Source organism: Notothenia rossii (assembly GCF_949606895.1).
Source record: "Notothenia rossii genome assembly, chromosome: 2".
NCBI classification, from domain to species: domain Eukaryota; kingdom Metazoa; phylum Chordata; class Actinopteri; order Perciformes; family Nototheniidae; genus Notothenia; species Notothenia rossii.
Genome location: NC_136904.1, coordinates 79,188,323 through 79,300,534, shown reverse-complemented (window position 1 = coordinate 79,300,534; position 112,212 = coordinate 79,188,323). Strand labels below are relative to the sequence as shown.

Genomic DNA, 112,212 nt, shown 5'->3' with positions numbered 1-112,212 from the left:
TAACAACACTGTTCATGTGTTCTGTTTTGCAGACCAAACTCGTTTGTGATCATCACGGCTAACCGAGTGATCCACTGCAACACAGACACAGCTGAGGAGATGCACCACTGGATCGGCCTGCTGCAGAAATCCAAGGGAGATTGCAGGGTTGATGGACAGGAGTTCTTAGTCAGAGGTCAGTCAGTTGAGACACACTCTGGGATGTTTAGGATGTGAGAGTTGATTCTTGTAATTGTGCGGTAGGATACTTCTGTTTAGTTGAAAAGATCCTGCACGGAAAAAAACAAGATGCTATGAATTACCTTCATTTTCGGACTATAAGCCGCGCCTTTTTTCCCATTTTTCGACGCTGCGGTTTATATAACGGTGCGGCTAATCTATGGATTTTTACAGCTAACGGCCACTAGGGGACCTCCTAAATCTATGGATTTTACAGGTTACAGTCCACCACCTTTAACTCTATGGGCTCTATGGCCGCTCCTCGCCCCCCACCTTTAAGCGGCGGGCTCCAGCAGGAAAAGCTGGAGGCCGGAAAAGAGTGAGACAGGTAGCGCGCAAAAGTAAAAGTGGAACTGAGAGTGGTACGAGAGACAGAACGAGAGCAAGACAGACAGACATTACGAGAGCGAGACAGTTTGTCCCCGTACCACTGGTTGAAAACCACTGCTGTAGATCACTGCCGGTACGTGCGCTGGGAGCGCACCGTTTAAGTTTGAAAGTTGAAAAGTTTGTGTGTGTGAAACGCTATGTGATACAGTACAGTTTACACAGCACATGTTCTGTAGCTACTATTGCACTAAATGGTAGCACTTGAATACGTTATGCAAATATGCAACTTGTTTGTTGAAATGTTAATAAATGGGAGCTTCCTCAAACAGCCATCTCTTTCCCGACAATCCCCTCTGTGCACGAACCCTTATGGTAATTAAACATTAAAACACCTGCGGCTTATAGTCCAGTGCGGCTTATATATGTACACATCATTCAATTTAGCTGCTGCGGCTTATATTCAGGTGCGCCTTATAGTCCGAAAATTACGGTAGGTAAAAAAAAGTTAGTATTAAACAAATATTTACAACAAGATGTATCTTCCCTCAGGCTGGCTACATAAAGAGATGAAGTCAGGAGCAAAAAGCTCTTCTCTGAAGCTGAAGAAGCGCTGGTTTGTTCTCACTACAACCTCTCTGGACTATTACAAGTCGTCGGAGCGCACCTCCTCCAAACTGGGAACTCTGGTACTCAACAGCCTCTGCTCCGTAGTGCAGCCGGACGAGAAAGTCTTCAAGGACACTGGTCAGTTCAGAGTCGACGTTATTCTCAGTCATCTTGAGCGACAGAAATATGCTGACACATTGAGTTTAAGCTTTGGTATCTGATAGTTTTTAGATGTGAACATTTTGTACGGCTTCTAATGACTTTGTCTTCTTGACACAGGTTACTGGAATATAATAATCCATGGGCGTAAACACTCTTACCGACTCTACACCAAAATGCTGAATGAAGCCATGCGGTGGGCGAATGCCATACAGGGAGCGATAGACAGCAAAGTTCCCATTGAAACGCCAACACAACAACTCATCAGGGACATCAAGGTATTAAAGGATTATTCTGCATGCTTCTCTCTGTTACTAATGTCATGCAAATATCTGATTGTTTGTGTGCAATGTGTGACAACAAGATGAATGTGTCTCATATAATAATATTTTAAAATGTAATTCTGCTATACATGCTCTTAACATATTGATATTTTTTTAACTCCAATTATGTTCAGTCATGCAAACCTTTGGCAGGGACACACACTGTAGTGAAGTGAGGTACTTCTACTCACTGAGTGTGTGCCGTGATTTTCTTAAATGTTCACCTCTTTTTCTACCACATAACTGTTTACTGCAAATATAATGCTCATCAGTGATATTTCTATTCTCTTATTTTTCCTAAACTTCATTAGGTTGTTTACTTTAATTGCTCTACTTTGTCGTGAAGTTAATTCATGACCACTCGACTAAAGATCCCGCCTTCTGTTTGTCCAGGAGAGCAGTTTGAATGTGGAGGCTGTGGAGCAGACATACTGGAGGAACCCCATCCTGAGATATACCCAGCATCCTTTGCATTCCCCTCTTCTACCTTTGCCCTATGGAGATGTCAGCGTCCACTGTGAGTTCAGTGGCCTGCAGTTAGCAAGCTGTTCAGGACTTCTATTAATCCTGACAGAATCACATACTCTATTAACATTGTTTGACGATACACAAAGCGCATACTCCAATCTTTTTCGCTTGTTACAGTGACACATACCTCAATAGATGCATGTATATGTTTATGCCATTAAACCTAATTTTTGAATGCACTAAAATAAACCTTTAAAGCAAATATTTACCATAATATCTGAAAGTGATCTAATATCATTTTATTACTATCAAAAAGAATTGTAGTTGCCTTGCTTGAATTGAAATCCTCCGTCTGTCCCTCTCCCCCAGTGCAAAAGGAGAAGGGTTATACCAGCCTGCAGGATGAGGCGGTGAAGATTTTCAACTCACTGCAGGAGATGGAGGCCGTGTCCGACCCCGTGCCAATCATCCAAGGAATCCTCCAGACCTGTCAAGACTTGAGGCCTTTAAGGGACGAGGTTTACTGTCAGCTGATCAAACAAACCAATCACGTCCCGCACCCAAACAGCCTGTCCAATCGCGCCCACTGGCATCTCCTCACTTGTATGAGCTGCACCTTCCTGCCCAGCCGAGGTATCCTTCGCTACCTCAAGTTTCACCTCAAAAGGTACAGTGTATGTCTGGTTATGCCATGATTCAAAACAATCCTATAGTCAAAATGACAAAGGGGTGACACCTCGACTTCACTGTCTTTGTGCCTTTGTGTTTTTTAAAGGATTAAGGAGCTGTACCCCGGCACAGAGATCGAAATGTTCTCCCATTTCGTTAGTGAGTCTCTGAAAAAGACCAAGAACAGGGAGTTTATTCCGTCTCAAGAGGAAATCGTGGCACTGCTTACCAGACAGGAAATGACCACCACAGTGTACTGCCACGGAGGAGGCTCCTGCAAGATCTCCATTAACTCACACACCAGTGCTGGAGAGGTAAGCTGTGGTCATTGCTGCACAGACTAGTTTAAATGTTACTTTTGGAAGACATCATTGCGATTACCTTACACAAACTCTGATAAAGATATGTTGTTTTGAAGCTTGGCGAGAGAAGGAGTTTTACTAATGCAAACTGAGGATTATGATTGTTATCTTGTGTTGCTTTTTCCAGGTGGTGGAGAAGCTGATCCGAGGTCTGGCTATGGAGGACAGCAGAAACATGTTTGCACTCTTTGAACACAACAACAATATAGACAGAGCTGTGGAAAGCCGAGTTCTTGTGGCTGATGTTTTGGCCAAATTTGAAAGGTATTCTAACATTCCTGGTTACTTTTTATTACACATTATGTTTGATGATATTATTTCAAATGATGCCCCTGTTTGTGAAGGACCAGGGTATGCAAAAATCAGGAATGCAGGTTGAGGTGCAAAAATAAGGATTTTATTCACCCAATATATGTACAATTTTAGGATGGGTAATAAAATCAATTTGGTTTAAACAAAAAGGTTTAGATGAAACCAGACACAATCTAGCATTTAAGGGATAAACAAAACGTCACAAAAATGGGTGACATCCTGTGTGCTCTTCTGCCCAAGAGCAACTCACATACCCCCTTCTCATCTTCTTCTTCTTCTTCTTTAGTGTTTATTGGCGGTTGGCAAACCAAATTTTAGGTGCATTACCGCCACCAACTGGACTGGAGTATGGACAAGAGGCTATGCAGAAAACAATAAACAAAATAAAACAAACAAAAACCAACAAAATAAATAAAACCAAAACTCTAGATTATTTTAAATTGATCAATTTCTCTAAGAAACGTAATACCTCCTTCTCATCTCCAAACTGAAGGAACTTATAGCCCTACTGGCCAGTCCATTGTCACATGCAGGGGGAAGAGGTTCTAAAAAGGGGTGGCTTAAATGGAGTGGCCCCTTTAAACACCCCTCAGGGTTTGAGAGGAATGGCGTAGTCCAATTAGCTGACACATCTATAAAGGCAGGTGGTTTCTATCAGCTCAGCCTTTTGCCAGGAGCAAAGTGAGCTGTAAAACACTGACAATAGGATTACACACAACACAATTAACAATATATATTTTAAGCAAGATTGCGTGCAATCAATCTGGCAAAATAAAGCCGTTTCAAATCAATGCGTATGTCTGATGTAAACAAAAGTATAACCTTTTAGGATGTGTGTTTGTTTGTGAGGCTTGTAGCCCTCACACTGTTACATAGGATATTTAACATTATGCAAAGCCAATATTTAGATAGGTAAATGAAAGGTTTGGGGCTTTTCCAACAGACTGGCTGGCAGTGAGGAAGCTGAGGATGAAGGCCAATGGAAACTCTATTTCAAGCTTTACTGCTTCCTGGATGTGGAGAGCATGCCTAAAGAGGGGGTGGAGTTTGCGTTCATGTTTGAGCAGGTGTGTTTTAATCTTCTTTATACACCTTTTATAAAGGTTCATTCACAAGTCGGTGCTAATGATGATGCTGTTCTCTTCAGGCCCACGAGAGTTTGACCCGCGGCCACTTCCCCTCCCGAGAGGAGACCCTGCAGCACCTGGCCGCTCTGCGCCTGCAGTTTCTGTTCGGTGACAAAGCGAAGGTCACCTGGACTCTGGAAAACGTCTACCCTGTGGGTCGCCTACGCAACCGCATCCTCCAGTTCACCAAGGTGGGAGCAACCTCAGGGACAGGCCAAACTCTGGAGCGTCGGAGGACCAGCTTCCTGGACGGGACCCTGCGACGGGGGCTGAAGACCGGCTCAATGAAGAAGCAGCGCATGGAGGAGGAGCAGATGTTGGAGATGTGGATAAAGGAGGAGACGTCTGCCACCAGGGCGAGCATCGTGGAGAAGTGGTCCCGCCACACCGGGGTGGACCAGCACCAGGCCATGCTCAAATACATGACCATCATCAAGGAGTGGCCTGGATATGGATCCACACTGTTTGACGTTGAGGTAAGTTAACGCAACTTATACTAGATGTGTTAAAGAAGATCAGTTTTAGCCTTGAAGCCTGAAAAGTGTTATTTGCACTTAACCTAATAGAAAAAAGTAATAACCCTCATAATGAAATAACTTGTTCAATATTGTGATAGAAATGTCCTGCCTATATTGTGGTAACATGTTTCCTCATCATCAGTTTAACACATCATTGCCACATAACAATGCATAATGCCACTTGTATCCTGTTTTAAATGTCAAATTCAACAAAGCCAAACATAAAAGTGTCAATGGTAACTCATAAGAGTATAATACATGTTGTAAGCTTGCACACTTTACAAAGAGCATCCTCATTCTTAGATTTTCAGTTAAAATGATTAGAATACTAGTTTTGGGAAAGAACGCCCCATCTGAAAGGTAATATATTATTCGTAAATATATCGGTCAGAACAGACAGGTAGGTCCAACAATTCCTTTTAATTTGGATTAAAAACAATTTTGATCAGGATAAGGGCAAATGTATTACATTTTCAGGACATAATTGCATAAAGGCCTTCGCACTGGTCCAGCAGATCCGTGTGTAGTTACCTGCCAGCCCATTGCATATAGTGCCTTAAGTTTATATATCCCTGTGTTTGTGTATTTTTCTAGTGCAAAGAAGGAGGCTTCCCTCACGACCTCTGGTTGAGTGTGAGCGCTGAAAATGTGTCTGTCTTCAAGAGAGGAGAGCCCAAGCCTCTAGAGACCTATCCATATGAACATATTGTTTTCTTTGGCGCTCCGCAGCCATGCACCTACAAAATCACCGTGGATGAGAGAGAAATGCTCTTTGAAACACCCCAGGTACGCCATATTTCCCACAGATAAGATTGTGTGTGTTTGAGGGAACAGGATTTCAGAATTTGCTTATCTTCTCTGATTTTGTGTTTCATCTATACAGGTTGGAGAGATCACAAAGATCATGAAAGCCTACATAAACATGATTGTGAAGAAGCGCTGCAGTGTGAAGTCTGTGTCCAGCTATGGGACTAACTGGATCAGGTGATGGACTTGACAGGATTCAAAACATGTTCAGATAAAGTACACCCGACGGATAACCCGAGAGAAGAGGAGGAGACGGCACCATGAAAAAGATTCTCCTCGATAAAGATTGTGTTTCAGATGTTTTCACTGACTACGTAGCAACGCAGAAAACAACTCCATCCAGAGAAATTCATTTCCACAAAGAGACAGAAAAGGCTCTTGTGGCAAACGTGGCAACATTCAAGCTAAGCACCATTTTAAGCTTTACACTCGTCCCGTGTTGCTAACCTCCATACAGTCTCCAAACATGATACTCCCTCTCATTAGTTACACTGGTCATTTCTCACCTCTTGAAATGTATATTATTCATGTATATTTTTGTGGATTTGAAAGAAAAACAAATGAAAAAGACCCTACCCCTTTGTCTGACAGATATTTATTCGACTTCTGAATCCAAAAGTGTACAACATAAATCCAAACTAGATAAAAGAATGTGTTTCATTGGCAGACTGACTGTTGTCCTCTCAGATGTTGCGCCCAATTGTAATGAATGTTCTCCTAAATGGAGATTCCCTCAGGTTATTGTGTTATACAACTGTTGGGAGATTATCTCCCTTGCCTTATTTAAGTTTTCATTATTATTCTGGACTGAAGGATTGAGTGCAGATTCAGTTGTAGTTATGGCTTTCACTGCTGCATGTGCTACAAAAGCACATCCCTAATAAATACAAAAAGAAGGAAGTTCCACATGAACCACTGCATCAGTGGAGATGCAACATCTATAACCACTGCAGTCGAGTATTTTGTCATAAGACACAATAACTAAAATAAGTAAAACAATTTTGCGCTTCTCTCCTAGAAAAAGTACTTTGTGTATGTTGTGTGCAGACTTTAGGTTAAGTTGCTGAAACTGATGTTCCAGGATGTGTTTTTAGAAACGAGTAGGATATTGCTTGTTGAGTACGTCTGTGTCTAAAGATTGTTTAACTGTGTTTTTTCAGTGATGTCAAAGGCCATGTTTGGGTGGGTGTATTTATGTATGGAAGTATCAATGGATTGGGAGCGTGACAGTCTGAGTGAGGTTATTGGCATGCTGGAAATGTATTGATGCAGTCGTCATAGTACTTTTGTTTCTCTTTTAGTGGTGCATTCTGAGACAAAGACATGTAGATTCAAACACGTTGTTCAAAACTATTGATTTTCTTCATTTTGTGCCCTGTTTCTTATCTTTTGTCAACGTAAACAAACTTTTGTGTGTTGCCCTCGACACCAAACATGCTCAATTCCTTCTGTTAATCTTATAAAATAGTTTCTCTCTTCCAAGTAAATGAACACAAAGGATGCCAGTCAACATACAGTATAGTTCATGAGTATGATCCAAACATTACGAGCTTAGTATTTACCTCACGATGCATTACCGTCTTCCGTCACTCTCCAATCGTATTCACTTGGGAGATCTGGTCAGCTGCCGGCGGCCACACCAGAGACTGATCTTGCCATTGACGATGACTGTATTTCTGAGATTTCTGATTATTTTGAAGAAGAAAAATCAGAAAAATGTTTTATATCAGAATTTAAAGATGCTTTAATAAATTATTGTATTTGAAAAATGTGTTTTGTTTATTATTGTCAAATTATCTGAAATTGTTCCATTATTGTTTAATGTGATTTATTTTAATGTTTTTAGCCAGCCAAGTATTTTCTTCTGTACCTCTCTTTGTCAAGGGGGCGGTCTGAGCGATGTGACCAGAACGCAGCATAGAATTTAAGCAGAGGTTTGTTCCAAAATAAGCATGATTTTAATATACTGCATACATAAGAGACATCTTATTAACTGTACTGGATCATCATGCTGTGGAGAACTCTACTAAAAGTAAAATACCATTCAGAATAATGTATTATGTTATATTGTGTTTTCATAGCTATTGATGCATTTATGATGTTAATCACTTTAATGTTTTGGTTGGTCAATTTGGGGCTAATTATACTTACTGCATGTGCTGCTATGTAGCTCTATGAATTTCCCCCTGGTGATGATCAGTAAAGTAGTAGTAGTAGTAGTAGTTGCAGTATTACTATTAATAATATGCACTGGAGAAATTAAATGATCAATTATAAAGCTCAATGGCCTCTTGTAATTCCAATGATTTCTAAAAACCTTGATCTATCTTAAAGTGTCCTTCACCAGACGAGGGCTTTTATTTGGAAATTTCTTCCGAGAGGTTCGCCTCATATTTGGTCATTTAATAAGGTCAAATGAAAATGAAAAACATAAACAATTGCAGTTGCTTTTCTGTTCACTAGTTTAACAAAGGAAAAGCAAATGAGAAGTTACACTGCCTTGGAACGTTTTTTTCTTGCTGTTTTAAAAAATGCTGTTGTTTCGACAATCTCCTCTCTTTTACATATATACAACCAATAAACTTATTTCCTGGCATCACTAAAATATGTTTGCAGCTGTTTCATGAGACGAGCGTCAGCGGTTGATGACGTCAGAGGGGTCCACCCTCCGGACTGAGAGGTTAGTGTTGCTGTTGTTTCTCGCAGTCCGCACGAGCTCCCACTCGCTCCACAATGGCCGGAGTTAACACACTTTCAGCCTTTATTTTAGCCTTCATTTTCTTCGGTGTTTTTATAACCACGGAGGCGCAGACTTCGACTCCTGCTCCAAACACGAGTAAGAGTTGTTTTAATTGTATTTAAGACTTAGGCGTTGTGCTTTGTTGTGTACAGTAACAACTGAGTCAGGGGGTGGTCACATGATAACAGAAAATTGATTATGAGCAAAGATTATCATCTTAATTCATTGTGATGGCTTCCAAACAAACTTTAACTAAGTTTCTCTGTAATGTGAATGTGTGTCACTGTAAACTCTGTTGAGGATTTTTCCCAGTGGCCAGAAATGTTAACTTCCAGTAAGATTTGATTTCATTTCTTTTTAGGCCATTTATACAACTGCTTGAACTTACACCATAAAAGGAAGGTCACTAGGAGGCCCTATAACCTACTATATGTATAACAATCTGTAACTTGTCTCAGTTTCAGTTCCCTGTGCCTTGAGATCCAACACCAGCTGCTCTGAATGTCTGCAGAATGTAACAGTAAGTATGTTCAACTCCAGCCAAACACAGATAGTAAGATAAGATAAGATAAGGAGTACTTTATTGATCCCAATTTGGGAAATGTTTGCAAGTAACTTTCTTCAGTGTTGTTAGTAATACTATGACCAACAATATGACCCTAAGCAAAGTTTTTGTTGCAGTGTTTGTGGTGTACACCAACCAAACAATGCTTGGACTACCCAGTGAGGAACATCTTGCCCCCCAGGAGTGTGTGTCCACTGAATGATGCACGATGGGGGTTGTGTTGGGGTAAGACTCCCTACGTTTACATTACACTTAAATGTGAAAAAAGGCTCAGTCAACCCAAGGCCTCAGATCACCATTAATGCCAACCTGATGTGGCTGTGTCCTTCAATTATTATCGCAATATCAATATATTGTCCAGGTCATTTTTCAAAATAGAAATGACAAACAACTTTGTTTTTTTACTTGATAGTAAAATCAATGTTAAACAGGCAATTGTAAGACCTCAACTCACGCTTCAGGTATGCTGATGGGCATTTATGACTATTTTATGATATTTTAGAAGTCAAACAATTAATCAATCCATATAATAATCAATAATACAAATAATTACAGTCCTAGTATATGACATATATCAGACAAATACTACTTTTGTTTTGTTTACCAATAGTTAAAAAAATGTATACGACTAGTTTAGTACTTTTAAATAATACTGATTGAATGAATGCTTATAGTGCCAATTCTCCACAGAAGACCCATAACCCACTTTTAAATGACGACAATGTTCTGGTCTACTAAGAGCCCAACTGCTTTTGTCCAACCGGAGCTGTAGTGTCTATTGCGATGCATTGACTCATATTCAGTGCTTCCTTTTTCACTGAGTATCTTCCTTTTTATTTCCAGTAAACTTCCAGATTTTGATCATCACCATGTCAGTGCTGGGAGGCGTCATCATCATCAGCATTCTGGTTTGCTGCTTCTGCTGCTGCAAGTGTGAAAGAGTTGGGTAAGCATTAAGCCATGTGAAGTGCTGGCTCTGAAATGTGGTTTAACATGGCAGGAGGAGGACGGGGGAACACAATGGGTTGATTTTCTGCGAGGCCAGGCTGATACCGCCGTCTCCAAAAGCCTGCCAGAATTTGTAGCTGCAGCTTAGTTTTGAGGAAAAAACATGAAATCTTTCTATTTAGAAGTGGTCTAGCCTTTTGTTAATGTAATAATGGCTTTTGGATGATGAGGAGACGGTTATACATTTGAAATATAAGACTGATTAACTGTTGCATGCTTCATTACATGCTGTATTAGGCTGAATGCAAAGCACATCAGACTCACTATTGTCATTTATTTTGCAATGCATATATATGTATAATCACATATTCTTTTATTTTAGGAACAAGAGAGAAGACGCAAAGGTTCAGCGACAAACCCGTGCAAGGAAGAGCCGTCAGAAAGCAAAGTAAATGGCTATAAGGACGGGATTTAAAAAAAGATAAAATAGAGACCCTTATTACTGGTACTGTCATTATACTGTAGATATAACAAAACAACTAACATAAGAGTGAGTCCCCTGCACTACATTTTGTTGACTGTCCACATCATTATGTTGATAAAAAACATTAATAAGGACTTTTAAAGAAAACTAATAGTATTTCTAATATCAATATTTCTATATCAAATGTGAAATAGGGTTTTTGGTATAAACTACAGCTCTCTACAGTAGTACTTTGTTTTGATCCTCATTGAGAATTCAAAATGTGTAGATGTGAAGGCATCCACTGTTCTCTGTTGTCCAACAATTTGTCTTTGTTTCTCTCCCTACAGGAGGACAGAAATGCAGATGAGACATGACGAGATCAGGCAAAAATATGGTGAGACTCTTTCCTTGTTTGTGCAGTTTAAGTGGGTAATAAATGTACTTTTTGAATATAAAAAAAGATTGTTGCAAAATGAATGTATAATGGGATACAATTTAAAGAGACAACATGAGATAAAGATAACAACATTTGAGCCGATAAAACAAGAAAACAGCATTTAAGTCATCACAAATCAAGAGAAAGAAGCAATGTAAAAACAACCAATGTAGTACATTAGCTCCATCTACTGGATAAAAATGACTCTGCATAAACAGTGTACATTTATTTTCCACATTTTTATTTAAATTGTTTTTGGGGAAAACAAGCAATTTAGAAATATGTTTGCTTTTAGAAAATTGTATTTGCTTCCAACTTTCAAAACTCTTTCAATACAGTGCTATGCTGGAAGCCATAACATGCTTATATGATTTGTTCTCTATTTTTATTTGTAGGTGTTGCAAAGGAAAACCCATACGCCCGTATGGACGATCATTAAGAAGAATCTCAGCGATGATTCCACCACCAAAAATCCTTAAGTTGATCTTATTGATGCCAGTAACATTAAGATATGAAACTGTGATGATCTGATTTCATTTCAGTGTTTGTCAAAAAATGTCACCAAGATGTTCTGAATTTATTTTTGACTAAGTGTGCACCATATTTTACACAGTTTCCTTCACCTAATATTTCATATTTTATGCACATTGTTTTCTGCTGTTAAACCAGGTTCATATTTCTTTTGTCTTTTCATAATATGAGATTCTGTTCCGTTCAAAGCATATTGTCCAACAAGCTATACAAGATCACTGTGTTATTTTTGCATAACATGCAGTATAGTTTTGTACAACTCAAGAAAAGTTCAGAGCAATTGTGGTTCTTAAATAACAGCAGTTTCATTTGAGTTGTAATACGAACTATTTTACTGATCTGTTCTGAAAGTACAACATTTATTTTTATATAAAACGTTTATAACATGTGACTTAATGGATGAAAGAAATGTGTTTTCTTGAACTACATGCGAGTGATTTGATTATTGTGCAGCTTTTGTTTGAAACCATTTGGGACCATTTTACTTGCTTTAAGTGCTTTTAGCACCAGGAAAAGTGCTATATAAATAACATGTTTTATTATTATTACTACGATTTATAACATAAATAAATTTGAATTTTCTTTTGTGACTTAAAAGAAGTAAATCAATTTCCATAGTTTACAAATGTCCCTGACACCTTACCCAAACACTTTTACAGAAAAAAGAGGATTCAAATGAAACTGTTCTGTACTGAGAGAAATAATGGAACTATTAAACCCAGTGGAAAGTAATTTCATATGTGTGCTTTCATCTATCTCTCACTTCACCGAGGAAACTAATATTCTGCAAGTTTTTCTCTATCTATTCATTCATGTTGCAGTTCCTGAGAGCAATGTGTTCTTCTTGGTTTGTTGTGTTTTGTTTCTGAGTCCCAATGCAAATGTTGTTATAACTATTTGGATCTTCGGTCCAATGCAAAAGGGCCCTTTTGATTTCCCTATCTCGCGGGAACGCGCAAATTAGCTCACGTAACCGCGCTCACGAATAAACGTGAAGCACGTGACCCCTTTTTGGCGAATTAAATTTCAAATCACAGTACGCGCGCGCTCCTGGTCCAGACGAAAGAGCCGGAGGAGCTGATAACACGCTTCACAGTTAACAGCCTTCTTCTGCGTTATCAGTAAACCACCGGTAAAACAGCACAATGTCTGAAGAGAAGCCAAAGGTTTGTAACATTTCTCTATCTCTTCGAAGGAACGTCTTGTTCGTGTTTTCTGTTGACTGCTAATGGTGCCAGTTTCCAGTTAACGTTAGCACATTCAGCTAAGCTAACGCTAGCTGCTTCCAGGCTACAGACTCCGCATTTGAGCGGGTCGACGGAGAAAACAAAGGTTGACGAAATAGCGGCTCTTTTGTCGAACAGCGCTTTGTTTGCACTGTCCCCTCAGTATGAGCATCCGCTACTGCTAGCTAACGTTTCTCAGTTGTTTAATCTTACATTGAGTGTGGGTTTGTTAACGTTGGCTTCGGAGATTGCAAGTGAAATGAATGATTTGTGTTTTCCCTTTGCGCCATTGTGGCTTTCAGCGCCAGTTTGAACATGGACTAGCTTGCTATGCTAACCACAGGGAGACACAAATGATTCCAGACCGAAAGGGTCAGATGCTGTATTGTCATGTGCACGGGAGCTACAGTGTAGTTATAGCAATTACAAGTTAAATCTAAGGCTCCTCCAACCATGCAAAATAAATATACTGTATATGAAATACAACTATACTCAATATTGCAAGAAGAAAAAGAGTATAACTAAATGATACACGATCATGTTGCAAGACCAGTGTGCAAGTCATGCAGGAAAATACAACTATTAACATGTAAAATAAAAAAAACATTAGCTAAATGTTGCAGAAAAGGTTTTATGTGAATGCAGAAGTCTATATACATTCAAATAAAGGCAACGACATGATGTAGAATACATACTGCTTATTGTTGATATAAATACATTTGTGAGATGCACACAGATGAATAATTATATGGAGTTATGAATGTGAGTGTGCGGGTTGGAGTTGAAACGACGAAGCTTGTCGCTACGACCATGCTCTTTCTATTGAAACTTTAACGGAAGCTAACATGAGTTTGCTGTTGTTGTAGTCACCTCATACTACCGGTCACCGGCAGGTTAACGGTAAATGATGGCGGTCAGTGGCTGCTTGTACTAACCATAAATACATCCATGGTAGAGGTTGGAAACGGGAAGACTGAGCAGTGTTGTCTTCCTAAATGATTATGATCTAAATGAAATACACTTTTCAATACATTCCCACATGGTGGTTTTAATTCGTCATCATGTTATGTGAGTGTAATGGGGGTCGTCTTCAGGATTCACTAGCAGCACTTTTCGACCCCTCTAAATAAACATTAGCATCATGTGGGAGTGGATATTGGATAATGTCATCATATCTCAATTTTTTTGGCTAATGAGTGTTTTTTTGTTGCAGGAGGGAGTGAAGACGGAGAATGAACACATAAACCTCAAGGTAGCTGGTCAGGATGGGTCAGTTGTACAGTTCAAAATTAAAAGGCATACCCCTCTCAGCAAACTAATGAAAGCCTACTGCGAAAGACAGGTACGTTTATTCTGAAAGACTGAAACATATACCTGTCGGTAAATTGAACCTTGACTTAATAACCATCACAATGGAACTGTTGTTTATATTTTTGGTTTATAGCTACTGGGTGCAATATTTCATTCCTGTTTGTTTTGTCTTACAGGGACTGTCAATTCGTCAGATAAGGTTTAGGTTTGATGGGCAGCCAATTAATGAAACGGACACACCTTCACAGGTTAGTAGAAAGCTGGTCTTGTATTGTAACAATGGATATGATAAATGAGTGAATATTCATCATTCACACAGTATGGCTGCACAATATAAGAAAAACTGACTTTACAGTTGTGTCTGGCGCACCGTCCCTCCCTGCTGGGGTGTTACACTTCAGGCCTTCCAAACCAACACACCCAGCAGCTGACTGAACCATCAATTTGATTCACCTGGTCAGATGCAGGACTGCCAATTGAGAAATGTAGTAATATACCGGTTTTGATTATGAAATTGTAGCACCTAGACTGTAGGAAATGATTGGAAAAGACTGGATAAGTAAAGAAAAATGATACATAAGAGTTTTTCTTTTGTCATGACACATGTTACTTTGCTGACATTGCACTTCCTATGATGGGACTATAGCACGTGTGCACAATGTCAATGTAAAACAATATGTTGTGCAGCCCAAAATATAAATATTAAAAACTAGCAGCCATCCCCAAAATAACATTAATATATTTGTCTAAAAATGTTCATTTGAAACAGGAATTACAGAAAACAAAGCAGAAGTATTGAGAGTTTGATACCAAGCTCTACTTCTAAGGAGACATATTGTGCATTGGCTGTAGAGTAATATATATATATATGTTTTGTTATTACAGCTGGAGATGGAGGACGAGGACACTATTGATGTATTTCAACAACAGACCGGGGGAGTCTTTTCTTAAGTTGGACCTGGACTCTTGAAAGAACATCCACACCAGTTCTTCCCTGTTGTATTTGTTTCTCCTTTTTTTCTCACTCTGCTTGGTCAGGCTGTTCACAACATAGAAGAAAGTAGAAGGTTTTGCATTTTGGGCCAAAAATCAACTTTAAGATGCAGGGTAATTTAGAAACATGTTTTATTCCCATTAATGGATGCTTTGAAACTGCCCAGGGACAGGTCTCAGATCAGATATGGTTCGTAATGGGAAAACAACTGCATACTTTTGATGTTGAAATGACCTCACGCATGTCTATAAACCATAAGCTAAACTACAAGCCAAAACCTTGCTTTTTCTTCTTCTTTAAGATTTCCAGATTGTTGTGAGCATTTAAATTCAGGGGGGGCTCAACTACTTTTAGTTCATGTACTTGATAGGATTGCTATGGAGGAAAACTGCTGGAGGGGAGCTTGTGGTTATTCTTTGTAAACAGGTGCAGCATATGTAATAAAGTTGTCTTTTTTTTAGTTGATGTATCCATGCCCAAGACAAATGCAACTTCAGATCCATATGGATGTTTTACCTCAATATGGTCACCCTCAACTCAATGTTAAATAAAGTACAGTAATGTTTCTGGACCAAAAGGCTAAATCAAATTCTTTTATAAAAGGGTTTGGTTAATATATAATATGTAGATGTAAAGGGTTACTGTCTCTAACGGTGGTCTTTGTTGTCACACAGCAACAGAACAGTTCTCTCGGTGATTTCTTTCCAACTATTCAGGACTCTAGAAAACTAATATTTCATTTTTGCCAGTGAAGAAAAATGCGTATCTCACCTAACAATATATATTTCAGTTAATGTATAAACTATTCAGGCAATACTTTGCTGCCAATTTTAAAATATTTGTCAAAAATGTATCCAAACAGTTGCTTAGTTTGTTGGACTCGTGTGTTAGTAGAAATATCATGTCCACTTAGTTTTGCAGGGTGACATGGACATATTTCTTTTGATTTGTACATTATTTGTTGTCCCTATACTGTATACAATAAATATAGTTTGATACTCAGTCTCTGGTATTATGTTTATGTGTAGACATATAATATTCATATTTCATATATACTGCGCTACACAGTGCAGGGCAAATCTTTTTTAAACCTCCACATCTTTGGTGTAAAACAAATCAATTAAAGGCCTGACTCAAAAATAATTGTTCCTAGACTGGATGGTGATATGTGTAACAACATGTGCACATACATTCAGGCCACTAATGTATGATGTTGGAATCAGGGTTCATTGTTTCCAGGTGGAACGTCACCAAGCCAATAATTATTTGATTTTTTTATCCTCTTGAAAAAGTTGTGATTTGCAGACAGCGGTCTTACCCAGAGTGGGCAATACACTCTCCATACATTAGAGGGCATTGTTGCTCTGAAGATTTACAAGACCACGTCTTGCTCAGCTACATCTGCATCTACTTCATCACTGAAGTCCCCAGCCCTTAATTTAAGAAACAAAGACGCATTTGTTGCTCCACTCCAGCCTTTTGAGGGCCATAACTCCATGAGTCTTCTCTTAAGAGAACTTCATTTCACAGATGTTAACTCAAATGACCAGCCAATAGAACCCCCTGAGCTTCCTCACACAGAGCTTTGATTGTGCTGTCTTTATTTCTGGCATCTCCTTTGCATTTTATATTTCCTTGTGGATATATCTGGAGTCTCATATTCCCCTAGACATCTTGGAAATGCAGCTGCAAGGTGCCCCCTCAATCTATACATTCAAAAACCTCATGAGTCTGTTGGTAAATGCTTCATATATAAATGTAAATAGATATTAACTGTACTGGCCAGATTGCTGTCAATGAATAACGTTTATGTTGCTGTGAGTCGTTATCAGCTGTGGTGCTTGTACGGCAGCACATACCATCAATTGTCTATCTTAAATCATGCACTGCTCTCAGTGAACAGCGAGGTCTATTTGTTTGTAATGGTTAAAACATAATTGGTTCATTAACCACACATTCACAGAGACTGGAATTATGAGAAAAGTGTATTACATGAGTTTGTGTTCCCAAGAAAAACGTACACAGATGTCTGTAAGATATAAATAACTGCATTAGAACTAATAATATGTCATGTAATACGCTAGCACACAAATAAACATTACTCATTAAGATGACATAATGTGTGTAACCGCGGCCGCGCACACGGCCTAAAGTTTAGCTGTTCTACTGATCAAAGTTGTCCTCTAACTCAACTTGATCAAACAGCAAAAACTCCACAGATGCAATTTAAAGAAGCCGTGTGCGCGGCCGCGGTTACAAATGGATCTTTACGACATTGAATCAATTGAGCCCAGTCAGTTTTCATTAAAGCTAAAATGCTGGATGTTTCTTTACAAACTCTTCCCATCCAAATACTGGTCCTATGTTGTTTTGCATTTGTAGGAATCTGTTCTAATCTTCAAGCTTCTTCCTTCATACCAAATTTGAATGAACATCATAATGAGCAGCATCCTCTGAGTAAATATAACCCAGTAAGTGCATACACATGTTCTACACATCATACAACACAAGGGGAGGAGTCTGAGCAAACAAGTTTAACTTGGGACACGTAAGTATGAGCTCAGTCAACCGTGTTTTGCATCCTCCATGTCTCAAGCCAGCAACCTCAGATGTGACACACCATCCCCCGTTGAATCAGTCCAGCAGCCTGAATAAAACCACTGTGCATCTGGAGAACCTCTGGATCGCCTCCAGAGCGCTGTATGCTGATGTCATCCTCTTGTGCGTAATGTGGTCCCCACCCTGTCAGCAGATCAGATTTCATCCCATTCCATGTTGAGATCTTTAAGGGAGTGTTAAGGGAGTCAGCTTTGTCATCATACAATTGTTGTCATGCAATCATTTAAGAAATTTTACATAACCACGGAAATGATTGATTACAGTCACTTGATAAATATTGCTTTGATAACTTTGAATAATAGTATTTTATAATATAGTAGACTTTTTTTTACAGTAGACATTTAAACATCACTGTCTTTTGTGAAAGGGATCAAAGATTAAATTCCTCTGGTTATAGAATACAAATCTAGAAAATAGATTGTAATGCTAAATACATTGTCAGACAATTCACATAAGAACACTTGTGTAACCAATAATTATCATTATTGCTTCATTACAATCAGGTGTGCTAGTTCCAGGGTTTTGGTGCACATTATAGGTCGATGCCCCAGCTAACTGGGACATTAAATTCATGTTGTGTGAGCTACACCTGTGCCATGGCAAAGTCAAAGTGTTTATTGTAGGCTATATGTAAAGTGATACAAAAACAACAGTAAAATAAAGTGTTATGGTCCCTAAAGATAGGGCTAGAGTAGACTGCCAATTCACAAGCCAGGCCTACTCTGGGGGAAAAAAACGTTCACATCATCAACTCTAAAATGAAGTTGATGTAAGTTTGATATTTCATTTATTCATAAAGGCAACACATGTACCGCTTTAACATAATTAAAAAATACATTGACTAAAAGCTCATAACCTACATGAAGAGTACATAATGAATTCCCTTCAAAGAGCCGTAACTATCCTGGGGGGGACCAAAGTTCTCTCACAATGGACTCGAAGTACCACAATGCATCTCAAAAAATATCCTCTCCTTAGCGACGGCTTTGGGAACTACGCCCCGAGAAGAAGTCGGAGGCTTGCCCCCTGAAAGGACTCATTGTAGGGAGGGATGAGTTTGTGTGCAGCGGTGGTGTGTGTGTGCTGTGAGTGTGTGTGTGTGTTTGTGTGTTTGTGGAGCCCCTTCCTCCTTAACTAGCTGGTCAGCAGCGGAGGGATTATCGAAGCAGTTCCACTCACTACTAACAGACGGGGAGACGGGGGGGATTGCAAAAAAGCGTGAATCATGCTTGTCGTCATTACTACCGGCTGGGAGTGGAGCCGAAATTGTGCAAGATACGGATAACAGCGAAGAAAGGTCCGTGTGGAAGTTTCCAGGGCTCCTCATTCCGCCGTGAAAATGCCTCACCAGGGGCTCTGCCGCTGCTGCTGCTGCTGCTCGGACCCGTCGCTTTATGCTGCCTCCTTCACATGTGCTTTATGTTGAAGAACAGGATATAAACCTCTAAGAAGTCTGCGAGAGTGACAAAACCAAAGCACCTGAGGATATTTTTGTTTATTTTCGCCGTGCGGAGAATTTCTCAAGTGAAAAAGGAGGGAGAAAACTTGTAGGCTAGTTGTTGGACAAACATGGGGAACGCAGGGAGCATGGACCAGCACACTGATTTCAGGGGACATAACATGCCTCTGAAACTACCCATGCCCGAGCCTAGTGAATTGGAGGAAAGATTTGCAACCGTTTTGGTAAGTGAGAAAAAAAAACATTTTCATCTGTCTGCTCTTTGTTCCCTCCATGCTTCGCTGTCCTGGGACGGGACAGCTGTGTGTTGGTGGGTGCTGTTTGTCCAGCACGCATGTCCTTTGTTGTTCAGAGAAAAGGGCTATTCCGACCAAAAAGAAACTTGTGTTAGAGGCACAAGAGATTTGCATCTGTTGCAATGCTTGAATACTGAGTGATTAGAGGGTGAGGTAACACATATCAAAGACTTTTCAACCCTTATCAAAGTGTAGTTCAACGGGATAGTGAACTTATTGACACTCAAATTTAACTTTAAAAAAAAAAAAAACTAGTTTCAAGTTTCTGAGGCTTTTAACTTTCCTTACACCATGCTGAAATCCACACGTCTCATTTGGGCTCCCTTGACTTCAAACACAACATATTAAACGTTTACTGTACTTTAGCCTTCTTATTCAGTAGCCTAGGTCCATTCCAATGCTTCTGTACAATTCCTTAATTGTTGTAGTTACACCTGCAGTTAAATGATTGTTTTTATTGCAGTTTTTCCTAACTTTATGAGTCCATGCGCTGGCTCACTACTGAAGCTCTAAGTGCCCAGCATGCCAGCTCCTTTTGAAACATCTGTCACATCATAAAGTGTCAACCAGCGTCTGTCAACAATTATGTTACCTGAGAGGGAATGCAGCACATTCCTGGTGTTGTTGAAAGATCCTCCAGACTTTGAAGAGCTTTCAAGTCAGTTAATAAGAGAAGGAAAAGTGTTGATGCTGATGGTTGACTAAAACTTACAACAATATGTTGACTGACTAATGGGGAATAGTTGTAAGAAGACCCATTGGATGTAAACTAAATGTCATTGTCTTATTACTTGTATATTCAATAAAGTTGAATCTTAATCTTAAATAATTATTAACCATATTAACTTGCACTACAAAAATGATTACACAGGCCATTACTGTTGCTATCAAATATTTGTTGCTGAAGGAGACACTTTTCTACACAAAGCTCCCCAGGCAGTGAATAAAGGCCTAAATAGAAGAACAGTGCAGTGATGGTGAAATTTGAGAGCTGGTAAGATGTGGGTCAAACGTGATTGTTGCCTGTTCCACTGCTCTCATGAACATTAGCTGCTAATGTGACTTTAGAAAGCAGGTTCTTAGAGCAGCTTGATTGATTGTTGAATTTGCTTTTAACCTTTCTTTGCTGCTTTTATTCTGGTTCAGGGCTTTGCTTTTGCTAATGTTGAGCATGTTATGTAATGATCTTGTTCTGCAGAGTTCTTTTAGCCTGTAAGCCCATTACAGAAAGTGGATCAAGTTGAGGTGGAAGTCAAAGCATTGTGTGCTGCTGTGTAGTGTTGGGGTGTGATTGCTGCTTGTCAGAAGCTGATGAATCCCATTTTGCGCTGGAGGTAGAAGCCTTTGGGGCAGTGAGGTCTGACATAACACAACAGAGGGATTTGGACCTTCTCCTTAATCACGACTGCTTTTAGATTTGCTTACGTATGTCCGAGCATTGACGTTTCCCTTCTTACATATGGGTTTCTAAACGTCAGGAACAATTACGATCCAAAAATATGTTGTACAAAACTAATCCTTATTATGCTTTCAAGAAGGAAAACAAATCCACCTGTCTAACTTGAGGATTTCGTAGACTGGCTGTCAGAAAAGCAGATCCTCACAGCATGTCAGGAACTCCCCCACTCACTCCCTTCCTCACACCTGCTGCCAAGCATGATGTCTTAGCTCATGGTGGGATGGAAGCCCTCCAGCTTTAAAATAATTTAGTGCTCTAATCACATCATTTAGTGTTATTTACTGCCATTTAAACCCTAATGTGCCTCAGACGTTTCTGATGGCTGTTGGCTTAATGTGAGTTGTTGGCATTGATGTGAGTGGTACTGTGTGACTCTGATGACCTCACTTTGGTTTGATTAGCAGATGATAAGGATAATACCTCGTCACCCCTCTCAGTAGCCTTCTCTAACATATCAGTGCTAACCAATGCTGATGAGTCAACATTTAAGTGTACTTTGCTGCTGATCATCATTCCTTTCACCTAATCATACATCGTTTATAAACACCTGACACTTTTAGTTTAAGAATTACTGCAAAGCAAGTCTTCCCTCAACCTAGGCGTGAGGGAATGGCAGCCGGACTGTTTACCTTCCACTCCTAATATGTTTAATCAACAGGCAAGCCCTGGGTAGCAGTGGCGAGCCTTTAGGATTAAAGTCTTGTGCCGTGTTCCACCACATTCAGTGTAACTAAACCCTTGAATTTCCTATCAAGGACATACAGTATTTTAATTTGGGTCCATGCTGTGTGATATGAAAAGCCTCCTTTGAAGTATTGACTCATGACCTCAAACATCTGAGCAGACCATATTTGTGTAACCACACAGAGAATACGGATGAGTGCTACAGCAGGGTTGTACTGGGAAGGAAATTCAGGCCGGGGCTTTGAGATGAAGAAGCCTGACGTTTTATCTGGCAGTAATTTGAATTCCGATACAGTTTTCGTAATATATAAAAACTTGTATTATTCTAAAGATTTTCCAGACACTACTAGGATGTCTTGTTGACTCCCGCTTCCTCAGTTTGGAACAGTCCAAGAACCTGACAAAGCATTTCATTATAATTGTGAGTACCTGGCCGCAACTTGGTGTCACCGGCACATTTTGGACACTACCAAAAAAGATCAATGTGCGATACCCTGTCTCTATTTCCTTTTGTGTATGCTTACGGTAATAATGAAAGATATAAAGGCCGTCTGTTTCCAAATAAAAGAAGCAATTCCCTCGCATTAACTTTTGTACAATAAAAAAAAAGTTTCCACTGAGAGTCAAAACCTCCAGGAACTAGTGGTACATGGAACAAGTGAGGAAGTGGACCTTGAGCAGAGATTGTTTTGTCAAGAAAGAACTGTAAACTTCAATGTGTTTAACACAAAACTATCTCATTTTATTATGTCTAAACTTAGTGGTGTTTTTAGACATCCTGCTTACTGTCAGCAACCTGAAAACAACGAGAAACTGTCCTTTCTAAAAGTTAGGGTTAGGCTTAAATGTGTGTGATATCAGACCACAATTCACCAGCATACATATCAGTATTTCCAGTCGGATGTTTTAATTCAGTTTGATTTTTTTACGCATGGTACCACTTTTCAGATAAACAACATTTACTGGCGGCATTTTCTATTAAATGAAAAGCTCCCATTGAAGTCTCTGCTTAATGAATCCCTGGAGCCAAGAGCTGATCTTGGAAATAGACTTAGGCTAATTGTGATGCAAGGCCTCTGTCGTGATAAGAGAGTCACATGTGACCTTGTCCGTGAAGTGGGGTGTAGTAAACCCAAATATTAATTGTTTAAAGAACAAAGGTGGTAGATTTCCACACAAGTAAAAGCTGGAATGTATTCACTATTTCACAAGTGTTTAAGTGGGCTGTTTGCTGTGTGTGTAATTCCTGCTAGCTCTTTGCTTTGTGTGTCTTGTAAATGTAACTTGTTTAGTGTTTGAAAGGGCTTAGCTTTTCACATTTGAAATCTATTAAAAATGGCTCTGTAGTTACAAATAAAGAATTTTTGCAAGTCTTTACCTCTTTTGTGGTTGCCATAGTGTTTCTGAGACAAGTCTACAAGAAGATGGGTCTCACATGATGATGAGCTAGTGTTTGGAGGGCCCTTTAAATGTTTACTCTGCACAGCAACACGCTCATAACCCAGTGAATCAAATGGTTATGTCAACATCTTGGTAGACCAATTTACTCTGGACTTATTGCTTAATCAATCCAAAGCTACCATTAAGCCTATCGTTAGAGGTATAAGCAACATTTGAAAGGGGGAAAATGGGTCTCTTGGCCTATAAGCTCACACTGGCTGAAAGCATGAAATGACAGCAGTCAATCTCTGACTCATATGTACAGAATGAGCCAGTCTATATGCTTGGTGCTGAACCACAGGAAAATGACTCTGTGTAGCAGGAATTCAGCCCAGGCCTCATGTCTGCTCCTCTGCTTCAGCTATAGCCACAGAGTTGACATCAAATAAAGTTGTACCCACATCCAAGACACGATCCACTTCCATCTCAGAGCTGAATATCATGTCTGCTGTCAAAGAGGCAGACATGTTTACAGACCGTACTTGTTTAAATGCCATATGGGGAGAATGGGCTTAGCTGTTGTTGTAGCTGCTCTTCTTAATAGTCTCTCCAGATTACATCTAAGCTTCTTTGTTTAAAGGCGGCTGAAGCACCCTAGGTTGCTGTTATTTGTGCTGCGAGGCCATGCATCTGAAATGTACTCCTTAGGTTAATCACAAGAGTAGCCGTCAGGTTTAACTGTAGAGTAATTTGTCACATGGACAGGTCCAAGGTAGCTGTGTTTGACCTGCGCTCACAACAGCTCAACGTAAAACCCTTTCACAAAAGTATCTAGCTGAGATTAAACAAACTGAAGTTATAAAAGATGTATTTAAGGCTGGTATAATCCATTTATTTCTCGAATAAATGAATCCAAAGAACATTATCAGTCGATTCAAGTGGAGATTCTTTTATTATTTTTTTATTTTACGACACAAATGTACTGCCTTGTTTTGCGTTCTCGTGAAATAGCTTAAAGCCACATTAGGCAGAACAGTTCTGAGCCACTGTTTGCTGCCTGCTCAGCACGGGACATCACACTGACACGTGGCATCTAGCTGGTAAACATCTAGAATTGAAATATAAAGACCAAGACAGAGCTACAGTGAGATACTGGAATTGTAATTGTCAGGTGTTCTGAACATTTGCAAATATTGCATCCGATTTGCAGGTTGTTGTTTACTAAGAAAGACAGTTTGAGTTTTGACAGGCCGTCTTCTAGCATGTGATTTAACTCTCCCATAACCTTTCTGGAAACACAAGGATCCATCCATCTCCTACATTGATACATGGGACCCAGGAAGTGACTAAGCTAACCCTTCTAGTTTTTCCATGTCGACTCTTCTTCATTAAAAAGCAGAACAATGGGTATTGTCTGAGGAGCAGAGGGTGAACACTGGCTGAATCCCGTGCAGCAGACCCGGGAACAGAGCTGCTCTTTATTCTTTGGAGAGCCCAAGACGGAGCCTGGCACTGGACCCAGACCCGGCAGGCTGCGAGAGGCCACCACACATACCCAAATATGTGTGTGTGCGTACATGCTTGTGTATAAGCATGTGTGTTTGGAGCCCCATGATGCCCACCAATTAGCCGTAACAGAGCTGAGCATGAAATGCTTGGGGAGCGATGGGACCCAGCAGCCAGTGAGCTGGCCTCTGCAGCCTCTCAGAAGAGATGTGAGCTGCTGCAGTGTTGAGTGATAATATGAGCTCAAAACCCTGAAACGAAGCCTGAAAGGCATCTTGCCTGGCTGGCAGACGGTCAGCTGATTATATGGGAACAGGTTTGTCTTGGCCTTATGCAGGCACTGCTGAGATAAAACCACTAGGGCTTCAATCACTAGTGTTGTTCTCTGTTCAGTTTTGACATTCACACATTATGGGGTGGTTTGGTTTCCTGCACTGCATATTGGGGGGCAGTGAGTACTGACCAAGCAAAGTGATATTGACTTTAAAACATTGCTTAAACAAGGAACAGTTCCCGATCCTTGTTCTGGTGCTGAACTGATATAAAGTCTCTGGACTCTGAGTCTGGGTGAGTGACCTGGTTCTGTCTCAGCTACAGAATAGCAAGAGCCATTGAGCTTTTTCTTCACAATGTTGTACTGAATGCCAGCTATCAATACAACCAGTTTGAAAAGAAAGAGAAACTTTCCCCTGGAGCTTTTTGACGTCACTCCCGAGTAAGGCTTTCGTTTTGGACTTGGCTGTGTTTATCTTTGCTGTAGGCCTTCCTGCGTAAGAAGCAGGTGTACAGCGATGCATCCTGGAACAGTCCAGCCTGCTCCTTTTTATGTTGGTCACAGCCAGTTTCCAGGACCGATCCAAGGGCCACACAAAAGAGCAAGAGCGTTGCTGCTCTTTGGAGAAGTGCATTATGGTCCGGATCTGTCTGAGCTCCAAGATGGCAGCTGTGCTAATAAAATAAGATTGCTCTGCCAAGGTGCTGCACAAAAGTGAGTGTTTTGTTTATGAACTGTTAAGAATCCGTTGATACAGGAAAGCCTTCAAATGTCTGTGGTGTGTTGTGGCTTCAGGCTCAGCATTATCTTGTGACATTGATATAGACGTTTGAGTTGTTGGAACATTTTGTTTATCAATGACTTTTTTCAACCGTGTACATACAATAACTAAACGGCGTCCTTCCATCCAAATGTGGGAAAGTTACAGACGGATGCATTCTGATATGGAGTGAACACCAAGCCCTTACTTGTACTTATATTTGTTGTTGTTGAAAGGGCTTGGTAGTTCCCTTTTAAAACAGCTTTGTTTCTTTTTCTTCCTGAATGTTTTTTCTTGGGACATATGCTGCTTTTGACGCTGCCAGAGTCAAAAAGGCAGGTTTTGTCGGGTAACGACTTGCCAGAATTAACATCTGCAGAGCAGAATGGGAGGTCCTGTTGCAGTTGAATGTACGATCACTGAAGTACATTCAAAGGCAACAGGACCCGGCCAGAGTTAGATATAGGCCCCGTCACAGCTCCAGACAATGCAGCAGTCTGTTGTTTCAGGCTTTATTGGACAGATGATGTATCTTTCACCCTGGACCCCCCACACTAAAAGCATGTATTCAGTCAGTGGGTCTGAAGATTGATAGCACACGATTGTTTTTGTAGGCTTTATTTATTTTTCCAACAGTGCTTTATTTAACTGGCATTTGGTTAGAAACACATTTGAAATATTTCTCTCAAAAAGCACAGCAGATCACAGAGGTTGTTACGACTGTATCGCGGCCTCAAAGTCAAGCTTTCCTTTTAAAACTTGTTTCAAGATAAGTCCCAATGTAAACTAATGAGTACTTCAGTTTGTTTGTGAGTTAGTATGTTCTGTCAAGTTTAGACGTTTTAGTTTTGACTCATCTGTCAAAGACAATCCAATAATCTAGAGATGTCCCAATCCGATCACGTGATCGGGGATCGGAGCCGATCATGTGATTTTCAAAAGATCAGAATCGGGAGAAAAAAAATCGGGGATCGGGATTTTTTAATAATTTTTTTAATTTTTATAAATACTTTATTTTTTTATTTTGTATTCAATGTTACAAAACAAAAATGACCATGTTCAAGTCTTAAAGTCATCCTGAGGCCTTAGTTTTGGTTTCAAATTACACAACATCATGTATGTGTTGCTTCTTTGGGGCTTGTTTTCATAGACCTATTTCTCTCAAATCTGGCAACAGAGTGGGCAGGGCAGTGTCTAATTGTAGCAGTAAGCTAACGAGTACTGATAAGCTTTATTTTGTTTTGATCCAATGCTGCACAACTGAACTGATCCAATGCTGCTGTGAAAAAAAGAAGCTATATCCATGTTGGATAGAATATCCAATTTAAATAAAAAAATAACCTTAAGGGACAACTTAAATGCTTTTTTTCTTTTTTTTCTTTTTTTTCTCTAAATGCATTGCATAAAGATCGGATTGGGAAAAATTGGTATCGGCAAATTGTCAAAATCAAATGATCGGAATCGGATCGGGAGCAAAAAAAGGTGATCGGGACACTGATCCCACATCATGCAAAGACATTACACTCAGTGGGTAAGCACATTGTCAACTCTGTAGTATCCTACTATGCATACTTCTGCCTGGCCTTAAGGACTTATGCTTGCCTCAATGTTTATCTCTATATTCCTCCCATACATTTTGTGTTATCTCTTCATTGGTTATCACAGAAGCATATTGCTGTGTTTGCTGCCTGCAATTGAGATTGCATCAATCATCATTAAAGGGTGGAGTGTGCTCCAAACCATTACAATGGGATTTCTATAGATAATATTTCTATATTAGTTATAATATATTCCAGTCGAAGATTTATCTTCTACACTTACTCCACTATTCTTTAGGTAGTTTATGTTGAGTCAGACATGTATTTCACCATAGACACAATTGTAGTGCGATGAGTCAAGAATATTAGTCATTATATTTGTTTTGTAATGTTGTGTAACAGTAGTGACTCTTTGGATGAGAAAAATGATTAATTTATAAGATATCTTAAAGGTGACAAATTGAAAGAAATGGACACATTGTGAATCATTTGTTATATTATTGGGGTATATATTGCTACAACACAACAGACGAGTGTGTGGGGTTGTCATGGGATAGTTAATACAAGACGGATTAAAAGCTCTAAAGGATTATACTTAGCAGCATCGTTAAATTAGTCAGCCTCCTTTTTGTGAGCTCATAAATGTCCTGTTCATTCCACTGCCACCTACTAAAAGTAACCCAACTTTATCAGAGGATGTTTTCTTCAAACCTGACCAAACAAATTCAAGTAAACCAATGATTTCATTCCATGACCCATTGTACCTCCCTTTTGAGAGCAAGTGTTTATCTTACAGATAAACAACTTTTCTTATTCATATTCTTTTTTTGCTTGTACAAAAACACGGACTCCACCTCAGTCCAGACACTTTCGCAACCCCTAAACATCTGGCCTGGCTGGAACTCATCTGTGTTCATGTATCACTTGTTTTGTTTGGACAACTTCCTGCTGCTTCAAACCATCTCCATAATGTTTCCGGTATTTGGACAGCATCCAGCTTGAAAGCCATTCCCTATCGAGCCAAAGGGATTTACCCACAATGTAAACATTACACCAGCCTTTTTGCAATACGCTGCTTGTTTGCACACAACAATACCAATCAAGGGTTCAAATGTCTTTTCTCAAAGATTTATTGAACACAATCTGAATCAGAAAGCTTGGCTTTACACTCAAGTTCTAAGACGTTTGCACAGAGGAAGTTACATTTGATTCCACCCACTTGCAGCTGCTGTATTCTGTGCGTATAGCTGGATTTCACTGTGTCATCAATCATACACTATGCTGTTGCATGTCTGTGGTATGGCTCACAAAATGCAATTTCAGAAAAGGTGTGGAGAGAATGATATCAATGAAGTGGTTTCTTTCACCTACGTTTGGCTGGTGATAAGAGCCGCTGATGTGAGGTTAGCAGAACTACAGTATTAAGTCCTCACACAGGTGAATGAATAGAATTACATTGGAATGAGCTCGTAACGGGGGAAATGAGAGGCCAGGCTCCAACATTTGAACTCAGCAAGTGGTTAAGAGCCGTTCCAGTGAACAGCTTCACAAACATAAACACTACCGTCCCGTTGAAGGGGGCTGCTGAGCTGGAGCAGGGGGTCCTGCGGATTACAAAACTAATCTGAGGACAGACAGGGGACACCTGTGCCCTCAAAGAACACAAAGGCTTACAGATCCACGCTGTGCTAATGAGGGGCGGACAGCTCGGCCTGGATAGTACATGCCTCAGGGCCCTGCTACCCCTTTCTCCCTTATGAAGGCACTTGTCCCTCACTACCTCCAACATGAAAATGATTTTATTCTTATGTCTATTCTGCAGGGCTCCTCTGCAACCCTGTAGGGTAAACGAGAAGAGAAGTAACTGGAATTGCTTTGAATGTGAGGGTGTTTCTCAACTCACAGCCTAAAGGGATAACTTTGTAAGGACTTTGTGAACTGATGTAGCAAGCATTGGGAGAAAACTGTACAGCATCCATTCATTTCCATGGTATTGAGCAATTAGAAAATATTTGTTATGACTAATCTTAAATAACTGATGCAGTCATGGGTTGTCTTGCTGTGGCTTGTAGTTTTGTGTCTGTAATGCTCAATAAAAAGACAGCGAGAGGTTTTAAAGAACAGTAATAACTTTGAGGTTGGAACATTGCTTTGGATGTTGCAAACTGCATGTTTACACCATTAGGAGCTGCAATCTGTTATTATTTAGATTTGTGTTGTTTCCTATTCATGGAGAAAACTGTTTTGATTTAGATCAAGTAATGCCAGCACTACTAGCTCAGTCTGGAAGATTGAAGTTGTTTCTGGAGTTGGTGCATTAGCAGGAAAAAAAAGGTAGAGCTGGCAGAAATTGAGAGCGTGGGCGTGTCTCAAATTCAATGCAGCCCAACTCCCCGAGGACAAATCAATCCCTGCTCTGAAAGATACGGGAGGGGAGGAAGTGTGGCGGAGAGGCACCGCACTGCACACTCCAGTCTCTCTCGGTCTCTTGTTAATGTGTATAATATGTGAATTAGAAGAAGCTTACTCGGAAACTTGTTTTCAACACTTTACTGACTCTATCTTTTTTGTAAAGCAGTTTTCATGCTGTGTTAGATGGGTTTTCACATTCTGTATCAGAACAAGAAGACTAATGGAGCATGAAACGGGGGCCAATTGCCTATTCAAATCTCATCACTCCCCCAAAACCAAAAAAAAGCCTACCAGAAACCTTGTGTATTGTATTTTGTTCTTGTGTTGAGTGCACTTATTGCTTTTATGTTCAAGAACAATTATAGATAGCTAACCTCAAGAGTCAAGTTTACTTTATTGTAACATTCCACTTTGTGTTTTGTACTTCAGTTTTAATTCTGGTAAAGTACTAACAACTATTTAATATTGTTTTCTGATGATGATGATGATGATGAAACATTAAAGAGATAACCCAACTGACTGTGGGGGCTGACAGCATTAGAGGCAAATTAAACATCTGCAACATCATCAACACCAGACTGTACGAATGAACTTCAATACATCAGTTACTTTGAGTTATGACATGTCAGGTAAACTGTTTGCTTTGTGCAGTTTGTACTCGGCAAACTAATTACCAGACTGCAGGAACATTAATGTCAAAGTGTGACTGGATTCATTTGTTCCGATTGTAGATGTTCCGAATGTTCTATTTTGGACTTGCATACTACAGCTTCTTGTTTTTGTTAGCAAAGTACATCTTTTTACAGCAATTGCTTCTAAAGCAGGCCCTCATGTGGCTGTGTGTTTGCTCTTGTCGCCAGCTGTGCCTCCGCAGACCTCCTGGAAGGTAGTGGTTGGTTGGTGGGCTTCCAGCCAGCTGCCTATTTTTACTCTCTTTATGACTCAAACTGCTTAATGAGAGGATACATGTACACCGACATATTTCAGAGCCATCGGCCTGATGTGAGGTTAAACATTGACATTTATTGATATCTGTAGCAGCTGTTAAAGTTGAGCTACTTATTGTCATAGTTGCACAGTCGGAGTGGATCCGCTGTGGCATACTTTAGCAGCACCATGGTGAGAGGGGATCACAGGGGCCCCTAACAGCTAACAGGGGATGACTTCTCTGACCCAGGATCTGTTCAACCTGTCAAACCTCCACTGTAAAAAACATATTATCCAGCGGGGATATTGCAATAAAACATTATATTGGCTGGGGAGTAAGAATCACGTGTTCTTTGTGACGGTGTATATTGTTGTTAAGATCACAAACTCAAAAACAACAATGTGTGTTAGCTGTTCAACCTGTGCGTGTGATTGCCTTTTAGTATACTTGAGTGGTGCTTTTTGCGTACCACATCGACTTCATGGTATACACACACACACACACACACACACACACACACACACACACACACACACACACACACACACACACACACACACACACACACACACACACACACACACACACACACAGCAAAGTCTGCAGCAATAATTTACATGGCCTGTAAAAAGGGTTAGGTTTTATTTATCCATGCCTTTTTAAAGATATACAGCACTTTCTTCGGCTGAGTGTCTTTATAATTAATTTGTATTACTCTCCTTACCTAAGCAAAACTTCACTAAAACAAAGAAAGGCTAACATACATTGTGTTCAACTGGACAGAATTGTTTCATGTTTAATACAGCACTACACCATTAACCATTTGCCAACTATCCAATATACTAAGTCTCAACTATAGTGTATAATAGGGTGTGAGCGAGCCATTATTATGCACTTAGTCTGGGATTTATCTTATAAATATTAGTTTTGCTTTGTGTTGTAAGATGACTTGGACTAGTGTCTGAATCAGGGGAGGCCCCATGTGCCTCAGATGTAGCCTGGATTGCTTTAGACTCTGACATAGGCTCTCCAGCAGTACAGATTTGAGACAGCTGCTCTGGAGATTAAATGTTATATTGGAAGCATATTCACATTACACAGAAAGGAGATGGTCATCCAGGATTAAACTCCATGATTTCCCCCTGCTGTCACGATCATTTTGAGTTTCTTATGCTTTATCATTGTTTCTGACAATGTGTGTTGCTGCCTGGTTACCCTTGTTTTGTAACACATCTTTCTTGCGTTGAAGTTTTATTAAAATTGAGTTGACGAAGCTTCTTACACAGATTTATGTCCTTGAAGGGTTCTTCAGTTTTAATGTATCCGTTGACGTGTAGTTACTTGATCGTAGCGTCTCATGTTATAATTTTTGTATTGGTTTGTGCCTGTCAAATGGGTCAAACTTGTCAAATCCTCCATATGAGGAAATGTGGGTGCATGTGTATTAGGTGTTGTTAAAAGTCTGCCACACCCTCTTCAACATCACCCTATTAATACGGCACACACAGCAAGAAGTCGTGCGGTTGCAGACGCAGGGTAACCTGACCCTCAGAGAGCTGAGTGCCTGTCACAGCTCATTAGCAAAGGGATGAAATGAAGGCTGGTAGAAGTGGCTCTTTGCTTTAGTTGGAGCTGCACCAAGCAGGAAGCCCACAGCTCAGTGCACCCACAGCGACTCAGCAAACAAACCACTCATCCAGCCTGCAGGAGCACAGCACCTAGCATATCCAGCTCCAACATCATTACCACAAACCCATTTGTCTCCAGGCCAAAAGTTAACCAATATCCAGACATAAGGCAGGAGTCTAGAAATAACAAGGCTTGAACTTACCGTCCACAAAATAAAATATCCTGTTTTTACTTTTTTGTGTAATAAAAGGAGACACTTAGTGGTTTTCTGTCATTTAATCTGACTGTCTACTCGGGTGTCTAATTTTATTTTAATGTGTACTAACTGTAGTCATCTGGTTAGCAGGCAGACTGAGTCAATAGAGCCTCTCAGACTCCCAATTCCCTGCAGTCAGCACCGCAGCAATCAGCCGGCTGGCAGCATCTCCTGCATACTAATATCACTTCCTGCCCGCTCTCAGAGTACACTGGACAAACAACAACATTTGTACCACGAAACATAACTGTTGTGCTTCAAATTGATTGTGTTGCACCAAAAAACATTGATAAGCAAGTCAACACACTTGCCCCTCCTGAATAGCTCTCTGCATTGACCTCTCTCTTCAAAATGTAAAAGGATAGTTGTGTGGATAAATAGCTTAGCCGAAAGATAACCCACAATATTAGAAAATCAAATCCTTTTTAAACATCTAAGCAAGTTGGGAATTGGACCACTCGTTCAGTGTCAGGCTCTGTGCTGGTGTTACACGCTCATGGAAATAGTCTGGATCCCAGGATATTCATCTTCCTCTCGCCCCCCTGCAAGGAGAATCCAGTGGGGGACAAAGTAGAGGCTGACGGCTGAAAACACACTGATGATCCAGGAAAGAAACCACAAGCTGAGTTGTGCACGATGGCCACCATTTTTCCTATTTGATCCCTAGCAGACAGTGGAAAGAATCTCACTCACACACGTGTAATGTTCCTATAACTGTTTGTAGCCTTGACTCAAAGGAGCCCACACCTAAACAATTTCTTTCTCTGTCTTGCTTTCTCTTTAGTCTGTAAGAAGTGTTTGCTGTGCTCTTTGAACAAATCTCCTGGGGGACTTGTTTTATTTCAATTTCTTTTGCTGACATATCTGAATTTGATGTGCTCTACATGCTGTAGGTAGTACGATTTTAAGTGTTGGGTAATTGTTTCAAGGTTTTTCTAATTTGCATGAGGGCGGGTGAATCATACAGGATAAAGAAAGTGTTGTGTAACACTTTTTGGAAGATTTGGCCCTATTTTCAGACACATGGGTCGGATTAGATTTTTCCTCAACAGCAATCAATTCTCCGGAAATCACTCTGAACATCATGACATAGGCGTTTTGTATCTACTGCAGTCAGGAGAATGGGAAATAAAAGTTTGAAAGTACAGCACGGACAACAGCTTTCTCCTTCAATTTAAACCACTTGTTTGTCTATTTCCCTTTTTCTTCTCACACTCTAAATCACTTTCAATCTACTGTCTGTTAAGCGACTTCAAAATACATTTGATGCAGTTTATTATGTTGGGGTCAACCTCGGCCGCCTCGTTGTAAAATGTTAAGTCCAGACTCAGACAACAAAGCTTAGGTGGGTGTCCTCTGCCTCAGCGTAGCAACCTAACTCTCATTAAACAGAGACCTTCTTTATCCATGTGTGTTGTAAGACTCCTCTGCAGATATTTTGGGATTGTCTCATTAGTGGCCTTTCTGACAGTAACTGCGTAGTAGGAAATGCAAATAAATAAGCCGAGATGTATTAACCAAGAGGAGTTGGGTGTATGTGGGAATCACAGACAGTCAGGATATAAACAACACTATATATAATAAAAGGGAGAAAGCACATGTGAACACCTTGTTATTAACATACTATCATGTTATATTTAACAGACAGTTTGGCATGAGATGTGATTCATACAATCTTACTCCAGAGAGGAAGAAGCCTATTAATTAAGCAGATCTTGTGACCTTTCACTAGCAGCACCATCCCATCCCACTTGAGTGTGAATATAAGGTCCATTACAAAGTGTGAAGGAACATGCATCTCAGTAATAATGATAGATAATGATCTTGTATACCTTTTTCCTCCTGTGTCTGAGCTTAATAGTGTTTTAGTTGATCTGGGGATGTCAGTTTTTTCCCAGACTCCTGTGAATGATGCGGCTTCATTATCCACATCCAATTAACTCTGACCTTTTTCTTTTTTACAGAGCTCGATGAATCTTCCTCCAGACAAAGCGCGACTGTTGCGGCAATACGACAACGAGAAGAAGTGGGAACTTATCTGCGATCAGGTGGGTTTCAGTCACTTGTTTTTATGATCCTGTATTGCTGTAAAAGTCCAACTACATTGGCTGCATCATTTCCAAATTCGGGATAAAAGTGGAATGAATTAAGCTTAGGTACACAGCGTTATAGCTATTGGTTATCATCTACCAACCAATCAGCCCTTGATACAGTTTACCTTTTAGGCTTTTCCATTGGCACTTTTGGCCCTGCCTAGTTTAACCCATGCTGCGCTGCTTTACGTATTATAATTTTTGCCGTGCAGCAACCAAGATGGACATGGATCTCTGGAGTTGGGTCAAAGAGCGCCCAGCTCGCCTCAGCAACAGTGACCTTTTTTGAGCTTGGCCAATTATGACTAAAATACCTTTTACCACTCAAATGACCCTGGGTTGAGAACACAGAAAGGGGTTCTTGAAAGTCTGTGTGTGTGTGTGTTGAGCACAGTACTGTTGTAGCTTCTAACTGAATCTCTGTGGTTGGGTTTCTCCCATGTTCCGCTGTTTGTAATTTCAGCTATCTGCTTTATTTCGACCGACACTCAAAGAAAAACCAAGTCAAGCCAGGATGTAAAATGCACATGGAAAGACCCCAATAAGGGAGCATTCAAACAACTACTAAATATATAATCCTGTAGGTCTGTCCCACTGCGTGCCGTGACCACAGCACACATGCTCCATCGCCCTGCCTTTATCCTTTACACATTGCCCAGGCTTCCCTGGTCAAGTGGGTTAAGTGGCGTAGCAGGGCGCAGACATCAGTTAGTAAGTTAAAGAACTCGGTGATAGGCGTCAGCGCTGCATGTAGGAAATAAGAGAGCGTTGTGTAGCGGGCTGTGGTCTGAGTGCTCCACTCACCCTGAAACCTCCGTGTCAGAGAGTTTTTCTGCCTCTCTGACCACAGAAGAAAAACTGAGACGAGATCAACAACACCTCCCACTCAAAGTGTATTGATATCCACTGACCCTGAAGGGAACAGTACCAAAGAGAGCCCACCAGGCTGCCCACTGGAGTCAGAGATCCTCTTTCAGTTCCGAGTGGACTCCCCTCTGAGACCTAAAGTGAAAAGTGTTGGTTCCCTTTTTCTTGTCAGTTAAGCTGTTTCCAAAATCATTGTGATGACAAGCGTCTTGGTTTCTTGTTACTTTCACTTACTGAAAGAACACTAAAAGCCAGTACTCAAAGTGTGTCCCCATGAATCATTGTCATCCGTGTTTAAAAGTGACCGGTTTTTACTGGACTTAACTTCATGAAAATCTAAATTATTTGCTACTTGATAAAGTGCCAGGAAGTGCATGGTTTTAGATCCCCCATCGTTTTAACATTCAGACATCCAAGAAAATTGCTTCACTATTCCTTCCTTTCCTCTCTTGTTTTCCTTACAAACAAATACCCATGACAGCACAGGCCGCTCTGGGAGTAAAGCACTTTCTGTGTCTTAGCTATAGTGAATCTCTTTATGTAACCATGGCAACACTGATGGAGGGAGGCAGGGAAGCATAGATGACAGGTACATCCTCTTTGAAAAACAGGCCCCACAAACGCAGCCAGTGGTTGAAATATTAAACATTTTTCAGGCAATTACGGGATGTTTATGAAATATGGAGGATGCTCTTGATGTGAACACAAGGTTACAACTTTCAAGATTACAAAGGAAAAGTTATACAATGAACCCATCTTGGTAAAATCCTGAGACATTTGTATTCCTGTGGGAACACATTTTCCCCTACAGAAGTTCATACAGATCTTTAAACTTAAAAGCACCCTCACATGTCATTACAAAGAAAATGGCAAACAAGTGATTCTTAGCTGATTTCCCCTTTCCTCAGTATCTGCTCAGGGGCAGAGGGGGAAGCATATTAGTAATGTTTTAACCCCTCAAATTGAATCTTAACCAGATCCCCCGGACAAACTCTTTAACAGCAATGTCATGTGAGAACCTGTTCATATCTGTGCTCATAAAAACCAGACTAGTTTCCAAAATCTCCTGCTTCATGCATTTACTGCCAAGCATTCCTCACATTTCTTTGCATGCAACAGGATATGTACAGTAGTTGTTATATAATTTATGATTTTGGCAGACCAGCAGATAATTCTCGAGCAAAGAATCGCTCACATAGGTTTGACTGCCAGCTCTCTTTCCTGACGCCACTGTTGTCTTTACTGTTTTTGTGACGGACGCACTCTGGCAGTGATAAATGTGGTGTTTCCTATAATACTGGTGGCCCTGAGATTCCATCTGATCTCTGAGTATCTGTATTTGTAAAGATGGCACAATGATGAGAACACATTCATAAAATATAACCCTTTTCTAGCCTTTTAGTATATTAAGGCTACATCTTATGAAGTTGGACTGTCGGGAGATTTGATTTGATAGCAGCAGCTCAACAGCTTCTGGTGTTAGTGGCCATCCTTCATTACAGAGGAAACACCTTTTACATGTCTTATCTTGAACAGCCATTGTCCTTTCTCAGCAAGTCCATGGCCACTGTCTTTAAATGACAAGCCTTGGAAACCAGAGCAGAAATTGGACATCCCAGATAAGAAGAGGATAAAAAAACAATCAAATCGGAAATGCAATGGTGGTGAAAATATATATATATTTTTAGAAGAGGTGGTCTTTGTTTCAAGTCAGCAGGCTAACCTCCACTATAAAACACTTTGGGGGAACTCTGGAGTCATGTTAATCAAAAAAGAGAATATGTAAAATATCTGCATTGACCTATGACGTGATGCAGCTCTGCTTGAGCTGAGTAAGGAAAGTGTGACGTCTTACTGTAAAGACATGTGCGTCTGAGATACTTGCACACTCTGGTATGCATTGAAAATCAAAGATGGATGATATGGAACAGATAATAGGTCTTAAGGTAGACTTTTCCTTGAAGGCCTGTCAATTGTTGTAGCGTATTGCTTACTTTATAATATGTTTTGAGTGTCGTATAAAGAGTATTATTCCTCAATGGTATGCTCTCCATTCTGACACTCTGTTGCGGTTGACTGTAGTGTGGTAAATCACTGAACTGAACCAGACATGCTGCTGTGATGTTGAGCTCAGTCTGATCCAAATACTGTTTCCCGCTTACTCACTGATCCAAATCCAGCACTAATCTCCTGTATTTATATTTAGAGCACAATCGTGAGGGGATTTGACCTAAAACCTGTTCCTGGCTGTGAACTTAAGAAAGGTGCGCACACAGCCACACACATAGAAGAATGCCCCAATTGATGCAAATTTAAGAAGAGTTCATCGCATTCCTGCTCTCATCCACCTGTTAAACCACATCATTGATGCAGAAACCACTGTTAAGCTTGAATATATTTTATTAATAAAAGAATAGAAATCTGATTACAGTTTATGTTGTTGTAATGTGCCAGACCTGTTCTCTAATAAACAACTTTTGCTTTCACAGTACAGCAGAGGTGTCCACACAAGGTCTATTGTTAAAGTTCAACAGAATTATCCTCATGAAGTGGAACCTAATCTGAGGTTTCCCATCAATTGAAGGATGACTCATGTTTACTCAAAGCCTGTTCAGTTTCAATATGATGACTTAAGATCAGTTTACCGGCAATGTGTCCAGACCTGTGAGGTGTAATTATTTACTGTGCAATGGAATTGAATTGTCAACCAAATCCACAGAACCTCCTGACATTCATACAATGCGAGTATTACTTCTGTCCTTGTATTACACATGTTTTCAATTGTTCATCTCACTCTTTTTGTATCCTTTTATTTATAGGAGCGATTCCAAGTGAAAAACCCGCCTCACACGTACCTCCAAAAGCTGAGGAGTTATCTAGACCCAGCAGTCACGAGAAAGGTGAGTGCCCTCACAAACACACTATCCTGTTCCACTGCTGCTGCTCTTCCTTCCCCCCCGACCCTCTATCTCTCGTCCAGGATGTCCCTACAGCCGAGGAAGGATCACTCTCAGAGCAGACAGCTTGGGAACTTAAGTTAACAGTCAACAGTGTGACTTAGAGAGAACAGAGGCCGTTGTTTATCTGGTACGCCCAGGTTTAAGAGACATCTGCAAACCTGTAGTGTCATTTGGCAAAAACAGGGATTTATTTGATGTTGCATTGCAGCCGTGAAGAAGCTAACCGGAGATATCAGAAGAGTCTTAGCGACATGATAAACAGATCTTATGTCTTCTGTTTCTGTGGTTGCCTGGAAGCAGCAGAAGGGAGTAAGAGGAGGAGCTCCATGAAGAAAAGTATCAGCCTGGCTCTCAGGCTTTGCCAAAATGAAGTCTTCTTGGCCTGAGAGAGCTGTGGGGGCAGTGCTGGGAGAACAATCTCCGTGATAAACAAATTAGCCAGTGAACTCTGCCAGAATAACAACAAATCGCTTAATAATTCAGTTTGCACTGACTGGGATTTTACATCACAAAAAGCCAGCTAGAGCAGCATGAACAGAACTATAGTGACGAGGGCAAAGGGGGAAAGCAGAGGTGTGAATAGAGACACACCAATTACCTCAAATGACAGGACATACGCAGACACAGAGTTGTTGAAATATTGAATTAGATTTAAAAAAAATGCAAAACAAATAGTATTGTGTGTGTGCTAGAGATTCAGACCTGTATTATTGAAGTGCAGGACAGTGATTCCCAATGGTGGTACCTCAGTCGAGTAGTTTTTCAGGGCTGGTAGAAAGATTGTTTAGTAGCTTACACTAATTAAACACATGTATCTACATACTGTATAGAGTCAGCCATAACACATGGACACCATGTGATGCAAAAAGTGTATTTGCAGCAAGCCCATAATGGTTCAACTTCATTTTGAAACAATTGGATACAAATAACAAATAAACAGTTGAAAATTAGCTAACAGTAAACAATCAAAATAGTTTGCGGTGTGCTAAAAGTAGTGGCTGACATTTTAAAACAGCCAATAAATAAATAACCCGTTATATTGGAATGCTGGAAACATGAGGGAGACAGCTAGCATTGCTCTATTTGAAGGTAATTCAATCTTGTACCTAGGCACATAAAGTTACTTATTAACATGTTATCTCCCTACAAATAATGGATTGTAAAAACAGCAGATTTTATTGGCTCCAGAGGTTCTGGTAATGTTTATGTTGTGCCTACACTAAGCTAAACTTACTTTCTCCTGAGTGTAGTTTCATATTTGGATACAGAAACAGTGTTATCCATCTTCTCAAATAACAAATAGGTGTGTTTACCCTCCTTGAATGAGGTGGTGCCCATGTTCACACTCAACTCAAAGTCATAGCTGAAAGACCTCAGACAGACTAGACAACATTAAATGTTTGTTAGTCCACTAGAGCTTAATTGAGTGACATTTATTCCCTCTACTTTTTTATGAACTCATCTGTGGCTGCATGACTAATTGGTTGTTGGGACTTTATTACACCACTCAAAGTTTGAGAGACATGCCAAAGCTTATTTTAGTTTAGTTATCATCTTGTTGAGTCTCAAAGGCTGAGACACGTGTGATTTTGGAAAATCATCCTGCCTCGAAACGCTGCCTCTGCCTCGCCTTGATCAAAGGCATGAAGTAGACGAGGAAACAGAAGTTGCATGAAAGTAAAGTGAGAAGTGCAAAGGAGAGGGAGTTAAATAGGAAGGCTGAATAATGGGAGAGAGGGCGCGATAGACAGAAAATGAGAGACAGACAAAAAAGAAGCACAAGGGAGCACGGAGGAAAATAAAGAGTTATGGGCTTCTTTCTAAATTCCTGCTCCATCCCCCTTTTCTTCAAACCCAAAACAATTGCCACTTTGTGCCGCAGAGAGAGAGCTGGAGGTCATTGCCTCTGCTTTCCATAGGCAGCCTCCGATGCATTCCTCTGGGCAGCTCCCAGCCAATAGGCAGCCAAGGAGGAAGAACTCCAGTCCAACTCGTCCCCAAGAATGTATCAGCCATTGATTTGTTTCCAGGATGACCCCTCCTGAGCTCACACTCACCAAATCCCTGTCTCTCACTTTCTCCTTTCCTTGCTCCCTCCCTGTCTCCTCCTCTTCTTCTCTTTCCCCCTCCTGCCGTCCTCACCCTCTTCCCACACAGTCGGCTCCTCTCTCTTCCTGCTCTCTGTGTTGCAGCTGGTAGTACTTAAAGTGTGGAGTGTAGGGCGTTTGGTAGAAGAAGAAGAAGAAGAAGTAGAAGAAGAAGGGGGGGGTGTCTGTGAGAGCCTGTGCAGTACCCCTAAATGTGCTCTGCTCTCCACACAAACACACAAAGGGCTCCTCCCTAATAAAAACACTCTGTTTCTCATCTCCTCGTGTGCCAAACACACACCGCCCAAGCCCAAAGACACAGACCAAAGAGAGACTCATGCTATGGGAACAGCTCTCTTCTCTGTGGATGTTAATAATAGGTTAACACAGGGCTGAGCTCTGTTTCCTCCCTGATACAAACGCATCATGGAAAGTGACCCTTCAACCCTGGGTGGATCTTCTCTTCTCTTGTCTTGTCTTGTCTTTTATTCTATTCTACTTTCTTCTCACATTTTAGCTAGAATACAAGCAGAAAACCTGTTAACCAAGTTTACCAATATATAAAATATATATAATGTAGAAAGTTTGAGAGGAAGGTCATAATTACAGCTGCTCTTTGCAATTGTCCTTCTGACGAGTATTCCTAAACAGTTTCGATTAATTGGTTTGTCTTAAAAATTATAGTGACATCCTCAAATGTATTGTTTTGTCCGACCAACAGTCCGAAACTAAAGCAGGGAAAAGCAACAATCCTCACATTTGAGACATTTTAACTAAGGATATTTTTGCATTGGTGCTTGATTACCAACTTATTTACTAAATATTTTACCTTTGCTATTGGACTTTGTTTGTGTCCTGGGGCTCAGGAAAAAAGAAATCGCTAAAAATGTTTTATATAAAATAATTGTTCTCTTTAAAAAAACAAGACATTTTAAGAATATCATTTTTTGTTTGAAGTTGTGATACAACAGATACACACCCTCTCATCAGGGATTTTCCACTTCTGTGTGATCACCACCGGTCATGCCCTTGCTGCTGCCGTTGTGTAACAGCCTGAAGGGCCTTTTGTTTGTTTGGTCCTGCAGATAACCTCCTATCAGAGGCTCAAATCAAAGAGGAGCCGACTAATGTTCTCTGTTCAGTTTTTTTCACGGGCAGCTCATACCTTAATGCACGTTGCTCACACAGTAACACACTCCTAAACGGTAGCCACAGTAACAGGACAGAATGTGTGTGTGTGTTTGTGTTGCTGCTGGGTGTGCTGCTTGAGAGGTAACCAATTAGGTTACTTGATTTTATCACGGTGGTACTAGTAGGGATTACAGCTACATAAAGAATAAATGTGAGTAAACAAGATAATATATATTCACAGTTTCCAATGAGTCGGCCTGCCTCCTCTGATAGCCGGTTGGATTGTTACTGGCAAGTTCGAGGCCCACTTAAAAATTGAAAGAAAACCCCAATCCCAACTTTTATTTGGTAATCAGTTGCCTGCTTTCACATGTGTATGTTACAGTGGTTGCGTCCATGCCTCTCTGTCTGGCCTTTCTATCAAAAAAAGTTTTTCCCCACGCCAAAACATCCCTACCCCGCTACTTGATGATTTACAGTACTAGTGGTACAATGACTTATTAACCCCCCCCCCCCCTTTTTTTCCTTCCTCAGAAATTCAGACGGCGAGTTCAGGAGTCCACCCAAGTCTTGAGAGAACTGGAAATTTCGTTACGGACCAATCACATAGGGTGAGTCACTGCAGGAGTGTGTGTAAAGCTTTTGTAGTATTGAATGTCCCAGACCTGGTTATATTAGATTGAGGGGGGGAAAAGTCTGACATTCCAGACACCCGGAGACGCAGACTTTGACACTAACCACCAGCACCACCAGCACCACCATCCCCCATTCATTTCAGTGCTCATGCCCAATATATTACACAGAGAGCCATGGGGCGATTGAGAAAAGATGAATTGATTGATTGTTAAGGGCAAACGTCACGTGAGCAGCCTCTACAAATGAAAACACGATTCTCTTGCTGCACAGCTTGAAGCATAAGTGTTTCAGTCTGCCGTCCTTAAGGTGTTTTATTTCAGATGTAACAAGATATCATGGTTTCCCAACAGATAAAAACACAGCAGCATTGTGTGTAATTCCAGGTATTCAAGAATAACAAGCCTCAGCCTGCTGCAGCTGACATTGATTCAGCGTTTTAGTCATCGTAAAGGAAAGATCAATATCTCTATGAGCATCACACAATGTCCCAGTGTTTGGTCTGGCAATAGATCATAGGGCCTATCTCTGTGATTAGAGACCCTGATAGGTAATGACTCTGATAGATTACTCTGAATCATTAATTAGACCTAATGCATTCTGGGATCTGGAGGACTCGGGGACATCATTTATCAAGGCAACTCTTAAAGAAATGCAGATTAAGCATAGGGATGAGAGAATATTGTTTGGTTGAATTTTTTCACAAAGTAGAAAACTGTGCTTACGGGTTATTCATAAATGAAGCCCCAGAATGTTTTTGTTAGCATTGATGACCAGGGCTAGCAGCTAGGAGGAGGCTGAAGGTGGGAGACATGGAGACCCTTTGTAGGACAGGGAGAGGCTGCCACGAGAGCTGGCCACAGACTGTTGTGACAGCCAAATATATAGTGGTTACACAACCAGACCTCAAATAAATGTAATCCAAACTATATCTCTTAATCCCTCTGTTTTTCTATTTTCCTCCCACACACACATATTATTGGACTCCAATTCATGTATTTCGCTGACTCTCACACAAATCATCTCATTTTTCTGACAACACCATCTCTCACACTCCTACACACTGTTTACACATCGATCAGATTCAGCTCTAAAGACCAAAATAAACTCAAACCACAGCCAGAGATGATGTCCGTCTGGCAAATCAGTCGAGGCATTGTTTACATGGATTTATTCCTTTTAGAGACCTTATGTTGGTAAACTAGATCACATAAATAATCTAACTAATCTAGATTAGACAAAGTGCTACCACATGGCAATGACAGGGAGTGAGATTGAGATAGGAGGGCTTGGCAAGGGAGCAAGATGTCACCCACTCAGACAGTGAATAACGTCTGCTTCTTTTCAGAGGTTAAACAGAGAAATACATCTCTCATGTAGGCAATGTATAAAGGGTAGATTGTCCCTGTACGAGCACTGCTGAATATACCCCCAGCTCCTCACATGTTGCTCAGTGGTCAACAACATTTGGTGAATGGGAGGATTGTTAGTTAGTGTCCTGTGGTAATGATTACCATGTGTCCCGACAAGCCCTTTTTAAAGGCCCCACCAGGCACCGCTTTACTGGACGCTCTCGTTAGAGTTACTCACTCCCATATAGTTACACCACAGGGGAGCTAATAAAGAAACAGCTAGTGGATTTTTAAAGCAGTTTAACCTTACATCTTCATCTGATCAATACCACTCAAGCTCACCCGCTTGTCATTATGTTTATGTCTTCTACATTTCTCTAATCACTGAGCAATCAGGCCTATCGAAGCCGTCGGGGCTCCAGTAAATAGCACCCTCATAGGATGCGATTAAATAAAGATCTTCTGTGATTCCACTCGCTCTGCTTATAAATATGGAGAGAGAACAGCACATGCCAAAGGTAGCGGGAGCTTTGCAGTGTCTGTAAAGAGAGGAGAGAATGGGCTTTTGATCATTCTGATGGCATGTCTTTACAACAGTTGCAAACTATTTGTGAGGTTAGAGAAACAGCAACAGAGTAAACTCAATAATGAGATTCTGTATGTGTTCGGATGCCTGGGCTTTTCCATGCTGGATATGTTTGCTGCTTTGAGCCGGGAAGCTTTGAAGTCGGTCAAACGGGTCATTACAATTCCTCTTGGTAAAGGGAGGGAGACATGCAGGGAGAGAGGGAGAATAATCTGAAAACATCTGTATACCAATGTCAGGTATGGTTAAAGCCTGCATAGAATATTATAACACATTGTGCTAAACAGAAAGGCACTTCAAAAATATCTCAACATTATTGTAACAGCAGTACTTTTGCTGTATTATTTATTTTGGTGCAGTTTGTCTTTTTTTAAATGCTGAATGGGAGGCATGTCAATGACTAAACATGTTACATATTCACATGAGCATGCATGCTAATAAAAACATGCCTGGGTTTCTTGGCAGGTAACATACAAGTAAAAAGAATATAACATTCTTTAAATGTTCTGTTTTTAAAAACATGTGTTGTTTTTTTCCAGACTCAGAGAATGAGTTTTTAAGCTAAGATTAACCCAACCGCAATGAGCTTTTGAAATCCATTCAACTGAAAAGCTCCCAATATTAAACAATTCTGGTTTTGGTTGTTTTGAAGGTGTGCCCTTTCTAAAATGTATTTTAGTAAGACTTTGTGTGCTGATAAACTTTTGTGTTTCTCTTTCTCTTCAGGTGGGTCAGGGAATTCCTAAATGAGGATAACAAAGGCCTGGACGTGCTGGTGGAGTATCTTTCTTTTGCACAGTATGCCGTCACGTAAGTTACTACCAGCGCTTTTTTTCCAACTAACTATAGTCTATATGCAGAACTCACAAGTGGCACAATGCTGCTATTCTGCACAGCCGCTGATGCATCTCCACCACCACTAATGCTGCTGCTTCTGCTGCCTGCTTGTCAGAAACACTGAGTCAGTCGAGGCCATTTGCTGACACATTGGCACGTTGTATTGTACCAACCATAGGCTTCTATTCATGGATTAATGGTGTGATTATTAGTCAGTCACAAGGTCCCTGTTCAGGGCCAAAGAACCAGGCAGTTAAATGGTTAATTCAGCCTCCCTAATTCACCATATGTTATTATGGTCTGTCCACATTATGAATGGTTAGCCGTAAAAGTGTGTTTACCCTCAGTACCACCAATGCAGTATATCAAAGTCATGGAAACGACCATTCTAAAAAGTGAAATGGATCGTAGTAGGTATGCTGTAACTACCAGGTCTTTCCAATGTTTCTGCCAAGTACAACAAAACCTGAGACTGCCTAACTATTATTTCTAAACCAAAAACCTGAAATATTAGCGTTAGCACTGGAGTCGAGAACATTTCACCTCTCCTGGCACACATTAGCGCTAGACCAATATGTGAGATACATTATATGGGACTAATAGGTAATTTGTCTAGCAGATGTCTCTATTTATATATACATTTATATTTAATTATGTTAGCTGCTCATGTTACAGACAGAAGTGTGTGGTTAGTTGAGCTTAGCTGGTTGTTTGCCTTAGCTAGGCTAGTTAGCTACTGTAGCTAAAAAGTACTTTTATGAATGCCAGGCAATAATACAGTGATGTTATTCAATAAATATTTCTGGTAGCTTTGTTGAATGTTTTACAGTTACTGATACGTTTCATATAAAGTTTGTTTTAAGGTGTAAAATCAGACCTTATTTGCTAAAGACAACACAAAATTATTGATATATTACCAATGTTTTTATTGTTTTCAAAAAAACATATTGTAATGGCTTCAATAAAGCTTGAACTATTGGCAAGTGAATGCATACTGTGTAGTTTCTTATTATATGTGTTGTTTACTTGGTGCAGGTTTGATGGAGACTGTGAGGAGAACAACCCAGATGCTCCTATGGACAAGTCAAAGCCCTGGAGCCGCTCTATAGAAGACCTGCATGGAGGAGGCACCCTGCCGTCGTCTCTCAGTGGGAACGGCATCACACGAGCTGGGCGACATTCCACGATACGGTAAATAAGGACACACATTGATGGTTAAGAAGATTTACCAATACCCATGCGTGTTTGTGTGATTTCTGTGTTTGCAGTTTACTGTACCAAGTGTTTATCTGGAGCATCGTGTTTGTATTGTGATTATTTTGAGAAGTCACACCATTCATATGATGCCTCAGCAGCCCTTTTATGTAGTCATGAGGTCTGTAAGACTTTAAATGGCTTAAGACACATTTCTGCAGCATAAGGCAAACTATTTGTCTAGGTTTTTAGGATTGTCAAACACAGGCTGATTTTGCACATGATGATGAGACACATGACAGCAGGTTTTTATGTGACAGACTGAAACATCTGTTCAATCACCAAGTCTGTTTTTTTTTTTATGAAGATCAAAAAAACATATTAACTCCAAATCCCGAGCAGAAGATTTCACAGAAGTAAATGTTTAAGTTGATGCTAATGTGGCTCTGAAGAATAAATCCCATTCATTTGTGCATTATTTCACTAATCCTCCATGTCATGCCATTGATGTTTCAGTACAGCACCCGCTATGACTTCTGTGACCTCTAATCCTTTAGTTTGAAGAGGTTAACTTGAACACACTGTACACAGAGCACCATTGATCCAATGAGGCACATGCCTCTTTAGTATTATCCTTGCATGGTAATCAAAACTTATTTTCCGTTGCTTATTGTCTCAAAAGTACTTTAAGTAACACATGTGAAATAAGTAAATGTGGCATTCAGGTATTTTTGTTTAATTCTATTTAGAGTTTGCAATCAGTCGTAGATAGTCTTAGATATGAAAGCCGCACCTATTACACTATTCAAGCTATCATGACATGTTTTTAATCCGCAATGATTTCCAAACAGTGATGGCTTGTTTAATCATCATCAGGACATATTTATTCTTTGACTCATTGTTTTTTGAATTGTTACACCTATATTATCAATATTGGCCCATATCAGATTATCACACACACATTTGCTTCCTCCGGATGTACCCTTGTGTCATCAGCGTCTACAGTGTGTGTAACAGTGTCTTCAGTGAGGCTGACTGTCTCTTCTGCTCTGTCCTGGTGTTCCTCTATAGTCATCTGCTCCTATGTCTGCCAGTCATCAACAGAAGGCAGGTCTCTCACTTTGCTGAGCCCTCTGCAGCTTTACCCTGCATCCCTGCTCCCTCCCAAGACACACACACACACACACACACACACACACACACACACACACACACACACACACACACACACACACACACACACACACACACACACACACACACACGCACACACAATTCCCCTGCCTCATTGTACTTTATACCTCCCTGCTAGTGCTGCCCAGTTTATTTGTCCCGCTGTCTGTGTCGGGGATGTGAATTATTTGTACTGCTAGCCTTCCCTCCCGCGCTCAAGACTGAATTCTCCTCTCCTCGGAGCAAATGGGTTTTTCTTCCCTCATTGTTCTTGCCTCTGTGCCTGTGTGCTGCTTGTGTGGCTCCCTAAATGCCATTCTGTGCAGAAGCTAGCCTAGTTTCAACAAAAGCCCTGTAAAAGTGAAGGCTCGGCGTAGGTAGCCTCTAACCATGTTCTGTATTTTGGATTCCTGCTAATAGTTTTTGAAGCATTTGCTCTTGTGGTTTATACATTCTTTAATATCCATAATACAGAATATCTGTCCCTTATTGTGCTTATCTCGCTTTAGCTTAGCTTTGATTTAGAATAATGTAAGATCCAATGGGTGTCAAATTAATACTTGTATATGTCTTCTTCAAACTGCCATCTTGAAGGACACCAAGCACACTGAGCTGCCCAAAGTGCTCTGAAATACGACGGTATGGAATGTGCTGGAAATACATAGCTGTGTTAGACCTGTATCTTATATTTATACATGTAGTATTCAGTGTTGTTCTGTGGTGTTATTTGTTGTGCACAAGCTGTTTTGGGAATTGACATTAAATATTCACATTCAGGGAAGGATTCTCTGATTGAAGAGAATAAAGCTGTCCACTCAGCTCTCCTCTTCCTTCAGTTTTCAACTCCTTTCCTCCTTGGAGTCATATTCAAGTTGCAGTGTTTGATATAAAAGTTTAGTTGAGTAATTTCAGACAAGTCAAAGCAGGTCAAGGTGTAACATATTGTATAATCATTTATCTTCACTTTGAGATTAAGAAATATTGTATACTCATTTCCTCAAAATTGTGCCACGCCTCCGTTTTGGATGTGGCTTACCGGGAGAACACCTTTTTAGGATTGTTGCCACATCCTGCTCAAGTAGAATGCTTATTATTTAAATGACATACAAACTAACAAAGTAAACATTAGACAACATTTTTAAGACATGGTTAACTGAAACATTTTGTACATCAACAAACATTCATGATTCAAAAATAGTTCTACATCTGTCTTTGAACCACACACACACACACACACACACACACACACACACACACACACACACACACACACACACACACACACACACACACACACACACACACACACACACACACACACACACACACACACACACACTCACACTCACACTCACACAATGTTGTGACTCACAGCTAAGTCAGACATGGGAGCCGTGCCTATCAGTAGCCTGAAGACACATTTTCCCCCAGAACTCAGGGCGGTGATTGAACCTCGTGACAAAAGTCTGAAAATAAACCGTTTCGCTCTGACTGGCTCTGCATATCATTCAGTAATACTGCTGCTCCAGCATTCTTTTTCTTATTGTGAGAGTTGCACCAGGAAAAAAAAAAATGCCTTGTTTTTGTCCACACAAAGCAGCACAGTCAGTGTGTTGCATGCAAATGACTTGCTTCTATTGTGTTAGCTATAAGTGATATCTTTGTTAAGGACATACACTTAAAACAATTGAAAGGGGGCATCCTGTTGCCCCTGGCGAAGGCTGTAGATTATATGGCCTTTGTGTGTGTTAATGTAACGTGGTGTGGCAGTTTAACAGCCTCCCTATGTGAAGTAGGTGGTGTGTGATGGAGAGTCATTCACAAATAGCATCTGTTTTCTTATTTATCTGGGCCTCGTGCACTTTTGTTTGTGTTCAGAAACTCAAAGGTTTTCCCTTTTTTCTTTTGGTAAAAAACGTTCCTCTCGTCACTAAATGTCTTTTGTCTTTTCTATCTTTTGTTTTTTAGCTCCAACACACTGCCGAGCCGGAGAACTCTGAAAAACTCCAGATTGGTTTGCAAGAAAGATGATGTCCACGTCTGCATCATGTGCCTGCGTGCTATCATGAATTACCAGGTCAGTCCTGTGCACACAGACTGCATGTCCCTCTGGACTAAAGCACACTTATCTAACTGCAGCCTAATTCAATTTGTCCCACTGCTAATGCTCCACGTTTCATTTATTATGCAGGGGGATGCACCTCATGCTCTTCCTCTCTGTTAATTAGCTTATTTGTATCTGTCTCTCTCCATCTTGTTTGCTCTTCATCTCCTAGTATGGCTTCAACATGGTCATGTCCCACCCACATGCTGTGAATGAAATTGCACTAAGTCTCAACAACAAAAACCCAAGGTAAGTTCAACTGAAAATCACAATTTCCATTATTATTTACATATACATACACACCGGAAATAAAATATCTCACTCAAAGGAATTGTATAGCATTTAGAGCTCAACAAATCCAGATATAATACCAACAGACCCCAACCCATAATGGAACATTCAGAGTCCAAACATTAGCCTCAGTGCACCTGCACAGTGTGAGAGTTTCTTTGTAGCTCTCGGGCACATCCATCCCGACAGACAGGACTGGTCACCTCTGGCACACTCCGCCACACGGGCAGCTGCTCACCGAGACAGCAAACAGGTGTGTGTGTGTGTGTGTGTGTGTGTGTGTGTGTGTGTGTGTGTGTGTGTGTGTGTGTGTGTGTGTGTGTGTGTGTGTGTGTGTGTGTGTGTGTGTGTGTGTGTGTGTGTGTGTGTGTGTGTGTGTGTGTGTGTGTGTGTGTGTGTGTGTGTGTGTGTGTGTGTGTGTGTGTGTGTGTGTGTGTGTGTGTGTGTGTGTGTGTGTGTGTGTGTGTGTGTGTGTGTGTGTTCGTTCTTTGTGCCCAGAGGCTCAAGGGTTTCCTCAAAAGTGGATGTGAAACTGCTCGCATCACCTGTCACATATCATCTCATCCTGAGAAATCCTGCATGAATGAACTGGAGACTGGACACACACGCGCGCGCGTTCATTTTTAAAACTTGCCTTTTAATGTAATGGATAAGCTAAAAATATGGACTTTTATTTTGTTTCTATCAAGTTTCACACCACAGAGTTATTTTTTCCAAGTTACTAAGAGTTAGTCCATGTTGCGAATTAATATTTATAGGATATATATACACAACATAATATACATTGTAATTATCACCCATGTATATCCAAACTACAACTTCAGCTTTGGCAGGACCTTAAATCACGCTGCGTTGTTTGCTCTGTGTTAAAGTACAGGTTGCCGCAGTGCTGGCTGTCCTTTACTAACCATCCTCGTCTTTATTTATCTCCCTGTTTTGCAGAACTAAAGCTCTAGTCTTGGAGCTCCTGGCGGCAGTTTGTCTCGTGAGAGGAGGCCATGAAATTATTCTCTCTGCGTTCGACAACTTTAAGGAGGTACGAGCTGCACGGAGAGGGAAAGTGGGGTCTGAGGAGACAGATATGTCATTACATTCGACTGTGCATTTCAAACGGTGACTCAGCCCTGGAGGAATGCTTTGCCGGCAGATGTGAGAGCAGCAGATTCCTCAGGATAGCATCATATAATGAGCTCTTTGTCAACAGATTACACACTCTGTTTTAGCTGAATAGCACATCAGGACACACTTAGCTACCAGAGAAAAAAATTAAAGTGTGTTAACTAGATTTAGCAGACACATCAAAGCGCAAAATAGCAAAAATATGCAAAAAGACAGCCTTGGCTGACCCATGTCTATCTGGATAAGGTATTCTGGCTGCTGGAGGAAAGAGTGGGAGGGGCGTTGGAGCTAACAGCAGCCAAACTTTATAGCATAGGCCCCGCAAAAAATTGGCCGACTGCAGTTAATGCAATATTTACAGCCCTGAATGAAATATTGAGTGTTGATCTCAGTGGTAATGGCATTAGAAGGAGAAGAAGGCTAAGGGAGAACGTAGCTCTACTAATGAGATTAAACTTGGTGTCATGATAGTGTAGGCTGCTGGAAGCATTTGAGAACTCGTTCACATTTCCGTATCTTTCTGCAGTGAATTGAGGGCACATTATGGTGGTCCATTTTAAAAAAGCCCTCTGTACTGACTTTGATATCCTGTGAGTGATGAAGGGGCTGCAGGCTGAGACTCAAACATTGTTCCGAGGTTTTTGGATATGCACTCTCCTCTTCCTCCCTCCCTTCATTCTCAATTCTTCATCATGCTCCATCTCCCTCATTGCCCTCCAGATGAACTGTCTGATCTGTAGAGCATCTCTCCTTCTTTTTATTTTTAATCATTCTTATCTCCCATAAGCATGGGAAAATTACGACAGTACATGTGATACAAGTTTTCCCATAAGCAATATTGAACACAGATGCACTCCAGCAGCAGGTCATGAATATCCGAGGTCATGGCGAGCTGTGATGTATTAAGCAGCATTTTATTTTCATCTTCACCAAATAATGATGACCTCTGGTTTTCTGACTGGGATTGGTGATATTAAAGGCACCATGACATAACAGTTCTCGTTAATATTGATAGAAAAGCATTCGTCTAGTGTCACTGTGTGTCACAAAAGTTAAAGCACAAATGAAAAATGTTTTTGTCTCAGGCAGTGATTGGTGCATAAATGCCTTCTGGTTGCTCTCGACACCTAAACTGCAATAAATGGAATAAGTGAGATGTGTTTTGTTTTGCAGGTGTGTATCGAGACACAGCGGTTTGAGAGGCTGATGGAGTATTTCAAAAACGAGGACAACAACATCGACTTCATGGTATGAAATATAGACATTTAAACATAACTGAACAATAACCCAACAAAGAGTGCAGCTTTGCTTCCAGTTTGAAGATACACACTCGGCTATCAGTCTTTGTAAGAGCCCTCTAATTTAAGTCACACACCGCAGATATGTGGCGCATCAAACTGGAGTGACCATAAGCTCTGCCAAGTCTGTCATTTCCAGGCAGAGGAGTGCTAATTGCTCTGGCAGATAAGATTAAAAGACGCTGTGAAGAAAGTGCCAACGTTGACCGTATTTTACTCAATGTGTGTGTGTCCATCTAAGTGTCTTAATTGATATGAGGCAAACACTGCATGTGCGCGTGAGTGAAATCCAACAGATGCTATGAGTGAAGGGCTTCACGTCACAAGTCCACTCACAGTCCTTTTGATAGGCCGTCGTCTGACAGCAGCAGTAAAGCAAACACACTCTGTCAAAGCTGCCCTGTCACACAGCGACAACAGAGCCTCTTTCCGATAGCTCATTAAGCCATGTCAGGGTGAGAAGAAGTGTGTGTGCTTCATGCACTGTGGGAAGAAGAGCCTCCTGGATCTGTTTACGCAGCTTCCCATGAGGCAGGCAATGGAGTTGAACTGTTTCTTTCTGTTAATTAGTTTTTTCAGATCCTCTTTATCTGCCAGATATGCTTCTCTACCCGCAAAGCAGCTATAATAATAATAAAGCTTTATACACACAATGTCAGTGGAAGCCAGATTGAAAGGCCTTAGATGTGATAGTAAGCATTACATCATTTCACAGTGTCATTAACACACACACATTATATGCATGATTGAAAAAACCTTCAGAAAGTATACTGTTTCTGCGGTTCACTAGTTCACTCTTTCTTCTGTTGTTATTCCCAAGGTGGCCTGTATGCAGTTCATCAACATAGTTGTGCACTCCGTGGAGGACATGAACTTCAGAGTTCACCTACAGTTCGACTTCACCAAGCTGTGTCTGGACGACTACTTAGACGTGAGTTGAGACGTAATGCTGTAGGAAACATTCACAGACAGACCAAACACTCCCGCTCTTGATATTCAGCTCAGCCCAGACAGAGCAGAGGTTGTCATTACACAGAGAAGCAGTCAATAATGTGTTTTCCATGACCTCAGAAGAAATATCTGTCAGTTCTTTAAATCCTCGTCTCAGATGAGATCAATGCTGGCTTCGGGGTTTGAGATGTCGGCTTAGAACTGAAGAAGCAAATGTCTCCCACCTCTCACTCCCTAACTGTCTGAATGTTATCATATCTTTACTTTGGTGTGCATTTTTCTCCAGAAACTAAAGCATACAGAGAGTGACAAGCTGCAGGTTCAGATCCAGGCCTACTTGGACAATGTGTTTGACGTGGGAGCCCTTCTGGAGGATGCAGAGACCAAAAACGCAGCGCTGGAGCGTGTGGAGGAGCTGGAGGAGAACATGTCACATGTGAGAGCCCCCCACAGCCTATGATCTCATGCTTTCCCTTAACTGCCAGACACTTTAAAAAGACAGAGTGCTCACTTTATAAGGACACTTAGAATTCCTTAAAATCTGTAGTCTGTTCACATATTGAGTTAGACGCTGCTACCATGTTGCTAATTACAATACATTTTATTTTGAGCATTCTAATTTATCCAGAATATTTTATATTGTGTATTCTTTGTGATATTTTAGTTTTCTGCTGTTGATATGTATATATTTGCTGTTTGTTCATTTTTATTTAATTATATTTATTCTTTATTTCAACTTTTGAGTATTTTAATGCCTGAACACATTGCTGCTATAACAATATCATTTCCTAATTTGGGGTGAATATAGGATCGGTCTATCTCAAGAACTACTCACTTTATAAGGACACATACTTTATGTAACATTTAGAACTTTGAAGTCTTCAAAATCCGGTGTCTATGTTAACATATTTAGTTGGAAGCTGCTACCGCAACAACTTAATTTCCTGGCTATTTATCATTTTAGATTACAGAGAAGCTGCTGGACACGGAGAATGAGGCCATGTCAAAGATCGTGGAGCTGGAGAAGCAGCTGATGCAAAGGAACAAGGACCTTGAATCGATCAGGGTCAGTCTCAAACTCACATGTGTCTTTTAGGTTTCCATTAGACACTCACTATTACACACAATAAACACTAAACACAAATCATGAGTTAGAAAAGACTTCCTTAACTAATCTTAACTCACTGTGTCCGTCCATCTCACACACAGGAAGTGTACAAAGACGCCAGCTCTCAGGTGCACTCGCTGCGGCTGGTGCTGAAGGAGAAGGACGAGGCCATCCAGCGGCAGAGTAACCTGGAGAGGAAGATCCACGAGCTGGAGAGACAAGGCACCATCAAGATCCACAAGAAGGGAGACGGAGACATCTCCATCCTGCCCTCCCCCCCCTCGGGGGCAGAGGGCCTGCCGGGTGCTGTGATGGGAGGGAACGGTGCTGCCTACAGTCCCAATCATATGGGAGTCGTATCGCCGGGTCCACCTCCACCTCCGCCAGCCCCCCCACTGCCACTGAACGGCACATGTGGGTTTAAAATGAGTTTAATAGCATTTAAGCTGAAATAATAATCAGTTTGCATTTCTGTTGAAAAGTGTTATTGAGCGTCGTTCTTCTCTCTTAGTGTCAAACGGACCGTCAGCCATCCCTGCAGCAGCAGCAGCAGCAGCTCCCCCACCTCCTCCCCCGCCTCCCCCTCCGCCTCCTCCACCAGGCCCACTCTCACAGTTCTCAGCCCCACCACCTCCTCCGCCTCCTCCTGGAGCCCCCCCACTGCCTGGCTGTGGGACGCCCACTGTCATCATGAACTCCGGGTTAGCAGGTAAGGTCGTCTCATACACGTTTGAGTCAGGTGTGTGTCTCTGTGTGAGTTATGTGTGTTTTATTTGCTATTTTCCGTTATATTAGATTCATTTCCCAACTGCTTTCCCCCGTTGCTCATTTTAAAGGTTGAACACTTTAAAGGCAGGAGGTGCTGCTGGGAGGCTTTAGTGAAGCAGTTGCATGCATGTGACGTCCAGGCTTTAATAAGCCTTTTGCAACTGATTACCTTTTGTTCAACAAAGTTAGTCTTTATATGTATTTGTATGTTTAATAAATAGCAGACAAGTTCAACCCCATCAGCCCATCAGAGTTGAGTTGACCGTATTTGTGTCTGACACTTAACCTACTAAATGAACGTTGCATATCAAATGTATTAAAAGGCATGCTACTGCTTAGATTATTGATCAATAAAAGGTCAGACCCCCCCGCCCCCCATGTGACTCATTGAGACTTCTCTCTACTGCATGTAGATGTGGGTGCATTTTCCGGGGTGTGCATGATGCGTGTGTAAGCAAAACTTCCTGAGATACAAAACAGTGATGTCAGTCATTCAAATAAAAGTCTTTTAAGTTTTAAACAAATACATCCTTTACTGTGTGTTTGAGATGGGCATGTGTACGCTTTCTCACTAACTGCCAATTTCTTAACGATTTATCTTTGGATTGTTTCTTTTTCTGCCAACCAGAGGGACCCATCAAACTTTCCTGTAGGTTCTGCTTGTCGTGTTCTGTGTTTTGTTCCCCCCTCTGTCCCCTTCCTTTATCACAACTTTTTGAAAATGGTATTTTCAGTCTTTGTATCTCAGTAGAAAACCAACACAAAAGTCCCATTTGTGTAATTCATGTCCCTTAGAAAGAGTTTTCACGTTTCTCAAACACATTATCTCTTTTTCTAACATGAGCTTGGCAGCATTTCAGAACCACATATTACAAAAATCTGTGCACTTTGACTTCATGAATTATTTCGTCATGCAGCTGTTTTCCTCTCGTGTTGAAACTTCCTGTGAACAATTCTGATGATTTCAAACAATGAAAATACCATATTTCAAAATCCTGCATGATTCACCCCTTGCTGTAGTTTTGTTCAAGTGTATGTGTTTGTTTGTATGAATGGAGTATTGCCACATCTCTCAGTGTTGTTTGCATGCTGAAACAGAGTGACCTGCCGTGGCACGCTGATGATAGAGAGTACCAGAGTTGGAATGCTGTTTACCTTCTCATGGCGGCCTTATCTCTGTCCCTGCTGACACCTTGTCCCTGTGGCTAAGCATGGCGCCACCTCGCTGTGCAGCTCCAGTGAATCAGCCCAGGTGGTCACAAATAGCCATAATCTGTGCGATAAATAGTGCAGGAAATCCTCAGCATATCCATTTACTGCACAGGGTGTTCCTTTTAGACTTATTCTTCTACCAACAGGCTGCACGCTGCTGACCAAGTGACCTCATTTTGTTTCAATTAAGGAAGCGTTCTTTCCCAATAAAATTCAAATAGATCAACTTGTAGTAGGGTTGTGTCCTTTCAGAATTGAAATGGTCATCTCACCAATCCACCCCTTCACCTGCACGTGTGTGAATGTGAGTGTGTGTACTCTGTGTTTAAGGACGCTGTGTTAACTCTTCTGTTTCCTGTGCAGCGGTTAAGATCAAGAAACCCATCAAGACAAAGTTCCGTATGCCTGTCTTTAACTGGGTCGCCTTGAAACCAAACCAGATCAACGGGACGGTGTTCAATGAGATCGATGACGAGAGGATACTCGAGGTATGAGTCTGCCCTCAGTATGAGTCTGCTTACATCTGACCCCATTTTATGAGAACAGAACATTAACAGAGTCTTTGTGTACGTCTTTTAGGACCTGAACGTGGACGAGTTTGAGGAGATGTTTAAGACAAAAGCCCAGGGCCCAGCTATCGACCTCACCTCCAGCAAACAGAAGGTCATCCAGAAGGGGCCCAACAAGATCACGCTGCTGGACTCCAACAGAGCCAAGAACCTGGCCATCACACTGAGGAAAGTGGGCAAGAGTCCCGAGGAGATCTCCAAGGCCATTCAGATGTAAGCCCCTTCAAAATAAAAGACCCAGATCCTTCTAGTGTTCTTACATGCTTATTCTTCTCTTCCATGTACTTTTCTACAACAAGATATTGTAAAGATTGTTGTTTTTAATTATAAATTCAGTTCTGGATTAACCTTTTTTACCTGAAATGTTGTGAAAATATAATCTTTATTTTTTCTTTTACAAGTTTCTCACTTTCTTATTTGGTTGTGACTTTATTTTCCTATCATCAGTCATTTTTCTTTTTCTCCAACACCACATGGCATTAAATGGTCTTTTCCTGCCCTTCTCTCAGCTTTGACCTGCGCACTCTGCCGGTGGACTACGTTGAGTGTCTGATGCGCTTCCAGCCCACAGAGCACGAGGTGAAAGTCATGCGGCAGTTTGAGAAGGAGCGCAAACCGCTGGAGAGCCTGACGGGCGAGGACCGCTTCATGATGCAGTTCAGCAAGATCGAGAGGCTCATGAATAAGATGACCATCATGGCGTTCATCGGGAACTTCAGTGAGAGCATTCAGATGCTCACGCCGGTGAGAACTGGGATCTCTAACCCTTTTCTGTCTATACAAAAAGTGGGGCATTATTTTGGGATGACTATAGAAAGTTAATGCAAATCTCCTCATGCCTTCCTCTTCGCTTCCCCCACAGCAAATCCATGCAGTCATTGCAGCTTCTGTTTCTATCAAGTCGTCACAGAAGCTGAAGAAAATTCTAGAGGTAAATCAATCATTTGTGTGTGGACTGAACTTAAGGTTGAAATGGTTGCAAAGTTTAGCTTACAGTGTTCTCTCTTGTTCTCCAGATCATCTTGGCCCTCGGGAACTACATGAACAGCAGCAAAAGAGGAGCAGTGTACGGGTTCAAGCTGCAAAGTTTAGACTTGGTCAGTTTCCTGTCTGTGAGTTTAAAGCCTTTCACTTTTTCTGCACAGATGTTTTCTAAAGTTTGTTTTTTTCTTCTTCAGCTACTCGACACCAAGTCGACAGACCGTAAGCTAACGCTGTTACACTACATAGCCAACGTAGTCAAAGAGAAGTACTCTCAGGTTGCGCTCTTCTACAACGAGCTGCACTACGTGGAGAAAGCTGCAGCAGGTGAGCCGTGCAGTCAGATGTGTTTGCTGCCTATCACACATTTCTACGTTTCCTGTGCACTCATCTATGTCTGCTTTTGTTCACAGTGTCGTTGGACAACGTCCTGATGGATGTGAGGGAGCTGCAGAGAGGCATGGAGCTGACCAAGAGAGAGTACAGCATGCACGGACACAACACCATGCTCAAAGACTTCATCACACACAATGAGAACAAGCTGAAGAAGCTGCAGGAGGATGCCAAGATTGCACAGGTAATCTAAACACAGCTCGCTATGTTACGGCTCTTTTCTTGTAGTGAAGTGTTTTCTAACCAAGTCAACTGTCTGTCTTTGAAAGGATGCCTTTGACGAGGCAGTGAAGTTCTTCGGGGAGAACTCCAAAACCACGCCACCCTCCGTCTTCTTCCCCGTGTTTGTGCGGTTTATTAGGGCTTACAGGGTGAGTTCCATAAACATCCCTCATAGCAGGGGTTCCCAACCTTTTTTCCCAAGAGCCCCCCCAAATGACTCCTGTTGGAAGTTGCGCCCCCCCCCCACACACATCCAAGGGGGGGCGGGGGCGCAACTGCAGTAATTAAAGTTTAAAAGTCTCAAAAATGCTACAACTCCTGTCACAAACTGGAAGAAGGTGAAGTATGTTGTTGAAGGAGGATGAAAGCGTAATTAAGGAGCACTATTGGAGTGACTTTGATGGTTATTGGACTCAGGATTCATTCATTTGGATTCCCGCTGTATGAAGAAATTAAAGGACGGCGCAAGTGGAAACAATTGACAAAGGGATTAAACTGTTTAAAACACATGCTCAAAGTAAGCCGGATTTTGCCGATGTGTTTATGTGGATTTCAAAAGTCGTAAATACTCTACAAAATGGAGGAGACCGATCTGATCGGAGTAACTGTGACAAATAATCCAACTGAAACCGGCATGGACAATGACTATGTTTTAAAAATGGGCTTATCCAGAAAAGCCTGGTTTGGACACCTCACACGCAGAGGAAACATTTCTATTAAAGAAAGAATTATACATTTCTGTCTTTTTATGCCTTTAATAGCTACTAACTTGAAAATTAATTAATCAATTATTTTTTACATTTTGTTGTAATGTAGAGACAAGGCTTTTAGCAACAATCATGTATTGCGTTACAATTATATGTAAAAAAAAAAAGAAAGAAAAAAAGTCTAAATATGATATTTGGTCTCAAATCATCTGAGGCCTGGCGCACCCCCCCCCCCAGGTTGGGAACCACTGCCTCATAGGAATGACACAAAATGACACATACTACTTTAAAGAAGAATCCAACAATACTTTGATAACCTCAAACTCATATTGGACAGTCTTTTATTCAGCTGAGCTATGCTAGAAGTGGCCAAAATATCCTCAAGTAGCGATGAGGAGCAGCCTACAGGAATGACACACTTTCTTTATTTACACCCCCTGATTTCTGTCATTTTCTAAGCTTGTAGTCTTCAGCCCCAAACGACGCTGCCTTAAGGGACATCGCTGGAATCCCTTTAGCTGTCTTTGTGGCCACAAAAGGCTTATATCACTTTTTTCCTCACAGTAGTACTCCCCAAGACCTGTAAACAGTCTTTGAAGTGTAACATTGGAAGAGTTCCCCTTTAAGTCACAGCAGCGTCTAGGGAGGGTCAGTGTGGGATACAAAGAGAAGCCGTTTCTTCTACACCAATCTAAAGTCACATTTTAAAACAAAAACATCCCACCATGTTTTAGTGCACTTCTAATCTAACCACACTAAGGACCTCATTAATCACATTTATGATACTGAAATAGAATCTCAGCTTGAGCAGCACATGCATTGTTTGAGTTTCTCATATCATCTCAGCAGCATACTTTGCTGTAACGTACACAGTTGCATATTTCAACATTTTGTAACCGTGTGACATTTGTATTTCATCTCCTCAGCAAGCAGAAGAGGACAATGAGCATAAAAAGAGACAGGAGCAGCTTTTGATGGAGAAGCTTTTAGAACAGGAGGCCATGATGGAGGAAGACACCAAGGTAAGTCATTCCCTTAACCCCACTCCTCTATTCTCTCACATCCCCTCCCTCCCTATACCCTCTCCCCTATTTTTTACGAGGCCACAGTGGATCACAGTGAGCAGAAGGTAAGCCGGTTCCTCTTCCTCCCCTTACCTCTTCATCCTCCCTCCTCCTGATCACAGGATTAACGGAGCCTGCCGGGTACAGTTATATCTAGGTCTGACGCCCGGCTGAGCCACATCACACTGACTCAGGATCAGCCGTTAACTTCCCTTAATGGTTTAATGAACTTACACATGTACTAACTTACAGAGGATGTTTCAAGCAAAAGAACTATGATCTGAGCCAAGGGAAATAACGAGTGGCAGAATCACTTGTAGAAATGACTGACTTGTGACTCAGAGTATAACTTACTAATAAATGTTTAACAATGTCTCTCCTCAGTCTCCTCATAAGAGCAAGCGGCAGCAGCAAGAGCTGATCCAGGAGCTCAGGAAGAAACAGGTGAAAGACAGCCGCCATGTCTACGAAGGCAAAGATGGAGCGATAGAGGACATCATCACGGGTAACGACACACTGGCCTGGATGCTCTCCCTGCATTCACACACACACACACACACACACACACACACACACACACACACACACACACACACACACACACACACACACACACACACACACACACACACACACACACACACACACACACACACACACACACACACACACACACACACACACACACACACACACACACACACACACACACGGGGGGCACTCTGCATGAAGGTCCTCTTTAATGCTATAAATTCAGTCATTAACAAGGGGAATCTAAACCAACTAACTCAATGACTTTGGCTCTGTCAGATGTTTGAGAACTAAAGGGTAACCTAATGAGTACAAACATGCACTGACACTCAGCTCAATGTGTTCTATGATCATTGCTTATCTTGTCTGCTCTGTCATTGCTTTGTAACACTGTACATCTGTACATAGACGGGGCCGGGATGTGACTAAATCTTACAATATTATTTAATCGGATGTAAATGAATACATCTTGAGCCTTCTGAGGGGCGATTAAACTGACATGGACAGTAGTAGAATTTATTTTAAGAACATTTTACTTAAAAAAAGGAGTATATTTACATTGAGTTGTGGCCTAACACTACCTTCAGACTTTTTCCACCACAGGAATAATGTTAATGTTTTTTAGTGTTATCTCTGTAACAATATAACTTTGATGTATATTAACAAACAAAGCCAGAATAAGTGAATGGTAAAGTTTGTTTCAGGCCCTTCAGTGGAGCCTTAACTGCTAGAATGAACTCCCAGAAAGACATTTAGCCCGGCCCCTCCCGATGCTGTTGTTGTATATTGCTTAGCGCTAACCAGTGCTAAAACCTGTAGGAGTCTGCTTGTCTTATACTGTGTTTGTCTTGTCTTGTCCTGGCTGTTGTCCTCCTTGTTCTCGATGCAGTTCTGAAGACAGTGCCCTTTACCGCCCGCACCGCCAAGCGCGGCTCTCGGTTCTTCTGCGAGCCCGCCCTCAATGAGGAGTACCATTACTAAGCTTGTAGAACTCTCTCTCTTCTCTAAGGTTGCTGGAACAAAACGTTTTCTTCTTTATGCCTCTCTCTCCTCCTCCCTTGCATGCCTCTGGACACATTTCCTCCCTTTTTTAAACCGTCACACACCTCCCCTCACACTTTTGGACCCAACTGTGCACCGAGTCCGATCTCATGGTTTTTGCACACACGCCTTTGTGTGTGTGATTGCGTGTGTTCACATGTTTTCTCCCTCCTTACAATGACTTGGTGTCGGTATAACAGTTTTTTCTGCCCACCTGCATGAAGTGTGACGCCTCATTTATCATTTATTTTTTATCAACCATGGCAAACCATAATGTCACAGAGGAAACGGTCTCCAAGGTTACTCTTATCTGCACTGACAGGAGATTCAAATTAGTGTAGAGTAATTTTTCTCATCAAGTGCTTAGCTGCATACTGCCATCTAGTGGTCACTGATTGTAAACAAACACATACATCAAATAATATACAGTTTTCACTGGTTAGATCCAATTTAATAAAGCGTTTCTGTATATATATTATTCATGAGTCATAATCTAGATGGCAGTATGACAGATCTTCCAAGTGCCTGTGGCATTATAACTTGCTTTCCTGTGTGTTTTAATGATAAATGGATGTTTGTTATCAAATATCATTACTGTTACAGCTTCTCGCATGCTGATTGCTTCATCTCTTTCCCACAATGCATCCCTGATCTCACTGTTAGCCCACACGCTCTGCCTGCTCCTGCTGACCGCTCACCTCACTGTGATGAGGCTGGCTCACCAATACTCTGCATGACTTCTTCATATGAATACTCACTTACATTGCAGCACTCTTTATGTCTTTGGTATCTCTTTGCACTGTGTGTGTGTGCTACTAACCTGCAGCCCGGCTTCCACCTGTTTATAGTCATTACGCATTAGTAATCCATTCCTCTGGAGGCTTGCATGCTTTGGTTGGGTTTTGGTGTATCTGCTATTGAATGTAAGAATCCTGCTGTTTGTTTCAGTTCACATCTGCCTTGTACTGGGAGTTTGAAACGGGCTCTTTCTCTGGCCTGCTGGTAGCGCCTCCGCAAAGCAGCCTGAGTTTATAACACAGAAAGAAAAGATAGAAGCTTTGATCCTCTACTCCTTCCTCTTAACACTCTCCTACACCCCCCCGCCCCCATGCAGCCTGCTGCCCCTGCTTTGCTCTCACAGTGCTGTCTTAGCAAAGCCGGTGTGAATATGTCGGGCTGACATGCTGTGGTCAGCCTCCTCCTCCTCCATTTCTAACCTCCACTTTGTCTTCTCTTTATCTAGCCCTAAAGAAGAATAATATTACTAAATTTCCCAATGTCCACTCGAGGGTAAGGAACTCGTCCAGTAGCAAACCTGTAGTGGTGGATGTGTCCCAAACCTGGCAAGCATCCCTTTATTACCTCCCTTCTTCTTTTACTGTCTTCTCAATTAGGACCCACATACCTCTACCCTCTCTTTCACTCCTTCATAACAGTAAACTTGAATGTCTAACGTTAAAAATAGCTACTCTTTTCAGTCGTTTATTCATCCTTTTTACGATGAAGGTGCATCTTGGGGTTTCCCCAGATGCATGGAAGGTTTTCTACAAAGTCAAAAACCCTAAGCCTGTCTCCGTGGTAATGCACAGAGACAGCTGACCTGCAAGGCCTTTTCTCTTCTGTGTAGAACTCATGCTGCGTTGACAGACAGGCTGCCAGCACTCTGAGCATGTTGGCTCATCAAAACACCTCAACAAGATGACTGACAGCTCTTTTATCCACCCCCCACCCCCCATCCTACCCCCCTTCTTCCTCCTCAGATTTGAGGAATCAGCCTTACAGGCGAGCAGACGCTGTGCGGAGGAGTGTCAGGAGACGCTTCGATGATCAGAACCTGCGGCCGCTCAACAACGAAGTGGTCGTGTGACGAGGGAGACGTGCATGTGCTGGGGGGGGATGTGTAAGACAGGATGTTGGATGTAGAATGAAGGACGAGAAGTGAAAGATGACAAGTGTAGCAACCATAGAGATGAGTATGTATATATATTACATAAGAATGATTCCATGTCTGTGGCGTAGCAGCAGCTTTTCACCATGAAGGACTGGGACGTATGGGACTGGATTGAAAGTGTCTGGAAGGTTGAAACCTTAGACGAGCAAAGTGCCTGAACTGATTTTGTGGGCTAATGTCACGCCGTCTTGTTTGTCTGATGACTGTTTTTTTTAATATTTCCCACTTCGAGCAACACCACTTGACCTGGCTTTAATTTGACGATGTGTGAAACTGGACTTGCAGTGGCCTTAAGAGCCACGTAAAGAGATGGGAACGTAATGTAGAATGTATGGGACGCGCTCCCTTTAGCTGTTACAGATATGACATCTTTACGTGTTGGGTTTGATGCTCTGTTTCATCGCGGTACATTCCGGTGCTCTTTTACAATACGATGTGCTTAACCTGCACTCTTTCTTATCTCATGAGGTTTTTCCAACTCGGACTAAAAGTGCTGATGATCAGGCCTAAAAGAGGTTATCAGAAAAGTAATTTGTTTTACTAAAGTATGAGAAGAGAATGAAAAAGTAATCAAGAGAAGAGAATTTTACATATCAGGCAGATGCCGACTTCTCGTCCATAATTTGTTGAAGTAAATGGATCAAGATTGAATTTGTCGATCTAAAATCAATGAGTGCTCTCATAAACTCTACCGTCCATTTTAAATGTTGCATTTCTGTAGCAGCACAGCAGTTTGTCTGGTTTCTGGGACCAAGTCAGGAGTGAATGAGCCTGTAAAGCAACATTGAAAACATTTTATACCAAACGTAAATACTGCACAATATGCTGAACCCTGTCTCATTGTCATAACTGGACTTTGCATTTCATCTCTGTCGACTGTTTTTCTTTCTACAAATCGATTATATTCCAGGCTACTGTCTACTCACTATTGTAATTTTAATGTATAGTATTTAACCACTGAAAGGATTTCTTTAAGCTCATGTTTTCATCTAATGTGTGTCTGCGGTCAAAAACAAGTACTCAACACAAAGTAAACCTAAATGTACAGATATTTTGCTACAAACCATGTTTTCTTTTTACCTAATTCACATTACCTGATGGTTAATATTGTACATATTGTTTAAACAAAAAAAGTTTTCATTGCTTTGTGCTATACAACTTGAATGTTATTTTAACTTATAGTTTTTGTTTCCATTTGTTTGTATATTTAATTAAGCCAAATGCAGCCGGACTCAGTAGTGTTGAATCATCTCAAATCATTACTTTGCTGACTGGTGTTTCACAGGAGCCTCAACTTCAGATACAGGAACATGCAGCACGTTCTGATTTCAAGTGTTGGTACATTAAACCTCTTAATCATAAAAGAGGTATCTAAAATAAACTTGTATTGGTCAGCTGGTTTTGAGGCTCAGTGACTGCCATCATCTCCACAGAATCACGTGCTGCCGTTCATCTCCATTTTGTTTTCTTCACTGTCTGTAATAGCGACATCTAACTGGATAATACTGGCATGTTTTATTTTTTTCACCAGAAATGTATTTTAGGCAGTTTGTGCTTATGTCAAAATAACTTTTTTTTAAAATAGGTGATATGAGATTTCCAACGAATATGATCAAATAAACTATTTACATTGAATATAAAACTGTTTACCCTGGGTATGATTTTCTCCTTTCTGAAATGATGTGGAATTAAGGGAAAGCTACACAACATGACTTTCATCCTGAATAACACATACTGGAGGGTTTTTTATGTGATATGCCTGACTCATACTTCCATATTTGAGCCTTTGAATGCATTTACAAAAATAATCATTGAACCAGTATTTTATTGCATTTCACGACAATATTTCCATTTGAACAGACACTCCCATTAAAACCTTAATGGACAACTCCGCTGCAGTTAAGACCAGATCAAAAAAACGGTTTAATTATCTCTGAGGATGAATAAGAGATTATGAAAGATATGTTGTCCTAGATTAGAACCTATTACTTCTCCAGGCGAAGAACAGTCAGTGTGACATTCAGGATATACTTTTAATTGAGTATAAAAATGATTGGCAATGAAAAACATGTACAGCTACAATCAACTAAAAAAAACAACTAACGAAAGCAACAAAAAGACAACCTGACAATGAAAGGTTGATCAGCTGATCGGTTTCCTGAACTCAAATTAGTCACCAAATAAGCTAAAGCTCAGTTTCGCACACCCCATAAATACCGGAGAGCGATGCAACAACTCAGTCCCCGGACAGTCAGGAGCTCAGAGGGGAATGCATGTTGTAAGTGTACCAATACAATGACACGTGATCATCAGGGGGCATCCAGCTGCTCCAGTAAAGTTCTCCTCCTCTTCTCCAGCTCTCCTTCACTCAGCTCGCTGCCTGACGTATCCCAGCCGCCCTGAACACAACACACAGACTCAGTGAAACACAAACAATGACTAACTGGTGTAAAGATGAACGTTTGGGAGTTTTCACACGATCATAGTGATGACCTCGCCCATTGGCTAACACCATACATGCTTTACGTGGTCACAACAACAGCTATTCAAATATCACTGTTAGAAAATACTTCATCCGTTTAGGAAACCTACCTCCTCCTTAACTGGTTTTCTTTTAGGGGACTTCTGTTTAGAGTCCGAGCGAGGTTTCCCTCGGGACTTGTCGTTCTCTTTATCTTTCTCCAAGTCCTTCTCCCGCTTCCCGTCGCGCTCTCTCCCTTTCTTCTCAGTGTCAGTGTCTGGTGATCCCTGGTGGTTAGAGTCACCATTAGTGCACAAGCATACACAACGTACACATACATGGAAACACAACACATGCACTTGGGAGTGGTTCCTTACAGACTTGTGGCGCCTCTTCTTTCCCTTCTTCTTGTGCTTCTTGGATTTCTTGTAGCTTCTCTCTGGTTAGAGGCACAACATGTCAGTAACATGTCAGTAACATGTCAAAATGCTGCTCTTCTTCCATCACTGAGGAAATGAATATATGGGAGCTTTGAAAGCCACTCACCAGATTCTCCAGAAGATGAGCGCTCAGAAGGAGACTTGGACTGCGACCTCTTTTTCTTCTTGTGGTATTCATCGTCCTCAGACTCTGAGCCGCCCTGTGGAAACATGTGGAGACATGAGGAACCGCTTCAACACGTGTATTCACGGCATTCTGTTTGTTATTCTACAGTATTGTTGTTTTATAGTTATTTGTTAATGTAACCCAATTTGTGTTCTTTGAAATTGAAAAGGATATCGCATTGTGTTTGTTACTTTCGTTGCAGTCGTAAATGTCTTAAGTGTAATTTGGCTTGGCTTCCTATTTATGGACATGCTTTTATTTTGAAGGAGAGTTAGCGCAGTTGACAGGAAGTTGTTGTTACAATGGAAACAACGTGACAGAGATTAATGGAGAAAAAGTAATATCTAGTATAAAGACTGAGAAAGTAAACGATAACGTTTATGGTTAAGTGTTAGCACCGAAGAGGCAAAAGCTCTGACGTTGATATTGGAGATTTCAATAAATTAAAAAAAAAAAACGAAAAGAAAAACTAATATCCGAATAGCGAAATTGAAACCCGGATAGTACTCCAACGAACGGATATTCGGGTACAGCCCTAGTGGAAACATGTGGAAAAATGAAGGTGGAGGGAAGCACAGGTTAATGAGGCATGAAGAGGAGCCTGAGGGGAAGGCGGAGGGATCTGTGTGCGCGGCGAGGACTAACCGATCGAGAGCGGGAGCGCTTCCTGTGGTGCTTCTTGGACTTCTTGGAGTGCTTCTTTGTCTTGGAGTGGTGGTGTTGGCATTCATGCTGTAGAAGAAGAGACGGGGTGAAGACATGCCTTGGTAATAAACATTGTCACCAAGATGATTCATTCCCACTGCCACACACGCACCTCTAAGACATGCATGAAGTCTTTGAATATCCTCTTCCTCTCCGACTCCAGAGTCACGTCTTCGAACGCAGATTCCTTCAGGAATCTGTCTCGGACCTGAAATCATCACAGATCATGATCAGTAAACCGACCTGATGCTATGACCTATGACCTGGTGCTATGACCTATGACCTGGTGCTATGAGCAGTCTATGCAAACTGAATATTAAGGAGAGCGATGTAAACACAAATCAGCTGGTGCTTTAAAGCATAAGAGTCGTTCCATAGGTCTTACCCCCTCCCACGTGGTCTCGGGCTCCAGGGGGGGGGTGGCCAGCTTCAGCATGTTTTTGAAGGTTGCTTCTTTCCTCTTCATCTTCCTGGCCTCCTCCTTCTCTCGCTCCCTCTCTCTGGCTTCAGCCTTCTCCAGTAACTACAAAGACAAAGATTGGAAAATGAGTTCAACTAATCAATTCTAAAACAATACAAGTTGGAAAAGCCTCGACATAACAGAGAGGTGAGTTTTAAGCATCACATCCAAAGACAGAGGTAACCCATGCTCAAGATGAAATATTAAGCTTTTCATGAAATAAAATACATTTTTCTTACGATAAGTTGTTCAATACTTTTCCTGTAAATGTAATTGTTTACCAGCCTCTGGGTTCTTCTTAAAGGTCCCCTATTAAACTGTTTTTCATCAATATGTTATAGGTCTCAGATGTATACAAAACAACTGAAGTGTTTGGATCCAAACACCAAACAGATCGTGCATTGCAGCATCCCATAATCCCCTCTGTTCAAGCCCTGTTTCAAAAGTGCTGATTCTGGGTCTGTTACTTTAGATGAAAATAAGGAGCCACTCCCCACGCTCCTCTGAGAGATATTTGGTTAAAAAGAACACAATAGTGCTCAAGGAGGAGATTCAGGTGATAAGGTCGGGGGGGGGGGGGGTTACCTTGGTTGGTGATTGGCTAATCGTTGCACAAGCCAAAAAATCATTATGACATCATAAAGTAGCAAAAATCTGATCAGCTCATTTTCAGACAGGTTTTTATAGAAATGGATCAGGACAAAAAAAGAGGGAATCTTTCCGTATCTCTTTACGCAGAGGGGACACATGTTTATGTATAAAATACATGAAGAAGTGGATTTAGCATAATAGGTGACCTTTAAGGAGCTACAGGAGAAACATGTCAGTCTTACACTGTTGAAAGCCAGCTTGATGTTCCCTGCGTCCAGCGTGGTGGCTCTCTTGTCTGAGCTGATGACGGAGCCAAAGTCCTCGAAGCTGGTGTTCACCTCCACCAGGAAGCCTTTGTCCTGGCAGCGCAAAGGAAGAGGGACATGAGCAGGTTGATGGACCGAAAATAACAAAATATCTCAACAGAAACCCTGATGTGAGCGGATGTGAAGGGGACAGAGATAAAGAGGCACACCGATCTTACCTTCAGAATATCTTTGATGATCCTCTTCTCGTCATGGTAGCGCGCCTTTAAGTCTTCCACATAGAATTTGAACAGATCTAGGGGAGTGGAGCCTGCGGGACAGAGGAGGAGTCTCACTAAACAGGAATGTGTGTGTGCATGGTTTGGTTTTGTGTTGAAATATAAAAACAAATGTGAACTGAATGAAAATAACAATCCACTGTAGTGTTCATACAGTATTTACATGCTGTGTGTGTGTGTGTGTGTGTGTGTGTGTGTGTGTGTGTGTGTGTGTGTGTGTGTCCTACCGGGCTGGCCCAGCATGTTGGCGAAGCGGATGTCAGAGCTCAGGGTCGGGTACATCTCCATCCAGGCGGACATGGAGTGGAGATGACCGTGGTCGTGGAGCTCGTCCAGGAATTTCTGAGAGAAAACAACAAAATGTAAATTCAAGACAGCAAATGAAAGAGAATGGAGGTACAGACGGGAAGGGTCCATTCTGTGAGGTGGATTTAGATTATTATTATTATTATTGATCTTAAACAGCAACAGAATACAGGACTATGTAAGATTGAAGCAATTATGAACCTTTGCACGTGAGAAATGTAACATCTAAATGAAATGGAAGGAGTCTCTTTCTGTACATTTCTCAGCAGCGGGGCATACTACCTGTTCAGCCTAAATGGGGCCATCATTTATAAAATGAACATTTCAAAAAGACTCGACGCTAACGATTGAGACCATAAAGTCATTAGGAAAATGTTAACTGGAGTAATATATCCAGGGAGAAGTTGAGTGGGGAAGGTTTAAGGCACTTTTTCATTGGATTCACTTTTAAGACCTGAGGGTTGGTGCCTGACAGCGACTGAACTTTAGTGATTAGTGCCCCCTATAAAACGCGTCCACTGCTGAACAGCGTGCTATGAACAGCTCTGAGGACAGTGAATATATCTGAGTCAGTGCAGAGTTGTTTGGATGAACACAAGTTACAGGCAGCCGAGCATCAGCCTGTTTCCAAACGTTTGGCAGCGCACCGTGTGAATGAAGGACACGAAGCATGCACTTCTCTGACTCACTGACTGTCAGTTTGAGAGAGCGTTAAGATGCTCAGGTGTTGACCCTCTGTTCCCCCTCACCTGGAAAGACTCTCTGTTCTTGCGCTGTCGTCTCCTCTCCCTGAGAAGAGTCTTCTGTTTCTCCTCCTCTTCCTCCTTCTCCAGCGCCCGGATGTGCTCCTCAAAACAAATGAGGGCGTCCTCTTTGTCCATATCTGTCAGCGGGGAAGCACACCGTCAGCAGGGACAACTGGGAGAAGTTTAAACACGGAGCCAAGAGAACTGTGGTGATTTGAAATAAAGTGAGATAGAAAGCTCTCGCTGTCTCAGTCGCTAAATAAAGATTTGTATTTGTGCTCTCGTACTCTGCAGCTCCTCGTCCTCAGCGAAGGTGGGGTTGTCCAGCAGGTACTGCTGTGCCTCCGACCAGGTGGTGCTGTATGTCACGTTGGCCATGTTGTCTAGAATGTTCTTCAGAGCTTCCCAGTTTCTCTTTCTCAACTGCTTGGCTTGCTCCTGGAAACATGTTGTAGAGAGAAGCAGGATGTTAATGGTGCCATTGTTTACAAAGCCCCGAATAATAAGGAATAATAGTACAACATTATGATGAACATGAAGGTGTCATCAGACTCTGAGGGAGTTCAGCCTCACCTTCTCCTTCTTAGCAAGGTAGAACAGAACGTCTTCGTAGATCTCCAGCCTGTCTCTCTCCGGTACGCAGCTCCACACCTCCTGCTCATTGAACATCTGTTCTGCTTTCCTAGATAGCAGACACACAAACACTCAACCACATGAGGGCAGCATTTCACAGGCCAAATGAACACATCTGTTTGATGCAGTGCAGGCCTGAACACGCAGGCCTGAAAACACACACACACACACACACACACACACACACACACACACACACACACACACACACACACACACACACACACACACACACACACACACACACACACACACACACACACACACACACACACACACACACACACACACACACACACACACACACACACACACACACACACACACACACACACACACACACACACACACACACACACACACACACACACACACACACACACACACACACACACACACACACACACACACACACACACACACTTCATGAAGTTGTAGATGAAACCTCTCCGTTGCCTGTATGTGTGTCATTCACTGGAAAAGACCCTGAGCCCCAACATCAACAAATCACAGTGTTCATTAAGTCCATTCTCTAAAGGAGCAACGTTATGTAATGTAAACAGCGTGACAATAGCTAACGGGTCAAAGCATTTAAAGAGGAAGCGTGCTGTAACTGCGTGATGGAGGACCCATATTTGACCTTTCACCGACCCATCTGCATAATCATAGAGACCATCCAGCCAACCACTAATCAATAGAGAAAACCCCTCAGTGAGATCATGGCAGTCCTTACTTGTATCTGGTGGTGGAAGTCATCTTGTCGTGGTTCTCCAAGAACCTCTGGAAGGTCTCTTTGGACTCCTTGTATTTAATCCTGGCCTCTTCCTTCTCTTCCTTCTCCGTTTGGACTTTGTAGGCATTGAACGCCTGTTTCTTCTCACTCAGTTTGGGAAGTGCGCTTTGACAAGAAAAGGGAGATTTTAAGGTCAGATTGGCATTGTGTTATTGCCTGCTTTTGTAAACAGCATGAACTGGTCCCAGGAGAAAAGTGTACCTGTAGCGAGGATCATTGATAATCATTTTCATAGCCTGTTCCCAGGAGGAGTTTGAGGACACACCCTGAAAAACAGAGAGTACAACTCAAGATCGTGATGACCCTTACTCTTAAACTGGCAACATGTTACATTCCCAACATATTGAAACGACAAAAGGGGAAAACTTTTGAATTGCCCTTTGTTAGAAGAAGAAAGTAGGGCAGGCAGAGGAACAATCAGCTGCTTCATCTCATGGCGGTCAACACATTTCCTTAATGACTAATAGATGGCTGGTTAAGAGGTGTAGAGAGGCAATCATTCAAAGTGCCACGAGGACTTGTGTGAGGGCCTTTTCTGCCTCTTGCCTCTCAGGGAGCGACTCCATCCATAATCAACTGATTCCAGCGCACGCCTCTGTCTTGTAAAATTGCCACAGTTATTCTAACTAGGGCTGCACGATATGCTGTGTCGTGACGATAATCGCGATATTCACATCGCAGGACGCAGTCCAAAAAAATGTTTAGGACTTGCATATTAAGTAGGCAAATTAACTCTAACACGTCATGTTACAATTATTTTGCTCCTTGCTACAAAAGGAAAACTTGCGCAGCTCTCAGGTCAGGGGTACTTGAGTGACTGACATGCAGGCTCTGCATGCACAGCAAACCACCAATCACAATCAAATCTCCAAAGCACACGGACCCCGTGATTAAAGGTAAAAACACTGAATAAAGTCGTTTCATGTGTTTCTCCAGGGCAGTTCGGCGCTGCTAACCGAGCTAGCTCAGCTTGTTGCTCTGATAACTTAAGATCCAGACGTCCGTGACTAAAATCCTTCATCCGGTTAAATATTGTTAAAAAAAAGACCAATTGTATAGCATTAAAGTTCAACAAAGGATGGTCTGCGGGGGAAAAAACTGTCTTTTCTTCAATTCCTGTATGTTTTCATATCGCAGGTGGAACAAAATCGCAATGTCAGTTTTTTCCAATATCGTGCAGGCCTAATTCTAACGCACTCAGGCATGCCACCTTCTCTCACTGTCTAACCCTAACCCAGCCAGCCCCTTGCCTTTGATCCAATAAAGCTAATCATAAAGACAGAGCCATTACCATCTGGAAGGAAATGGCAGCAAAGAGGAGAGCTTTGTGCACAAAATGAAAAAGAGCCTAAATATAGCAGCGTTGGGAGGTAGGTGGTTCGAGGCCACCTTGCTGCACAACACATCCACAGCAACAGGAGGGGGGGGGGGCTTAACAACTGAGCGGAGACCTCCCAAGGGCTCATGGGGAGGGGGGCACAGGGATTAGATCTAGATCAAACTGTCTAGTATGTGCTGGTAAACACACCAGGCGTGGAGAGACTGACGAGATCAAAAAGAACCTTAAAAACAAGCCTTCCAGATCAAAATCTCTTATTTCTTTAAGAAATGGGTGTTTGTGTCCTTCCCACTGCAGGTACCCACCCCCACACTGCATTACTCCTCTACACGGTCACTGCGTGGCCTTTGGCTCTCCCCCATGTGACGGCCGGACTCACCTTCTCCTTCAGCAGCTCTTTGAACGCCTGCTTGGCTTCCTCTTTCGTGTTCCATTTGTACGTTTTCTTCTGAAGCTCTGGTCGTTCTTCTTTTATGACTTCAACGCTGAGTGCAAAAGCAGATGTTAATGCATTAACTCAGACGTGTTTGCATCAAGCATTTAAGACTTTACGCATTCATCACAATGGGTTGAATGGATTTATGAGCCACAGAAATAGACCTGCTCATCCATGACTCCATTACGTGGAAAGAGTGCTGTGCACATAAAGCCAGAGCCATTATGTGTCTGGGTTTGACTTGATGATTATGGTGTCTGAGTGCTGGAGACAGTATCCGTCTCTTTACCTGGCTGTGAGCTCTGTGTTGGCGGAGGGCTCAGAGGGAGCCACAGGTGCGTCTGAAGTCTTGACCTCAGCTGTTTGATGCATGGCAACCTGAGCCAATAGCTCCTCTGAGACCGCTGTTGCAGCTTCCGCCTCCATTATGGTTGCCATAGCGGCTGCATTATCTGCAGGAGTTGCTGTGGTGCCAGGAGCCATGGCCTCTGCCGTGCTGAAATCAAACCACAAAGGGTCAATCCACACCACATGATGGGAAGCGGAGCAGGACAAAATAGCTGACGGGCATTTACTACATGAGAATAGAAATCGTATTAATAATCAATTTAAATGTTTAATATTGTAGAGGGAGAAATAAAGTTCAATAACCGCTGTATTTGTTGTATATAATACATAGTGTAGCAGCAGTAAGGAGTAACCAGTGGTAAACAGGAAGTGCTTACCCATTCTCCTCTGCTTTGATCATAGCTGGAACAGACAAAAGGAGAAAGCTGTTAGGGTACTTGTTTCATTTCAAAGTGTACTGCAGATAAAGGGAAATGCCCTGTATGTGTGCTTCCTGTGTCTGTACATCAATGATGCCCACACCCCCTATAAACAACCATTCATCAGGTCACTGCCTTTCTAACTACAGGGTTGACATCAGAGAGCCGCTCTTTACCTTCCAGATCCTCCAGGTCTTTGGGTTTGGTCCATCTGGACTCCTTCGTCTGAGAGTTGTAATAGTAAGGCTTCCCTACGTCCGACTTGTACTCCTTCCAGGGGCATTTAGACAGCATTTGCTAAAAGAGGACAAAACAGAAGAAACTTATTTGAGGTATGTTACAAAGCACAGAGATAACTAGTGTGATGCTGTGATCCATAAGTTCTTCTATAACCATTTTATTACAATAGACATGTGGAATATAATGAAATGTCTCTGATTCTGGAAGTACATTTGAATGAATTATCATAAATGTACAGAGTTGCCAACAAATAGACAGATAGGATTTCAATCTGTAAAACATTTTGTGAATGAAAGAGAGTAAAGAAAAGGTTCTCGGAGGAACATTAAAAGATGTTATTGGTGTTGTGCAAGTGAAGAGTGTTTGTACCTCTGCAGGAGATTTCAGATCTTCCGGTTTCTCCCATGTGGACTGCTTGGTTTCTGTATTGTAAAAATAGGTCTTCCCATCCAGAGATTTGTGTTCTGTCCACAGGGACTTCTGACGGGGACAAACACAATAAATAAGTCAGTGCTTCGGTGTTACAAAAAGAAACAAAGCAGGCCCAACCTAATATTGGTCAACTGTTTTTTTTTATATCTCTGTCTCTTATATATTTGCGCAAACCTTCTTTAGCTGATCTTCATGTGGAGATCCATTTGTGGTACTCTGCAGGGACAGAATAAGTGATTACAAATGTTAGACTGGAAGTAATGATTACTATAAATACATCTGAATTGTTAAAACGATGTTGCACTTACAGCTGTTCCAGGTGCAGCAGCTGTGAGGATACAAATAAATAGATACGTCAGACGCTGTTTTTTTTTTAATGAAGGCAACATCCGCAAGAAAATGAATTCTAGGTAAAGTGACACAAGAAGGAGCTTACCTGCGGAGTCAACACCAGGCTGTGGAAAAGACCATTTTAATTAGTGGATTATTTCTTCAAGAAACACTCACAAAACTAGAAGTTGGCATCGACGCGTCTCCAACACTGAATGATGAATTCGGATGGGATAGCAGAGTCATCATTCACAATTCACGGCGACTGACTAATCTTTCATAATTACAACGAAACTCCACACCCTCGAGATGCGAATATATAATTGTGATGATCAAGTAGATGTCTTACAATCTCTAAAATGGCCTGGATGTTGTCACAATAAATAAATCAGATTGCTCATTTACATAAATTGTTAACTCATCAGAAACATTTACGTGTGTTTTATTATGTTTAGTAAGTCACAACGAAACCAAAGCCAAAACTAAAAGTGACAGCAAGGAACATATTGTACGCAGGTGTTCATTTGAATTTTTATCAGCCACTTTATGCAATTTTGTTCTCTCGTTTTAAGGAATGACATCAATTCATGTCTAACTTGGCGGAGCAGATGATACGCTGAGTGTTTCACACATTGTAGTGTATTTTGAAGAAGTGTGAAACAGAGCACTGATGGAATAAGGAGGGAGGATAGTTACCGGTCCCGTTGGCTGTACAGCCGCAGATGGCATGCGAGGGGGCATCATCATCCCTGGCATCATGGGAGGCATCATGCCTGGCATCTAAAAAAAGAAGTACCATGAAATATTCATCTGGCATTTCCATACCACCCAGTGCAGGGAGGGCATTAAGACCCAGCGTGAGACAGGCAGGGTGTCGGTGTCTGAGTGGAGGAACTGGGGAGGAAGGTGAGACTGAGACAGAGGCTGCCGTGCTGATTTAATGGTGTGATGCCACAGCTTGCAATCTGTGAAGCAGCAACACACCCATCCTCTCGCCACCTTTCTAGACTTGTTCCTTGTTCAAACAACGCCCCCCCCCCCCACACAAAATCACACCTATTTATATGCATTACAGGACCACATGTGCTTGCTATGCAATCTATCTTAGTTTTAAAAATAGAATAATTACAACAACAAAAATGTGACTAACTGAATGATGTTCAAAAGAGGTCTCTGAGTGCTAAATTAATCAGCGACAACCATCTTCTCTCAACTGATGTTTGTCATGCTGAATTAGCAGTGCAGAATTATATTATAGTAACCAAAATATGTTGAAGGAACTTTACTTTATAACAACTAGGATTTGTTTTCTGTTTATTCTTGACCACTGACTTTCAGTTATGATCGCATTGTGCTCACCAAAGTAATAACGAGATCCCGAAAAATGGGGGTTGTAAAGTAGAGACGTCCATTTTGCCAGGTAAGCTGCCATTTTCATTTAAGAAAGACGAAAAGTGAACCAACCGACAGTAATGCAAGTTAAAATCCCACATTGCAAAGGAAAATCCACGAGTGCACAAGGACACCAGCCAAAAGTTACACTAGAGAATCTTTAACCGCCAACCACAGACTCACTTCATCACCAATTGTCTTTCTTCATTAGAGTGATTACACCGGTCATCTGGCTTTTTCATTTGAAGCACAGGTGGTAGGCCCTTGTTTAACTCATGAGTACGCAAACTACTTTTGTTGGACAAAATATTGTCCCAGATATAAATTGCAATAAATGGTATTACTCTCATTTTCAAAACATTTGATATAATGATAATAAAGAAGCGCAAGTACACCCATCAAAATAACAATAACCTTCTATTTCACAAGAACTTTTAAGTAGTATGTAAAAAAACTATTTAGATTTATAAACTTAAATAAATAAGACTACACCATAAAAACAATAAATAAAATGCACTCTAGCTCTGTTGACAAATACTGCACATGAATAATGAATGCACATTTGGCTAGATGGGTAGATCAGTCATATCCATTCATCAGAAGATGAGTCCATAACGTTAGTATCCTGACAGGCATCATTAGGAGCGGGATACATTCTGGTGTGGGAGAAGCAGCAGACACACAGGCCATCTCTCTCTTAGAACTAACAAACCCAAACTCAACAAAACCTACAAGCTTCCTCCAAGACTCACCTGTCCCATTGGTGGGGCCCCCATTGGTGGCATTATACCAGGAGGCATAGGAGTCATGCTGGGCGGACGCTGTCCCATGGGAGGCATCCCGAGGGGTGGGTAATGAGGCGGTATTCCTGGTGGTCCCATCTACACCAATGAGTATCAGAAGAGATGCATTAGATTACATTAAACATGAATCAAGACCTTTAATATTTACCACTCTAAGTTCAAAACTCTGTATGACGACTGGCAACAAGAGGTGGAAAGCTCATTGTCAAAAACGGTATCTGTCACTGACTTACAAAGGGGGGGGGGGGGGGGGGGGGGGGGGGGGTATCCTTGGGGGGGGGTATCCTTGAGGGCGGTACACCCGGATAAGGTGGCGCCTGGCTCGGGCCATTATTGGCGTCCGATGATGACTGTCATTAATAAGAATCACCACATAGAGTTAGTGAACTCAAATGTGTCTTTACATTAAAAAAATGTTGGCAAATTAGATTTGTTTGCTACAATATTTCAGTTGCATATTTAAGATAATAATAACTATTGGTCATAACATGCATTACCTAAATAATAAGGTTAAGAAATGTAGTATTATTCCACATTTTTATAAACAAATAATAAACACCTGTCAGTACAAGGCTGAACAACTCAAGAGCACCAAAAAAATACAGCTTCCGCAAATACCATTGGGTGAAACACCTCTCAAAATCAGTTTGAACTAAATCTCAACAGTATTGGTTGATGAGGATGTGTGTGAGTTGGCTGAACAAACGTATTCACGTGCAAAGACCTATGATATATATTTCAGATTGTATGATCCTTAGACCCGGAACAAACTTCGTAAATATCGGGCCCAAACCTGTTCGTTTAAAAAAAAATCAAGGCTGAAAACCTTGATTTTTTATTGCTGCTTTTCCAGAGGTTATTTAACTATGTCTTATCATTGCACTTCAGAAACTTCTTGCAGCACAATCTGTATTTATTTTTAAAACTAATTTTAATCTCTATTATGAAATATTATTTGTTCAATTTATTTCGTTTTTAATGCTTATGTGTTATTGCCTATTTAAAGCAGATTGAATTGCCTTTGAGTTTGATATGTGCTATACAAATAAACTAACCTTGTGAAAAAGTTTTATTATTCAAGCTCATATTGGACTTCATTAAGGTATATGGAACTTTATATAAAATGCTGTCCAATGTAACACAATACCACGAATTATAAACGTTACCAGAGAAACTCCAAACTTATCATTAGCTATAATGTTAGCAGTGTTTGTGAAACAGAAGATGACTTTTGAATTTGTCCATTTTATTTGGCGTAAATCTCAATAATAACAAAACAGTTTTGTTGTATAAAATAACAAAAACTCATAATTGCCCCAGAGTGATGCCCACTTGTTAGATAACTGCAAGTATAAGATGCTGCTCGTAATGAAAGACTAGACTGGCTAACTCCTGGAGAATAATAGTGGTTTGTGTATAGCTACGTGAGTTACGAAGCTAGTTAGCCAACTGTTCAGTTAGCTAAACACTTTTTTTAACCATTTGGTTTAAGTTTATGAACACTGTTAGACGTATTTACAAATAATATAAATAAACCAAGCTTATAGACATGTAAGTGATGTCCACCTTTATTTTATTGTGATACTAGTTCCAGGACATAGTCGGAACCATGATGATATGTGTGTGCCGCTATATTAGCTCCGCGCTAACACGACATGCTAACCTGTGATGCTATAGGACGTTAAACATTATTATGGCAACATGAAGAAAAATAGACGGTAATGTATTGAACACGAAATAACAACATATACATTTCTCACAGTTACTGGCTTTTAATTTACTGTAAATACGCTATTTTGTTGAATGAATTGTACTCACCATGTTGACGAGGGGTATGGACCTCCGAGAAACTTCTCAACAACGAGCCCAGCGATTGGTTCAACTAGCTCCGCCGAAGAGAGGTCAAAGGTAAACACTCCGCAGCTTCATCCTGCGTCAATAATTTGCAGAAATGCGCAATCCTGTGACCATGCTGTTTTGGTTTCAGAATCAGAATCAGAATACCTTTATTAGTCCCACAGAGGGGAAAAGTACATAGTTACAGCAGAAAAAGAGCCACAGACAGCTTAATGTTACATAATGTTACATATGTTACATGTGTTACATGCATTAAAGTACTAAGTTATGATATAAAATATTATAAAAAATAAAAAAAGTTACATAATTTTCTAAATACACATCCTGAAACAGTTCTTAGGATTTAGCAGCCAGGTGTATATTACACAATTATTAACGGCATATATATATATATATTGCACATATAGCACATATCGCACTAGTTGGATGAGTATTTAACTGCAGCAAGTTACACAATTTGCAAAATACACATCTTATAACAGTTCTAAGGATTTTAGCAGCCAGGTATATATTACACAGTTATTAACGGCATATATTCAGAAAACAATCAAGATTCCCCTGAATTAAATTAAAGAAGAGCTTCGAAACAAGTCCTTTAAAACCTTATAGAAATCTATGTTTTTATATATATTTAAACATTTGTATACTTACTGCTTCATGTGTTTCTTGCAGGATTTATTTTATAGATACATTTATTTATTTCATTGACATACTTAATTATTTATTCATTGAATATTGAATAGAATACCATTGAATAATTAAGGTCCAATAAAATCAAATGCAAATAAAATTCAGATCTAGTCAAATTAATTAATAAAACATTTTTCAAAATAGAAAGATCCCCGTTGAGTGGACAGCAGATTAGACTGTGCTTGCTCTGGACAACTTCCAGGTGTATAAAACCACTACATGTTTTTAAAGCTTGGTTGGATGCTACACAATCAGATGCTGTTGGTACCTATACATGTGGATAGATATGTAAATTGTAATCCCTGTAATTTTTGTTGTATGATGTCCTTTTGTTGTTCTGTTGTTTATGTTTTTATGTCTTCATGTGGAACCTACTGCTGCAGGTCTCTCTTGAAAAAGAGATCAATGATTTCAATGGGATTTCACCTGGATAAATAAAGGTTTTGAATTTTAATTTGAGGTGTAAATGTGTGTAACAGTGAGAATGTGATCATGATGTTCCTTCCTCTCAGTAAAAACCTCCTTAAAGCCCTAAAACATTAACGTATTTGGCTACAATAGCCAAATGCAAATACAATTCAGATCTAGTCAAATTAATTAATAAAACAAAATAAAATCACTATTGTATACAATAGCCAAATAGGGCAATTTAATGGGTACAAAGAGGTGTTTTCTGTCCAGACTAACAAGTACATGCAGTAGTCTTATACAGCTTGAAAATATCATTTCCATCATCTTCCATTACAGTCATGAAAAGTGTACCTTTGTACTGCGTCATTAATAATGATGGAACAGTGTCACATTGTAGCCTATTTCTTAAATGTCAATATGACATTTTATGTTCTCCCTTATTTGCAATCCTTAAATGACATACTCATGATACAGAATTCTTTGCCAAAAAAGCTATTCTTTATCCTGTTACAATGAATCATTTTGTTTCCTGTTATTTAAGCTCTTATCACAGTGGTCCATTTCTGGAGCTGGAGTAGCATGGTGTTCAGACACAGAAAAATTACCTTGGTGTATTGGGGATCATTTGGAGAAGTGGTGGTGATTTTCCAATTATTGTCTTCTGTGACACAGTTCTCCTGGCACTATATAGCTGGAATGATTCCCAATGATGGTGGCAAATTAGAAATTTATCAGTCTACTCACTTTTCTTTCCCCTCTTTAAGTGCCATTCAGATGGCAATCATTCTTCCCCTGTTGTCTTGCTCCTGCAGTCCGGTCATATAATATATTTTTTCACACAAAACAATTGGGTTAAGCAGTAGCTCAACCATTATGAGGGTTATTCAAACAGAAAATTAGCTTGATGGCCTATGAACAAATAGATTTCAGTTTTTTGCTATTTGTGTTCAGTAGAATCTTGGATATATTATGTGACTGCATGTATTCAAGATGTGTTTACAATGGAAAGCAGATATTACAGATGTGAAGCTTACCTATAAGCTGCTCTGTGTTGTTTACCGTGGTGTTGTCCCTGGGATTCAAAGTGCTATTGGAGTGTGAAGCATGCAACATAGCGATGGGAAACAGATGAGGCCACTCTCGAGGTAGACTGCAATAAACTCTGATGTATTTACTGACAAGCGGAGGAGAATTCCCTATCCATTCTCTTAACAAGCCTAAAAGACAACAAGGCGACAGCGAGGGGCAGTGATGGATAGAGCTTCAACATAATGATGGAAGTCAGTCAACCACAGAGCATCACTTCTTTCTTTAGGGAAACAAACAAACAAACATAAAGCAAGCCATGAATCAGCGCTGTTGCATATGCAAATGTTTTCAGATGGACTGAATGATTAAGAAGAAGGATTATTTAAAAACATTGTTGAACGTTAAGTCTGTTGGAGAAAAAACTGAAATGCTATAAGTGCATGTTGTTTAGGCCTTTCAGTTTTAGAGTGAGACCATTACTCCAAAACGTTGTTCCTCTTAGGCATAGTTAGTATGCTAATTTTTGATAGTTTTTGATGTTATGACAAACATTACATCAATCAATCAACCAATCAATGTTTATTTATATAGCCCAATATCACAAATGTTACATTTGTCTCAGTGGTCTTCACGTATTTGTACAGAATATCAGTATGACAACACGACACCCTCTGTCCTTAGACCCTCACATCGTACAAGGAAAAACTTCCAGAGAAAACCCAGAGAAAATTACCATCGCTTCATCATTAATTGCATAATGTCAACAGATGCAATTCTGACCTCAATAAAACACGTTTTCCAAAAAATGATTTAGAAGACATTTTAGATTTTAAATAGTTAAAATCATACACAAGAGGAAATAATTATGAGAACACTAAAAAGCACACAGTCTGAAGTCTTATCCCTGATGAGAACAGCAGGGGTGCTCATTTTCGTGATCAATTAGCTTTTAGACGATACTAATGCTGGAACCATTTCTCAATCATACACTGTAGATAAATGCAGTATTTTCACATGCCTAGTGTTCTCCACAGTTTACACGTGCCTCATTGTGGTGTGTGTGATTGATTGACAATATATGAGGCAGTCAATGTTTGCCTCTGGCCATTTCACCCAGTGAGCTTTGAGTCCTGCATGCAGCTGACCTGCCTTACAGGCAGCTCTCCTGTCATCTAACGATTGGCTTACTGTCAACAACGGCCACATTAACTACCAACAACACTCGGTAATACATTTGCGGCATGCTTTTTCAACAGATCTTAATGAGGTCATGTGAGTCTCATATCATATTCTTTCAACTCCTTTACATAACAAAGGTTTCTGTTCGGAAATTATTGCAAAGGAACATTTTTATTTAATGATTTATAAAATGTTCTTTTATGTAGTTAATATTTTGGTGTTCACATGACAGGGTAAGGGTAATATAATCTGTGATTTGGTTGTACATTTCGTAGTGTGGTTTATCTTAAAAAATGATGTATTGCTGTAGCGTACAGAAATCTGGAAATGACTTCTCCATCTCTTTGTATTTGTTGCTTGAGGGGGGCATGTTTTGTCTGAAAGCATAATTGTCCTCTGGGTAATTATTGACCACTGTGCCACATGATCAATGACAGCATGACCTCTGAGCTAAACATTAGACATTTACTAAATGCTACAGGCAGACTGGTTTGTGTGCAACTTTACACACTAATTTCTATGAAACACTGCATCACAAATGTGAACCTTGGCTACATTAAACTTTGCACAGCAAATTTGTGTCAGGAGTCGAGACATTTTTCTTGGTGAAATTCCTCTCTGGGTTGTAATTATCACGCTCAGGCACACAAAGCTGTTGATTGCAGTACCAGCTATTCAAAGTCTCTTGTTCTGAAAGAGATGCTGATTTTATGGACATCCAGTCGTTTAGGCCAAAGGGTCTACTGTACTTCCTATTTGCAGTGACACACAAACACAGACAGACTCACACATTATAAATCACATTTTTAAGCTTTATCTGATTGGGATAAAAGAAAAACCTTTAAAAATTACGTCAAAGCTAAAAAAGAAAGTGAGACATGAGGGCTGAATGTCATTGTAAATGTCAGACACTTTTCGTTGAGACAGTCCTACTCTTTACATACTTATATGAAATCTCTAAAAAAAGGGTTGTCATCTGAGCAACTTGGACACCTGGGACCTTGGTTTATCTGATAAACTTGAAGCTATGCTTAGCACTTGCTGAAGGCATTGTTCAGTAGACTATGTGAGCACTTTGAAAGCATCTGAGGCATTGTCAACTGTCAGAAAATGAATTGTGCATGGCATCTGCTGACAGGTTGTCACTCAGAAAAGGCTGCGTGTGTTTAGCAGAGATGGACATAAAAACAAAGTGTCACATGCAAACAAACACACACGCGCTTGCTCGCTTACGGCTGATGCCTTGTGCCAGCTTTGATTTAAATTACTGCCTTTAACGGACGTGAAATTAACCTTGTACTTGCTTGTCTGAAATGCATACACGGCAGGATCACAATTATTTAAAAAGTTATTTTAGTTACTGAAATTGAATTGCTCTGAATCTTAATCAGTCAGTACGTGCAATATATTTAGCCTTCTCCATTTTTAACCTATAGCATTAAATATGGTTTCACGTTTGACGTATAGGTGGGAGTGAATATGATGAGTGGTTTACATTTGAGGACTGATGTCCAGCTGTGAGCACTGGCTGAGTCTGTGGGCTGTAATGAGAGGAAAGGGCAAGAGAAAAGGGGGGAGCAGCAGGAGCACAAAGATGATGCTAGGGGATTTATGTGTAATAGTCGTCTACAAAAAGGGACTTCATGCTCCATGTCCTTAGTTTCCAATGTCCTAAAGAATATCCCGTTGCTGCAATTTGTTTTCCTGATTGTCTTGTGTGCTGGAAAAGGATGTGGCTTACATGGAACAAGTCGTAATAAGTCTGCTACTATTTGATGTTTTATTTTCTGAAGAAAGCTTGTGAGTGCTGCCGTGGTGCTGTTCAAATAACATTCTTAAGTATTCTTAAATACTTTTTAAACTAAGTAACCACCTGTTTTTTACTAGTGATGTTGTTAAAAGTGTCATATTTGTATCTTGAGAAGTAACAGCACTGTAGAATATCTAATATGAAAGGCACTTTATTTAAATGTATGTAGTTTGCAGCCATGCATTACAGCTATACTGAACACCACAGATTTAATTCAAACATAAGCGCTCCACTAAGTGCAGCATCACATGTACTAATACACATGGGAACTTATGTTCAAACGCAGGATAAATATTTTAGCCATTGGATCTCAATGGAGAGTGAGTAGGTTAGTGTAATCTCTGGATCAGCTTTGCCTTTTAACCATACTCTCCATGCTGCAATTGCAAGATTACTTTGAAATATAGACAGCTTTAAAGAGAAAAGTCTATAAACCCATCTGATATTAGTAGTCTTACAGTATCTCCAAGGAACAGCATAGGGCTTTCTTACTCAAAGGAGGAGAAAAATATACAGAATTGATTTGCACATTGACTTGTGTTTAATCCCTCCCCTCTTCACAGAATGTTGCCTTCAACACATGAATAAGCGGTCAATTAGCTGCAGCTCATTTGTCTGTGTGTAATACCCTGTCTGTCAATCAGACAGAATGACGCCATGCTGATAATGATGCTCACTAAACTTTATGAATCTAAATGCGTCTCAGTCATCTCGGAACAGTGCAAACAATCCAAGTGAAAAGATATGAACTGTCTATAGGTTTGATGTGGCATCTGCTTGTGAAACTGAGCGTGGTTGTTTTTGAGAGAGTGCTGAGATCAGGTGGGGAAACAACATCAGATGTGGAGTGAGACACAGATCCCAGATGGGGGCCTCTGTGGGAAGTGTACTGTAAAATGGGGCATCGATGCCAGGTTCACCACACCTTGTTGATTCCCAAAGCACTTGGCAAACAGGAGATAGATAACATATAACAAATGAATAAATTCACCATTTCACATCTGTTATGCAAGAAGAACAATTATGTTACACACTGGAATGCTTTCACACATCTGGCAATAACAATTAGACATGCAAGACTGACCACTTGGTCAACAAGAGAAGAAAACTATTTGTTTAGAAGTTTGGTTGTAAAAAGTTAACTGCAGTTCTTAAAATCTTTGAATATATTTAATTTTTCTGTATTGAATTGACAGAAAAAAAAGGCCTTAATATTAAAAATGTTGTTCTGGCAAAACAACTGTGATCAAATCAAGTTTTGCCAAACAAGGGACCTGTTAGCCACTTGATTTAAATATGTTACCATTTCCACATTTATGGTCCCAAGACAATGTATTCTGGTGAGGACGGTGTATCTTGCAGAGATATTTCCTCTACAGGACATTAGGTTGAAGTTTGTGGTTTTATTTGAAATTGAATGACAGCAAAAGAAAGAATTGCCACATCATTTGGTACAACTATTCATGGCCCCTTGAGGATGAATTGTTGACATTACTCCAATGCTACGTTAGCTCAACATATGTATTTGACCGATACTTAATTTGATTCTTTACCAAATACGTGTCATTGCAATGGATTTAATTTACTCGGTGTTCGGTGCTAATAAGCAAATATTTATATACTAATTGCTGAAGCCACTTTGCCTGAGTACAGCCTCTAAGAGTCGCTAGCATGTCTGTATATATGAGCATAATTTTACATCATGTGATACTTCAAAGCTAGGCCGAATCATACTTTTAATTAAATAAACAACTTTTAATTAACTGACATTTTACACCTTGTAAAAAAAACAGCAGTGCTATGAAAATAACTAAAACGTTTTTTTGCAAGGTGTTGTTGTGTGAGTGGCCTTTCTTGTATGCATCATTAAAATGTAAATTAAACAAGGGTACATTTAAATTAAATGTCACTCATAGCATATATATTGCTGTGTTAGCTTGTTAGACCACCCACTTGTTGTTTTCAGCCAATTAAAGGCTGTCATCAGTGGTCATCAGGAACATAGGTTGGAGGTGGTGTGGCCCACTCTTCCTCCGTAAGTCAGGTGATGGAGTTTTAAGGATGGCCAGCGAAGGTTCGGATGGATTATTCAGTTAAAGTAGCAGCTCTTTCACCAAGGAGAGATCTATTTCATGCCTTCCATACAAAACATTCTGAAAATATTTATAGTGAGTTTTTTCTTGCAGCTATATTTTCTGACCTACATTGTATACTCAATTTCAAAGCCTCCTTGGGACTTATGAGACCCTCAATGAGTCAGATGGAGACATTGTCCCAACAGATGTGGGGTGACTGCATGAGCATTACGATATTCACTTAGCTGAAAGCACCTGCTCCCAATCTGTAATGAGTATGCAGAGTTTGCTGCACATTAATCAAATGCCAAAAACCTGATGGAAACTGTGAGCCTAGGCACAAAATAATGCCTTTATGTCTGAAGCTCATGTGTGTGTCACATTTGATATCTCATTAAATTGATGCCTTCAGTAATGAACCAATCTCATGTTGTATGCTCTTATTGAGATTTAAAATAATAATTATTCCAAGATTCAAAGCAATTTCTCGCCACGTAGTGAAAGGGTCCTACATTTCTACGTTAGTATCACATGATAAATTCAGCACACATCCCTTCCTGACCCATTATTTGCTGTTTGCACTGAAAGAACTGCATTAGCGCTGTGAGTTACATATATTCCAGTTATGTCCAATGTTATATCTTCTTTAAAACTTAAAAAAAATATGTCCAGTTATCCTTTTTCCTTCAATAAGAAATAGTTGCTACTGGTGTGGAGAATTGTGCCCTTCTGAATTTGTCTGCATCTGGCAATACCTGATTGCTAATTAGATATCATGTTAAACTGTCATTCTCTGTTTGCCTGATTTATTTAATTTGCTCTATCCCAAATGCTCTGTTCTCCCTTATCTCCAGGAAACAGTTGGGCTGAAGCCATCCCGCCGCTGGCTCTCATTTAGCCTGCTGCAATTCTGTTGACTTCAAACATGGAGCAATCCTTTTCTTTTGTTTCTCAGAAGCTCTGATACCACAGGTCTGTCCTGTCAGACTTCAGAAAGGCACTTCATTAAAAGAGCAGTGCCGAGTTGTTTGTCACTGCCTTGGCTTGAGCCATATCACTCTCACCTCAGGCTCAAGATCTCTCTGAGGCACTCAGCTTTTGGGATTTCTGTTTGATAGAAATTCATCTCGGGGCCTCTTTTGAATAGTCTCTGAATTAAATCTGTCTTGACAAAGGGTTGCTTTGAATGTGGAAAAAAGTGGAAAAAATATACATTTTGAGATATTTCAGAGATTTTTTGAATTAAATGAGGAAGCCTGGAAAAAACATTGATGGAGATTTTTATTTAATTGGATATTGGATTTTATAAACAATCAATTAAGATAAACAAGGAAATCTCTCTTATGGTACAATTGCATCACATTGATTAACTCACACATTAGATGAACCATGTTGCACAGCAGGCAAATAGTCCTAAAATGGAGTTAAGTTTATAAATGTATTAATTTCTGTTCGGTTCTTCTTTTTAGTGTCTCAATATATCAAATCCTAGATTGCAAATGTGTGTGACGCTGTGTTTGGAGTCTTCACTATCTCTGTCGCTTTGCAGGATCTGTCACTACTTACAAGATGACAATGCTACGGTGCAAATGCGCTAAAATGGCCCAAAATATTTCCATTGGAAGAAAAATGCACTGCAGCTTCAGAAACTATGCAAATATAAAAAACAAATGTGCCAAAAACACATGCAAATGAATATCAACTTGAAAACAGGCAGCGCTTACAAAAAGCGTTGCATTTAAGAAACGCTGCAAATAAACAAAAGCTGCAGGAAAATAAAAAAAGAAGCAATCGCTCCCACGAGCATTACTTTTCAGTGTCCCCTGGTTTTCGTTGTGTTTTCGCTTCTTCCAGCTTTTTTCTTTATTTGCAGCATTTTCTTGCAGCTTTTTGTATTTGTAGCGTTTTTTTTGTTGCGTTATTTCGATGTAATTTGTATATGTAATGGCCTACCTCAAACATCTAGGAAAGTTGGCTATGGATGTGTATCAAAGCTGACATCTTGTATACCTTCCACCAGGTGACACGTACTGTATCATCTTGATAGGTAGTTTCCAAAGAGTAACGACCCGATGGCACCATTATGTCATCATGAATAAAGACAGTAAACAGCTCAGTGAGAGGAGGAAAATATATTATGGTACAAAGTTATTTGGCTTTTTGACACTTAGCAACGCTCAGCAAAGATCTTTGTGCATAAGTAGCTGTTAAAAGGTTTACATTACAACAACCTAGGGTTGGTTCAACATTGCATACTAACATACAATTTATAATAATTGTGAAATGTTACATTAGTGTGTTGAAACTGCATTTGTGGGTTTTGTAAACATGAGAATTTCCCATGTAACCTCCCTTTAGATTAGCTATTCAATTATAGGTGAGCCTACAGGATATACTCAAACATCCAAACTAAAGATGACTGAGAAGCAGACAGTTTACAAAATTATATGACGGATAGTATACAAATTAAAGGTGTTCACGTTAAGTTACAGTAAGGCAAAATGGCACATTTTGCAATACCTTTCGGTTCCACCTAAACTCTTTAAAAAGAAATCAGATTATTCAAACAACTTTAGGTTTTGTGCATGCTCAGTTAGTGGCCTGGTATTACTTGAGTGCTTTCCTGCTTTGACAAGTAAACAAATAATAATAATAATAATAATAATAATAATAATAATAATAATAATAATAATAATAATAATAATAATAATAATAGGGTACACAAATGGACATTTCAAGAAGATGTAATTTTTCTTCCTTCAATATTTTGTGTTGGACTGCTGGATGTCTGTGTTTTCTCCACAGCTCCAGTACAGAGTTAAAGACTACTGCCATGGGAATGAATCAATACAGAGGCTACAAGAGAGAGATAGCTCAGCACTGAAATATCATTTTTGTCAGCTCCATTACAAACTGAGTGCAGTCTGAAAACAAGTGGACTAAAAAACATCTCAGTCTATGTCAAATATGCCATAACTGCAGTCAAGCAAAGCCATTCAGTCTTGAACCAAATTACCTATGCCAACTAGCATGGTTTTATCAATGCAAATTTGTCATTTATGCCAGGCCGTCACAAACAAAGAAACATAACTAGTGATATTGTAAATATGACTTTTAAAACAAAATGATGTTACCTTCAATGATGAAGAAGGCAATACAAGTCATTGAAAAGCATATTTACTAGGAACCATAGCCTTTTAGCGGGCGCTGTACCGCTCAGAGAATCTACCAAAGAATAAATAGCTTTCATTTCACAAAACACTCTCTTTAAAGCAGTTACAGAGAGTCCCTTAGAACTTGTAAATAATCTATTCTAACTGCTTTTTTTTGTTAATCCTATGCCGATTTTGCTGCATTTAGTGCAGTTAGCAAACCATTTCAGCAGCATAGGTGACAGACTATTATGTCAGAAGCTATAGGACAGTTTCAGGTGAACAATTGGTGAAGGCTCTGCTCCTGCGCTGCTCCCCTGAGTATCCAAGCAGCAGTGCTGGATTTATTTGGGAATGTGCATTAAAGCCTCCTGCGCTATACAGAGCCGAACCCAGCTGTCCCATATCACTGAGATATTAAACACAAGCTCAAAACAACAGATGCCTTCAGGTAGTAAGAAAGCAGAAGCTAATGAAAACAATCAAAAGAAAAGTTAGTGTTTTGTGGAACAGCTACATTAAAAACAAAGAATAATTAGCAACAACAGCAAAATAAGTGAGAAGCTAGAAAATAAAGACTCATTGTGTTTGGGAATGGTGTGTTACAACAGTGTTGATTCTGAAGGTCTTTACAGCACTAATGTGATTCATTCACTCCACCGTCACACTCCCTCGCAGCAGTGCTATCTAGGGTCCATCGTCCATTACCAACTCCTTGGTCCATTCGAAGGGGAGGCAGGAATCGATTACCAGCCTCAGACTTAATCCCAAGATGCAACAAACGTTCACTAAAACATCAAGGTGACAAAACCGGCTTCCTCTTGGGTCATGTCGGAGGTGAGGCCTCCCAGCTTGCACTTTGCGCAAAATGTGTTTTTTTCCTTTCAAATGTTATTGTATTTTGTGAAATGTTGCAATATTTTGTGAAAAGTTGTCCTGTGTGACCCTCAGGGCAAGCATAGATGTTCCATTCCGTATGGAAAAGTATTTAAAGAACAGCATTGACCTGTTGCTGCCGATAAATCCTAAACAGCATAAATAGGTTTTGATGTCTTAAGAAACAACCAGATAAAACTATACATATACATTCTTTCCTATAAAAGGGTATTTATATCAACATACATTTCTCAGAGAGATGCGTTAAAGGTGTTTACTTTTACTTACTCAAAATGAACTAAAATAAACAAAGTTAGTTATGAGTTACAGATTAACATAAGTCTGTTTTCAGGACTGATTGAAATGTCATGCGTTACCAGTGATGGTGGCTTAATTGTTCGAGTGGCAGCAGCTACTTGTTAGAGTCACTTATTAAATCTGCAAGCCCACTCAAAAGTCCACTAACAGTCTCATTTCCATAATAAGATTCTTTGAAGGATGTGATGCCTATTATCTCCAGACCTGAACATGGAAGTAAAGGTCAGAAACTGGGGACATTAATTCAGTTATAAAGCAATGGAAAGGAAAGAACAGTCCTTTGAACAGTAATTTATTGTCTCTGCATGTGATGCTTCGACCAGATGAAAACTAGTGTTGAGAGAGAGACACAGGCCACAGTTGAATGTTTATCATCCAGCTCTCAGCTCTGCTCCATTGTCCTGGCTCATCTCAAAGTGTCAGTTGCCTTCTGTCGAATCTGTCCAACCTGCCAGTAATCAGAGTCTGCATTCAAAGGCTAATACTGCGAGACAGTTGTCAAACTCACACAGCATGTCACGGTCCCATCCCTCTAGGAAATCAGAGAACACTGATTACAGTTAATTATAGTATCTACGTTAAGAGATCATGTCTTTAGGATCTTTGTTCAGCCCGTATAGAAAGAGATGTTTTATCTGTCTGATAATCAATTTATCCACAGATTTGGTTTTGAGGTGTAGCTGTCATTAGAGGAGGCAAATAGTGCTGTCATCGCTATAGCAGAGTTTGTCAATTATTGTACAAAGAATATAACATTTTGGGCAGAACGTTAAAAATATTGAATTCGAAAGATTTTGAAATGACAGTTTATAATTAAAAAACTAAATGTCATTTAAATTGTTACCTTTAATGTAGAGTTGTCATCAAGACCAACCTAATCTAGTCTACAGTACACATTATAATTTTACTTTCTGGCGATCTCCTGTATTTAGGTCAACATTTCTCCTGTTACGGTCTCCATTAACTTCTTGGGGAAATATATGTCTCTTTAGCTATAGTTATTATTAATGTCCGTCTGATATTAGGCAGGTATACACGGCAGGTTTATCCGAGCTTCTGCAATAACAGCAGCCTGCTGTGTCTGGAAACGTTGTTGATGAGAACACCACGACACTGACATGCTCTACTGAGCCGGGGGAAACTGAGGAGTTATATGATAGTTATTTATATGTCCCTATGAACAACTCCGATCACATAACACGTAGTTGATCCATTCCTAAGAATACAAATTAATGCACAGCGTTAGTATGCTTTTCTTAAACTGTACACTTATCAATATTAAAAAATGATGTAGGTTGAACTTTAATTTGTTTAATGTGACTCATAAAGCCACTTCAGAATCTGCACCCCTCCCCCAAGCACTGCACCTGTAATGAGGTATCAGTTTTCACAGTTCAGCCAATGTGCTTTTTTTAGACGACAACACAATTAGCTGTTTCTATACTCACCCACATGATGTTATTTACATGGTTTAAAGCAGCAGTTGTCTTCTTCTCTGCTTATAGATTTCCATTAGGCTATAGTACGCACAAAAAAAAAAAGAGCCTCTGAAATTGGATGCCACAAAAATAAAATGGGGATTATGTGGCTTACCTGTACTGAGACACTGGACAGCAGCGTACACTGCTCTTGTACTGGAAAGTGCCCGATGTGCATTTCTGTTCACCCACAATGAGAATGTTTGATTGCAGACAGATTACCAAAAGTTTGAACAAACAAACAGGGGTGCATTGTTTAGACACAGTCGATCATCAATCAATCAACAATCAATCAATCAATCAATGTTTATTTATATAGCCCAATAACACAAATGTTACATTTTTCTCAGTGGACTTCACAGTTTGTACAGAATATCTGTATGCCAATACGACACCCTCTTTCCTTAGACCCTCACATCGTACAAGGAAAAACTTCCAGAGTTTAAAGGGGAAAATGGGAAAAACCTCAGGGAGAGCAACAGAGGAGGGATCCCTCTCATGAGAAAACGTTGCTGCTGGTAAATGGCAAAGTTAATCACATTACCTGTTTGCTTTGGCAGTTCCTTTTACATCTCTTCATGCTCTTGTCTCTGGGGGTCTCGTTGCTATGTACTTTGCTATCTACACAACCATCATTCTTGTGTAAACACATTATCACATTTATGGGTATTATTAGAGTTCAATTTGTGTTCCTCTTAGCCTGGAGCAGTCTGTCAGGTACTGATTACAAAAACAATGCATGTATCCTGTTGGGAGAGGGAGCAGCTTTAATGTTGAGGTTTTAGGGAAAGATGAGGGTGTCTGTAATCCCCGTGAGAGATTTTCCATTTGCATTCACGGGGCCAGGTGGTAGAGCCTGGTGGCTCTGAAACCTGCACTTCTCGGGATACAGCTGATGTGTTTTGACATTGCTGTCGTCAAAATGCAGGCTGAAAGCAAGCAGAGGGACGCTGAGGACCCCAGAGAGAGTGACACTCACAGGGAGTTACAGAAGGTACAGAGGAGACGATGGAAGACAAACCAGAGGGACAAATAGATGCAGGGAATGGAAGACAGCTATGATATTATTCATCATAAAGTTCTTGAGTTTTACTGCTTAAACAAGCCCCAATGTTAACCTTTCTACAACAGGAATCTGGCAGCTGACATATCCTGATTACATTTCCATCATGAAATGAACAATTTTCTAAATGTCACCTCTGGTTTTCGAGGCTTTCATCCAGCAGCAGCTGACCATCTGAGGTAGCCTGTAACGGAGACAGCTTGTCATTCGCTCCCAGGAGTTTTTGTGAAAGCCAGCACCTCTTCTGATAGTTTATTTGTGCGCGTGTACTTATTTATTGTATGTTTTGCATGTATTGACAGTGCTAGGAGTTTGGGCGACCCCTATATGCCCATTGCTTCAGGGCTTCATGGGTGATGACTGTCACTCAGCTGTCAGGGGGCATTCATCCTAAAGACACATATATAATAACGTCATGCCTGAGTAAAAAACAGCATTTATAGTCCTTTCGCCGTAGCCACTGATTTGTACTGATATCATTTTGAGATTGCGAAGATGAAAGGAGGTGGCAATGATTTCAGCCCATTTCATCAATTTTGTGCCATGACACTCCCTGTGCATCACATCTGGTGTGTAAAAATAACCTGATGTGGCAGGGCACCCCATCGACTGTGCTATTTTTAGAGAAAACCTTTGGAAACCAATTTGCCTCTCCAAATTATCTCTCAAATACCCAGACAAAGTAATGTGCATGTCTGACATATGACGAAGAGGCCCCCCTCAGAGGCTGCCTGTTTTGGGGCGCTCTGATGTGCCCTGGGGTCGCCACGACAGGGACCCGCTGTCAGCTGAGGGGACTTCATGTAGGAGTGTTTTTACCTGCCAGGTTCACTCTGCTGAATGCTGATTCATGGTTGATTTTGCCGTTGTAAGAGCTACAGATGTCTGGGCTGTTATAAATCTAGCATATTGGACAGTCATTCTGTGAATTGTTACCGTCTGCTCTCAGTTGAGCAAAACACGTGACAAGCTGCAGGATGCTGTTCACAGCAGTGGAAAATTCCATGAACTCATACACATTGATTTTGATTCTGTCTCATATAAATGTAAACTATGGGACAGGGCTTGGTTGGAGTAATGTGACAACTGTTTGAATCAAGAAACAAGCAATGAGAACAGACAATGAGTTTAACATTTTCCGATTTGTTGGTTAAAGGAACACTTTTGTTACAAACTTGAATTTTGTGAGTAAGTATAGATAAATCCAGTCATGTCAATTTGATGTATTTAGCCAAATGTCCTAAATCACACATTTTTCTGAAGGTGTTTTACAATCTGAACAGTATAGGACACCCACTGTTCTCAGACCCCTCACGCCTCACATCAGCAGGCTGTCAGCACTCTACACACTTTTATTTCTATTTTGTGATTAAGTCCGCATTAAAGCTCCCTCACATTCAAAGCATGAATGTGATTTGAACCAAAACAATGTGAAAATGCTTGTGGCACCACTTCCACACTGAAACTACACTTTGAGATTCAGCTGTTGACGTCAACGCCTGTCAGAGCCACAGCTACCCTCTACACGGAAAAAACATCCACACAACTGGGAGTCTGTTTGGACACAAAGACGCTTTCTCCTCTTTCCTTTTTTAATCACAAATCAATTCAATCTATTAAATGGTTACAAAGCAGGCACAACAAGCTGAGAAATAGATCAAAGCATGTACAGCATACAACACCATCTGTTCTTACTTTGCTCCAGATAGAGAAAAGCTCCCACAAAAAAACCTTTAATGGGGGAAAAATGTATGTGACCTGCAGAGCAACAGAGGATGGACAGGCATGCAATTGATGTCTTAGGTAGAGAATAAACTACATAATAATTTCATTTCTAGGATCCCCATTGGCTGATGCCATTTAGGTCCAACTTGACATACAACATATAATGACATTATAAACAATAACTAAATAAATATGCATAGAAATGCATTTAGAAACACAATTCAGAGGCAGTCGACACAGTAACATTCTAATAAAAAATCAATAAAGAATAAGAACTATACAACTCTTATGATAAAATTACACATTTAAACCTATACAAGGAATATGATCTCAGGATCAACCAGATGTTTTTCATTAGTTCAATAATACAAATGGCAGTTGTCAAAATCAACTATTGTGTGCTTGTCAGGGACCAAGCAGTAAGACAACAGGACACAGGAGTAGTTCAAATAAACTGGGTTTTTTATTTAACCAAAAATCAAAAGAAAACATTATAAACCATAAATCTCTAATAACTAGGCCTATAAAAGAGGTCAACAGAAAATACCTAAATTAAACATTACATCAGGTGTTAACTCAATAAACTGACCTGACAAACCAAGGAACGTATTGGCTTGGCCAAACCAAGTGGAAACCATGGCGTAATTAATATGAACAGAATACACAAAGGACACTGAAAAACCCCAAATCTCCCCTTTAACATGGAAGCAGTTGATTTGTCCCAATCTGTTCCAATTGGCTGCTTGCAGTATTGGCGCTCAGCCACGCCTTTTTCTGAACCAGGAAGTAACCTCCCCCAACGGCCACAGTAACTCAAAGACAAAGTAAGTCATTAATACAAACAAATACTTGTGTTAGCTGTGCTAAAATGTTTGAAAATAAACTAAGTAATGTCAGATTACAACCAAATAAGAGTTTACCATCTAAATCAAATGTGTGGTGTTAATAATTGGCATGTTTTACTGCTGGTGAACTGAAGCAGAACTACTGAAGGTTAGGATGCAGTGTATCACAGTGCTATTATTCAATGTCTTTACATCTATCATTTTCTTTAAAAAAAAAAAAGTTTGCAATATTGTTTGTTTTTTCATTGTGTTTTGACTGGACTGATGCTCAATGTGTTGCATTTAGCTTCAACCATCTCCTGGCTGTAGATTCACATTTACTGTACAGACATGATAATTTAACGACATTGAACTGAGCCAAGCAATGTCATTTTAGGTTGGCAACAAGCTAATAAAACTTCAGCAGCTATGACTTTAACGGGTTTGAAGAGGACACAGACGGGACAGATGCTCTGTGTCAGGCACCAGAGCAAGTCCCATTGACAGGTGAATGTGTGATGAGAGGTGTAGTGAAAGGCACCATCAGTCAGGTGAAGCCCTGAGGCGTTGTCAAGGGATGTAATCAGGTCTGCAAGTGGTGAAGGGGTGGAGGTCGGAGGCAGTGTCAGTGTCAGAGAGTCAGGCTAAAATGGTGCACACCAGCTGCAGCTGCTGAGATAGGCTGCGACTACAGGACTCAGATTAATGACAGCCACAAGACGCTCTCACACCTCACAGCAGCAGTGACGTTTCAGGCTGTTAGCACTCTGAACATCTTTATTCCCACACCTTATGTACATCTTTACTTCTGACTGAACCTGAATGGAGATATTCCTAAAAAACTGCGAGAGTCCACTTTTACGCTTTAAATAGATTCTTGGATTTAGCTTGCTTAATGTTGATGTTTTCATCGGATCACAGCCACGGCTGGTCTCTAAACTGAAAAAGCCACCCACACAGCTAGGAGTCTTTTTGGACACAAAGGCGCTCTTTCCTTTTTTCTAATCACAATCAATTTCCTCTCCAGAGAGCTGTTTAATGGTTACAAAGCGGGGGGAAACAAGCAGAGAAATAGATCAAAGCATCTCCGACACTAGCCAGGTGCAAAGCCCTGAGGTCCAACCTTTTATGTGGCGGATCGAGCAGCTGTGTGTGTAATCCACAATATTACACCAGTCTTTGTTTGATTTAAATGAGTGCTTCTCCAGCTCAGTCTGAATGTAAATGGGATGAGGTCACATATAGGAATGAATAGGCTAATCATATCTGCATATACATGCTTGATTGGATGACTGGTGCTTCAGAGGTGCTGCAGTGTGCAGCTCATTTAGTACATTTAATAAGAGGTACTTAAAAGCTAAATGCCATGTTTGTGATGATTGATTAAAATGTTATGTTGGATTTCAGACGATGTTTAAGGGGCACTGGTGTCATTCGTGGCACCGCTATAGAAAGGAAATAATTTGGGTGTGTTAAACTACTGATAGTATTTTAAAATAACATTTTTACCTTGAATAAGCCGGGAAAATCAACTTTGTGAGGCCATGGGACTGCTAACCTGAGCTAATGCAACCTGACGCACTCCAACAGGCAGGACTTTATTGGTCATGTGACACAGCTGACCTTTAATTTGTAAGCATAGGCAGCGAGGACAACAGAACAGCCGAGGTCTTTTGAAGCAGCTCCTGCAGTGTGGTGGGCCGGATGCTGATTCTTTGAGACAGCTGTTGTGTCGTAAGGTGTGGCTCTGCTAGGCTGGGATGTTATTTCAAACACTATGCTGCAACACTTCTGCACCTGTGATGCTGACCTTATTGCGCACACACACCATACAGTAGAGATAACAAAAGAACCCTGAAAGATGGATTTTATCGGGGTGCTTGTACTGTAGTTGTCACCAAAATATATTTCCTATATTATTCACTGTTATTTTGGCACGTAGAGTTGAGAAATTACACAACCACAGATTTAGCATGAATGGATACTGTAAATAATAGCCGGCTTATATGGCCGCTGCCCAAATATCGACTGTAACTGCGACCGTCTGTGTTATATTAGTGACATTTTCGAATGTCATCCTGTTCAGTAGCTGTGAAGTCACACACAGCCTGTGAAGTGGAGTGGATGATTCTGACACTGAGTGATTGCAACTCTTTTTCTGCACTTAGATAACATCATTGTCACAGAGTAACATTTTAATAATTCAGCTCCTTTTCCGACTCATTTGATATAAGTTTCTTATCTTAACTTTTCTCTCTCTGTCTCCCTGTATCTCGTCTGCTTTTTGATAGATCTGTTCAGTCAATTCAGCTGCTTATCTTTGCTCAACATGTCTCTGCATTAAGTATTCTGTCTTTATATAATATGACACAGGTTAGTCCTTTTTCTCATCCACAAAGGCAGAGTTGATATTAAGAAAGTTTGGTTAGTTGATTGATATTGTTTTTTGATTCGTGCCTATATAGCATTGGACATCACAGAATTCAGCTTTATTACTTGCATTACACAGTATATTATTGTGACAGTGTTCGTGTTCCCATGGTTGATTTGCCAGTTTGTAGATCATCAGCAGCATGCCGTATAGTTGTTTTCTCTGGAGCTAGGCTGAAGCATAGCCTAAATGGATGAAGTCAGTGATGTGACCAAAGAGCACCTGCAGACAGCGCCAGGCGATAATGGAGCCAAGCCTGAGGGAGGAAGAGCTTGCAGCATTATGAGAAGCAATTTGAGGAAGCTCAATAAGTCATGACCCTGTAGAGGTTTTATCATATAGCACTCAGGCTTACTTTCATGTGCTGTGACAGAAGCAGGAGGTGCACCAGTGGGCATGAATTCCTAAAGTATAGCTTCATATCTGAAACACGGGACACTGCTCAGCTGGCAAATCAGATTCATATTCATACTATATCCACAGTTGACCCATAGTTAATGAACTCAGTGTTCCTGTGTTCAGCCTTCTATAATCTCCTTTCAAGGAATGATTTTATATGTTACAAAGTTGTCAAAAGTCTCATTATGCATGACTTCTGAAGCGAGTAAAGTGTGGAAACGATAATCTGAGAGGATGATCAGAAGAGGACATGCTGTATGTAGTGATTAAGGATGGCTTAGCCAAAGGTGCTTACTAACTGGTACAGTGACTGAGTGCAGCTGACAGCTGGGGCACAGGAGTGCGACACACAGGCAGGCAGGACACTACTACTTGGCAGGCAGTTCCGAACTGTCAACACTGATTTCTACAGTCAGGTCTGAAGCGAATGCGTCTCATCAGTGTATCTTTGCTCAGTCAAGAGTACTGGAAAGATGTAATGTTTTTTATTTATTAATTTGTTTTATAGTGAGCAAAATAAGATAGATACTTTAGATTTTTGCAGCAGCCAGTTCTTTATTGTTCTGCTTTGGACACAATCGATTTTTTTCCCCATCCACTGTGAAACTTTTGAGTCACTAACAGCTTCTTGGTGTCAGTCAGTTCTCAGGGGAGCAAGATACTGTATGTTGATGTTGATGATGGCGGCATAAAGCCTTTCGATAAGTAAATATCTGTGATGCCAGTGTGAGCCAGGTCTTGAGGTGTCTCCATGGCCACTGAAACCACCTGTCAGAGCTCAACACAAAGAGCTCTGGGCACAATCATTGCCAAGACCTTTTCAACAGTTGATGAAAAATAGATGTCCATATACACTTGAGTTGTCGTGACAGGTCTGGAAAATGTGGTGCAGCAAACTATTAAAGGAAGAAAAGAGCCAGTGGGTCTGCTGAAGTCAACTTGAAAATAGAAATACTGTTGCAGGAGAAAATGTCCAAAGGTTACACACAGACAGAAGCATATAGAATCAGGTGATGTAGGTCTTTAAAACCATTTCCACTGTATATCGCTTGTCTTGACAGCCTATTCAGTATGTGAGAAAATGTATGGTTAGCCCCTCTAGCATATACAGCCATAAAAAGAGGCTTGGTTAAGCTTAACATTGTGGCATAGATGCAAGAAAATATGAGAACAGTAGTAACCGAACATGCATGACATCCGATATAAACAGCAAACAGACATGGCTCATGTGTGCCGAGACAAGCTGTTAGTTAAATATGCAACTTTCTATTAAATATTGTGCTGAATGATTGGGATACATTTCTACTCACACATGCCATACATTATTGATGGCCATCTCTAAGCTAACAGGCTGATATGCATTAAATAATGTGATTTGCGATGTCGAGGTGGATTTAAAAAATGACAGCTAATGGCGTCTTTACTCAGGCTCAAGGGCATTAAAATAAAAGCTGAAATATGCTTACAGAGTGCATGTTACAAAATGTACTAACTGTCAACTGAAGCTCTTTAAAACGTGGTGAATGGGGAATAATTCAGGTGATTATGATTTCACTGACATAAAAAATATCTAGAAAGCAATGTACACTGACTCCGTGGGAAATGGTGTGCCTGCCCAATAAAATGGTTTATATATCACACTAAGAAATGATTGCAAAGTCCTTACAATCTTCAGCGCTGTGTTTGAAAGCTGCTTTTAAGTTTTTCCTTGTTGTAGAAAAACAAATACTTGAAACTCCATCCCTGCTTTTGAGTGTTTTCTGGAAAGAGGTTATTATTTTTGTGGTAATGGTGTATGGAGAAACCCTCCCTGAAAAGCTAATGTAATAGTTTGCTTTTAAAGACAAGGCTGTGCTGAAGCTGATGAAGCTGCCATGAGCTGCATGATTAGAAGGTCAATAAAGCCTGAAACACGCTCACACAAGAATTGAAATGGATTTCAGAGTCAATATCACATCATCGCAGCCGTTATTTCTAAAGAAAGCAACACTGCAATGACTACAATGAATAATGAGTTGCTGCTGGTCCTCTTTAATAATGCTGCATCATGTCAGCGTTGCATTAAAGTCAAACATTATTAAAAAAGGAAATGATTTAGTCAAGAAAATCTAATGAATTGTCTTATTACAAGAGTACATTTGTTTCTTGAACTGACAACTGACTGGTTTCTTTACATTCATTTCCTGGACTTGGCAAGAAACCCCACCCTAGGATGAACAGATGCAGGACGTACATTGTGTTTCTGTGGAACAATGTGGGATATGTTACCATTGCAAAGAGGTAGCCTTAAATGTTGGTATAATGTCGATATAATTTCGATCTAAACTTCTGGTTTATTCAGTAGCAAACAATAGATTATGCAGGTTAGGTCTTTAGCATGTGAACAAACAGCAACTTTACCAGCTCCAACACAGCTCCAACACATCTAGCATAAAAAGCAAGTTCAAGTTTAAATCTGTGACTTTGTGATGACCTGCAATATTCCCTCTTGGGCAAAGATGGACAGTGACAGGTAAACCTGTACTTGACCTTAAGGAACATGTTATACTAGAGCTGATCAAAATGTGAAACATTATGTCAATAATCACATCTCCTTTTTTATTCCATTTAGGTCTCCGGAGGGCCATTTCTGAATTAGGATTTACCAGCTCTTCCTGTATCAAACACTAAGATTTTGGTTAGTATATCCCTTCTAAGTTATCAATGTTCTTTATAACTAGATTCACTTAATTGTTCCCATTTTGTAAAGAAAGAAAAGTGAAGTGTTTCTGTTTAAATGTGTTACGATATTTCATTATCTCTTTTACTCACTCGCATACTCTTAGCTAATATAAGCTAGTTTTGTCATTTGGTTTGGGACTTGGTTTAATCTTGAGTGAGAACTTTTGGCAGTATAAGAACTAGATGTTGTTGTGCAGCCTGTTTTAATTTATTGATGCAAAGTCTCCATACAGAAAACCATAATGTTACTACAAGGCTCAGTTTGAACCTAAAGAGCTGATGCAACTAGCTCCTAGATCTTCAGGTTGTTAGACACTTTAATGCATTCACTGGTAAGCCTCTGACTTTGTCTCCCTATCATTTAATGCTTGACAGGTAACGTACAGCGGATTAGGTGTGACTCTAATTTAACTAATCTGAACAAAAAACCTAGTCTTTCAATCCAATGTAATTACTTGTGGGGACAAGCTTTCTGTATATGAACAGATTTTGGTTCCCATGTCCACACACACACACACACACACACACACACACACACACACACACACACACACACACACACACACACACACACACACACACACACACACACACACACACACACACACACACACACACACACACACACACACACACAATGGATTACAGGAAAGTCTTATTGGAAGGTTTGCTCAGATGTTAAATCCCTGTGATGTTTGAATATGAAACAATTAGTGGTACAACCCAGCCATGACTGATCACTGGATTCAAACATGTCATCTAATGGAGTGTTCTTTAAAACCAGTCTTCATGGATTTATCACAACTTGACTTCCACAATTACTGCAGCTGTCATAGAATGCCGACTTCACATGATGTCGGCAAGAGCTTTGTTCAGACCAAAAAGGCATTGCTGCTGATGGAAATGTCAGCATTTCAGCAGCCTGCGTTCAATAAAAAACTAATATATATTGAGTCCCCTTCACAAATGTAGTTCCCACTGGGGTAAACAATGTAATTCAAGCCAGAATTGGCTTTGAAAGAACCACAGTAGAAAATCAATATGGTGTGCGTTGTCATGAAAAGTGTAGGAAAACGTAAAACAACCACAATGTAATGGAACAATATATAAGAGATGTGTTTCTCCAATGACGTCGTAGGAGAAGTAATGTAAGAAGCGAGCAGAGGAAGGATGGATGAGGAAATGTGGGAGAATAAGAGTAAACAAGGGAGATGATTGTGGCTGCCTTGCTGCTATTTGGAGCTTTGTCACTATCCAGATCATCGACTGGACCCCGACTCGACAGCCAATCACATGAGAGCAAGCCAGGTCCCGAAGCCTCTTTTAGCCTACAATCAACACCCTGCAGATGCTGTCACAGTTGAACACGGCTTACATACAGTAGACCTGCTCTAAAGTAGATATGAAACGTAGCAGAAGTTCAGTCAGGAAGATTTCTTTGCGATCTAATGTATCCCCAAATCTATGCCTCCTGCTACAGTTTCTACTCCATCAGCTGAGGCTGTCCATCTTTGACTCATTAAATTAATCACATTTTGCCATGATATCCCTAAGCTCATCATTTTGTTTTTGGAAAATTTAAAAAAAACGTTTTCCTTTCTTCTTTCAGTAGTCATGTCAGTATGATGCAATTGACAAACATTCACACAACCTCTTTTCTAGTCTCTCGTTAGGAGTATTGAACCCTTAGCTGAAACATCTTCTTTCATTTAAAACTCCAAGGAAAATACATAATGAGCCTCATCCTAACATGTCACAAGTGAAACATAGGACCACCCCCAGGGAAATGCTGTCCTATGTGTCCATAGCATTCAGAATCTGTCATGCTGGACCTGCTCTGTTATCGGGTGTGAAGGCAAGAACTAACATATTGGCCATTGATTGGGGATCCGAATCATATTGCAGAACTCATGCCAAATAATACTCCAGCAAACCGTTTCTCATATTTCCAATTAATCCTGAGGCGATCTTGTACCGTCTTGGAAATAAACTGGTCATCTTCATTGATGTTCCTACTTCCTGCACACCTTCCAGGCTACAAAACTTTTATTCCTAGCATGTGTGCCCCCGGCCATGGATTCAGTGCTTGTAGACCAACCTTTTTGAGTGTTTGCTAGCAAGGCTATTTCTGCCAACCACAGCATTTTCTCTACCTTACTGCAAACGGGGCTGTTTTTCATCCATTACACGCCCCACATTGAGCCTGTATCATTACTGTCTTCCAATTCAAAGTTTCCGAAGGCCCTAAATTCCTGGCAGCTGGCATATAAATCATGGTAGTGCCATTTTTCAAGCATCTGAAGCCAAGTCCAGAGGCATTACATTTTCCGGTACCACTTTACAATAAGACTACCCTTATAAAGGATTTACGAATAGTTTGTAATTCATTTATTAATTAGGTTGTGAACACTTTATAAATCATTAATAAGCTTTTATAAGACATGAGATAAACAGGGCAACTGTGACCAGTTGCTTGCCAAATAGTGAGCCCACATGTAGCCTATCTGTACAGCTAAGCCTTATATTGGCTACCTAGCTTACTTCATCTTCATCAGCCAGCATCCTTGGTATCTGTTGTTCACTGAGTTGATTCTCCCCCCATCCATCTTGATGTTTCTTCTTGGCATCTCTTATGACCATTTATGAACGAGTTACTAACATTTATAACTGCCAAAAGGGAGCCTTGTTGTAAAGTGTAAAACGCATTCCAATTTATTAATGAGTTACTACCATTTATAATTGGTAATTGGCTGCCGCCACAAAATACACCAAAAGCAGCGAAGAAGACCCCGGAGCATGGTTGCCATGGTTGACCTTCTGTTTATTCTCCGCGGTGGGCCGGCGGCGTGTGCTCCTGCTGTAAATCTCTCCGGTAGTCCACCAGCAGATGAAAAACACCGACCTCTCCGCTTCTTCCAAGGGTTTCCTATATCCCTTTTCCTTAAGCCTTTCCTACGGCTTTCCTTTTGCTGGCTTGAAACACCCTGGGGGAACCACGTGGCAGAGTTTCCGTTAACATTTTTTTTCGCCTGTCAATAGGTCCGTTAAAGTTTAAATCTTCCAGACAACATTTGAAAAGTACCGGTCATAGGTCTTCTTTGTTATTTATTGAGCTTTAGAACATATTGATAACGACTCTATATAATAATATAAGAATACAGAACGGAGCCTCTCTTTTCCTCCCCCTCTTCTGACAGCCCATCCAACCCACTCTCTTCAGTCTGCGTACAAATGACACGACTTTACACATTGGAAAATGGGTGCAATATATACGCTAAAGTCCGAGTTTTGCGTGCATATGAGACGCAAATGGATACGGTCGGGTCTGAGAAGACCGGAAGCTGTGTGGTCCATAAAAACCTGTTATTACTCAATATCAAGCCACGATTATTGATTTGATTTGTAATCGTATAATGTCGGACTTTGTTTGCCGTCCGTGAGGAAAATAAATGGGGCTCAGAGCCTCAGAAAATTGAAATCTGTATTTTTTAAAATCTTTTTTTCCTTCTAATTTGTTATTCTTTTCTAAATAACACACTGTTATTTACTCAACAATAACACAAAATTATCCTTGTTTTTATTTATTAGTTTAATTCTATAATCTTGGGCACCGGAAACAGACGTAGACGGTAAACTGATTACCCAAGATCCTCAGCTTGAAGCTCAGGATGTTTTAGCCGCAATGCACGTTGGGATATGTTGTTAATGCATATGATATCCGGAAAAAAAATCTGAGTTTAGGATGGCCGAAGACACTACACTACCCATAATCCCCAGCTATCGTTTAGGACTACAGTCCCGTTGACAAACCCCATGATTAATTTTCAAGCTCTTGGATTGGATGTTGGAGTGGCAGTGCGCCAACGTTACGCCGAGCGGCAAGCTCTTTGAAATGGAACGAAACCACGGCAGACTATTCAAAACTGGACTCGAACGCCCCCCCAGAACTACACATGCTGGCCAGAGCCATGCTGGCTATTATGTTTTGCAACATGTTCTCTGGCACGTCTCTACTGGGAATTGTAGTTTTAAAAGACGTTTTTCCCAAAATTAGAAGTTGACAGTATTAAACTGTGTACAGCCCTGGAGGTTTAGGCGATAGGAAATACATTGGTGTGTGCAAATTTAAAACATGTAATTACTAAATGGGTGAAAATCGCTTGTATCCATAATGGGCAGCATTAATATATACCCACATGTGAGCTCATTGTTACTTTGTAATTCTACTCCACTACAATTCAGAGGTTAACCTGGTATTTTTACTCCACTACATTTATTTTAGTTACTTTGCAGATTCTGATTAATGATTAAGCAATAGCTCACGACAGGCCGTGCTCATTATATCACAGCTAAGGGGCGTGGTTCGGCCCGACGCGAAGCGGAGGGTCGACAACCCCCTTAGCTGTGATATAATGAGCATATATCACGGCCTGAAGTGAGCTATTGCTTTTATAAAACGGTTACCAAGTGTGGCAATATGAAAGAAAAATACATACTCTAATGTAAATAGTTTTTATTAGTAAATAATGATGTTCAAAATAAAATAGTCCCTCCGTTGCCTTCTGCACAAAACATAGTGCAAGGTGGTTGCTATGCAACAACACTAACAGCAAGCGAACATATTAGACAGAGAGCGTTGATCCATTATTTGGCTGTTTATTTACATTAATGTGTATGTTGCTGTTTATTGTGCTTCCACTGAAAAACTGTCCAGCATCAGTAGCATGGCTTACGTGGTCACTTGTATAGGTTGAGGTTGTTCGAGGCTGTTGCTTGGCGTGGCGAGAATATTGCTCCACTTTCTCCGGTCCCCGAGATTGGGCTTCCAGTAGCTCTGGAGAGAGCTTTCGCACCTGTGGCCACTAACGGTCATAATTGATCTGCTTTGTTTCAAGACCCGCATCAGAAAGCTTTTGAATGGTGGTACTTTTCCACTTGGTCTACCTGCTCTTCACGTAGCTCTGCATGTCGTAGTTTAGGTGCTTTTTTTTCTGGAGATAGGCACTGCTCAATCCACTCCTCGATACTATAGTAAGACCCCCCCCGGAGGTCGAAGTTAATCTTAAATGTTTCCATTTTAAGCTTTGTAAGTTTGTTTCGTAACGGAAGAAATTTAAATATATTTATAAAACTGAAAAGTCAAATCAAGCAATCTGATTGGTCGATTGCGTTTTTGCGGACCTCTTTGATTACAGATTTGAAAACATCGTTGCTTGCTTTAAAAGTAGCACAATTCATTATGTTAAACCTTCAAAAGTATCTAGATATCCCTGCCCTAATGCCAAAGGAACTGCACACTGAATATGTTTTGGCGTTTGATGTCTATGTCTGGGCCGCTGCGTCAAAAAGGAGGGCTTCTGCCCCATTACTTCTCCGCTGCTTTCTTGTTCCAGTATGAAAAGCAAACTGCACAACGGTATACTGTTTTTCTCAGACGCGGAGGGATACTGACTTGTTGTGAACTTGTTGTGAAAAGTAAGTATACTATTATGGAATTACTAACAAAGCACTTATATACTAATAAAGGGCTGGCTTTCTAAATGCCAGTTGAGTAGCACTTGAAATGTTTGGCTCTATGAAACCTGATGTACTTATATGATTCTGTTTTCTTAAAGGTTGTATCTTCCTGGTCGAATGCACTTATTGTAAGTCGCTTTGGATAAAAGCGTCAGCTAAATGCAATGTAATGTAATGTAATGTATGCTCAGTATATCACGGCTTGCTCAGATTGCTTGATTTGACTTGTCCGTTTTATAATGTGAAATATAAACAACCCTTAAATCAGACTTTAGTTACACCTGAGTAAAATTTAGGGAAGGTGATTGTCAAGTGCCAACAATCGGGAGAGATATTTGATAGTTGGTGCTTGAGAAGACTAAACATTTATCTGCAGATCTCTATAAAGTACATTCATTACTCTACTACTAATAGTTAATTAAAAACTGTATATGATGACTATTTTGCAAATCCCTTTCAAGATTTCAAGATTTTCTAAGGTTTATTGACAAATCATATACACAACTATACGGTGTAGTTATGCAATGAATGAAAAACTTGGGTCGCAGGTTCCTCAACAGTGCATTACAAGACATCTATCAATATGTGAATACCTCCACCATTAAACTGTCATTTTCTGCACATTTCTTATACTATCTACATACATAAGAGTATCATTAATGTGTATAATATCAGTTAAAATAAGTGCTTCAACATAGTTAACATTGCAGGAAAGCAATATATTAGACGTTAAGTACTTTGTCAGGCTTAATATTTATCTGTAGATAGATACCCCCAAAGCTTTCTTATTTGAAAGAAGACCTTAACCTAAAGTACTATTTAATGTGTTAATAAAGGTTAATTAGATTGTCTGTTTTGCACATCCTCATATTAATATCTTTGTCCACTAAACTTTTTTATTGTAGAGATCACTTACAGTATCTTCTTGATTCTTTATATTCTATATTTCTATCATTGACCTTCTACTTTCCCCCTATGAAAGTATGTACTCTTAATATTTTGTTCATCAAATAACATTATTCAACAAAAATAATTCAATAACGCGCTTTAACCACTAGGCGGTGCACACAATGTACACACAGCATACTAATAATAACTTTGTATTAGTGTAGGACACTTACAGTATGTATGTATAACTTCTCAAGATGTGTAGTTTTATTCATGTTTTTACATAATTTTACAGGATATTGCTATACTATTTCTCATGTTTTACTTCTAACATTAATATCTGATTTGTAAAACATCACAGACAGAAAGGTATATCCATCATTTAATGGTAAGCTATTGAAATTGTGATTCCATAGATGTATCTCCCATCACCCAAATCCCCTGACTATTCTCTCAACTCAGTATTTGCATTCTTATATTCAAAGAATATCAGTAATATCTTTAAAAACTACAAGTCCTTTTCTATCAGCTGTGCACCGTTGGTGTAAATATAACCTATATACCAATTGGATCAAATATAAAAGTCAGCCGAATTAAGGTTGATACTGCAGGGAGACGTATTTTGTGAAAAGAAATGGAAGATGTTGTTTAATTGCTGATATATTTATGGTCCACGTCACATATTCAGTTTCCGTGGCTGTTCTTCCTGTTTGTCTAGTAGTCTTCTCATCATGACTTTCAAAGAGAAAAGCAAGCAAACTCGGAATAAAGTATTATTTTCTTTTTTTAAATGTTTTTCGGATTTCATATCGCATAAACACCATATCCCAACGTGCATTGCGGCTAAACAATCCAATCACCAAGCTTCTAGCTGAGGATCTTGGGTAATCGGTTCAGTGGGTTTGGTTTGTGTTGTGTATCGCATAGGTGTATCGCGATGATGCTCGAAATGTCCCTTATAGGCCTACGTCTGTTTCCGGTGACTTTATTTTGAAATTCAGTTCCTGACAAACGTCTAAAAAGCCTGAGATTATAGAATTAAACAAATAAATAAAAACAAGGATAAATGTGTGTTATTGTTGAGTAAATAACAGTGTGTTATTTAGAAAAGAATAACAAATTAGAAGGAAAACAAGATTTTAAAAAATACAGATTTCATTATTCTGAGGCTCCGTGCCCCATTTATTTTCCTCACAGATGACAACAAAAGTCAGACATTATACGATTTAAAATAAAAGCAATAATCGTGGCTTGATATTGAGTAAGAACATGTTTTTATGAACCGCACAGCTTCCGGTCTACCAAGACCCGACGGACAAAACGTGGCGTATCATATGCATGCAAAACTCAGCCTCAGAACTTAATGGGAATGGTTAGCGTATCATATGCACGCAAAATAGGACTTCTGCGTATGTATTGCACGCATTTCCTATGTGTAAAGTCGTGTAATTTCTACGCAGACTGAAGAGAGTGGGTTGGCCCAGCAGCTGATCTCTGAGCAGGAGGCGTGGGGCGAGGGAGATGTGAGGAGACGGAGGCGGGGCTATTTCATCGTTATCAGAAAATGATCGACAAGGCGATTACACGGAGCCGTTTGACCCCCCAGAGCGTTCCGTTTGCAGATCTATCCACCTTGGGACCCGTTATCGTTGGCGGGGTCCGTTTCTATCGTTTTGTTACGGCCTAGTACGAAAGGGAAGATAAACTATGCGGATACAACGTATCGTCCTCGTGTAAACGGGGTCTTAGTATAAAGTGTGAAACACATCACCATTTATTAATGAGTTACTACCATTTATAATTGGTTCAAAAGGGAGCCTTATTGTAAAGTGTGAAACACATCACCACCTATTGATGAGTCACTAACATTTATAACTAGTGAAAGGGTGCGTTGTTTTTAAGTTTAATACACATGTCCATTTATGAATGAGTTATAACATTCACACTTACCTAATACACATTTTTCACATGAAATGCAAAGTAAGATGCAACAGGACCAAGCAAAACCTTTTATTCACACATGAAGAAAATCAGGACTCAAAATAATGAATATTTAGTATGACTGATACACACATTTAAACGTAAAAGCTTTTTTCAGACATAAATTAAAGACTTGGTAAGACATAATGGTACTCAGACTGGAAAGGCTTTGCGTATATCCTTGAACAAGCGTCCAAGCAGATGACCATTCAAGAACCTTGAGGTGTTCCTCCAACAAACTCTCTGTACGGTTTCCTCTCAGCCTACGGACATGTCCTTTGACGGCCGACCAAGCTCTTTAATTATGTTGGATATGACCAAGGGCGGACTGAAGTGGGCCGGTCGGACAATTACCCCATGTTACTCAGCACTCTCCTGTATGCCCTCCATCACTAACAATGCTACTTCCTGACTTAACATGCCGTCTAATCAGAGGGACAAGGTGTCATCTTGATCGTTTCTCCAATAGTTTCAACACTAGTCTCCGCCTTTTGTCTTTAGCTCCCATCATTCCGAAGACCCATTTCTTCCTTCTCCAGGTACTGTATGTCCAAAGCGTCCACGTGCATACTAACAACAACTAACATCATCTTAGTTAACAACAAAATGCACACACATTACAGTAAAAATGGTTGTTTCAAAATGCCATACTTGTTTATTAGGTGCATTGTATAATATAATTTAGGATAATTATACAGTAATGGTCCATATTGATTATTTTTATTTTGTGTTATTCTCTTGTACAAGAAAGCCATTTCAATAACTGCCGAACATAGGAACTGGGTACCTTCTCCCAGACACAAATAATCAAATAAAAATATTTTACTTTATCAGCATTGGTATTACCAATGCTTACTATTTATTTGATACCAATTTGGTAATACAATTAATAAAAAGAACAAGGTTTGGGTTCGTTCTTCAGATATGACTGTGACGTTAACGTGTAAGCTCAATAATGAACTCAGCTCAACCAACCATATTGTAATATCTAAGTAATCATCTTGAAATATGACATTATTATTTGTAATATACAAACGTCCTATAGTGAGGTTGATTTCACATACACTACGCCGCTCTTCAACGCTAATTTGACGTTAGCTTCTCTAGACTCTACATAATCGATCATAGCGAATTTAAATTAACCTTAGCAATGCATAAAGTTATACCTAATAAAATATCTCTTTAATTTACAAGGATGACCTTATTTTACCAACCTCAAACAGACGCCGTTTGTTCTACAATATTATCCCACTTAATGCTTAACACTCCTCTATTACTTTTTCATACATGCCAACCTTTCCAAATCCAAAAGAGGTAGGTTTGCTATGGTTTGCACGCGGCAAATGTGCACGCCCAAACTAGGTAATCAGAAGAAATGGAACCCCAGTAATTACATGTATAAACCATGTATTTAATATTGCATAATTTTATGCATTTTTCTGAAAAAGTGGTAGTTTGGTAAACAGTGACATCAACGACATGTCTGGTCTGTAAAATGCCCGAAAAGTAAAAGAATGGGAGATAAATATACCAAAGTCTCCACATTTTATTATATTTGTAATGTGTTTCTGGTCCTCTTTCAGTTGAGACAGTGTAGGATGTAGAAATATTGTGTGAACATTGGATAAAGCCAGGTTCATATTCTTGTTTCATGTTGTTGACATATTAGAGTCAAAGGTTTGCACAGAGCGAAATATCTTTGTGTTGCGCGATATATCAGAAAATACTGCATTAAAAAAAGTCATTTTCTGCATTTTTTTACTGATAAAGTGTGATATAAATAATGTACAGGCTTTCAGATTGCTGTAGTTCACTAAACAGAGATATTAACAACATGTTTGGTTTGATAAATATCCCCAAATCTAAAAATTGTATTATATTTTGTGTGTGTTTGTGGTTCTCTTTCAGTTGACACTGTAGGATGCTTCCGGAAAAGACCAAATACTGGATGTCTTTCAGTCGCCAACATGTGTTTTCCAGACACTGATATTAACGGGGAAATCCTGCAGGACTCAAATGCCTTGTCGTGGGTAACGCTGCCTCCAGTGCCTTTCCCGCAGTTTTACCCCCGGTCTGCAAGTTGTTTCTCTTTCAGAAACACAGAGGACTGTTTGTATGATGCGATCACAGACACACTGCAAACGGTGGCCGCCAAAAGTCGAGTCCAGTGTCTATGGAGTGTCATTTTTATTTGCTATAGTTTGGGAAGATTGAAAATCGGTAGGGAAAGCCAGCTAAGTCGGTAGGCGGTAGAAACATGTCAAAAGCGGTAGACTACCGCCCAAATCGGTAGGGTTGGCAGGTATGCTTTTTAACTTGGAGGCTACGATTAGCATCGTTAGCACAGATGTAGCTACCACTTGCTTACATGCTAACCCAAGCCTTAACATTCATTAACGTTAGCTGACTCAAAACATAAGAAACACATAAATAAAGTACTCAAATTTCACTTACCATGAAACTGCATTCATACACAGTCTGTTTTAACCGCAGAGCGAGTCATAATAGTCCGATATAAGAATGAAGAATAGTCCACAAGGCACCAGCACAACAAACACGGCCGAGTTCAAGTTATGTTTCCCGGATGAGTTGAGCAGGCTGAGCCCCTGTAGCATCACAGAGCTGCTAGCAGAGCAGAAAGCTAACAGCAGCAGTCACTGGAATG

At 40.4% G+C, this 112,212-nt stretch overlaps 5 protein-coding genes and 1 long non-coding RNA gene across 10 annotated transcripts in view; 5 read left to right on the top strand and 1 right to left on the bottom strand.

Moving 5' to 3' along the window:
• The window catches only part of myo10l3 (myosin X, like 3), a 57,171-nt gene extending 49,498 nt beyond the window's left edge, over positions 1 to 7,673 (top strand). The window contains exons 24-34 of the mRNA XM_079665770.1: positions 33 to 175; positions 1,099 to 1,293; positions 1,435 to 1,592; positions 2,031 to 2,154; positions 2,475 to 2,772; positions 2,881 to 3,088; positions 3,264 to 3,400; positions 4,392 to 4,515; positions 4,596 to 5,051; positions 5,688 to 5,879; positions 5,977 to 7,673. Of these exons, the coding sequence (XP_079521896.1) occupies positions 33 to 175; positions 1,099 to 1,293; positions 1,435 to 1,592; positions 2,031 to 2,154; positions 2,475 to 2,772; positions 2,881 to 3,088; positions 3,264 to 3,400; positions 4,392 to 4,515; positions 4,596 to 5,051; positions 5,688 to 5,879; positions 5,977 to 6,081 (2,140 nt within the window). The 3' untranslated portion in view covers positions 6,082 to 7,673. The remainder of the gene's footprint in view (positions 1 to 32; positions 176 to 1,098; positions 1,294 to 1,434; positions 1,593 to 2,030; positions 2,155 to 2,474; positions 2,773 to 2,880; positions 3,089 to 3,263; positions 3,401 to 4,391; positions 4,516 to 4,595; positions 5,052 to 5,687; positions 5,880 to 5,976) is intronic.
• An 892-nt stretch (positions 7,674 to 8,565) lies between these two features.
• Positions 8,566 to 12,318, top strand: pttg1ipb (PTTG1 interacting protein b). Of its 2 annotated transcripts, none has more exons than XR_013805338.1 (7): positions 8,566 to 8,736; positions 9,099 to 9,160; positions 9,322 to 9,430; positions 10,049 to 10,151; positions 10,536 to 10,658; positions 10,967 to 11,013; positions 11,451 to 12,318. XR_013805338.1 is itself a non-coding variant. In XM_079665539.1 (7 exons), the coding sequence occupies exons 1-7, from the start codon at positions 8,634 to 8,636 to the stop codon at positions 11,492 to 11,494; spliced, it is 534 nt and encodes a 177-aa protein (XP_079521665.1). In that variant the 5' UTR covers positions 8,569 to 8,633; the 3' UTR covers positions 11,495 to 12,318. The 2 variants fall into 2 exon arrangements, 1 of the variants encoding a protein (XP_079521665.1); XM_079665539.1 differs by having other exon boundaries at positions 8,569 to 8,736; positions 10,536 to 10,601.
• A 275-nt stretch (positions 12,319 to 12,593) lies between these two features.
• Positions 12,594 to 16,119, top strand: sumo3b (small ubiquitin like modifier 3b). Its single transcript, XM_079665540.1, has 4 exons — positions 12,594 to 12,752; positions 14,026 to 14,154; positions 14,300 to 14,371; positions 15,009 to 16,119. The coding sequence occupies exons 1-4, from the start codon at positions 12,732 to 12,734 to the stop codon at positions 15,072 to 15,074; spliced, it is 288 nt and encodes a 95-aa protein (XP_079521666.1). The 5' UTR covers positions 12,594 to 12,731; the 3' UTR covers positions 15,075 to 16,119.
• A 2,649-nt stretch (positions 16,120 to 18,768) lies between these two features.
• On the top strand, positions 18,769 to 65,182 carry fmnl2a (formin-like 2a). 3 transcript variants are annotated; one of them, XM_079666836.1, is made up of 27 exons: positions 18,769 to 19,419; positions 34,282 to 34,365; positions 38,097 to 38,177; positions 41,990 to 42,066; positions 44,753 to 44,836; positions 45,899 to 46,054; positions 49,199 to 49,307; positions 49,507 to 49,583; positions 50,568 to 50,661; positions 51,918 to 51,992; positions 52,863 to 52,973; positions 53,280 to 53,429; positions 53,958 to 54,059; positions 54,203 to 54,515; positions 54,613 to 54,810; positions 56,445 to 56,569; positions 56,661 to 56,863; positions 57,160 to 57,394; positions 57,513 to 57,581; positions 57,667 to 57,747; positions 57,829 to 57,958; positions 58,045 to 58,208; positions 58,294 to 58,395; positions 59,880 to 59,975; positions 60,402 to 60,522; positions 61,438 to 61,557; positions 63,350 to 65,182. In XM_079666836.1, the coding sequence occupies exons 1-26, from the start codon at positions 19,306 to 19,308 to the stop codon at positions 61,527 to 61,529; spliced, it is 3,243 nt and encodes a 1,080-aa protein (XP_079522962.1). In that variant the 5' UTR covers positions 18,769 to 19,305; the 3' UTR covers positions 61,530 to 61,557; positions 63,350 to 65,182. The 3 variants fall into 3 exon arrangements, with proteins under 3 accessions (XP_079522962.1, XP_079522961.1, XP_079522960.1); XM_079666835.1 differs by lacking the exon at positions 61,438 to 61,557; XM_079666834.1 differs by lacking the exons at positions 61,438 to 61,557; positions 63,350 to 65,182 and adding an exon at positions 62,833 to 63,339.
• A 165-nt stretch (positions 65,183 to 65,347) lies between these two features.
• Positions 65,348 to 79,084, bottom strand: prpf40a (PRP40 pre-mRNA processing factor 40 homolog A). 2 transcript variants are annotated; one of them, XM_079666502.1, is made up of 26 exons: positions 78,943 to 79,084; positions 77,074 to 77,202; positions 75,626 to 75,709; positions 75,036 to 75,054; positions 74,908 to 74,927; positions 74,774 to 74,815; positions 74,537 to 74,647; positions 74,104 to 74,224; positions 73,886 to 73,910; positions 73,450 to 73,656; positions 73,104 to 73,209; positions 71,587 to 71,651; positions 71,326 to 71,490; positions 70,533 to 70,641; positions 70,247 to 70,397; positions 69,963 to 70,096; positions 69,135 to 69,249; positions 68,848 to 68,939; positions 68,606 to 68,722; positions 67,698 to 67,835; positions 67,425 to 67,520; positions 67,253 to 67,339; positions 66,548 to 66,641; positions 66,379 to 66,440; positions 66,133 to 66,288; positions 65,348 to 65,939 (listed from the first exon to the last, which is right to left on the bottom strand). In XM_079666502.1, exons 1-26 carry the CDS (start codon positions 78,943 to 78,945, stop codon positions 65,850 to 65,852), a joined length of 2,538 nt encoding a protein of 845 aa, XP_079522628.1. In that variant the 5' UTR covers positions 78,946 to 79,084; the 3' UTR covers positions 65,348 to 65,849. The 2 variants fall into 2 exon arrangements, with proteins under 2 accessions (XP_079522628.1, XP_079522627.1); XM_079666501.1 differs by having other exon boundaries at positions 66,133 to 66,440.
• Positions 79,085 to 95,403: 16,319 nt separating this feature from the next.
• LOC307028177 overlaps positions 95,404 to 112,212 on the top strand; it is a 19,975-nt gene continuing 3,166 nt past the window's right edge. Inside the window, exons 1-2 of the long non-coding RNA XR_013804867.1 lie at positions 95,404 to 95,611; positions 101,053 to 101,118. This is a non-coding gene — a long non-coding RNA (uncharacterized lncRNA). The remainder of the gene's footprint in view (positions 95,612 to 101,052; positions 101,119 to 112,212) is intronic.

What these genes read in the sequence shown, in the direction of transcription:
- pttg1ipb (XM_079665539.1), top strand. Translation starts at nt 8,634, where the DNA reads ATGGCCGGAGTTAACACACTTTCAGCCTTTATTTTAGCCTTCATTTTC. An exon ending in TGCAAGTGTGAAAGAGTTGG is followed by an intron (nt 10,152 to 10,535) that starts GTAAGCATTAAG and finishes CTTTTATTTTAG; the next exon opens with GAACAAGAGAGAAGACGCAA. An exon ending in CGAGATCAGGCAAAAATATG is followed by an intron (nt 11,014 to 11,450) that starts GTGAGACTCTTT and finishes TTTTATTTGTAG; the next exon opens with GTGTTGCAAAGGAAAACCCA.
- sumo3b (XM_079665540.1), top strand. Translation starts at nt 12,732, where the DNA reads ATGTCTGAAGAGAAGCCAAAG. An exon ending in TGTCTGAAGAGAAGCCAAAG is followed by an intron (nt 12,753 to 14,025) that starts GTTTGTAACATT and finishes TTTTTGTTGCAG; the next exon opens with GAGGGAGTGAAGACGGAGAA. An exon ending in AAGCCTACTGCGAAAGACAG is followed by an intron (nt 14,155 to 14,299) that starts GTACGTTTATTC and finishes TTTGTCTTACAG; the next exon opens with GGACTGTCAATTCGTCAGAT.
- fmnl2a (XM_079666834.1), top strand. Translation starts at nt 19,306, where the DNA reads ATGGGGAACGCAGGGAGCATGGACCAGCACACTGATTTCAGGGGACAT. An exon ending in ACAACAACATCGACTTCATG is followed by an intron (nt 51,993 to 52,862) that starts GTATGAAATATA and finishes GTTATTCCCAAG; the next exon opens with GTGGCCTGTATGCAGTTCAT. An exon ending in GTCTGGACGACTACTTAGAC is followed by an intron (nt 52,974 to 53,279) that starts GTGAGTTGAGAC and finishes ATTTTTCTCCAG; the next exon opens with AAACTAAAGCATACAGAGAG.
- prpf40a (XM_079666501.1), bottom strand. An exon ending in ATCAATGATCCTCGCTACAG is followed by an intron (nt 71,491 to 71,586) that starts GTACACTTTTCT and finishes TTCTTGTCAAAG; the next exon opens with CGCACTTCCCAAACTGAGTG. An exon ending in TCATCAAAGATATTCTGAAG is followed by an intron (nt 68,723 to 68,847) that starts GTAAGATCGGTG and finishes TTGCGCTGCCAG; the next exon opens with GACAAAGGCTTCCTGGTGGA.